We start from the raw sequence: 144,179 nt of genomic DNA on the forward strand, positions 1-144,179 counted from the left end.
AGATTCTGCCTTTGTGTCTGGTATTCAGTGTCACAGAAACTACAGGTGAAACTACAGCTCAAAAGCTCCAGGAGTTAGAAAAGTCACATTCCCTACCTGGATCACAGCAACTGCAGCACGAACTTTTCTAATGTCTCTCTCTCAGGGAGAATAGTTTGCCCTGACACAAATCATTCTGAATGCACAAGTCCCTGAATATTTGAAAGATACTTAGAGTTTCACATGCTAACTAAGAAATTATTTTTCTGAGGCTGAGTATAATGACATATGGAAGGCTGGTGGCAGAGTGTCCAGATTCTTTGAGGGGAATGACCTTGAAATTGATCAAAGTCCAATGAGTTATTAAAAATTGAGGAAAAATTGGTAGAGTGGGAGAAAATATGACTGGTACTCAAGGTACCTGAATTATAAATGCATCTTATTGACTCAATCCAATTCCCAAAAGAACACGAGACTGCTAAAAATCTACCTCTTCTTTAAAGAATTTTTAGACTATGGTTGTACTTTGAAATTTCTCCATATTTCAAGACCTATGGATGATGGACTCAGTCCTCAGTGGCACCCTTCTGCTCAGCCAGCCTCTGAAAAGCTGAAGTTGTGAGTGTGTCAAATCACTGCAGTTTCTTATTTATTTCCAGGCCCAGGGTGCCAGGGATTTAGCAGATTAGATTAGGGATTTAGATCTGCTACGTTTCCCCCATGTGGTGCAACTCAATCACTCTTAGGTTATGCCTCATGGGAGTTTTCCTACACTTCCTTTTTCTATATACTCAGTGCTGCAAGCCTGCTGGAGTGGCGGCCAAAAGGTATGAATCTCCTTTCTTGCATATGTGAGTCAACAACGTTGCCTCCGAAGTCATTGCATGTCTCCAGCATAAATAAAAATTGAGTGAAAATGATACTGGGCCTGGTGAATTGCACTGGCACTGAAGTACCCAAGTGGCAACTGAGTGGCCCAGTATATATTGATAGCACTACTGTGCATGGATATAAATAATAAATAATCCTCAGAGGCTGTAATGTGTCTGCACCATGGTCACAATCTCTTAAGCTTCATAAAGCCATATTGAGACTGGAAGGACTAGTGGCCTTTTTGTCCTTCACTCTGAGTAGGCATGTCATGCAGGATATGTTGATTTATTTTAAATTATATGAAACAACAGAGTAACCAGACACTGTATATAATATATGTATTATCTGAGAGATGAAAGGTTTGCCATAGCTTTCAGGGTTCTTTTCAGTCTTTGGTCAGCACCCTGCTAGTGCTCAGCCTCTCATTTTTGGGGGGGGGAGTAGGGTTTAAGTTGCAGAGTTCGGTATCGTTAGCATCTAACTGGCAATGTTTACCTGCTTTTGTCATGGAAGAATCCATGTCCAGCACTGGTCAAAACAGGCTTCAGCCTACAGGGAGACAAAATGTGTGCAAGATGGAGAGGCCTGCAGCTTCCCAGTCAGGGACATCATCCCTAAGTGCCTGTGGCCATGGGTGACCCCTGCTGGGGCAGTGACATCTTTGTGGGTCTGCAGCCACAGGTAAACTACGCTGGGGCAGGGACACACCTGAAGGATGTGGCTATGGGCAAAACTTGCCAGGGCAGAGATCCTGAGAAGCAGAATTGGAATAGGAAAACCGTAAAGACACAAGGAAGAGTAGAAGAAAGCCTGGAAGAACCAGGGATCAGCAGAAGGAAACCATTACACGCATGACAGCGACCTCCTGCCTAACCCTTTGTCTCACCAAAAGCATTGGGATAGGCTGAGTGCAGCCCACAGCAAAAATGAGGAAAGCCAAGACTTGGAAGAGGAAGGATATGAGTTTGGTTTAAGTTTAATGTAAAGTGGGAGGAAAGGTGTTTACTTAAGTATTTTTTTTAATTATTTAGTTTTTATTTTTCTCAATACCTAAATCAGTTATTATTCTTTTTTTTTTCTAAAAAATAATTCAGTTAAGTAAAACCTCCCTGAAATTAGACTGTTTTGTCTACTACAGTCACATAAGCAAAGTGAAATCTACGTATAGAAAACCAGTCATATCTGGCTATATTCAGACCTAGAGGAATCGCTGTTTCCTTAAACACCTTTGGTATATTGAAAAAAGAACTAATTACAGTTTTCAGCAGCACCACCTGAAAATGGATGGCATTTCATCATTTTGGGGATGCACAGGAAGGATGCCTCTGTAATGAGGACAGGAAGGTTGCATGGTGAGTGCCTTGCTAGAAGTTATGCACTATACTACATGTGAATATGTAATGGAAGAGGTGCTACGGACCATTAGTTACCTTCCCTCATGATAAATCTACCCTTGAAGCTAAATCCTAGTACTTTGCTTCTAGTCCTGAGGAAAGTCACAAACTTCAGGTGATTTTATGTTTTTTGGACCACATTTTTTTCTCCCAGCCCTTCTGCAAGGTAGGAAATTGCTACTTTTTCATGCTCTGATGTGTACCATTGCAAGAGGCCAGGATGCTTTAGTTCTAGACTACAAATGAGCTATTACTAGAATCCCAGCCTCTGTTTTTCTGTGTTTATTCAAGCATATATCACTGGTGTTTCTAGGCAAACAGTATGCATAGCGCTGTCTTTGAGCAGGCTCAGTTAGTGATAGAATTCCCCAGATGCTTCCAGTTCTGCCCTAGGGTTCTGTGCATTTCATTCAATCTCTTACTCACTTGTATATTCTTTACAACCATTGATTTCTGTACTTTTGCCTCCTTTAAATGACATTTTGTCTAAGTAACAACAAAAGGAAAAGCACCCTCAATCTTGGAGATTCTTTAGAAGTGCATCCAGGCTGCTTTCCTTCGAAAATCTCCTGTGAACTGTGTTTTCACATGAGATATCCAATAACCTCTGCTTTTAGCTTTGCTTGAAATGTTTTGCAAATGATTTGTCCTGCTTCAGTTCAGTATTGTGCTTCCTGCTTGTACTTGTTTTCTTCAGATCATTTGCAGCGAAGGTGAATCACACAACATAGGACAAGCCAACAAGACTGAAGTGACTGTGTCAGACCCTATGACTTTCCTAAGGCAGTCCACTGTTTAAGTGTACTTATATACATTCCTCCATGGTAAATCTGATGAAATCTCTATATGATCTGAATGCTGTGTGTCTGTATCATATGTTATTTTTTTTAACATACCTATATCATACATATTTCTCTGTATCATATGCACTATAGGATGATCTTCTGATTCTATGACTCCATCAAGGTTCCATTGATCATGGCAGTGGATTTGTCCTTTTTTTTTTTTTTTTTGTGAAAAGTTCTAATGTTCTTACATTTTTACCACAAGAAGGAAAAATAATACTCTTCTTCCAGGCACAGCTATGCTTTTATTTTATCTGGAGATTTAAAAGCAGACAATTCTTATTAAAGATACCCTTGCTTCAGCATATTTGGTTGAAATTCCTAATTCTATCAGCATGTTTAGGTAGTTTTTTAAATCAAATAGGAGTTCTATTAACAAATCTCATCAACTGTTCAGCGATGCAGATGCTGTTCAGCTGCTCTTCTTGATACCAGATAGTACAGATAACCAAGTGTATGGGAGACAATAGTCATTTGCAAAGCATGTTGATTTGCTTGTGATCCACTCCCTAAAATTAATTAATTACAGAACCTATGGCTGGTCAGCATCATCTTGCCCTAATTCACTGCTGGCACTTGAGATCTTCAAAACCTAATTACAATGATCAGCTATCAGCAGGGAAGATGTTTCCTCTGTGTTCAGATAAATTGAATTGTCTGTTAATCACTGTTAATTGTCTGTTATTCTTTAGCATCATGCTTCTAATACTTTGTATTATTTCAGGTATTTCTGGCCACATTTTCTGTATACATCCTCACTGTGGATCTGATGTCCTTTTTTTTTTTTTTTTTTTGTGTACAGTGTTGATCTCTGGATACATTTTCCTCATGCCCAGTGAAGTTTCACCTCTTTATATGTTGGATTAAGACTGGGTTGCAATCCTTCAGTACTTTAATAAGACAAGCGGCTCTGTGAATTATTTTTCAGGGAGTTATGGAAGAATGCATCTGTCCTTTGCAAGGAGGCAGGCTACCTGCACTGTAAAATAGATGTGTTTCCTGGATAGTTCTGTCTAGAATTTCATTTCTGGGTGCTTTCAAACCCAACTGACTGGAGTTAAAACAATTCATAGATGAAGCATATTTGTTTCTGGATTGGTCATTAATTTATTATGAAATTTGTTTGATAACTTCAGTTATCAGCTACCCACATTTTTTGATTCCACTGGACAGCTATAAGGACATTAAAAGTATTCTTCTGGGACATCTACTTTAATAAACTAATCTGGGACAAATTAATTTAAGCAAAATTACTGACACTTTTTAATAGAAAGCACATAGTCTAGCATAATCTGGAGCAAAACATTTCTGACCGAGACAGCTTTAGAAGCCAGAAAAAAGTCTCCAAAGCATCCTATTCAAGTGCTTGAAATTGAATAGTTAAAACATGTAATTTGCAGCCCAAGTTGTTCTTGTGTTAATTACCTCTGTAGACATAGCTGTAGATGTGCAGGAAGTTGCTCACTTCCAGTTGGTGGCTGGAAGCAAAGAAAGTGTCTTCCACAGTTCACACAGCAGACTATGTTACAGTCTATGATATATATATATTATATATATATTATATTTCTAATACATAGACTATTTAACTCTCTTCTTTAGATTTATACTAGGCTTGATGTGTTAATAGGAATTATAATGAGTAGAGAGATTCAGAAATGTGCAGGAACAAATGGCAGTTACAGTAGGATTTTCATATATCCAGAAGAAAGTACTGTAAAATTAACTCTCCATTAAACTCTTGGCTAAATCCTTGAACAGCTGGGCTATCATAATTACTTAATTCAAATAAATAAACATTTGTTACAAATATCTGTAGTATTATGAACACAAATAAAGTATTTCCTAGCCACACAGTTTGAAAAGCTTTTATGTACAGCCTTATGTCAAGCTGGAAACAGGGCCCTGCATTTTTAATAATGTCTAAGAAACAGAGGCAGTAAATTTTTAAAGTTGTTAGAAACTAACCAATGGATAAGAAAGAAAACAACTGTTTTTCAGGTCATTCTATAAAGTGAAAAGTCCTAAGAGTTGTTTAGTGGAAGCTGGTTCTAGAAATCAATACTATCTGTAAATTCTAAGGAATAGGTTGTGAATTTTATGGTCAACGCAGATATATATATATATATATAAATCTGCTTTTTCCTGCTCTGTGACATAGATAATTATAAAATATCATTCAGCAAGCTGCACACCTCTAATTGAATGAACCACCTATCAATTACCTGTACTCTGGATGGTATGTTGTGGATATTACTAAAACAGTAAGAAACAGTAAAATGGGAAATAATGATAGTTTGCTTGTGTGATGTGTAAAGAATGTTTGTTCATTATTTCTCATGGCTATATTAAGAAGGAACAAAAGGAGTCACCCAGGTGGCGGTAAGAACCGTGAGATATCCTGCCTGTTGATGTCTTGGACATAAGATTGAGCCGCAGTACTAGAAAGGGGCTACGTAACCCCGGAAGAACCTGATGATAAAAGGGGACTGCGAAAAAAGGGGGGGCGCACCGTTTGGAGGAGCATGGACTCCCCGGCCGCCCAACGCTGTTTTGCTTGCTGATCGCTTACTCAATAAACTAATTCTTTCTGGCTAAAAGAGTAATTTATAACAGCTTGGTCTGAGAGGATGTGCTGAGGAAGTATTTAGAAATTCATTGTAATTTTTCAAGGGAAGCTTAAGTGCCAAAGTAAAAAGTATACGGAATACATGGTGGAACATATTTAAGTATTAAAATAGCATTAATATTTATTAATGAAGTTCTGGAGAATGTTAGGAGAGAAAATAGCAAAGAGACACTTCTGTGGAGTTCATATTTTTATGGATTTCATTATGATAGTGTCCAAAGGCCTCACAATCATTATACATTTATTCCAACATATATTTAAGATAAGACTTAACACATCTTTAAAGGTGGTAATTGAGCACTAAAGAAATGAAGATCAGGAGTTTTAAACATGGTTAGATGGTAGTGTCTAAATACAAGCAATGAACTTGAACTCCCTGAACCCTTCAGCAAGACAATGGATAGAGTTATGGTTTCCCCTGTATCACCTTGGTGACCCAGGTAATTGGACAAACACTTTTTCTTTTAGGCATTATCTATGTCAAAGAGGAAGCAAATGGGAAGCAAAAGTAGCTGTATGTAATATTTCTACTTCTCCCAAACTTGGGTGTGGACTTAGAACCAATACAGTGCTACCTTAAATTAAGAGCAAACAAATGTGCCTCCTCGTCTTCCCCTAGTGCAGCAGGCTACCTAGCTTCCTGTATGCTATTAATTTCCTGAATTACAAAAGAAACCTTTACCTTACAGTGCAATTTGCATATTCATAAATTTTGAGTTGCCTGGAGAACGAGTTGACGATTTTGGACCTAAAGGCCTCTGAATCTGTGTTAACCATTTGAAAATCCTAATTAAGTGGGATGTTAATTGCAACGCTAACTGCCATTTTGAGTATTCAGGTAAGTGTTTCATTTACTATTGAAAACTCAAGCATTTTTATTTTCTTTACCCTGTGATGAAAACAGCTGAAATCTCCTCAAAGACTTTGATCCAAGCACTTTCAATAGCATATAACACTTTCCTTGAGGAAATTTAGGAAATCATTTTAAAATACACGATTTTTTTCTTGTCACTTTTGGTTTAGAACTGAATTTAAGAAGAAAAAAAAAATCAAGTAAATAAATGAATTGAAAACCAGGGAATGTATCAAGCATTTTAATAATAAATAAAACCAAAACCAAACCAAACCAAAAAAACCCAACCTGCTGATTTTCCTCATAAATAACCCCCACTATGGTTAGGGAATTAAACCAAACAAAAGAAAAAAAAAAGGGGGGGGGGCAAAATATAAAAATGTCTAGCAAGTTAGGGTCTAATTCAATCTAACAGCTGTATAAAACAGTTTTACATCAATTATTTAAACTAGATTGAATAAAGCTGATGTAATTTTCTAATGTAAGACTTCTTCATTGTAAGGGCTGATGCAAAAAGCTAAACATTTTTCTCAGAGCTTTATTTTCACAAAAATATAATGAATTATTAGTAAAGAACATTTTTTATGACTCATGCTATATCTAAAGGGAAGGCAATACAGAATCCTTCTTGTATTCTTTTATTTCTTCTTATATTCAACATATTGAGTGCTTAAATAAACTAAAAGACAGTGAAATGAAACAGTCCTCTATTCCCGGAATAGCATGTTTTCTCATTTTAGATATATTTTTTAAAATATTTCAATTTTTTCTTTGTTCTTATCTTCTGATCTTTGACCAGATCAAAGTGATCTTTTTCCCTCCCTGACTTCAATAGTTTATTTAACAAGGTATTATATATTCTTGGATATCAAAGCTGGTTACACCATTCTTTTTTAGTTCACATTATACCATAATATCACTTGATTGTTCCTATTATTCCCCCATTGTTTTGCCAGGCACTGTATGTATTATAGCTAAACATACTCTTACCTGAAGATTTTCTAATCTCATAATGACAGTGCAACCGCTATGCAGCTTGTCATGCTTCATATCCCCTTGGTTTATATGTTGGAGCATAAGAGTTATAAAAGCTATGTTCTCTTAGCTCTTCCCCTGGGAAGGATGTAAATGGCTAGGATACACTTGCAAGTGTCACTGAGCTAGCGAACAAGTGCAGTTTTCCTGGGCCAAAGAGTTCCCTGTTTGAGGTTGTCTGGAAATATGACTGCTTGTTGCTTTTTTTATTGACTTAAGAACTTAGGAAGACTCACAAAAATGGTGTTACACTGATGTTTATCAGACTGTATTTGGACATATTCTAATTAATGTTAGAAGGGATTGCAAAGAATGTGACAGGCTGTGCTGCAGAATTGGTGTTATTTGCTGGAAACCAAGTTACACCTGAGTGCAGAGGCTGCATTTTCTCTCATCTATCTGTTTGAATTTTGTGCCCTTTCTTCTTAGCATCCGCTTCTGGTTTCAGTCAAAACCAGGGTTCTGGATTATACTGACCTTAGGTGTGTTTCATTTTGCAATCATATTATTACAGATTATTTGTGGAGCAGTCTAGCCTAAACCAACAGAGAACACTGTCAAATAACTAACCAAGTTCTCCTTATTTGATTAAAAGGTGTTTTTTTTTTTCTTTTTATTTTTTTTTTTCCTTCAGCCTTGTGAATTGGAAGGATAATTATTCTGAAATTATCCATTAATCCCTCAAGGACAAGGTTCTATCACCTTCTTGTTTCATTGGAATATGTTTAATACTAACAGTAAAATCTGGAATCCCTAACAGTTGCTCTGCAAAGTCAGACTAAACCCATTTAATCTCCTTCATCATTGCTTGTATCCTCAAGTTTTCTCTGAGGAAGAAAGTTAGAAGAGGAGAATTAGAAAAGAAAATTAGTTTCAGGTTTAGTTCCAAGATAATCAGTTTCTGCTATGAAATGGGGCGGGGATTTTTAGTCCTCTAACAGTGTCATTAATATGTGTGAAAATATAAAACCTGAAAAACCTCCTCATGTGAGTATTCCTTCTATGATTGCCTTGTAAGGCAAGACCTTCTCAGTAGAAAGAAATTTTCTACATTTTTATGCTGCTTAGAACAATTTTCAAGCTTAGGTCCCAGACCACTCTGCAGCAAAACATTCAAACAGGTGAATATCTTCTAATGATTTGATTACAGTAGTGTTAATAAAAATATACTTATGCCCAGAATTTCTTGAATTCCTTTAATTGATTGGGTGCTGAATTTTCCCATTAAATTATACACTCTCCTTGTTATACAAAAAAAAAAAAAGACATTGATTTTCTTTTTCTGATACTTAGAATGTAAAAGGGCAGAAAGTCTCAAAAATGAAAGTTTAAAAAGTATCTTAAAACTTATTGCAAAAGTTTTTCAAATGGATAAAAGTTTTGCTTTATTACTATTGTGAATTGTTGATTTAACAATGCATTTCAGGGTATAATGGTGTTATGTTACAAAGCTCCATTTTTAAACATGAATAAATCAGTTATAAATGGAAGCTCATAAAGCTTGTGGCGTGTTTGTTATGTTCATTTGATTGCTTGTTTTGATGGAAACAATGCTGAGTCTTTGACAAAAATTTTACTGAAGAATTTTCTATTTTTTACATAGTGGTTTATTGATTTACTAATTTTGATCCAAAGACATGTAATTTGATTAAGCCCTTTTGTATGAATCTTTGTAATGCTGCTAATGAAAAGTACATACCATTGGTTACAGGATTTCTTTTTTAAAAACAAACATACAAACAAATCTTTTAAATCTTATAATTCAAAAGATGTCATTGAGGTAATTAAAGCATTTTTATATTGTTGTGTAGTTTGAGCACAATGCTATTGATACATTCCATGCTAATGGAAGAGAGAAGAATACAATCAATTTGCTTATGATCAGGACTGGAGTTTTCATAGTTGCTGTATTCATGCTCAATCATGAGCTCTGATAATTGTCATTAAAATGACTTCTAATCAATTACAGCCAGCTCAGACTGTAGATTAATCTTTCCATGGGTACCTATAGACATCAACATTTTCACCATATTTCTTGGAAAAAGAGTTCTGTTTCACCAAGACCAGAAATGATTCAGAGTGGAAAGTATGTGCAACCATACTTACATGATGTCCAAGCCCTGTAAAGCTTCAAGGTAAAGGCACTTGTACTCTTATCTAGCTTGGGAAAACAAAACAAAACATTTTAATCCCTAATATTTAGGGATCAGAATACCTGTTTTGGCAACCAAGTTTCAATTGTGAACCCACATCACCCAACTTGCAAAGGGCAGCTATACTCTAATTGGCAAAGAGGGAGTAAGGATACACAGGAGAAGCAGTTTCATTCTGCACAGTTTATAGGATTCACCAAGCCAAAGAGTATGAAAATAATTATGGAGCCCCATAGTTAGAGTAGGGTTTATTCCTTGACCTAGTTTTTTTTTGTTGTTGTTGTTTTTTTCTTTAACTAAGGTTTATATGCTTTATCATAAAAAGTCACTGGATGAAGAAATATTGATGAATAGTTGACCTCCTTCGTGGTCTGGAACTAGTCAGTTAGATTCTTTAGAAACAGATTCACTAGATTCAAACTCCTCAGGGAAAAAAAAAAAAAAAAAGAATTAAGTTTGGGTTTTCCACTTCTTAAGGGGCTGTTCTAAATAATGAGAGAGCATGAGGAGCAGTTTCAAATAAATGAATGAAATCTTTCTCAGATTTCCCAAGGGAAAGAGCTTAAGTACTGTGTTTTGGGAAAGGATTCATGACATTTGGTCCCAGATTAGTTTCAGATTTGAGGTACCTGCTTTTATGACAAAGTTCAGTGGTTCCTTACTCTGTAGACTGGCATGTCCTTTTCTGTGATGAACAAATATCTCCATGCTTTTCAGGGAGTCCCACTACCCCATAATTCATGGGCTGAGATTATACTACAGGGGTCTGCACTGAAAATTTAGTCTCTGAGATGTATTGGTCTCTTTTGGGTTCTAGCCATTAGCCTCTTTAAAAAAAAATCTTTCATCAGAGTGCCCTGGGCTGCTACAAATCAGAGGCTGCTATAAACACCACAGCATCAGATTTACAAGCAATTTGTAATATCCTTAGACATGCAAAGTTGCTGTTACATTTCAATAGGATTATTTCACAGTGATTTATTTATGTTTTATAGACTTATTAATGAATTTCTTTAAAGACTTTATTGCATCTTTGGGCACAGTCCTAAAAAATTGTACTAACTCAGAAGTTACCTTAGAAAGTACAAGTTTGCCCTAATTTGTCTGTGCCTGGTAGAATAAAAGTCAAAAATATCCCATACACCTCTATGCGGGTTTCCAGTCATGCCCCAACTACTTTTTGTCAGTGGAAGAACTGGAGAAGTTGCTCTTGTTCCACCTGACAAGCTACACTGTCAAGTACTGTCAAATTAATCAGAGTGTTTCCTTGGATGAGTGAAAAGATTTGTGTGTTTGAGGCTTAATGGCTACATCCACAATCTTAAATGCTCTCTCTCAAGACAAAGGGATGCAGAGGGGTTGTATCCACTCTGCTGAAAACTCTGTAAATTCAGCAGTACTGCAGCCATATATGCCTTAAACAACACAACCTTGAAGCTTCTTAGAGTTCCTTTTGTGCTCCCTGTGGCCCTAAAGTATATATACTTTGTCATTTCGGTTTTCATTAGTGTCTGAAATGATATGACATCTGAGCTGCAGGCCACCAGAACGTTGTTTTTTCTTGCATGGTTCTGAACATATGTGCTGTACGGATCAGATATGATTTCCAGACAGTTTCTTTAAAAGAGTTGGCAGCCAAAGCCTGGTTTATTAGCGATGGAAAACCATGTAGGGTGTAGGAAATCAGATGCCATCTTGTCCATATTTGGCTGTTACAAGTTGTCCTTGAAAGAAACTATCAAAGAGCTTCCATGGGGTTTTGCTGAGGGGAAGGATAGTTTACTCCACAAAAGATTTAAGGTGAAAATTAATGTTTTTGTGCTGTCAGTGACTGGTGAACTAGGACACAGGAGTTAACTGTGGAGTTAACTTACTTGATAATGTCAATGTGCAGAAAGTCTGTCATTCAGGTAGCTCCCACACAGCAAAAGTGAAGGCTCCTCCAATATAATTTCAAATGATGAATGAGTTTGAGAATTTTGCCATCTGCTTGCTGACACAGGGAAAAATGTGTAATTCACTGAATTCATTATTCCTTCAGGTTTGATAACAGCAACAGATTGTTTGGATGGTGTAAACATCAAGGAAGGAGAAATGTTATTCACAAGGAAATGGTTTTCTATAGTGGAACTAAATGAATAGAGTAGGAAAGCTAGATCTGAGGGGGTGTGAAGCATGCTGACAAGCAAGTGTTCTTGGAGAAGTCCATTGCAAAGTTCATTGAGATCAGTAAGAAATTAGAACATGAAAGCAAATATTGCAACATACAAGGGTGTTGGCAACTTTGTGCATTTCCTTTATCACTGAGTGGAAAGACAGCCTGTTTAAGAAGATATTAAAGTCACAGAAAAGACAGAAGGATCGTGTAAGACTGATATCAAAATGATCTCTGTATTTAAGCCATAGAAATCCCAAATGTAAGGAAATATACACCTCGTCTTGACAAAGTGGAAGAACAAGTAACCACAGAGTAACTTTGTAGGCCTTCACTAGATGACCGTATCTCCTTTGGGTAATAAAGCTTTATTAGTATGACCAAGGATAGAGCATTAAAGTGCTTTATCTACATATGGGAAAGCAATGGTATTATTCTGATCCTAAGTTGGTAGAGTGTATTGGTCGGATATGAAGCCAAAGATGCCATGCATTTTTAAGTGCTAATGACATAAATTTTGCCAAAGTAGATACAGAATTTTTATTATTTATTTATTTATTTATTTTTTAAGTATTAGAAGCAATTGTTTGGAACCTCTGTCAGTTAACATTTAAAAAATGCCAACAGATGGCTCTTCCTGCATCCGCGCAGCTGACAATTCCAAAGTAAGTAGTGCTGCGAGATTTCTTGGTGAAGCTAAGGGACACGAAAGGCAGCTGTCACTGAATACCTTAATTACAGCATTTACAAAGTTCTAATTAATGTAATGTTGTTTCTATAGCTATATTAATGTACCATCCATTAGTATGTCATTGGTTACACTTTGTGAATTAAATTTGGAATTTGGCACATATCTGAAGTTTGTGGAAGCAAATGTTTGATCTAAATAATCAGCATTAGATGGGAAGAATACATTTAGAACACAATTCGTAACTCGAAAATGTTAAGTGAAATTTTTAAAGTCACAGATAATGTCTCTTTATATCAGAAGGTATTGGCAGACATTTGGTTGATGTTTTTTGGTGCCCAAATACTTCTGAGCAGCATTTCATAGAAGTGCCAAGATCTTTTACTTTTTGACTCTGCTGTTTGAAATGTCAAAAATTGTTAAGAGATCAGGAATAATGCAAATCCATATTCTTCTAAAATATCAACATTCAGTGGCATTTCAGGTAATAAACTTGATCAGCGAAGAAGTGTTAAAAAATACTTAAAAAAAGACGAAGAAGAGAAATTCATATACATTGAAAGACTGCATCGATCAAATCTATATTCAATAAGTAATATAATATATCGGATGTATATCAAACATAAACTTGAAGGTAAAGTTTCAGAACTACATTTTTGGAACTTTCATTTCAAGATTATATAAGTTATTTATTCATTTATTTATTTATCTTTATTACAGAAATCTTTAATTCTGTTACCCAACTAAAGCTCAAAATAATGCTGTCCTTTCCCCTGACTTTTCTGAAGTCATGTAACAATATCAGAATAAACATAGGAGACTGCTGTTAATATAAACAGCTTTCCATTCAAAGAACAATCCCTTTTAGTTAGATCTGATCTAATAAAGCATAAGTTTTCCTTTTCCCCCTTTATTTCCCAAATGCCACCTGTGTTTGTTCTGATGAGATAGCTAAATATCACTGTGCTCTGTTTCCAGAGACTGTCACTAAAATAAGGAAAGCCATGGATGTATACTTCTGCTTGGTAAATCTGTATCCAATAAGATGTAACTACATTATTCCAACTTTCTTTTTATGACTGTAAGAACTTTATTCAGTACTGGCCATTTGGGATTGAAGAAGAGTAAGGAATCCACATGGATGCCCTCTCCGCCCAAAACCAAAAAGGTGAAAGTGGTTGCTGTAAATAGAAAAAGAATACAAGAAGTTGGTAGTTTAAGCATTAGCCTCAACTTGCTTCAATCTGTCGTGCATTCAGCTTTGTATATATCACCCTCTACGTCAGTGGCCAGCTCAAGTGTGTTGTGGCCTAACCCAGCAGGCAGCTCAGCACCACCCAGCTACCTGCTTTCTCTCCCCAGGTGAGATAAGGGAGAGAATTGGAAAGGTAAAAGTACAAGAAATTGTGGGTTCAGATAAAGACAAGTTACTAGGTAAAGAAAATCTTCATGTGCAAGCAAAGCAGAAGGAATTAATTTGCTGCTTCCCATCGGCAGGCAGGTGCTCAGCTACTCACAGGAAAGCAAGTCTCATCATGCCTAATGGTTCCTTGGGAAGACAAAAGCCATCACTCAGAATGTCGCCATCCTTCCTCATTTCCCCCCAGCTTTTATTGTTCAGCATGACACCACACGGTATGGGACATCCTTTTGTCTAGTCTGGGTCAGCTCCTGGCTGTGTCCCCTCCCAGCTCTTTGTGTACCCCCAGGTACCTCGCTGGTGGCAGCACCAGAAGCTGAAAGTCCTTGGCTCTGTGTGAGCACTACTCTGTGACAGGTAAACACTGGTGTGCTATCACCACTATTTTTTATCAAAAATCAAAAATACAGCATCACTTGAGCTTCTACGAAGAAAATTAAGTTTTTCCAAGCCAAAACCATGAGCAGCGCATGGAGCTCTCCTTGGGGTTGACCAAAAGTTTATGAGTTGTGATTAAAGAAAGGACAGGGCTCCCCACAGAGAAACTGTTGAAGTGTGGGCTAGATGAGAAGGCAGTGATGTGGATCAAAAGTTGCCAGAATGGCTTGGTCCACAAAGTAGTAGTCAGTGACACAAAGTCTAGGTGGAGACCAGTAATGAGCAGAGTACCCCAGGGTCCAGTCATACTTAACATCTTCATTAACAATCTAGGTGATGGGATAGAGTGCACCCTCAATATATCTGCAGATGACACAAAACTGGGAGAAGTGGCCAATCCACCAGAGGGTCATGCTGCCATCCAGAGGGACCCAGACAGGCTGGAAAAATGAGGCTGATAAGACCATCATGAGGTTCAACAAGGAGAAGTGCAGAGTCCTGTACCTGGGAGAAACAGCCCCAGGCACCAGGACAGGGTGGGGGCCACCCGGCTGGGAAGAAGCTCTCAGAAAAGGGCCTGGGGGTGTGCCCTTGCTGCTAAGAAGGCCAGTGGTCTTCTGGGCTGCATGAGGCAAAGCTTGGCCAGAGGGTTGAGGAAGGTGATCCTTCCCCTCTGCTCAGCACTGGTGAGGCTGCATCTGGAGTGCTGGGACCAGTTGTGGGTCCTCCAGTGCAAAAGAGACCTGGGTATACTGGAGAGAGTCCAGTGAAGTGCCACAAAGATGATCAAGGGAGTGGAGCATCTCTCCTATGATGAGAGTCAGAGACACCTGGGACTGTTCAGCCTACAGAGGAGCCTGAGGGGCATCTTATCCATGTATGTACTGGAAAGGTGGCTACAAAGAGGACAGAGCATGGTGCCCAGTGGTGTCCAGTGCCAGGACAAGTGGCAATGGGCACAAACTGGAGCACAGGAGATTCCCTCTGAACATCACAAAGCACTTTACTGTACGGATGATGGACCACTGGCACTGGTTGTCCAGAGAGTCTGTGGAGTCTCCTCCTTGGGGATCTTCAAAAGCCATCTGGACATGGTGCTGTATGTCCCTGCTTGACCAGAGGGTTTGGACAAGGTAACCTCCAGAGGTCTCTTCCAATCTCAACCATTCTGTGATTCTGTGAAAATATTTACAGATGAAGTAGTAGTTGAAGAGCAATTGCAGAAATAACTGCAGACCATGGTGGCTGATTCGAGGTTTGGAAGTATGAGAAAATTAGTACACTATAGGAGGAGATTACTTGCCCTTTTGGGAAGGGAGTTTCATGGAGAGCAGATTGTTTGAATTGATTATTTTCTTGTGTTGCTAGTAGATTACCCAGGGAAAAGCATTAAAAACTTTTATTCTCTAGTGCAGAAGGTAATAAAAAAACACAAACCAACGAAACCCTGTAGGTTTCCCACTGCAAGACAATTGAAATGTAATGGAAATTCAATTGATTTTCAGTGGGGAAAGCTGCAGGGCACCAATTATCTGTGCTCTAGAATTGTTGCTTGAAGTGAAGCTACATGTTGAGCAGCCAATCAAATGTATTTCAATCCCTGCATGCAATCTGCTCCTGACAACGGTATAAGGATCAATTTTTCAGCTTCTAATTAAATGGACATATCAAAAGGATATTTGATTGGCTTTTAAAAGGACATTTCAAAAGTTTCTGACAAATTAATGCCACCTACTCAGTAACAGTTGCACATAGCTTATATAAATCTCACTTTCAGTGGTGATCAGTTGTATCACCTCTGCATATATACATTCCAGCTCAAGATCAGTATGTCTGCATCAGATTTGTGCAAAGGGGAAGTGTTAATTAAAGTAGTTAGAAAGATTTGAAACTGGCTTTATCTTTTATTCCTTGACCTAAATCCAAATAAATCTTATAGCTGTTAGGAATATTTACTACCTGCACACAGCAGAAGTATTTTTTGGACTTTATGGAAGAGTTTTGTCATTCTATAGGCCAGCTGCTGGTGGACAGCAGGCTTATAATGACTGTCTCAAAATAAGTAACAATGGCAAATCAAGACCTACATATAGGTGTTATCTAAACTATCATTTTACAGCGTAGAAACTGTTTCACACTATGTTATCAACAGCAAGATAGAGCAATATGGTATACTTTTTTGTTTTGTTTTGTTTTTCAGTATTTTTGAACAACACTTTTACTGTCTTGGATGACAAACGAGAGAGTACAGTTATTAAATTTATCATCAAATTACATTTTTTTAACCAGGAGTTTAGCTTAGGAGAAGAGAAACTGCAGACAGACATGACAACCATTTTCAGATAAGATGAAAAATGGAAATTAGTAAATTGTACAAAATTGGTTAAAACATCTACAGTTCCTTCAAGCTTTGTACCGACATTTTCATGTTTAATAACCAAATTCCCTATGCTATTATCCAGGACAAGAATAAGCTTAGTATTCATCAAGGGATATTTAGACTGGGCCTTAGGAAAACACTTCAGGTAGACTAGCTAAGGAATGTTAACAGAAGCAGCAAAATCTGCATCACTGGAGGTTTTAAAGAATTTAGGCAAACAGATGTTATGAATAACATAATAGTTTTTTCTTGCCTTGGGCTTGGATGGACAACTGGATAATCCATTTTCCTCAGAACAGCTTTAAACTAGGTTTATAGACAACTGTGCTAAAATTTCATTAGCTGTATCTTTATTACTCTTTTTATAAAAGAGAATACTTGTGTGGTATGTAAGACTAATAGAGAAAGTGAGTGTCATGAAGTAGGAACATTAGTAACTTTCAGACCTTACTCTGCTGTTTCACACTGGGGCAAGCTTTGCCCCTCTGGAGAACAATGTTTTCAGGGTACTGATTGCTAAAAGGAATTGTGGAATACTGTACATTATTGTAGACATAGTTATGATGTGTATAGAATCAGCTCTGCCATATATTTCCCTTTTTTTTTTTTTTCCACTATACCACTGACAAAGTAATATACTCCTCAAGGTGAAAAAAGAAGTCAAAGGATCCTGGAGAGATAAACTGCATGTCACGGGGGAGGCATAAGTTAATCATTTTACCACTGAAGAAATTAACAAAAAGAGTAATCTGTAATCTAATTGCTTTGATATTAAATTCACTGAGATAGCACGAAAGAATCAGTTTTGTGTGTAGCTCTGTCAATTTACAGTTTTTCATGAGTTGAATAATCTATAGGTAATCTTTTTGAAGATGCCACCTAATTTTTGCCATTCCTACACTGGACTTTATAGGGCATATGAGACCATATTTTGCCCAGCAAAAAATAAAATAAATATTATTTAAAAAACAGAGTAAAAATAAAACTAAAAATAGTTGTGCAAGTTTCACTTTGTAGCTGGGAGGATAATGGTAACATTTACATAAATCTGAGTTTTGTCCTTTGTCTTCTATTAGGCCACTATCAATGATGGTGACATATCAATTTCTCTGCTTTAAGCTGACTTTACACTTTCACAAATGGCTGCACAGCATGTAATTGTACAGAAATAATTTTCCTGAACTGATACCATAGTTTTGCTTTTAACACTGTGAATTTGAATTTGTTAAATGATCACCCTTGTCCAGCTGAAGGTGGAAAGAATTTTTTTATTTTTTTTTCCAGTGGAGTCACTACCATCAGCCTGCTGTTTGACTTTGAGAGCTACTCTTTTCACTTGAGCAAACACCTCAGATGTTTCATTCAGGTCAATAGTCAGACTCTTACCTAATAAATTAGCAGAGCCCTAAGAGCAATCCAGATCCCAAACAGTCTGTGTCTACCAGAAGTCCTATGCCATATTTGCCAGCCTGTTTGAAGCACCTTAGATACTCTAAGGTTGTCTAAGGTGATCTAGATTATCTAAGGTGCCTAAGGAAATTAGCTGGTCAGCTCTCCAGGTTCCAGAACTGTACTGATAAGATCTCTATTGACTATATTGAGAATTTAGGAATATCTTATAATTTAGGCAGCTATGTTTGGATTTCTTGAAAGTAAGCTGAACTTTACCCTTGATCTCTCACTGTTGAACCTAATTGTATTGATGAATACAAGTTCTTCCTTTCTTCAAAGGGATGCTGCGAGGTTGATTTAGTTACTGTAGTGTGTTGAAATCCTGAAGACGTATTTAACAGTAGGCAGTCAATTCCAAATAATACATGAAAATTAGAGGAAAAGTTACTTTATAAAACTGTAAGTGTTCCACTAGGTTAAATTTAGAGGAATTTGACAGTAGAATTTAATTCTTCCCTCCCAGCTGTTGCAAATATACCTTTTGAACCTACTCCGTCTTAGTTTTTTTAATTGGGGGTTATTTTCTGTGCCGCGAACCAATGCAGTATAGTTTTTGTTAGTAAATGCAGTAAAGACTTGACTGCTTTAAACTACAGTGTTTACTCTTAATACTGGACTCCAGACCTGCCCCTGCACAGATCCCTTTGTAAGCAATAATTTTCCCTGTTGATCTCTGATTTGCTGTTTAAGTTTGAATTGATGTATTGAATTTTTCAGTAATGCTATTTTCATCTTGAGTTTATAACCTAATAATAAACTTCATGGGTGTGTCTATGGTTTCTCTCATGTTTGGGGAAGGTAGCATTTTGAATTTAAGTATTTGCTTTTGTTGAATCTTCTGTAAAGGATTTTCTTTGATATTATGCCTACTAAAACACTGACTACTCAGTAGTCCTACCAATGACACTTGTAGGATGGTGTCATTGCCAACTGTACCAGCCACTGAAGTCCTTCTTCCTACATGTACTCCTGTCTGCATCCATCTTGTGTCTTTCAGAATGTATTTCTAAAGCATTCAGAAGCAAGAAATATATTAAAACAGCATCTTTCACAAAAGGGTCTTAATACCTAATGTTAATTCCTGTGTACTGCTGTATGTGCTACATACAATATATGTAATATGGTTCCAAATAATTTTCAAACAAAATATGAACTTTATTTTGAGTTTATCTGTGTTTTACCTCATTTTGTCAGATGTTTCTTCCAGCTTGGTTCCTAGGGAAACATTAGCTGCAGCTCAGATAATTAAAAAAAAGGACCTTGAGGACTGCTGTGAACTTGCCAAGAACTGTGCTAAAGGGAAAGAGAGTTTATCATTACACTCTTTCAAGCATGAGACAGAAGTTTCTTCTAAAATAAAGCTAGTCAAAACTGTGATTCCATTTGACCCAGAAAAGCACACCCTAGCAATTTTAGTCTAGGTATATATCCTGGCAGAGATTTTGTGATATCCTTCATCATAGAGAACACAGCTAATGAATTGTTCATGGGTTCATCCTATAGCAAAAACTGTGCTGATCATCCTGTCCTTCCTCTTCAGAAAGGTAAATTTCTTCAGCCAGATGGCAGGGTTGGATTTCTCCCCCCTCCATCTCCCCACCCCCGCCTTGATTACTCTCCTGCCTGCAGAGAGAAGCATGTCTTTAACAGGAATTTGAACTATTGCAATGAAATTTGTCCTGCTGGATAAGCAGAATTTTACTGACCTGTCATTGTCAATGCATAATTTTGACACTATAAGAATTGGTCTTCAATCTATAGCTGGTGAAAGTATTTCTGAAATGTAAAATAAGAAAAAATCATTAAAGCTTTTAGAGAGGCAATTAATTCCTTGCAGAAATTGCTTTCAGCATTTAAGAAACTAACTAAACAATTTTAATGGTGTAAAGTGCTATAGCAGCTGTTCATCAAGGAAGAAACAAACACCACAGCAACTTCCAAGTGTACTATGATTGCTGTTGCTTCTTCAATCTCTTTACCAGAGGTTTACACAAAAGTTGCTGTAACAGCAAATAATTATCTGCCATATAATACAACTATTATCACATCTCCATTATATTTGTGTAAAAGCTAAAATATAAGATATTTTCACCATTATTCTAGGATAATATGAGAAAAATACAAATAATGATAATTTTGACCTTTATTACCAAGTTTGATACTTTCGATTTTTATTTATGTTTTGCATTCTGTTGGCTTCTTTGATTCTTACCAGCTGGGGAATCCAGCTGGAAATCCAGTAGGGCCTAATTAGCAGAAAGGGGTGAAAGGGTGAAAGCAGCGGTTGTCAAACATGTTTTTTACTTGAGTTGGATATGTAACCGTGACAATATCAGAGTTGCTGTAGTATTCCTAGACATACAGCTGAGTGTTAAGAATATATTTTTTGTCTTATGGCTACACATGAAATCTGTAAGGAAGGTGAAAAAAAAGGGAGATTAAAAACATACAGAAATAGTCATGAAATGCAGGGATTCTTCAGTCTGTAGAAATACACATCCAAGTAGAAGGTCACCTTTCTCTATAATCATACACCTTCCTGAAATACGTGTTCTCTGCTTAGTGCATCCCTTCTGATTTTTTATCAATGTTAAACTTTTCTTCATTTAAAGCTAATATTCAGATTATTTCTAGAGGCTTTTGTTAGGAATTCCTCACATGAATGAAACTGAGGCTGTACAGCACCTGACACTTGCTGCTGTCTTGCAGTTCTTTGTGATCCATGTGCGTACTTCCAAGCTGTACCTTGCACTACATCCTGAGTAGTCCTGCAGTATGGAAGGGATGCAGAAAAAGGATCGGGTAAGCTGTGTCATTCTTCCAGGAACAGTTTATTTCTCCTTGTACATCTGTCTCACTAGTGGCAAGTACACAGAATAGACCACTCAAATATTGCAGTTTCCATTTGCATGCATAGCCACAACCACTAAATAACCTACAACCAGGGGATGCCCTCCATGTCTTCATTCTTGTAAATAAGCTAACATCATGGATTGTTGAATCTGTAAGGAAGTAAAACATCGTGCTTTTCCATGTTAAGTATGCTTACTGGATGTCTGTGGGTAGTTTTAAATTATATTGACTCAAATGTTACATATGGCCTGTCAAAAATGAAAAAGTTCTTCAGTTCTTCTACGGGATCGTGCTAATAGTATCCCTGAAAATAGGACCTGAAGAGGTATACGAATGTCACTTGCAGTGATCATAAAGACTGTCTATTAAGTGCAGATTTATTTTATTTGGTTTAAAGCAACTCGTTTTAATGAATTTAGAATCTACTAGCTTATAATGCTGTGGAGGTACAATATTAAATGTGTAGAAGAAAAAAGTTGGAAATAAGTTTCAGTGATAATTTAATTTTCTGTTTTATCTGTGTGATGAGTAGAAGAGTAGATGATTGGTTTTACACATCGGAAGAATTAATATGCATGTTTTCTTTGTTTGAAGACAACAGAAGTTAGAAGATTCTTCCCTTCCTCTCTTCCCATCCCCCTTTCATCACTGACTGTCATGCTATGCTCCATGAAGGATACATAGCTGATTAACCACCTCAAATCAGACCATGTTTTCCTGATCTGGGTTATATATTTATGTTGTACTTTAATATCAGATGTTTGACTTTCAGAATAATATATGTGCACATCAATTGTGAAAATAGAATTGTTGTTAGGAAGTCACTATCCAAAAGTTTGTTTTAGAGTACTCTGAAGTTAATTCAGCACATTATTACAGGAAAATAAGATTATTTCTTTATCTATGGATGTACACAAAGACAGTAGAAGGTCTTCATCCTTCATTGTGTCACAGCACAAATCTGGAAGGGACAAGCAGAGGTGAGAAGTTAGTCTGGTCTTTGTTTTCAGTCCTTGACCTCTTCAGTGAAATGGAACTGACACCTTTCTGGAAGCCTGCTTGTGTTGTCAGGCCAAAGACAGGGAGGGCAAATGAAGTCAGAACAAAAAAAATAAGATTCTTTCCTCCCTTCTGACCCAGGCTGAACTTCAGTTGAAGTGTTTTTGAAGGTGAAATTAAGAAGATCCTTCATGTGTGTGACAGCACCTTAGATTGAAACCTTACTCAGTTTCTTAAATGAATCGGGTCCCTGTGGGCTGATGACTTCTGTGATATCTTTGTGTAGTGCGGAAGAAATCACCCCAACTAGAAATAACCTGAGCTGAAAGACCACAGAACTATTCTGAGACTTCTCATTGTCTGCGCTGACATCACTGGTACACAGTCCACTGTGTCCTGAGATATCAGCTGCAAAATGGGGGAAAAGTTATATAGATACTGAACCACTTATGCTTATATAAACCTTGCAAATAATACAAAACATTAATTTGGTAAGAGATAGATGACTTTCCAGCCCAGAAGTTATGTTGTGTGTCCTTGCAGCACCATCTACCTACAGTATAGGTCAGTGTTCTATTATTTAAATTGCCGATAAACTTATGTCCTTCCTCTGATTTTCTTTCTGTTAACAATTATTCATTCTGCACGGGATCTACAATAAATAGTTAGGGAGCCCAAGTACTCTGGAAGAAAAGCTTGACATCCAAGCAGAGGGCTCTGTTTTCAGTCTACAAAATCCATCTCTCATCCTGAAGCAGCTGCGTTTTCAGTGGAGCAAATAAAAATCTTACAAATATAAGAGAAATTGGAAGGATGAAAAGTGGGCTGCTTCCTTTTCTTTTTAAATGATTATTTTGGCATAGGGAATGCACCAATTTTAATCTAGCGTAAGTAAAAATCTAATGGCCTAGTCAAGGGCAGTTTTATTTGAAAAAAACATTAGTAGCATTCACAGGGAAGAAAGAATTTGTAAGTTGCATATAAATTGAGTAAGAATGAGACATAATTTCTCATTAAGATTTCTCATTAAAAATTTAAATAAAAATTTCAAATTTATAACCATTAGGATCAGGCATATAAGTATCTATGTCATAATCAGATATATAATCTGAAAGACAAAGGTTTGGCCTTTTTCTGTGGTACAGTCAGAGTGACAGTTGTTTGAGTCTTTTTTTTGTCCAGGAACCTTATCAAACAGCTTGCGGATTTATAGTTTCATTACCTTCCACAATAAACTCTTCCAAAAGTAATTCACATGCACTGTGATTACGAGATGAGTGGGAATGAACAGTCAAATAAAGAGACAGGCTGGCCAGACAGTGAGTGGCCTTTAATACCTCTAATTTGTAGAGTGTATTTTCATAGCTGTCAAATTCCTGCTTATGAGACACTAAATAGAATCGAAAAAGGAAAAAAAATAATAAAGTCCTCCATATCTTCAGGAGTCATATTTTGCATTAAGTAAGCATGAACATATTTGGTTGCATTTAGGCAGGTACTCAGTTTTTGTAGAAGTTAACTTTTTTTTTTTTTTTTTTTTTTACTTATTCTTTCCAGCCTATTTGTTTTGAAAATGTTTAGATTATTTTTCTTATAAATGTTTCAAACAAAAGAAGGTATCATATACATCTAAGATGTATGAAAACAATCAATGGTCTTGAGCAGGTTTGTACCACAGGACAAAATGTGCAGAATGTCAATTTATATTGTCATGCATGCTAGTGAGAAGGCAGCATGGGAGGAACTTCACCTTTAACTCTTGAAGTTTTATAATTATGAATTCTGCTGTAGTATTACTAATAATATAGCCTAAAATTTTCAATTTCAGTACGTTTTATTTAATTTTTCTACTTTTTCTGACTTTTTTTTTTTTTTTTTTTTTTTTTTGCGCTACATGATGTCTAACTCTTCCACATAGGGTGTCGCCTGGCACATGTCCTGGTAATGTTTTATTGGCTTATCTCTGACCTCTCCATTGTTCTTATCTGGTCTTAAACTTATATGCAGGCAATGTCCTGAATAATTTTTATGTTGATCACCTGTGTGTTACAGCTACGGGTACATGAGTGACCTATCACAGTAAAGGTGTGAATTTCATGAAGCCACTGCTCATGTTCAGAGTCATGGAGTTTTCTTGGTGCGTTGATTACCTAACACATGACTGCTGGCAGATGACTGGAGAGTAATCTCAGTAGACATGACAGAACATTCATCTGCAGTATAGTGTGCGATGCAGTGTAAATTAAAGTTAATTTGTTTTGCACATAAAAAAATAATTGATGGTTTGTTTGGGCTAGTAGAGTTAAAATAACAATACATATTCATTGGTTAATGTTTTGTCCTTTTTTTTTTTCTTTTTCTTTTTTTTTTTCTGATTCTGGTTGGCATTGGTAATGGAAAAAAAATGATCAGGGAAGTTAATGTATTATTCCTATCACATCCAGTTTGTTGTATGACACCTAGGGGTAATCTAGGTGCTTTGAAAATGGTAGGAAGAGAGATTCTTTGCCCAGAATAGCTTTCAAATTTTTAACAATTGATTTAGAGGGACAGAAGTCCATGTGCTTCACAGTATCTGAATTGCAAATTCAAAGTTAAAACTTCTGATGTATCTTGGAGAATTACTTTAAGGCAGTCTAGGGAAACAGCATTAAATGGAGTTCTTAGTTGAGCTGCACTACTGTTCTTGCTCTGTTTCTGGTCTATTGGTATACTTGATTAAGCATCTGTGGTTCATGTTAGCTACCTGAAATGTAAAGACGATACTGATTTTTTTTTCCTGGAGTAATCTGAGATTCGGGTGTGGAAAGAACTATATGAAAAGTGGTCTTACTAGATGTATAAGATTGCTCAAATTAAGCTTGTCAGTTAGATGTGAACACATTGATTTTTCAGTTCAGTGAATAAACTTAGCTCTAATGCAAGTGTATTTGTGGTGTGGCATTAACAGTTAAAAAAAATGAAAGGAAGGAAAGAATCATAGCCCCACTAATTGTGGAGTTTAATGGCTTAGTGGACTGCAGATGAGATGATGTTTATAGGCCTCGGAGGACAAGAAAGGGCATAGCCGTATGACTAGGGAGGAGAAAGGTTTTTTGCTGTGGTTTATCATATTTGCAAGTGTGCAGCTTCTCTATGATCTAGAAGAGGGAATACAGAATTTTCCAGTCAAACTTTCAGTTGAGTTGCACATTTCTGAAGCCTGGAAAGTAATCCTACCTTTAAACAAGTGGTCAGGTAATGGCAATTTTGAAGAAATGGAAACAACTAGAATATAAATTGAAGCTTGTTATTAGGATGGAATAGATACAGGAAGAACAATGTGGTGAAGGCTGAGGTCATATGCTAAATTTATAAGTGTGGGTCTACTGAGGAAAATGCCAATCTGATATTAGTCTTTCTGTTCCAGTTCAGGACTTCAAATTAACTAGATAATTGGACCAGATGAGGTGCACCCAACAGTGCTGAGGGAGCTGACCAATGTCATTGCAAGGCCACTGTCTTGTAGTGGTTAAAGCAGTCAGAGCAGATTTGTGACAACTGGAAAAAGGTAAATGTGATGCCGATCATCAAAAAGGACAAAAAGAAGGATCTGGGAAACTACAGGCCTCACCTTAGTCCTTGGGAAAGTTATTTATCGAATCTTAATGGAAGATCCAGGCATGTGAAAGACAGAAAAGTGACTGTGAATATTTAGCATGGCTTGACCAAAGGCCAGGCATGCCTTCTACAATGAGATAATCAACTGTGCAGATAACAGAAAATTAGTTGATGTCACAGACTTGATTTTAGTCTGTTTATCCATACTCTTATTGTATGCAGGTGGCCAAGTATAGTCCATGTACCAGATGTGTTGAACATAAACTGTGGCAACATAACTGGATTGCCAAACTCAAAGAGTAGAGGTCAGTGCTTTGAAATCCTACAGGTGACCAGTTCTGAGTGACATTCCCCTGAGGTCAATACCGAGTTGATGTGTTTTTGTGTCATTATTGACTTGGAAATTGAGATGGAGTACACTTAAAACAAATTCAAACTGGAGGAATAATCAGCTTGCTTAATGGCAGGGCTGTTTTTTAGAGGGGTAGCAATGTGATAGATAAATAGTTTTCTACAAACTGTGCAAAGTTCAGGAAAAAAAAGGAGAAAAAAAAAAGAAAGGTTCTATATTTTGTGTAGAATAAGAACGTGCAAAAGCACGAGCTGGGGCCTCACTAGATAGAAAGCAGCTTTGGAGAAAATGACCTGAGGGTCCTGGTGCTCAAAAAGTTGGATGTGAGTCAGCAATGTACCTTTGCAGCAACAAGGACTAACCACATACCAGGCTGCATTAGTAAGAGCACAGCCAGTAGGCTGAGGGCAGTGATTATTCCTTCTATTTGGCACTGGAAAGAACACATTTGGAGCATTGTGTCTGTTTTTGGGCTCAGCAGTACAAGAAAGGCACTGATGTACTGGAGGGAATTCGGAACAGCATCAACCAAGATGGTTAGGGGACAAGAACATATGGCACATGAGAGGAGACTAGGGGATTTAGATTCATTCAGTACAGAGAGGAGAAGGCGGAAGGGACGTTTAATTGCTGTCTTCATATTGAGTGGTTTTGGTGAAGACAAAATCAGACTTTTATACAGGCAGCAGATACAAGTTGCAGTATGGAAAATTCTGATTAGATTACAAGGAAAATATTCTCCACAGTGAGGGCAGTCAAACACTAGGTGAGGTTGCTCAGAGACTTTGTGGGATATATGTCCTTAGAAATGTTCAGAACGTTACTGGACAAGACCCTGAACAAACTGATCTAAGTATGAAATAGACCCTACTTTGATCCAGGATTTTGGAGTGGATGGCCTCCAAAGGTCCCTTCCAATCTATGGTTCTGTGATTCTGGGTGCAAGCACGTAGACACTTGTCACGTACTTGAAAACAAGGAATCCATAGTTTTCCTGTTTAACTGGGCTCCAGATACAGAGTCAGAAAATACAAGTGTAAAGAGTTAACAGCCTCTCTCCATGTCTCTCTGTTGAGATTTGAAGTCCTCTGTGCTTTAAAGCCATGGCAAACAGGATACATTTCAAAGAAAAGTGACATGAATACACAATGACCATAAAATTATTGCATGGCAAGGGAAGACAAACAACGTAAATAGGGGTAGGCCTTCTAGTATGGTGACCATCGAACTTGCTAGTGGACCCCTAGTCCATAGTTTGTCTCCATAGTCTGAGCTCTACATGGGCCTTCAGTGCACCAGCAAACACCCACAGTGCTGTCCACAAATGTACCACAAACTTGAAGCCCTCATTTCAGTGCTACTGCAGCTGGGACTCCTGGAGCTTCACTGACCTGCAGCTGGTGGTTTTCCTTTCTGGTCTGGCCTTTCCTCCTCAGTTCTGTGCAAGCCTTCTCAGTTTTGTGGAAGTGCTTAACTCCTGTGCTATCATTGAAGATAAGCCCAAACACATCCTTGGGTTTCTACTTGACCTGAACTCAGGCTCTGAATATTTTGATCACTGCCATCAGCAGTATAATGTTGTTCACCCAACTGAGCAAGAGTATATCAGATCCTAAATGTATAAAATCCTAGGAGACACAACCCTTGCTTCATCTGATTCTTTCTGACTTCTATTTTCCTTTCAGCTTGTAGCCATGTGAAGTTTCTCACATGTGATGATTTCTCTCATTTGCTTTTTTTGCCAGTGGGTGTCACGATCTACTTACCACATTTATTTATTTATTTATTTATCAAAGGTGAAGTGTTTTTTTTTTGTTTGTTTGTTTTTCTTCTGATGTCTTGTATATCTCCAAACCTTGGAATTAGAATGAAAGCTCTAATTCCATCACTGGGGTAATTATGAATATGCAAGCATTTACTAGAAGTTTATGTGTTTGATATTTTTGGAAGTCTTAACTGCCTGAAGAACAGAAATTATATTCTCTAAAGCAAACAAACAAACAAAACAAAAATAACTCTGGGAGCTGGAGCTGCAGCCATACAGCTAAGCCTGCCATATTTCCCAATTCCTGTGAGTCTAAAGACTGCAGGCCTAAAATGAAAACTGTTCTTAAATCATGCTGCAAGTTTCAGTGTTGCGCAGGTCTTGTGGAAGCCTGCTATGTTTTCTGAACCCCAAGGAGATGAGGAGCTGCAAGGCTAAAATGAAAATATGTTCTCAAATCACTGTGGGAACTCAGCATCGTAGAGGACCAACTAACGATTTCTTCAGAGTGGATTTCCTTCTCTCCTAGAATTTCAGAGCAGTAGGCTTACACTGAAGGAAATCAAATCTACTCCTACAAAAAGTGTTACTAATAAAACTCAGGAAATCACAGGCAGGGGAAGCTCAATAACATCTAGATTGTTGCAGGTTATTTGTCAATAAAGTATGAAAATGAGAACAGAATTAGGAGAGCAGATTTCCTCTTTCACTTTCCCCTGTATAAATTGAGAATAGCAAAATTGATGACCAGTGCAACTGAGAACAAATTTGGCCCAAGGAGAACTAATTAGAAACTCATGCCAAAACATTCTTTTTCAATCTGTCTGTGGATGCAAATTGCTCCTCTGCAGTGCAGAACTCAATTGCACATTCAGCACTGAGAACTTCACAGGAAACCCATTCAGTAGGGAAAATGTTCCTGCAATTTTAAGACCTTTGGTTTCAGACCTTCACTTTTTCTGTGGAATCACTGTTGACTTTCACTTTTCATGTGGAATGGGGGGCTAATATAGTACTAAGTGGAAGTACAATATAACCAGTGAATAGAAGTTTTTTTGAGTGTTTTAATTTACTATTAATATCTAAACTACTTTTTAATGTTTGTAGCCTTTATAAAAACTTTTATTTTACAGGCTTTGTATATAGTCTAGTACACAGGTAAATAAGTGTGCAGTAAATACCTACCTTATAATATCAAATCCTTCTATGCCTCTTTAATCATGTTAACCAGATGGGTTTAAATAGAGAGACAGAATAAAATATTCAGTCTGTACCTGCAGCAGTAATTTTTGGAGATTGTTATAAAGGAACTTCAGCCCAAACTGATAATACATTTCAATTTTTTGACAGGAATTTAACATTTTCAGTCCTGTGCTGTGGTACTTAGAGACTTTGCTGGCAAAAAGAGCACATAGGAGGTTATTCTGAATTAAAATATCCATTCAGCAGGGATGCACATAAAACACATTTGGCAAAATGAAAAAGTACTGCAGTGTCTATAAAAAGTGAGGGAAGAAAAATCATGATGCATCTAGACCATGACCTACAAACCATTACAATCAACAGAGGTCTTTCTATCGACTTAATCCATGTTAGATAAGTCTTGTGGTCCATTAAGTCTGTATCAGTGTAACAATGAGTTATGCTCACATCTAAATCTTCCTAGCTTTTAACATGACTTAGGCATATGCTTAAGACCAAGTAGAACTTTAAGCAGTTTCAACACAGGGATGCCGAAATGTCCTATCAAGGGAGAATCTCACAGATTAAAATGTACACAACTCCTACTTGATTAGTTCCCTGATTCTGTGGGCAGCTAAGCTGTGATACAAAACAAATCTTAATTTGGAAGGATATTTTAATGTGCACTAGTTTCTCGTGTCTATTTTTAATAGAGTGGAAGGTGTCTCAGAGAGATCTGATTCCCACTGATTCTCAGGCTCATGCAATTCCAGGCTCTTCCTGATTTCTCACTGCTTTCTGTTCAGTATTATTATTATTATTTTTTTTCTTCTCAAAGAAGAATTTCTTCTTGGTAAACTGGATCATTGATTGTGATGTCAATACTTTTCATCTTTGGTACTGAAATATGAATGTTTTCATCTAAGTCATGCATGTACATAAATCACATCAGATGCAATAGCTCTAGTTCACCAGTGGGATTTTTTTTTTTTTTTAACAAAACCAATTTTTTGACATTTACCTGTTAGCTTTTTTTTTTTTTTGATAGAGCTAGTCAATTTTTAATTTCACTGTCCATGGTTTACTAGGAAGACTGTCCAAAGCTCCTCTTTATGCTGTTACTAAACACAGAAATGACGTTGCATTGTTTAAGCTTTCCTTTCATTTTCTTGTCTTCAGTGTCTTCTGTTGCAGTGAAGGCTGCAAGTACTGTGTCTGTGATAAGCAGCAGGACTACCAAAACTCATCGATGTATGAGTGTTGAAGCCAGGACACATCAGAGCTTACACACTTCTGTGAGATTTGAATAGTATAAAGTGAGTCTGACCTGTTGTACAATGCAGAGACAAATATTTCAACCTGGATTTTCAGCATAAGCATAAGATTCCCCTGCAGCCCGTGAAGAGGCCCCTGTCAGAGCAGATCTCCACGCTGCAGCCCGTGGAGGAGCCCCCGGTGGAGCAGGTGGATGTGGCCTGGAGGAGGCTGCGGCCCATGGAGAGCCCCCGCAGGAGCAGGCCCCGGGCCGGAGCTGCAGCCCGTGGAGAGGAGCCCACGCAGGAGCAGGGGGTCTGGGGGGAGCTGCCGCCCGTGGGGGACCCGTGCTGGAGCAGTTTGCTCCTGGGGGATGGACCCCGTGGTACGGAGCCGTGTGGGAGCAGTTCTGGAAGAGCTGCAGCCTGTGGGCAGCCCCCCAGGCTCAGTTCGGGAAGGACGGCATCCCGTGGGAGGGACCCCACGGGGAGCAGGGGCAGAGAGTGACCATGAAGGAGCGGCAGAGACGAAGCATCAGGGACTGACTGCAGCCCCCATTCCCCATTCCCCTGTGCTGCTTGGGGGTAGGATGTAGATAGTCAATAAATTACGTTAATCTCCCTATGCTGAATCTGTTTTGTCCATGATGATAATTATTGAGTGATCTCTCTGTCCTTACCTCAGCCCTTGAGCCCTTTTCATCATATTTTCTCCCCTTTTTCTTTGAGGATGGGGAGTTAGAGAGCAATTGTGGTAGAGTTCTTCTGTTCATCTGGGTAAAACCACCATAATACCGAAAGTCCTAGGTCCTGCTGAGGGTTCAAATGCATAGCCACTATACTGTTCACTGTGTTGCAGATAGGCCAAAGAGGGAAAAATAAAGTGTTATGAATGCCACATAACTTGCAGCTATTCCAATTACATTATGAAATATCTAAGCAATATTTGCTAAAGAACAAATATCTGCTCCCTTTTAAAAATAAACAAGCAAACAAACAATGAAACAAAACAAAACAAACAAACAGACAAAAACACCACTAGCCTTTCTGATATCAGCCTTTCCGATATGTCAAGGAAGAAGAGAAGTGTATTTATTTTTGCTCTTACCAATTTATGTAAAGCTCAGATAGGGCTTAACTAGCTCCACTGTGTCCTGGCAATACCAGACATATAGAATGAAAGCAAGTCTGTTCATAGAACTGATTTAAATTATTTCACCATTTGTCTCTGAGTGATTTATTTTGAGGCATTTATAGTAAAAGAAAAGGAAACACGTTTTCAAAAATGAATGGTTGCAATTCAGAGACTGTGACGTTGGTGCAGTGTATGTGTCTAGTAATGTTCTGATTTTGCTCTCTCTGCACTCCATCAATACCATCTCATGATACTCAGGGCAGTTTTTGAGGAGTGAACAATAAATTATCAAATATTTTTACTTCTTATAAAATTGTATCTCATTTTGAGAACTTTCATAAAATATTTTATTTGCCAAAAGATTTCAAAAGCATCTGTGAGCTCCACCTTAAAAACAGCTCTGTATAGAAAATCTGTACCATTTAATCTGGACATTATAAAAATATGTTGATTTCAAATTTCAAATTACATACTGAATTTCAGATCTCTAAATCACAATGAAATCATCTAAAATATGTCCCCATATTTTATTTACCTAATACGAAGTCACAGTATCACAGTATCACAGATTTCTAGGTTGGAAGAGACCTCAAGATCATCGAGTCCAACCTCCGACCTAACACTAAGTACTCCACTAAACCATATCGCTAAGCTCTACATCTAAACGTCTTTTGAAGACCTCCAGGGATGGTGACTCCACCACCTCCCTGGGCAGCCCGTTCCAATGCTTAATAACCCTTTCGGTAAAGAAGTACTTCCTAACATCCAACCTAAAACTCCCCTGCCGCAACTTTCGCCCATTCCCCCTCGTCCTGTCACCAGGCACGTGGGAGAATAGACCAACCCCCACCTCGCTACAGCCTCCTTTAAGGTAACTGTAGAGTGCGATAAGGTCGCCCCTGAGCCTCCTCTTCTCCAGGCTGAACAAGCCCAGCTCCCTCAGCCGCTCCTCGTAAGACTTGTTCTCCAGACCCCTCACCAGCTTGGTCGCCCTTCTCTGGACTCGCTCGAGCACGTCCATGTCCTTCCTGTAGCGAGGGGCCCAAATCTGAACACAGTACTCGAGGTGCGGCCTCACCAGAGCCGAGTACAGGGGCACAATCACTTCCCTAGAAGTCATTTATCTGTATTTTAGTGTGGGGTCCAGCAGCACTGTTCCCTAACTAACTGTTCACAAAGTTCTTATTTTGTCTTTTCTGGTTTTGAGATACAGCCATTTAAAGAAATGTGTCAGTTTGGCAACTGAAAATTGTTTGTGAGCAATAAAATTTGAGATCAGGGAAGAACACACATGCAATATTGTATTCAGTGATATGAAGGTTACCTTTGTCTCTCTCTACCCTCTGAAAAATACCAAGACAAATTAACCGTCAGTAGCATATGGGACTGCTCCATAACTTTGTTGTATTAGTGCCTGGACTGAAGGATATAAAAGATAGAACCCTCACCTAGAATAAATATGCTTATCTTCACTGATTTCAGATTGTCTGAACTAATTTATAATAGGTGCAGTTCTCCCCCTGAGTTATAGCTGAAGTTAAAAGGTAAACACAGTCTTACTTGTACCTCAAGCAATGTAAAGTTTATCTACTTCTCATCAATTCCAAAGAGAATATATATATATAATTTTTTTTCCTTTTTTTTTTTTTTTTCCCCCACTCATATACATGTCACTTTCTCCTGAATTTAAATTCTAAACCTTATGGTAATGAACTTACAATACAGCTGTATTAGAAAATAAAAGGTAGACTATATGGAACCAGAATGAACCTAATGACTGATTTGTTTTATCAAAAGTAAAGGCATAGATGAATGCTTTCAAACGTTACCATAGCTCTTTTGGTAGTCTTTGAAATTTTATCAAAGAGGTAATAAGGTGGGACAGTGCACCACGGTACACTGAAGAATGGCTTCACAGTTAAGGCTCAAAGCCGTATGTGTAGAGATGTGGTCTGACCATTGCATATCATTAAGATAGCCTGAATGTCACCTGATTTAAATTTGCTTTTGGCTCGTGTATTAGAGAAGGAAGACCACTGAAGAAGAACGCTGGAAGAACACTTCTGATGTGGTATAATAGGATCAGCACCTAAACCAAGCAGTGGCTGCACACAGGACCACATCATCTAGTGGTAATTCAGTGCCTAAGGAGAGGAATACAGGCATGCTCAGACGTGTTCTGGTGTGTCACCACAGATGAGAGATTTTACCACAAATCAGAGAGACTGAGTCCCCAGAGAGTCCCCTGATTCATCTGGTCCCCCCCTTGATTCATCCGGTTTGCTCAGACCCTGTCTGAGCTGAAGAAGCACTGAGTTCAAAACAGTACACATCAGTCACGGTCATTTTCATTCAAAAATGCACAGTGAAAGTGGCGACCTTGATTTGCATAACATCTACTTGTTAGAGAGGACCTGTCAATATGGTCAGGTCCAGAAGCAGCAGGTTCCCCCTGTTCCAAGTTCAGCAGCTGTTTGTTAGTAAATCTGGTAGTCTGCTACCCAGATCATTACTGCTGGCAACTCTAGGTTACAGTTCCTACCAGAAAAGTGAGAGATGTGCTCAGGTGCCTCAGGAGACCAAATGGAATTAAAGCCACATTTCTTCAGGGGCATGTCCTGATCACTAGGCTAGCAGGCTGTGATGGAAGAGCAAGGTAAAAGGCAGCTTTTGATGCTTTCAGTGGAAGCTGGGTGGTTGTTGAACAAGGAATGCAGATGTTACAAGCCAAAGATCAAACAAGATTGAATAGAAAATGAGGAAAATCCTGCTTTTGCTTCACTCTGATTTATTTGTGTACCTTTGCCTGATTTAGGAGTAGAAATAAACCCCCTTACTCATTCCTTTCTAAGAAACATTCGCTGCTGAAAAATGTGCAGGAGATTTAAATGGCCCTTTGAAAAGACTTGATGGTCTAACTCAACAGGTCTACTTTTCAGGTACTACAATATTGAAACAGGTACAACAGAAGAAGCAATCCGCATCTCTTCACACCTCAACTCTCTATCTGGGAAACAGAGATTATTTTTTTTTTATTTTTTTTATTTTTTTTTTACTATCTACGTAAGGGACAAACTTCTGATGCAGAGGTTGTCCCTATGTGCTTGTTTAACCATACTTTAGGACTGATCTCACTGCAGGATCTTTTGATGTTCTTTAATAGAAAAGCTGATAAAATTTTATTTAAGATTTCATTTATATGAGAATTGCAAAGGATTCATAAATTATTGATAGCTATTGTAAGCAGTCCTGCTAACTGTGCACTATAAATAGTAACTAACCTTCCATTAGAAGATATATTAGCTTATGTGGATATTATGTGGAGCTGTGTATATTAGCAATCTATTGACAACACCACTGCCAACAAATCTAGTTGATAAGGTTAACTCAAGCCAGCTCCGAGGACCCTGTATCTAGGTCTTGCAGACTGACTCCCACAGGCTGTCTGGGACCATGCTCAAAATCATGTTTCTACAGTAGCTGGAGTACTTTGATTCTTGTTCCTTTGAAATATAGACTTGGAAAGAGATGATTTTCCAGGATGCTAACAATGAATGCCAGATTGTAAATTGAAAGAAAAAATCTTTTGGAAAAGTGGTCTTGGAATAAGATAGGAAGAAAATCTTATGAAAGAAGGCTAGTTACATTTCACATAAGGTTTTCTCGTTATGAAATTTGGCTACAGTTGGATAATTAATGAGAATTATTTAAGTGCTTTTCTGAGGATAAAGATATTGTATGTAAGTAGGTAGAAACTGGAATTCATGGGAAGAATATGACTTAGCAAATAAAATATTTTTGAAAATATGTTTAAAAATAAGATAGAAATTTCTGCTCTATCTGTCACGTAAACTGATTAGAAGCACAACACAACACAATAGAAAGACAGAAAAATTCCAGAATTGGAGAAATATTTATTCTAAAAGCAATACATTTACTGGTGGAACTCCTTATCCCCAAATTCCTTTTAGACCCAATTAAGACTTCTGAGGGGTTAGATTTTTATATGATCCACAGGACAGTTTGCATTTATGATAAATTAATAGTTATAAAAATGTTGCAGCAGAAATGAACTTTGGCTCCCAAGATGGTATCTCTCAGATACTCTTCCAAGACAAGATACTGACTTGCGGAAAATACAGGATCAACTGCATTGTAATTTCCTATTCTGCTATTCATATAACTCCATTTTCTTGTTTACTGATGAACCATGATCAAAGCCATGCAGAAATCATTTTAAATGTTTAATGTTACAGAAGATTGAGTACTAGCACCCATGAATGTTTTCTTGCTCTGAGGAAGCCCTTTACATGTTAGAAGACTACTGATATGTGTGTTCCACTTCTCTATATAATTCAGTTTCTCCCACTACTTTCTCACAGAGCATATTTTTACAGACTTTTTATTACATGGCATGTGCTCCTTGAACAGAGGTGGGTCCCAGTATGCTGCAGCTGCCTGATGGGTGAGAAAATATCTACTGTTAGATGGGGTCCCTTTCTTAATTATCTCCTATTTGGTATTATGCTCACAGTACTCACTAATGAGAAATCAGAAGTAGCTCCTGTACTATCACACCACTAACATCAGGATTGAAATTTCATCTTTCAGAGTTTTTTTGCTTGTAGTGAACTGACTTGAGCAGTGATATAGGTTTTCTTTAGGTATTAGCAGAGACAGCTGGATGCATTTTTCACACTCCTACTAGTAGCTCCTTTGCATCTGGAACATTTTAGTACACATTAATGTATCACAGTATCACAGATTTCTAGGTTGGAAGAGACCTCAAGATCATCGAGTCCAACCTCCGACCTAACACTAAGTACTCCACTAAACCATATCACTAAGCTCTACATCTAAACGTCTTTTGAAGACCTCCAGGGATGGTGACTCCACCACCTCCCTGGGCAGCCCGTTCCAATGCTTAATAACCCTTTAGGTACAGAAGTACTTCCTAACATCCAACCTAAAACTCCCCTGCCGCAACTTTCGCCCATTCCCCCTCGTCCTGTCACCAGGCACGTAGGAGAACAGACCAACCCCCACCTCTTTAAAGCCTCCTTTAAGGTACCTATAGAGAGCGATAAGGTCGCCCCTGAGCCTCCTCTTCTCCAGGCTGAACAAGCCCAGCTCCCTCAGCCGCTCCTCGTAAGACTTGTTCTCCAGACCCCTCACCAGCTTCGTCGCCCTTCTCTGGACTCGCTTGAGCACGTCCATGTCCTTCCTGTAGCGAGGGGCAGACCTGTACCAGGTCAGATTCTTTTTTCACAGGGCTGATGAAGTATCCTTTTATTGATTATTTCCTGGCATCAGCAGCTCCTTTTATCTCTGCATGGAAGCCCTATGTTCCCTTGATTTCTGCCTGTGAATAGTGTCAGTATGTAAAGAGAAGCTGATGCTGTGCCACTGTTTTTGTTCTTCTTTCAAGCTGAGCTATTTCACCTCACTGTGTTCTCTTCTTTTTCATTTACTTTAACCATAATATATCTCTGAGTTCCACAGAGGAACATGAGTTTATTCCAACTTTCTTTTTGCTGATCCCTGTTGTGTTTAGACATGATCCTCATGGGAACTAGTGTAAGAAGTGGACTAGGCAAAGTTCGCCTTTATGACAGAAATGCTCTAATTCCACTGAGAATGGTTCTCCATCAAATCAGAGAGGATTATTTTGTATAGCAGCCAGAGGAATCTGCTAGGACAAATTAAAACATCTCAAATATACCTCCCCCACATTTTTTTTTTGCTTCCACCATGTCCCCTACTTGACTCTTCTTTCCTTTTACAAGGCAGCTGGCAAAAAGAGCAAGTCTGAAATCACTGATAGCTCTATACCAGGGGAGTGCTTCTGTAATACTGCCCATCATGTTTACAGTGAGTGGCACAAAGTAACTGCCTGAAAATCTGTACCATGGATTAGGGCAGGATCATAAGCCCAGGTAGAAAATTCAAAAGAATTCAGCAGAAAAAAAGAGCTTTCCACAGTTTTTAGCAGATTTTTTTTTTTTTCATGAATTTTCCTATAGTCTCCACTGATAGTTGCAAACTGCAGTCAAAGGCATTTCTAAATGAAACAAAGTTAGTCCATTGACTAAGTGGTCGTGGCAATGCAAGTTACATCCAAGGTTTACCCAATGAGATCCGCTGAGTTGCAGTCTTGCATTTTTGAGCACATTCAAATTTAAAAAATAAATAAATTAATAAATAAAAAAAAAACACAAATCAATCAAACAAACAAACACACACACACACACACACACACACACACACAAAAAGAGTTATATTCCATAAGACATTGTAGGAATATGCATTATGTTGAAAAAATGCAATTTGTTTCATTGTTAATGTTTTACAGGTGTTACAAAGGCAATGGCTGAAGATCAGCACATAAGTTATATGGAGTGCTTTTCAAACAAAACTGTAACACATCCACAGCTGCTCAGGGGCCATCCCAGTGTACGCTGACTTTGCAATCCCTGTTCATCTATTTGTAGAACCCACTACTACAGATTCCTGTACAGTTTTTACTTTTGCTGAGCTACTTACGGGGTTTGAGTACTTGTAAAAGTACAGAGTATTACAACTTACTGCTTGCAATGATCATGCAAATAACATAGCATGTGGCTTTCTGCTCCTATGGGTAGAAGAAAATGAATGTGTGTGTTCTACACCTGTACAGTCACAATCAAAGCCAGGCAGTTACATGACGCTCCACACTTGGTTGCAAGTTGTTGCTTCGTGCTTTCTCAAGAAGAAAAAAACCCAATACCTTATTTTTCATACAATGTAATAATGCAATGGTTTATGACTTATAAATCCTCTTAGTGTCTTCATCTTGGTACAGCTATCACCCCATATATAGAAAGATCCTTTCTGTGGTAACAGGACTTTGTTTTTCTCAAGTTCAGACATAACTGGATTTAATTAAAGCCAAAAAAAGAAGATCAGGCAGCATTTCAGGACTTGAGAGATGGACATGGTAATGGCTTTTTGACATATATCTAGATTAAAAGAAATAAATGCATGGTTGGTTTTAAGGAATGTCTGTTATAAAAGCATATTTGACTTTTATTTGTAACTTAAGAAGCTGCTTTAAGATATTAGCGATCACATTTGTTTTCTACTGACTGAACATACATGAAATATTGTGGCACTTTATTTTTTTGGAAACTGCTTTACTGGCTGTAATTTTTGAGTGTAGTTATATTGTGAAAAGCCATTATCTAGCTAACATCTCTTCTTCACTCAGGGACACCAATATACATAGGGCTATTAAAGAAACTTTTAATAGCAACTTTTTTTTCCTTTTTTTTTTTTTTTTGTAATCCCTGAGTCAGCATTGCCAACACTTCTAAAAGGAGTTTATAAACTTATTTGCTTGCTGATTTGCTTTATCCCATTGGTCATTTCAGTGTTGGGTTGTACGCAGGAAAAAAAAAAATCTATTTCCCTGACACCTTTTATATCTTTTATCTCTTTTTTTTTTAAGAAAACATCTGTCCATTAGCATACTAATAGCATCTCTGCTGGTACTTAATGGGACTACTTTTATCTTTATGATCCCATCTGGTTTCAAGTCACTTTCACAGAAAGAATGAAAAAAAAAAAAAAAAGTTAAAAATCCCAAAGGCTCTCCTCTCTTCTTTGCTGTTGGAAAAGCCTGTACATGAATATATAGGTAGAAAAGCAATTATTTGACCCTCATGCAGCACAAAAGGGCAAGAGGCTCATAGAGAAAGACTACAGACAACTTGATGCTGAGGATAGGTCTACAGGATTAGACTATATGTCCACCTACCCACTTATCCTATCTCCAAAATGCATAGTCTGGATGCATAGCAAATAGTATTAGTCAACAGTAGTCACATTTCACCTCCCTTTAACCCTACACCAACCAAAACCCTTTGCTTACCATTTCATGCAGGTGTCTTGGGAGAGACAACTTCTTGACACAAGTGCAAGGGTGAAATTCAACTCTTCCCATCCGAATAAAAATAATAATAATAAAAGATCATGCTCACTGCATAGAAGAGAAAAATAAGGGTACACCAAGATTTCCCTTCCTTGCCCACTCCTTTCTTTAGGAGAACCGAAAAGACTCAAACCTGGCTAGGGTGAGCAATGGGATACAGCCTCGTTCTTTGGTATTCCTCAGGCCAGCCAAGGGAGCCATGGGTACATGGCTATTTATATGAACATAAATGTAATGAGAAGGTGTACCTTTCAACTTCCTATAGCACTGCCCTTGTCCTTCAAAGACTGGTCTCAAGTTTCTGCTTTATAGCCATTTTATTTAGAGAGTAAGACTTACCTTTCAGATGGATTCAATGATTTCCAGTAGCAGCTGTTAACAGAGATAGACATTCATCTCCACCTACATTTAGGTTCCTATCATAGCTAGTTAATTTACATGCCCTGAATTGTCCTCCAAAGGAATGTATCTCTCAGCATTGATTGTACAGGGAGCTAGAGATCTCAGCAGGATAACTTTGGCATTTAAATTGAGGTGGTTTGAATAGTTACTTAGGTGGCAAATGGATAGTTTTTTATCTCCTTAACTGACCATGCGGATTGCTGTAGAACAATACAGTGCAAAGAAAAGGCTGTGATGGTAAATCACCTTTAACAAAGAAAATGCTATGGGGCAGCTCAACAGTCACTGAGGTTTTAATGGTGGTTTTGGACTGCAATGTGCAAAAATATCCTAAAAGTTATTGCTCCTTATGCTCTTATGTCTCCTCACACTCATTTTCCAAAAAAGAACCATTCAGGATACTGCTATCTGGATCTGGGGTCACTACTGTCACCTTACTTCTTAGATACCCTTTGAGAAATAAATAGCAATAGCTCCAACTTGGCATTTCATGTATGCTGCATGCTTTATTTGGTGTATCTGTGTCAGTGTCGTCAGTGCCCATGGTTCATGCAACTGAAGCCAGGCACTCATATGTTAAGTAGAACATTAAGGAAGAGATAAAAAGAAGAGATGATTAATGGATACTACTTTACAGGGGGATGTATCTGCTGTTCCTGTCAGTTTTTTTTTTTTTTTTTGTTGTTGTTGTTGTTTTTTTTCCCCATATAAATCATGTGCTGGATATCTTGCAGCATCTGGAAAGATCCTTGTGATGTAAGACTGATACGCTAAAATTACACATGCTAGGAACCTAACCAATACACCAAGCAACCGGCCAGTGGATTTCAGTAAAACATTCATATATCACAGGAATGTGAGGCAGGCTGAGACAGTGGAGTTGTTTTCACAAAGAGGAGGCATATTGCTAAGGACAATATATTATAAGGCCTTCCTTCTTTTCATGACTTCAGTGGAAATTATGATTTTCAGCTATGACTCAGTTGTGATGTTTTCAAGAACCAAAGCTGAAAAAAAGTTAATTTAATATATGTGTAGCAGCTGCTGTAATCATTTGCAAAAGTAGATCAATGCAGCACATACCCATGTTCAACAATAGCAGAAAATTGAAGGCAAAATTCTCATACAAGAAGCACACTAGAGGAAAGAAGGATCTTCACTGAAATAAGCAATAAGCAATCCTGAGTGTATATATACAAAAATACATATTAATATATTAGAACCATCTATGAAAGAAAGGAGTATCCATGTCTTCTTTCAGTAGCTGTGTATTCAGAGAAATAGTGGTCACAGAATCACAGAATCACAGAATTGTATGGGTTGGAAGGGACCTCAGGAGATCATCGGGTCCAACCCCCCTTCCAAAGCAGGTTCCTTAGAGCAGGCTGCCCAGGTAGGTGTCCAGATGGGCCTTGAATATCTCCAGAGAAGGAGACTCCACAACCTCCCAGGGCAGCCTGTTCCAGTGCTCCATCACCCTCACCGTGAAGATGTTCTTTCTTATGTTGGTGCGGAACTTCTTGTGCTCCATTTTTTGACCATTGCCCCTTGTCTTATCCCCACAAACCACTGAAAAGAGGTTGGCCAAATTCCACTGTCTCCCACGCTTCAGATATTTGTAAACATTGATAAGATCCCCTCTCAGTCTTCTCTTCCCAAGGCTGAACAGACCCAGGTCTCTCAGCCTTTCCTCATAGGGAAGATGACCCAGGCCCCATATCATCTTTGTGGCCCTCCACTGGACTCTTTCCAGGAGATCCCTGTCTTTTTTGTACTGGGGAGCCCAGAACTGGACACAGTACTCCAGGTGAGGCCTGAGCAGGGCAGAGTAGAGGGGGAGGATCACCTCTCTTGACCGCTGGCCACACTCCTTTTAATGCACACCAGGATCCCATTGGCCTTCTTGGCCACCAGGGCACACTGCTGGCTCATGGCCAACCTGTTGTCCACCAGGACCCCCAGGTCCTTCTCCTCAGAGCTCCTCTCCAGCAGGTCACCCCCCAGCCTGTACTGATACGTGCGGTTTTTCCTTCCCAGGTGCAGGACGCTACATGTGCTCTTGTTAAACCTCATTTGGTTTCTTCCTGCCCATCTCTCCAGCCTGTCGAGGTCTCACTGAATGGCAGCACAGCCTTCTGGTGTGTCGGCCACTCCTCCCAGCTTTGTATCATCGGCGTACTTGCTGAGGGTGGACAATATTCCCTCATCAAGGTCGGCGCTGAAGATGTTGAACAAGACCAGACCCAGCACTGACCCCTGGGGAACATCGCCACTCACAGGTCTCCAGCCAGACTCTGCACCGCTGATCACCACTCTCTGAGCTTGGCCAGTCAGCCAGTTCTCAACCCACCCTACTGTCCACTCCTCTATCCCACACTTTCTCAGCTTTGCTAGCAGGATGTCATGGGAGACAGTATCAAAAGCCTTGCTAAAGTCAAGGTAGATGACATCCACTACTCTCCCTCCATCTATCCAGCTGGAGATGCCATCCTAGAAGGCTATGAGGTTGGTCGAACACGATTTCCCCTTGGTGAATCCATGCTGACTACTCCTCAAAACCTTCTTCTCTTCCAATTTCTTGGAGATGGCATCCAGAACAAGCTGCTCCAACACCTTTCCAGGGACAGAGGTGAGACTGACTGGCCTGTAGTTTCCCAGATCCTCCTTCTTGTCCCTCTTGAAGACCAGAGTGACATTGGCTATCCTCCAGTCTTCAGGCACCTCTCCTGTTCTCCAAGACCTTTCAAAGATGATAGAGAGCAGTTTGGCGATCACCTCCACTAACTCCCTCAGCACACATGAATGCATCCCATTGAGGCCCATGGATTTGTGTGCGTTGAGCCCACTCATCTGTCTAGATGTCTCATCTGTCATCTGTGCTGACCAGAATGGCTTACCTTGTGGTTGGATATGAGCTTGCTTTACCCTTGTTCCAGGCCCACTAACAGCTAATTGATCTCTTCAATCTATCTTGCGATGAGCACAGTCTAAAATAAAACAGGATTTGGCCCCATGTTGGCTTAAAAATTATTTTTATTTTCTCTTCTGTGTTGCTGTAGCCTTGTTAAGTCTTGTGTTTGGGCTAGTTACTTCTGCATCATGCTATCATGAAATGCTTTGTATTTCATCTGTCGTGGCAGTGTTGTTCACTTGCTACATTCTTTCACACATGAAGAAAAGTTCTTGTATTTGAATGTTTGTCTCTACCAGGCTGGCACTCTTAAGTCTTCAGAAGATTTGTGCTTGCAATATTTGTTTTGATGTATCAGCTTTGATCTACAAATTACCCCTCTTCTGTTGGCATTATGTCCACTGAGCCTTCTGAAATGTGAAATACGGTGCCTTTGTTTATTAAAAGGTAATGTTTTTAAATACTTTATATGCTTCTGTCCCAAGCAAATGGGGGTTGGCCATTACATTTTCATGTAATGTCACTGTTGGATAAAAATAAATGAAGTTTGCTTCATTTAATATCACAGCTGTGTTTGTAACAGAAACATCAGGTGAATCAAAATAAAACTCCAAAATTTCATTATTGATCGGTGTGAATGCTCAAGGTCTTCATAAACCTGAAACATCTTTCAATGTCATCATCAGGCTTTTACTAATTAATAACACATGAATAAATGTTTCAACAACTTGCTTCCAGGCAAAATCCTCAGAGATACACAGCCAATGCTTTTAAATTATTGAGAGAGAACAATGCTATACCATTTCATGTTGTACAATCAACCTGTCAGTCACATATGTTTCAGTAAGATCAGAAATTTTTGCCTGTATTCTGATAAAAGATCATTGAAAACATTCAAATCTATAGTGTATAAAAATGAGATTATAATGCACAACTCAAAGTCATCTCAAGATAATCTGATGGTGTTCATTGATATACTGGTGCAGGTGTACATACAGCTAGGAGCTTTCTTCTGGGTCCCAAATATCAAGGAACCAATGCATTGGCAGACATCACTAGATGGTGCTGGTATACATATCATTTTCATCCTGTTTTTTCCTTAGTGTGAAAATAACTGCTCACTCTTGGGAAGAAATGTTATTATTGTTGGGTTTGGTTATGCAAAGTTGTGCATGCAGATACACAACTGGAAGTTAAGGGGATTGTAGCCTTTCATCTCCCTGCCTTTTCTACTGCTCAGTTCAGTGGGGCGTGCAGCTCTGCTGTGTTTTCAGATGCCACTGTGAAGCTCAGTACCCCCTGATTGAACTGGCAGCCACTTCTGCCTTTGTTTTGCATTGAAGTACATTTTTCTGGCTGAAGGGAACAATACAAGAATGCTTTCTCTGCAACTTAAATTGACAAAGTGCTTTCCAGCAACATCAGATCCAATATCCTAACTAAATGTCTGCTTTGGAAGTTATATGGCACATTTCCCAACCTTGCCTTAGTCAAAGGTTGTAGTTGGCAGAAAATATATTCTACACCTCCACTTCTGAGAAAAAAATTCCATTGTACTTAGTAATTGTATCAGGACAGCTCCTCTCCAAACATGGTTATATTTCTGTGCCATGTATTCCAATATACAACAAGCATCTGGGGAAATACACTGTAGGCATTCAATATTGATTGGAGTCATATTACCAAATATTTGAATATGCCTCTTTGTGGAAAATGAAAATGGTTTTGCTGTCTTTCTGTCTTCAGTCCTTGTCTTCATGGGTTTTATTATCCAATTTTATTTCTTCATTATGTGTAAGAAAGGCAGTTTTTGTTCCCTCCTCCCCAAACAATTTTGCCTAAAATACTACATATGCTAATTTGGGTCTTTTAAGTCCTTCCTTGCATACTTTAACGGGCTGTAACAATTATAACATTGATGGTACTTTCACTACTACTTCCACAAATACACAGTGAGCAGAGGTGTTGTTTCAGGCTCTCCGAAAATTCAGGCAGACTTCATTGTTGGTGCGAGGATATTTCTGGTAGTGTTTTTTTTTTTTTTTTGCATGTGTAATTCCCTGAATATTTTCTATTTAAAAATGAAAGTTAAGACTGAAGAAAAGCAGAAAAACAAAACAAAACAAAACAAAAAAACCCACAAGCTCTTCTTTTTCAAATTAAAATAAGTATATATATAAACATGAAAAGCACTTTCTACAATGATCTCTGGCATAGAGAAAGTAGTAATATGGCAGGTTAACTCTCTTGTGCAGGGTCAGACTAATGGGTCATAAATTTGGCATAATGTTCCTGCATTTGTTAAAGTCAGTGGTTAAGATTCCCTCTGGTATTAGAGGGGACAAGATCTGACCTGCACAGTACCCCCATGACACTATCTACATAAAACTTCTTCATAAGTGTGGATCTGTGAGATTAGCTCTGTAGATGGCAGTAATCTATTAGCTGCTTGTAATAGTAATGTTAGTATCTCAGACTCTCAAATTGTCCACTCTCAAAAGCTGAAAAAAGCTTTTTTTTTCTGAAAAGAGCAGTTTTTCTCCGTTCTTCATAACTTACATTAATTAAGGTCATAGTGCTTGCTCAGTATCATCCTTTCTTTTTTTTTTTCCTTGTATTTTGGCTGTGGTTTTGAAAGCTATTGAAGTAGTTTTCCAAGTAAAATATAGCTGGTTACTCATCTGCTACTCTAAATATGTCCTCCTTCCTGAACTACTGGGAGTTCAGTGTATTTTTTATAATCACTTGTTCAAAGACCTCCTGCAGATCTGTTAGGTTTTCCCTACACTTCATCTCCCTTACTGTATCACAGTGGCAAATGATTTTATTTTTTCATTTGCCTTAGAAGAAGACCAAGCATAATTTTTTGTTTAATGTCACCAAGCTTTAAAAAAGTTGATATTTAACTGGTGGTAATTAAAAGCAGGTTTTTTAACATGTCTTCTGTCTCTCTATTTATAGAACAAAGACTACAATTTCTAATGTCATCTCAGTTCTCTGGCCACTGTCTTGATTTTAGCATAGGTCACATTTATGAAATGTCAATGTATTCAAAGAAATTCATTATTCTAGTCAGCCATTTTATTTAAATCTTCTCATGAAGATGTAGCAGATAAAACTGGATAAAACTCTCCGTGGTAACTTGAGAAGAATTTCAATGTCTCTTTTAATGCTCCAAAGAAGCATTGTATGTATATATATTGTAGGAAACTGTATATAATTGCAGGAAAGCAACATTATGTCTATGTAATTTACTGCTTAGTGTTGCTATGGAACAGATTTTCATCCCTCTTCTGAATATTGTACAAATACCTCTACAAGTTAACATGAATGACTTCAGGAGGGTCCTGTGTTTACAATATCATCAGAATTAAACCCTAAAGAGGACAACCTCAAACTTTAAACTCTGTAGAGCACATTTCACATGATAATTGGAAGGCACATTAAAACAGTGTTGGCATCATTGCAGATATTCTTTGCAGATAGAGGAAGGTGGAGGAATGGTGTCAAGCAAGGTTGTCCAGTTACTTGAAAGAGCCAGATGTGAATCCAGATCTTCTCCATTCCTGTTGGCTACCTTATATTCCAGGTCTTTGTCTCCCAATTCATTATTTATGCTCAAAACAATCTTGCTTGTCTGAGTTGGATGACAAATTTTCATATTAATGGTGACAAAAAGAGTTTATTCTTTCTAGAATGTTACAATAAAATGTGTTTTTAATTTTAAAAATGTTTGGGGGTTTGTAATTTTATGGTATTTTAAAAGAAATAAAGTTAAGATGTTATCAAAAATAATACCTAATTAACGAGTTGTTTATATTTTTTAAGAGGAAGGAATTTATTTTAATATTGAAAGCAGTACATAAGAATACATTGTTTGTTAAATGTTCATTATTTTTGTAATATTGTATTTTGACAGCATTTGAAGTTAAATAAAATAAGAAATATATGTCTGTTTAAAAGTCCACTAACTGGAAACAAGTTCAGCATTTTTGTTTTTCCAGGAAGTTTTTCCAACAAGTAATCAAATTTCCCTCAATAATTTGATGAATAAAAACAACAAATTGCATGAGAAATAAATTGCATATGGAACAATAAAAACATGAAAATGTATAAGAATGCTTGCTCTTGTACTAAAAGCTTTTATGAATACAAGATATCCTTCATTCTCTTTATAAAATATCTAGTAAAACAAGTCTGTCTCTGAGTTTCCTAAGTGCAAATTCAGTACAAATCAGTAAAAATGCAGCAGAAAAAAATAAAAATGAATCTAAGCTACTTTATTTGCTATAAGGCAAAAGATTTCTTTTACCAAAGTAGGACTGCAATTCTGTATCCTTAGCTGTCCATGAACCCTTGTGGAAATAAATGTTCAGTTCTTAAGAATTACATACTTTGTGTAGTTTACTTCATCTGTGTTTGTCCTGTTTTAAGAAGGAATAGAAGCTATTGCTGCATGCTTTTAAAATTTTATTAGGAAACCACTCTGTCTAGGTTATCATCAGCTTTCCAATCCAGAGGAGGTAGTGAGGAGATTTAAAAATTAAAATATTTTAACTTATGGAATAATAAGACAATCTTCACTAATGTCACTTAGAAAATAAATAAAATGATTCAAGCTCAATAGGTTATTATTTCTGAGAATGTTCACATACCTCTGACCAGAATGTTCTTCCTGGGTAGATCAAGCACATGAAACCTATACATACATAGATAATATGATCTACAGAAAAAAATCTGTATATACAGATTGCATTCTGTTTAGCCTCCAGGGAGATATATTTTTTAAAGGAAAAAAAAACGTATTTTAATCATCCAGTGTTCCACTTTTCAGTAGTTAACTATGATGGCAAGCTTCCTCCAAGCAGCCTATGAGAAAAGAAAATTGATGAAAATCTACTTCTGCAGATATATATATGTTATATAAGATGTTCTAAGTCTTAAAAAGAATCATAGGAAAATTATGCTTGCATTACATAACTTTTTTAATATACAGTCAGTGCCTTGCAAGCCTTTCAAAAGAGCACTTTTTCAGCATTCTTAACTACTCAAAAGAGGAAGTTGAGGTCTTAATACAACTTTTTAACTTTTTTTTTTTTCTCTCTGTCTTTCTTTTGGTAAAAATCAGATCTTATGAATATTAAACTTTCCTAAATGTTGATTAAAAAAAAATCAAGCAAGGAAACAAACAAACAAAAACACAAAACCACGATAAACAACATCAACAGTAAGAACAAATCAAGAATGTGAAGTTGCATGTAGCAGTCTGAAAGCTTGATTATTGCTGGTGAATGAAGTGCTCTTGCAATACTCATCTTCAGTTAAAAAAACTACAGTCTGTTATGAGAAGAACCAAGTTCCCAAATTTTCAAATATATCCTTATTTCTTTGCTAGGTTCATAGAAACTGCCAAACTGGATCCGACCCATACACAACTCACTCTAGAAACCTTTCTCCAACACTAGCCAATACTTCAAGTAGCTGTAGATACTCCAGAGGAAAGAGTAAGATGTTTTGAAGTAGGTAGATACAGAATAGTATTTCTAGTAAGAGAAATTATTCTGAAGTGGTGAAATTAAAAAAAAAAATAATAATCTGAGATTCCCTGTTCACTAGTGAGTCACAGGACTTCCAATAGGACCTCTGAATATTCAGGCCCCTGCCAACTAGGCTGGGGCATATCATACACAAAAGAAAATGCACAGAATGTGACATTTTATGACTTTCCAAATGTGGTCTGATGGAAACTGGGAAAAACTCTCAAGTAACTGGATATATTTCTTCCTATAATCATTGTATTTCTACTGAATGGAACCCCTCTGAGAAGAAAAGATCTGTTTAAAACAGCACATGTTTGAGATGTAAGGAAACAATTCTCAAACATGTCCTAAGTCACCCAGGGACCTTTGGACATTTTTCTCATGTTAGAGCATCCTCTGATGAGAGTGAACCTTTTGCCTTTTAGCTCCACTTCAGTCCTTCTCAGTCTTTAAGCCTGGGCACACATGGTCCTTCAGGGATACTCTAAAGAATTCTAGTAGCTGTCAAGCAGTTCTGAAAATGAGTGCCTCTCTTCAAATTCTTGGCAGACAGCCAGTGTGTTTTTGCAATTTAGGTTCATCACGCTAACATTACACAGATCACTTCTTAAAATAACTGGAATAAGATGCATGCAGTATTGAATCAAAGAATCCATGAAGTGCATCATTTGGTAAAAACAGTGCATAAATCACATTGTGAGCATTAGGGGTCAGAAATCACATTGTGAGCATTAGGGGACAGAACCACAGGTTTTTGTTTTGTTTTGGTTTGGTTTTTAGTCCTTCATGTCCTTCATCTGGCAGAATTTCCCTTGACTTCCAGGGGAATTTGCTTTGATAAAAGACATCAATACTTGAACATAGAGCTTTCTTCTAAGTAGGGAACTGGTTCACTGAATGAATCAGATGATTTCTTCCTTATAGGAGATGGCATCTTTAGTTCAGTGCATGCTTCCAAAGCACACACACAAATGAGGGCAGACCCTGGTTACCCGAATTTTTTGGAAGGTGTCAACATACTCTACAACTGAGGTTAAAATTAGAGGGAGTGATTGTATAAGGAAAAATACCACTGTCCACATTTTACTGTGATGCTCTATTTGTCCCCTATGGTGTAAACAGAATGCATCAGGTTATATCTTCCTACAACCTACATCTTGAGTTTAGGAAAGCTTATGTAATGTAGATGTAACTTCACAAAGGAGGGTATTAAGTGCCACTATAATTGAAAACCTAGACACAACGTTTTTCTGATAGCACTGAATTTCTGCCTTTAATAACCTAAGTTTGTAGCTGGTTTAATAAAGAACACACCTCATGCTTTCTGCCTCTTGGGTAATAAGGAAAACACTTACTGTATTAGATATTTAATTGAGACACCCACATAAGTCATGATAGGAAAAGGGAAACAAGTTTTTTTTTTTTCTTTTTTTTTCAGTCCTGGACATCTATTTAAAAGAGATATTAAAGGTGAAATGTATGTCATTTCATTCATAACAGGACCTTTCTGTCATGTGGCTTCATACCTAATTTGCATGTCTATTTATGCCACAACATATTCTGGTAACCTACCTGATTGCTTGAATTGTCTATTTCAGGAGATTAGACCTGTATAAATTTTGTATAAGGACAGGGCACTGTGTGATACCAAAGAGACACCTGAAAGCAGTGCTTCAGGTCTCAGGAGACTGCAGACTTGTGTTTCTGAATTTGTAAATGAGGCAGTTAGTTGTTCCAGCTTCATGGTGATAAACGGCTTGTAAATATTTAGATGGCTGCGTGCTGACTTCCTTTTTTTTTTTCTTTTTTTTTCTTATTATTAAATAGCATATTTAATAGAAATGAAGGTTACGTGACCATCTCTACAAGTGGTAAACCTTGACATTCAGATTGTCACTTTTCATCAGCTGAGAATCTGCTTTAATGCACTTTCCTGAAGAGAAGCCATTGATCTTCACAAACTTTGTATAATGCCAAATCAAAAGTGAAAAAGGTATCTTAGTCTCCCTAGTAAAAACAGTTTTCATGCATCTGTCTTTACAAAGGAAAGTAAGATTATGAGACCACATGTCCTTAAATGTTTCCATACTTTTAAAAGGAAATGAAGAAGATTCTCCGAGGTAAAATGAGGTCTAAGGTTAATGTGCCAAGTTGTAAACTCAAGCACAGGAACACTTGGTCAGAGGCAATATGATAAGCAGTAGTAAGAATTAGTGGTATGATCCACGGCAATGGAAGCAGTATCTCCCTCTTGTAAAGTACTGCCCTGATTTTAGTTTATTGCATGTAATGGTTAATAATGTGGGTGGATATTTTTGTTTGTGGTGTTAAAAGCAGATCACATTTTGCCTCTATGCTTTCCATTGTTGCATTTGAAATTGAAAATAAATTATATTTATCTTAAAATAAAAGCAGAATGCTATAAAACTTGTCAGTATTTTATCCTAGTTCTACATGATCCAGACTTGTGCAAATAAATATTTCCATCTTCAAATACATGCAAATGCAGGAGTCTTTTTATGGAGCTGAAAAATCCCATGTCATGTGCTTCCATCCCCCCAGGAATATAGGATATAGGAAATACTTCCCCCCCCACCCCCTATAAATTTCCATGTTTCCTGTGGAAACAAAATGTAGCTTGCAGCATAGTAAGAGCTTGAATGGGTAGAGGAATCCACCTGTCAGAGATGGCAGAGCAGGACCTGCCTGGGAAATCATCTGGGTTGTTACAGTCATTAAAAGTTCTTACTATTTTCAGTTGTAGGTCAGAAATTGTTAGGTTAATTAGAAACACTGCCATTAGTTTACAGATGGTCTTTAGCTCTAAAAAAGGTAGGAGAAGGGGAGCTAGGTTGGTAGGATGATACTGTTCAAGAAGTAACAGGGATAAGGAAACACAACATCCATTTGTACATCTCCTTGTGAAAGTTTTCCTAGAGTGAACAAAATTTCCTTCTGAGTCACCAGAGCCATAAGTAGCTGTGACTGCCGCTTTCCTGCTCAATTCTACTAGCTTTATTTATGTTTTCTTGGTGTCTGCTCTATCTGGGCCAGCCTGGAGCTATCTATGGCAGTAGTGCCTGATTTATTACTTTATCTGCATTATTCATAGCATCAGATAGTCACCGATTCTCAGTGATGCTTTTGCCTGCTACCACATCACAAATAGTTATAATATTCATATTAACACTACTCCTACCAGTCAGCTGGGAGACCATTTCTGCTGTCCACAGCTTCCATTTCCTCAGTTTTCAAAAAGTATTTCACAAAAGAGGATACGTTGCTATATTCAAACTAAGGCTTCAGCATTCATTTCTCTTTGCTTGCCTCTTCTTCTGTTTCTCCTTTAAATTCATTTTACAAAGTTAAGGACTTCTTTTCATCTCATCTCTTATTTTCTCCCATGTCCCTTAATCCTTGTTCTTCATACTGTTGACCTTTACTGTTCTTGCTTCTATTTTTTTTCCACGAATATTATCATTGTCTAATCACTCCTTTCTCAAATTATCCTCATTATCCCTATCATTCCCATACATGTCTCTGGTTCTCTCCTCCTATCCCTAGTTTATCTCTGATTGTTACATTTATTGTTTCATGTATTTCCAAATTTTTCTGATATAAATTAATCATATAACCAAATCAAGAATACAGAAGGCTGCACTTTCCACCACAAGCAATGTATGTAAACTTCTGTAAACATAAGTAAAGATCCATAGGTGTCAGCAATATCTCTGCAGTTCTCAACACTCCTAAGTAAAAGAGAATTTTCAGAGTACTAGTTCTGGCAAGCCTGGCCTTTATTTCATATCATGCTTCTCTTATAGGGGAGACAAAAGAAAGGGAAGGATTTGGTACCTAACCACCCCTTTGAGCTATGATTCATCATCACAAACACTTATCTTGAAGACTACCGGGTTCCAAACCATAAGATGCTTGAAGATTGGACTAACTCTGATTTCCTCCCAGAAATATAATGATTTCAGGCATTGATCCATAGCACAATAGGTCCCTGTAAGACTACTCAATGAAAAGCAGCATCCTTGTGCTGTAGATCCCCTAACAGGCACAGGTTCACCACAGTAGCCCCATATACTGTTCATACAGTTGGCTTGTTTTGAGCAAAGCAGAAAGCTCAGACTGTCTTTTTGCATATTCTCTTACTCTCCACATGTACCTTAGCATGTACTCTGCAGCACGATCCTAGACAAATCTGAGAAGATGCTATTGGTGCGATTAGAAACTTTGAAAGTATTTTATAAGGGTGTTTTTTGCAGTCATGCCCTACAGGTAGTGTTTCAGTATCTGACTGAAGAAATGGAGATTGTGGTTCTTCTGGGCTCTTTTAACAGAAGCTATTCCTGCAGGACCCCCAACCCTCACAGCCCCTGCTAAAGCTTTGCCATGTAAACCCAATACAGGAATTTACGCAGCATACTCATTAACAACCACATTTTGTAAAATGTGTCATTGATCTTCAGCAACCATGAAACTATGGTTTGGGAAGCCCTTCTCTCTGCCCTGTGCACAGTCCAGAGTTCAACAGCTGCCTGCTGACACCCCAGTAACTGCATTTCCTACAGCATTTCCTCTATTGCACACATGGTGAGTTGGGTCCCCCGCACAAAGAGAGGTAGGGAAGTACCACCTAGTAGCCTTGAGAAATCTGACAGCATGACAAAAGAAGTGATTTGCCTGCTGGAAGCATAATAGTGTGTAGAATATGCATCTACATATGTTGAATCTTTCTTGGTAATGACAATAGAAACATTTCAAGTTGGAAGTGTATGAAAGGCTGACACAGGGTGAACTCATGCAGCCAATCTTTGTCAGCATTTCTAGAGGGCAATGTAATAACAGTGGGGAAAAAAAACACGACATCTACAAATCACCAAATGGAGAACAGTCTTCAGGAAGCATTTGAACTGAAGGACAGTTAAAATTTATGACTTAGGCATTTAGGCTCAGGCTTTTCTGATCTTATGTGTCAGAACAAAGTCAGCTGTAAAGAGATACCGCAAAATCATTGGTAATGAGGGAGACGCAACTGTCAGACAACAAAGTTTGAAGTGGAGTTCAAGATGAGAAAAATAAATTTATGATCTAGGTGCTCGGGGTTTTCTAGTTTTGTTTTGTGGGGAAAAAAAGAAATGTCGTCTTCAGAAGTGATGTATTGAACTGTTTGTAAATGGAAGGAAAAAAAGAAAAGGGAAAACTTGCCAAAAAATAGTGAAGTTTAAAGCTTCCCAGACACATTTTATTGTCTTTTCATAAAAAGCACATATTTCTCTCTCTCTCTTTCTCCTTTTTTTTATAATGACCTCATGGGAATCTGAAACAGAGTATTCTTTATTGTAAAATATTGAGGAAAAATATTTAAAAACCTGCCTAAGATTTTATGGATGTCACATGCCAACATAACATACCTAACCTGATATTCATGCTTTGCCTTGCAGTATTCCAGAAAGTTTTTAACAAGTGAGTTGAAAAGAAGTAAATCTCATATAGTTTTATATATATTGACAATATTGCCATGTAGCCATGTCTAATGCCTGAAAAATGGAATATAAAATGAAAGTTTCATAGTGTGGCAAAGCCGAAGAAAAAGGCACATTTAAAGTGATGATATGCTGAAATCATTAAAGGCCAGATGAGAGGTGCTCTGATTTGTATTAACTTGGGATTCAGCCCTTAGATTTTGTGTGTTATTTAGGAAAAGTCTGCAAAAGTTTGGATAATAAATTGTGCACTTCTAGCTCTCCCTTGCAAAAATATATTGTCAGGTTACTAGATAAAAGGCACATCTCCACACACCTGAAGGAGCACAGAGGCACAAGGGTAACTGGGGGAGCTCTAGTAACACCCTCAGAAACACAGCCACTGCCAGGGCTGTACCAGGGAAGCCTCAGCCCCATGGGCTAGAGGTGACATTCAGCTCCATGGATCAATGGGAGAGTACCCTACAGACTGGGCAGGGGTGGCCTGTGGGGGTGGATTGCATTACGGGGTGCAGGGAAGAGCATTTCAGGATTGTACAGCTTGCTATGGGGTACATGGGGAATGAACCAAAAGTTGCAAAAGGGAAGGCTCAAGGTGGTGTGGGGAGGAACAATGGTCTGAAAACTGCGGGTTACAGGTGTAAAAATGGTTGATTGTCTGTAAGCAGAACTGGTCAGTACCTGTATCTGGACATGTCCTGTGCCGCTGTACATAGAATATCCTGTCTTGTCATTAAACCCCATTTCAAAATTTTTCTGGGTAAAGAATTACCTATTTCATGTTCACACATGGAGATGGAGGTCTAAATGCCAGAAACTGGAGAGGATACCCAAAAGAAGACTCTTTTCATCTGACATCAAATAAATTCCTTTTATAGTCACTATAGAAACAAAAATAGTCAATTTTGGACTGTGAGTGTATTGATTTATTTCAGACATGGGATATGAAGACTTGTAAGATAAAGGTGCTGGCTTCTCTTTCATAAAAGCAGCCAGAATGATTATCTCACTGTTAGACATTTACATTTAGTAAGCTGATCCTACCCTAGAAAACAGGTATTGCATATAGTGGTCAGGACAGATCACAGAAGAGATCACAGATCATAAATTACTGTGTTTGCAAGCAAGTGCTAAAGCATTGTTATAAAAATTATCCCTGTATAAGGGTTATTCTATAACTTTATATTGAAGTATTTTCGTTGTTATTATTGGTATTGATGACTACATTTCAGGTCTTGAAGGCTGTTTCTGCTAAGGATGGAATATGACAAAAGTATTTCTTTGATGTAATGTTGCTACTCAGAATGAATGTCAACTAAGACCTACTTCCAAATGTAGTAAAGAACAAATTGAGGGAGAAATTCTCTTTGCTGACACCTCAAATTCAGAAGTTAAATCTTGTTTTTCCTTCCAGGGGTTTAGAATCACAGGAAAGCTCATGTTGGAAGAGGTTTCAAGAGGTCTCTAGTCCAACCTCCTTTTCCAAGGAGGGTCAGAGGTCAGATCAGATCAGGTAGCTCAGTGTTTTGTGTATTCTGGTCTTGAAAATCTGCAGTGATGGAGGTTACACAACCTTTCTGGACTACCTGTTCTGCCTCACTATCCTCAGAGTGAAAAGATTTTCCTTACATCCAGCCTGAACCTCTCATTTCAACTTATGTCAATTTTCTCTCATCCTCCCATCCTCCCAGCATACATGACGGTGAAGAGCTTGAATCTGTCTTGTTATTTACCTTTCCATAGGCACTGGGGGGCTGCTATTAGGTGCTTCTTGGCTCAGTGAGCCTGGGTCTCTCTCCTCACAGTTCAGGTGCTGCAGTCCTCCACAGTTGTCTTGTTTACCACCGTGCTGTTTGTACCGGAGGCCTGAAGCTTCATGCAATACCTAGCTGTGGTCTAATAAGAGCTGAGAAAATGGTTTACTCAGACTCCTGGCCCTGTTTCTTCTGCTACAGCCAGGATGATGTTGATCTTCCTCACAGCCAGGGCACGTGGATGGCTTGGGTTTGGCCTCCTGTTCTCCAAGACTTCCAGGTCCTTTTCAGCAGTGCTGCTATGGTATATATAAGTTAGGCTGAGAATAATAAAATATAAACTTATTTCAAGCTATATTCTACTGAGCATATAAACATAACTTACCTTAGTTTTTAGAACTTCTAACTCCATGAATGCTCACTTTTCTTTCTTTGCAAATATAGGCTAGTAAGATCTGAGGGTTAACATGACCTTTTGCTCTGAGCTTGTATTACACAGTGAGTTGCTCAGGCTTAACTGAAGGCAGTAATATAAGCAATCTCTACCTCCAGGCTAAGGAGTTCCTTCCCTTTCTCTCCTTGGCTTCAAATATGTCCTCAAGATAGCGTCAGGCTTACAAAGATGAGTCAGCTAAAACATTTCTGTTGATGAAGTAGTTTGATGACAAGATTAGAGCTGAACAATTAGTGAAAATGTTTTCACTGAGTTAATGTCATTCTCCACTTTTGTACACTTTCTCTAATATTTCATTTTTAATCAATCAAAATAATTCAAAAACAATTTTTTTTTTTCTTGAGGTTTACTCCTGTTCATGTCAATGGATTTTAGAATAGTTTTTTTTTTTTTTTTTTTCCTGGATAAAGTTTTGGATAAATTCGATGTAAACCCACAGAGAAGCAATTGTACCTCAGAATAAAAGATGTGGAAAAAATTAGGCTAAAGTCCTGCCTCTGTGTTTCATTAGGGAATGAGAAGGGGGAAATCATATTTCTAAACTCTAAAGATCACGTCTGTTCACTCCAGAAGCTCAGTTAATTTGCTTTTTCCCAGATGCTTTCAGCTTTTAATCGCTTGCAGTGCTTGTTTCCATTATCAGAGATCCATCTTTGCAGAACTTTTGCATTTAGGATGCTTCTTTTCAGTAGTCTGGCTTTGTTGTGCAATTGTTTCAAAGCTGTTTCTTGTTAACTGCTGGAAGAATAGCAAATTTTGTGTTCCAGAGAAAAGAAAAATTAAAACGAAAACTTCAACATGCAGAAATCAAAGTCAGGGACAATGAATTCATTTAAAAGATATGGTTTGATGGGAGACACTATGGGCTAAATGAAAAGACCACTTAATACAGAGTAAGAGCATCTTTCTTGGTGACTACCTGGTCTCTATGAGAAAACCCAGGGCCTATCTGTCACTGACCTCATTCTTCTTTAATGACGTAATGAAAAAGATTCTTTATTTTTGGCAGATGCAAACAATTGAGACTTAGATATATCCCTAATTCATGCATTTCATCTGCTGTATCTATTTAATTAATATCCATATTTGCATGGAAAATGCCTTAAATATCCTGGATAATTAGTTAACTACATTAAGATAAATAGGAATTTTGTATTTGTCTTCCTGCTGTTCCCTTCCCACTTCCTGTGACATTACTGAAAATGTAAAACTTGTGATATGAATTTCTGATGTAGCAACACTGTTTTTTTTTTTTGAATTAGAATAGGGATGTCCATACAGTCTTTTCCTGGATTTGTCTGCTGAGAATTTCCTAACACATTTCTGTAAATTACAAGTCTACCAGCGAGAATGTGAGATATGAATTTATGCAAATGGCATTGCAAACCTGCCCTGCTACCAAACAAACACTGTGTGAGAATGAAAAAAGATGATGCTCTTTGTGTAAATCCCATGGGAAAATGTAGGCTTCTGTTTTTAGATGTTTATTCAGCTTGCAAGAACTGAAATCGGTAGAACTACTTTACAGTCAATGGAGAAAAAATGAGCACTCTAGAATATGTTTTCACTTACCCAAACAAAAATGTGTAAAATGGTTCAAGCGAATCATGTTTTTAAAGCATTTTAATTCTCTTCCTCTCCTGGAGGAGCAAAAAGTGACTGTCTCAAATGTAGAGATCTGAATCACCAGTTGCTAAAGTTACCGAGATAAATCTCCCTGAAGGAGCCTGATCTTGAGGAACATGTTGCTAGTTTGATAATGTAAATGTTTGTCTTGAGTTTGGAAACTGAGCTTAATTCCCTGCTTCCTGAGTGGGACCTTTCTGTACGATACAGAGCAAAACGTATTGGGTGAGAGCCTGTGAAGCATTTGGGCATGCTGACCAGAAACTCTTCAAAACGATTATACTTTTTATGTTAAGAAGTCATTAGACAGACATGGAATTTACTAAATAATAATTCAGAAATAGACTTTCTTCCAGAGTTTGGAAAAACTACTTCTGTATAAACCTTATTAGAAGCTGTACTTCTCTCTTCAGTAAGAGAAAACCTAGCTTTACTGAAATTTAATGTATATTTTCTTAAAGGCTTGATTTTGTTTATCTTGTTGTGTCCATTTTGGGAGTAGAAGCACCATTTCTATGTGTTGGTCTTATGCTAATGTAACTCCTTTGCAAAACTAATGAATCAATCTTTTAAAGTTTGCTTATGAACTGAGTATTCCTTAGTTATAAAAAAGACATTTTCTTAAACTAAGGAAAGTTTTGATCATTAAACATGGTCAGATCACATGCAATTTTTATCATATCATCTGCAAGACTATGCTTCCCCTGATAAAGGACACTCTAACCCTTTCTTAATGAAGGACATTCTTCACGTCAAAAGTTTGGAGAAGCCATTTAATAAACCTAATGATATTCCTAATAGAAGATGGGATGCCTTCAGAAAGATAGTTAGAAAGCATTTGATTTCCCTGACCGCTAATAATTTTTCAAAAATATCATAGTCTAGTTAGTGATGCCATACTGATTGATGTATCTTCTTTAGATAAGATTCATAAAAGCACTAGATCCTCAAGGATTTACAAGAAATTAAATTGTGCTACGGGTAAATTAAACACTTTACTCTCTGGAAAATAAAATCTCTCAGAAGGGATGGCTAAAATAACCCAATTATAGAAGGCAGGCAGAATTACTTTATTTTTGAAATTAAAAATAAGAAAAAAAATTATGATTTTAGAATAGGTTCCATAATGGATAAATATGGAAATAAGAAATTGAAGAGATACTGATGATCAGCTGAAGACTGCCTGTAATAGCTTTTGTGCTTCCTAGCGAAAGCAAAAGTCAAAGGAAGAAATTTTAAGCAAATACATAAATGATGCCCTTGTGCCCATTAGATCATTTTGTATTTACACAACAGCTTCTAAGTGTACCTATTGACACAGATCCATTGCCTTCATATACTGAAAATTCTTGCTTCAGTGCTGCTTTGACTTTCAAATTTGGTCTTACGTCCTATGGTGACTGAAGGCATGGCTGAATGGAAAATTGGAAATTGGACTTCAGCAAAGCTTTCAACATGGTTTCCCATAGGATTCTACTAGACAAAATGTCCAGCATACAGCTAAACAAAAACATCATACGATGGGTGAGCAATTGGCTGATGGGCAGGGCTCAAAGGGTTGTGGTAAATGGGGCCACATCTGGCTGGTGGATGGTCACTAGTGGGGTCCCTCAAGGCTCCATTTTAGGACCAGTCCTCTTCAATGTTTTTATAAATGATTTGGATGTAGGACTAGAAGGTGTTTTGAGTAAATTTGCCGACGACACCAAACTTGGAAGAGTTGTGGACTCGGATGAGGGTGGAAAGGCATTGCAGAGAGATCTGGACAGATTGGAGAGCTGGGCGATCACCAACCGCATGAAGTTTAACAAAAGCAAGTGCCGGGTCCTGCACCTGGGACGGGGCAACCCTGGCTATACGTACAGACTGGGCGATGAGATGCTGGAGAGCAGCCCCACAGAGAGGGATCTGGGGGTTGTGGTTGACAGCAAGTTGAATATGAGCCAGCAGCGTGCCCTGGCAGCCAGGAGGGCCAACTGTATCCTGGGATGCATCAAGCACGGCATTGCTAGTCGGTCGAGGGAAGTGATTGTCCCGCTCTACTCTGCGTTGGTGCGGCCTCACCTCGAGTACTGTGTGCAGTTCTGGGCACCACAGTACAAAAAGGACATTAAACTGTTGGAGAGTGTCCAGAGGAGGGCGACGAAGATGGTGAAGGGCCTAGAGGGGAAGACATGAGGAGCGACTGGGCCTGTTCAGCCTGGAGAAGAGGAGGCTGAGGGGGGACCTCATTGCAGTCTACAACTTCCTCACGAGGGGGAGTGGAGAGGCAGGTGACCTATTCTCCGTAAATACCACTGACAGGACCCGCGGGAAAGGTGTTAAGCTGAGGCAGGGGAAGTTTAGGCTGGACATCAGGAAGAGGTTCTTCACCGAGAGGGTGGTCAAGCACCGGAACAGGCTCCCCAGGGAAGTAGTCACTGCACCAAGCCTGTCTGAATTTAAGAAGCGATTGGACTGTGCACTTAGTCACATGGTCTAAACTTTTGGGCAGACCTGTGAGGTGCCAGGAGTTGGACTTGATGATCCTTATGGATCCTTTCAACTCAGGATATTCTATGATTCTATGATTCTATGATTTCACCTGCAGTGGACAGTCTTCCAGATTCCTGGTTGATCCATTCTTTAGAATTAGGGGAAGTAAAAAATCTCCATGAACTTTAATTGCATATGGATTTCTTCTCAATCACATGCATTGACTGTTTTCACTGGAAGTCCAGGTAAGGAAGTAAATTTCTTGGTTATACAACTGTCCTCCACGTTGTGAGTAAATATACATGTCCAATATACATTTAAAAAATCCAAAAATATCACAAGAGTTTTTCCTAAAAGATGTTGTTGTTGTTAAATAAATAAATAAATGAATAAAGAAATGTCTAGATACTGAGAAGGAACTATCTACCAGATGTCTACTTGGACTAATCTTGTTGAGTTGCAGCATGTAATTTGCATTCTGGCTGTGCCAAGTAGATTTAACAATCTGTGTTGCTGAATGGAAAAGCTGTAATAAATTTTCACCTCTTTTATGCAGAACAATGTTTATTTCCTGATAGACTGTGTTCAGTAAGACATACTAAGTCACATACCTGTAAGAGGGTGCAGCTCTGAATTTGTAGGGGATATGGCAGCTATTGTGAGAAGAAAATTGCTTCCAATAAAGCAATAAAATTTGCTTTTAATTTCAATTTGCTTTTAATAGAAGCTAGTTCATATAAGACATCTAACAATATTCATTCTCTATGGAGTAGTCAGAATAGAGCATCTTTCAACAGAGTTTTGAATTTCCTACTTTCCTGGTGCTAATAGAAGAATGTGATAAAATAATCAAAAGTATGAACTGACAAATTGTGAGTGCATGGACATGTTTCCTTTAATATTACATTCATTATTACAATTCATTATTGCAGTGAATGGTCCCAGATTCCAGTTCAGGGACACATGAGCTGTACCTGAACTCTGAGTATCTGAGATTCAATGTATGCTGAATTAGCTGTAGTTTGTGTCTAGGAAGAAGGCTTTAGTGACTGTAAATGATAGAATTTACTTTTTTTTTTTTTTTGGTGGATTACAAACTGTACAACTAATGACTGAAAGAATGAAAGTTTATATCTTAGTTTTTATTAAGCTTTTTATTTAAGACTCCTACATATTTTTTTTCCCTCCAACTTAGGGTTACATTTCATTTTAACAGTTTCTTGTGTTTTAAACATAGGTTTGAATGCTTGTATTTTTTTTTTTTTTTTCCCTTTACAAATTCAGAGATCTCATAAGAAAATTGATATTCTGGACTAGCAGAAAGCTCATGAAAGCTTGTTCCTTAATGAGTTCTTGCAGTTATTAGGCAACTCAAAAAAAAAAAATAATCAAGAACACACAAACACAAACTGCGTTTTTCAGTTTATATATGCAGGGGAAGTCTAGTTCCTTGTTCTAGTTCTAGTCCTAGTTCTTTGTCTAGTTCCATCTTTATTCTGCTCACTCTTTTTCCTGGTTTTGGATGAGGTAGAGTAAGTTGTCTTCATAGCAGCTCCTATGATGCTGTGTTTTGGATTTTTGATGGCAATAATGCTGATAGCACACCGATGTTTACCTGTCATAGAGTAGGGCTCACACAGAGCCAAGGACTTTCAGCTTCTGGTGTTGCCCTGCCAACGAGGTACCTGGGGGTGCACAAGGAGCTGGAAGGGGACACAGACAGAAGCTGACCCAGACCGGCCAAAGGGACATCCCACAGTGTGTGGCGTCATGCTCAGCAATAACAGCTGGGGGAAAGAAGGAAGAAGGAGGGACATTCAGAGTGGTGACATTTGTTTTCCCAAGGAACTATTACAGATGAACCCTGCTTTCCTGAGAGTGGCTGAGCACCTGCCTGCCGATGGGAAGCAGTGAATGAATTCCTGGTTTGCTTTGCTTGTATGTGAAGCTTCTGCTTTGCCTAGTAAGCTGGCTTTATCTCAAGCCACAAGTTCTCATACTTTTACCTTTCTGATTCCCTCCCCATCCCACTGTTTGACAGAGTGAGCAAGTGGCTGTGTGGGGCTTAGCGTCCTGCTGGTGTTAAACCACAACACTTTTAAGAAAGACAATTCTAGCTAGGTTTTCCATACTTTCTTGCGAACCACTTATTCCTAATTTTCCAGGTTCATAAGAACTCATGAACTTCATAAAATTTGGACTTTCTTCCATGACTGTAGAACTAGCATAATTCAGTTTACTTTGTGAATATATGTTGTTATTTACACAAGAACACTTCAGCATGTGCTCCAACTCAGAGGAACATTTTATCACTCCCTCTTTGCTCAATAATCTCATATTATCATGTAGAAAAAGATCTTCATGGGTGACATCAAACTCCTGAAGAAAGACTTGAAAAGCGTGTTGTGGAAAGAACAAGCTCGTGTAGATGAATATAGCCTGATGAGTAAGGACAGACAGCATAGGATACAGATCTGATAGCTTGGAGCAGAATGCTCCCTGGTGTATAATGCAGTGATAAAATATGGAACAGTCATTATGATATTTGTTATAAAATATGAGCCTTTTTTTTTTTTTTTCCAAGGCAATGCAGGAGTTCCCTTGGCTGCCTAAGTGATAGGTTTTCTCCAGCATCTCTAGACAATAAAGTACTGGTTAGTGCACAATAAATATCCTCTCCAGGCATTTGTTCCAGTGGAATTAACCCTTTCAGCTGTACGATAACCTTGTCACTGTTGAAGAACAACCCACTGTGCTTAGTAAGTCACTTCAGTAACCATCCTAAGTAAAAGGAAAGATGTCGGCTATGCCACGAGATGTGTGAATAATTGTTCCACTAATATATTGTTGGAGATTCCCTCTAGCTATGACTGTCAAATCTGAAAGAGGTACACTTTTCAAGTTTTATATGATCTTAGATAATACTTAAATGAGATTTTTGCTGTTTCAGTAATGTATTCACTGTTTTAAAAGTGACATATTTTTGCTGGTTAAAATAGAGCAAATACAGTTTAAAACTTATTCTTTAGCAACCTTTAAAAATGATAGAAATGTTCTTGGCCAGAAATGTATATAAAGTTTTCAATGTTTCCATCTTTTTCCTTTCCAATATGCCACTTACAGTTTTATTATAGCTGCCATGTTTATCAGTATATGTATGCTTCAGATTTTCATAGCTTGGTAATTTTAGCATTCCTGAACACACTAAGCATTTTCCTTTATCTTTGAGAGCATTTTTGCACACTCATGAATGAATTGGTGGGTTTTGTGTATCAGTTCCATGTGTCCTATTATCATCCCAATTCACCAGGAATTTGTGCAGTGATGTGTCTAAGAGAAGGCAGGTGCACTCGTGCACAGACAATAATTTCTTGTGCTCTTGCAAGCTACAAAACCTTCAGGCTTACCTTGTATTCAATACATTATCCATGATAATTGACATGTGATTTGTGCTGTACTGCTGTAGAGGGCACTCAGGAATAACCAGGTCCTGTACTGGAGAGGTGACTGCAAAATTTGTTTGCAGTCCTGAGTCAGTCATCTGCCACTTCTATACCTAGGAACAGCAAATAAAAATATTCCCTTTAGTAGTAGAAATTCCTTTAAAATAATCATTTGAAAATGATAAAAGCAGCATTCATAAACAAGGCCCAACCACTTGCAATGTATATTAATTACAATGGATGTGCCTTTCATATTATGTCCATCTAACATTTTTGTGGATGTTTAGTAACCTAAATTCAGTGTCACAGCACTGTATATCATCAGACCCTTGCTGTAGTTCATTATTGCTAATATTACAATAATGTGTAGTCAGAAGGTAGATCAGAGCCTGATTGTATCACATGCTTTGGAAACGCAATGACTGAGATAATGTCTTGACAGAGAGATGGTTCAGATGTTCAGTGTATGAATCCTCTGTTCGTCTCTGTCTTGTTTGTGGTTTTGTTTCTTGTCTCAGAACAAACATAAGAGAACTGGGTAAGGTTCAGTGAAGGACAATCTGGATGTTGGATGGAGTTGTGAATGGCTCCCACTTACGGAACAGCCCAGTAGATCAGGCCAGGAAAAGAACTGTCTCAGCGGGTCTTTTATACCATTGAAATATTGATTCTTCACACAAGAAGTGGTTATGCATAGGAACTCTGCACTGCGTGATATTTGGGATGCTAAAAGTTGATGTGGGTTCAACGACACACAAGGCATATTCCCAGAAGAAAAACCCATGAAGAATGTAAATACAGATATCAGCCATTGAGATAGAAAGCGTTGGAAACTGAAAAATATTTTGGGGAAACATTATTACAAGTTCCCTTTATTCGTATTACTCTGCTGCAAGCACCGGTAAGGATGAGATATTAAAGGAGATGGACTTTTGTTAAGACCTGTTATGTGGTCTCACCTGCCTACTGATGATACAAGGATCACAGAATCATTAAGGTTGGAAAAGACCTCCAAGATCATCTGGTCCAACCATCACCCTACTAATAATGTCACTAACCAGTACATAAATACAATTAGGTGAGATGATTTTTACTTTTAGTAACCCATTCAGCCCAACACTTAGCAAGGCCTAAACATAGATTTGTCATTAAGCCTGTGATGAGTCAGTTAAAAAGAAGAGATATATATTTACCAAAATGGCTTTATTGAACTAAAGGCCTGAAATAAAATTAGTAGAGAAAAATAGAAAAAATATGTTTACTGTTTCTACTTGGTAACTTGATATGTAGCAAACAAAACAAGTTTCCATGAACAAAGCCAGGTGATTTACTTCATATTACAGACTGTGAGCAACTTCACACTTTCTCTGAGGGGCAAGCCACGTAGGCTTGTTCCAGGCTAAAAGTGTGATTTCAGGGAGTTGCTGCTCACACAGCAGCTGATGTACTTATAAACCCACACCCTGCTTCACTTCATGATAACTTATGTATACAGTCCTAGCTGAGAGAGAGTTTCCCCATTCGTAGTGAGGAAAATAATGCATCCGTGTTATACTGAAAACTTCTGAGGAAACTTTATAAATTTGCTACCTGACCTGCAGTCTGACATATTACTTATTCAGTTCTCTGCTGGAATCTACTACATATATTTCCCAGCCTCAGATGGAGAGGAAGCAATCTGAATATATCTCCTGATCAGATGCACAGATTGGGGAAAACACCCTGAATAAATCATGAGAGTTTTCCAGACCACATTTTATGCTGTCCCAGTTATTGTGTTTTCAGTGTTTGATTGCTGTAATTACAATTCATTTAGTATTCCTAATAATCTAAAAAAAAAAAAAAAAAAAAAAAAGAGCCATAAAAGCCCTTGGACCAGTATAATCCTTTTCCCACTCTGAGATAAAACTGTTAAAGCAATAACTGAACCAGCTAATGTACAAGCCTCTTGTAATAGGACAATCAGTAAAACTAACTTACAAAGCAGATTTTCTTGTTTTAAAGTAAAACATGCTACATCTACCACTTGCCCCATAAAGGATCTTAGCTGACAAATCTTAATTAATTTGACTGTGGGCAAACTAATTGTCTGTTATTTTATCTTGGGGCTGTTTTGCTTTAAAAAATCAAATAATGATTTGGAAGAAATACAGCAACTCATTTTCTCTGAGAACACAGAGTTCCCACTGACAGTGGCTATTAAAAAGATTTAATGAAATCACCAGGACTTGTTTGAAGCTGGTCTAGGTGCATTTTTATACTCAATCTGCGCATCAATATTAATTTTTTAACACAGATGGAGGTTTTATTGGTACCCAAGGAAGCAGAAAAACAGATCACTGGAATTTCAAGTTACAGGCAGAGCACAAAGCTGGTGGAGGCAAGTGTGAAATTAGAGCTATGAAACACTAGAAATATTAAAATGTAGTAAATAAATACAAAAAATAAGGGGACTACTGGAAGACAATTGTCACTAGCTTAGTTTCCATCTAAGCAAAAATTTATTTCAGTGACACCCATTTCGTTTGCCACATTAAAGGTCAGCCAATCATATAATTAGAGACCTTCTTTTTCAAGGTTCTGAGTCAAGTTAAAACTGATTTCACATCAAAATCTTACATACTTTCTATGATTTCTTGACAATTTTTTTAAAATTATTATTATTATTTTTTACATTCAATCTGTCTACTTGGACAGATTGGTCTGATCCACCAAGCACTGGAACAGGCTGCCCAGGTAGAGTGGATTCTCCATCCTTCTAAAGAGATGTGTGGATGTGGTACTACGGGACGTTGTTTAGTGATGGGACTTAGTAGGTAAGTTTGATGATTGGAACTGATCACCTTGAAGGTCTTTTCCAACCTAAATGTTTTTATGATTCTATGATCTCCAGATTTTTAAATTATTATTATTATTTTATTTTATGTTAAGTTCTGTTAAATATCTCCAAAAATCTCAGGGTGAAAAAAGGGAAAAAGGTCCTTTGAAAATTGCTTGTTCTTGTTCTGTGTTACAGACAAAGGCTTTTTGAACCATAAAGGAAGTAGCCTGAGAAGTGCAAGTATTTTGTACAAATCAGTTAGTAGGTAACATGAGTCACCCAGTTAGTAAATTATACCTTATAGGCAGTAAACAAGTGTAAACCTTTGTTAAGTACCTCAACCCCCTTCCACAGAAGACAAATGCTTTTCACAGATACAACCCCTGCTGAAGTCTACTGAATCCCATCTGAAGACTTTGAATGAGTCTCATTTATTTATTGGATTCTGGTAAATGCTATACCTAGGCACCTCATAAATTTTATGTACCTATAGAATAGTTACAGCTTCATATAGTTCATTTATAGTATATAGTATATAGTTCATATAGTATATAGTATATAGTTCATTTATAGTATACATATACTATACAGTTAGCATACTGTAATAGGGTAATATGATGTCCGTTTTACAGATGGATAACTGAGAAGCAAAGTTGAATCTACGGGTTCTTAAAACCTCTAAGTACTCCCATACCATTTAGGCCTCTCAGTTTCTCTGAAATAAACATTGAAATTTAAGGATTTATAACGTGGATAAACTAAAAATTAAAAATATCTCTAGTATGCATAAGTAAAAATATAAGATATAGATATAAAAATCTATGTGTTTTCATGAGCAGGAACAAAGCATTTTCTTTGCATTAAGGTGTCTTACATTGCTAATTCAAAAATTTATAGGAATGCCATTGATGAGATGTAAAGAAGGATGAAGAGTAATTTCATCCCGGCTAGACATGCTGAATTGCTACCCTACTGTGGTCGTTTTACCCTGACAGACAGCTAAGTTCCACCGTGCCACTCTCTCTCCCCCCTCCTCAAAAGAACAAGTGGAGAAAATATGATGAAAAAAGGGGTTGAAAAAACAATAGAGAGATCACTCACCAATTACCACCATGGGCAAAATAGACTCAAGATAGGGAGTTTGATGTAATTTATTGCCTACTGGTAACAGACAAGAGCCGTGAGAACTAAAAACAAACTAAAAACACCTTCCCACCATCCACCCACCTCCTTCCACCTCCTCCCCCAAGTGATCCAGGGGAACAGGGAGTGGGGGCTGCGGTCAGTCCCTGATGCTTTGTCTCTCCCTGAGAGGGTCTTCACGGTCCCTCTCTGCCCCTGCTCCCCATGGGGTCCCTCCCACGGGATGCCGTCCTTCCCGAACTGAGCCTGGGGGGCTGCCCACAGGCAGCAGCTCTTCAAGAACTGCTCCCACACGGCTCCGTACCACGGGGTCCATCCCCCAGGAGCAAACTGCTCCAGCACGGGTCCCCCACGGGCGGCAGCTCCCCCCAGACCCCCTGCTCCTGCGTGGGCTCCTCTCCACGGGCTGCAGCTCCGGCCCGGGGCCTGCTCCTGCGGGGGCTCTCCATGGGCCGCAGCCTCCTCCAGGCCACATCCACCTGCTCCACCGGGGGAACTTCTGCTCTCACAAAGGTACAATCTGCATCACTTACTACTTGTAGTGCCTTTTCATGTAATTGTCATTGGCTCAGCTCTGGCCAGCAGCGGGTCCCTTTTGGAGCCATCTGGAGCTGGCTCTTATCTGGCGTGGGGCAGCTGCTGGGCTCTGCTCACAGAGGCCACCCCTGCAGCCCCTGCTGCCAAAACCTTGTCACATAAACCCAATACACTTGTACTCAATAATTATGTGGGGAAAAAAATGTCATTTAAATCTAAGTGAGAGGAAGTATGCCTGGGCAACAAAAGATTGACTGTGAATTGAATACAGGTGATTTCCTTTGAACTAATTTTCACTGCAGGTACCAATTGAGACTGGACAGTGAAGGCTATATTAGACTGAAGATCAGTTTTACAGGAATTATGAAGGGTAAAAATAAATGTATCAACACAGGAATAAGAAATGTATTGAAGCTGGTAAGAAAGACTCCACTGATGGTAAGCATCAAGAGTAACATATGGTAGTGTTTTCCATCTTCTGAAAAATCTAAAGAGAAAAAGGAGAAAGAATACCAAGTCCTCTCCAAAATCAGACTTAACGTTGCAGAAAAAAATATATATATATATGAAATATATATATAATTATATATATATATATGAAATAAATAAATCAGAAATTCTGCATATGTTTACATGAAATGTTCTGGACCTATAAGGTTTCTTGATCCAAAAGTGATTTATCCAGAGTGAGTTCCAAAAAGTTTTGTACTAAGGGTGTCCTCTCACAGTACACAGATCAAAACACCCAGGAGGTTTTTGAACTATTCATGAAGGACAGTGATGGTAAAATTTCTCACCTACATCACCTACTCAGCTAAAGATGTCAAACATAGTAAAGGCCGTGTATAAGCAAATATGTAAAGCTCACTCTCACAGTATAATGTTTACTAATGCAAGAAGCCTAGGATATCATCACTTGGAGTCAAAAAGTCTTATGTAGGAAAAAAATGCAAGGCAGCAGATATTATTGTAATTTACTTGGAAGGATATTATGATTGAGAAAGCTGCAGGTTACAATTGCTTCCAAAAGGTTAGATAAAAGAAGAAAAATGAGAAACAAGAAAAAGAGATGTAAATGCAATTGATGTGGCCAGGAGCATACAGCAGCTGGTTGCCTGTTGTAGTTTGGTAATCCTGTCCTATGTCTATTTAAAGTCCTAGAAAGCCAGGTTGATGGTCACTTTCTCCACGTTTTCTATTGTCCCACTCTTCCAATTTTGTGTATGTATTTTAAGATATTGTGGCCTTGTTTTTAATCATCTGTGGAGTAAGGCTGTTTTTGAGAATGTTTTGCTTTGAGTTTCATTGTGTCAGTGAGATCTGAGAATCAGCTGTAAAATGAAAAACTCTGATTTGAGGTATGACTCTTAATGTCTTCTCTCGTGAGGGTTCTCTAATTAATATTGTCTTTAAAAACAAATTACTTTTAAGGATTTAATTAACACAGAGTACTGACATTTTTAGGTTTAAGCTGAGCCTGTTTCATCAGTAAATACTTTCATCATTCTTTGTTCTTTTTGCACATTCTACTTGACAGTAGAAATGGCTTCCTTTTTTATTTTAACAAATGCAAAATACAGCAGGTGAAGTTTCAGTTGCCCCTCTAAATATATTTGTCTAAGAAAAGTATATAAAATGTTGGGATCAGATTTAAAAAAAAAAAACAAAACTTTAATTAATTTTTCAATTTTCTGTGCTAAGACAAAAGAATGTCCTCCTAGTTTTTCCTACATTTCCAAACTCACCCTTCTATTTGTTTCATCATTTTCTAGGAAAAAAAATATATATTTTTGGTTTAGCATTATTCATCCAAATTCAATGACTTTTAATGGTCATTTGGATTTCAAAGTGGATCAGATCAGCCTCTTTATGTCAAAAGAAGCTGAATATGCATATTTTAATGTTGCCCAGAAGACACTGTGAATCAGCTTTCATTACTCCATTGCTGTTAAAAAACAGACAAACAAAAACAAACAAAAAAACCACCAAATTAGTTTTACTAGATTTTTCTGTTTTCAGATTAGTGTGTTTTCTCAGAAAGCTTTTCAATTGGTCGTTAACAGCTGGTCAGATTTCTAACAAGTATTGATGCACTTCCATCTTGATGTCGCTCTCACTTTTAATACCTAGCCTGAGTCAAACTAGCCACTCATTTCATGCATAATAACACCCCATGATGCATTAACACCATCTTCCTCTTCCCCAGCAAGTTTTTCATTTTGAACTGTGACATATTCTGATTCCTTTGACCAGGCTTCTGTGATCCGTCCCCTTCCCAGGGCTGCTCTCCAACTGGACATTTGCCTTCTGCATTGCATTCCATTAGACAGAAACTGAACATCAGCTTCCCTCTTCTTGGTGAGGCTGTTTCTTCTTATTAAGTTGTCTCCAGTCTTTTGCTTCACCATATTTGTTCTGAACTACTGATTGGCACTGTTTAGAAACTTTCCTTAGGCAGTTTTACTGTTCTTACTACTACGATGCATTTCTCCAGGGTGAAATCTTTCTTTCAGCCGTCTCTCCAGTCATGTAAGTTCCAACATCCCACAGCCCATCCTGTCAATTAATGGAGAATCTCTAATGTTTCCAAACTTACATCTAGATTCTGGAGTTTCAATTTCCTTTGTTTGCTTTTAGTTCTGGAATAAATAAACCCAGTATAACTCTTTGAAATCTCGGAGTCAGACATGGAAGCCACTGGACACTCCTCAATACTGTTCTAGGAATTTTACTGTATTTTGCAGGAAGTACCATTCCATTCACTCTCTTTGGTTCCTGTCCATGATTACTGATCCATTTTGAAAGTAAATCTAGGTACCAGTCCTTGGATTCTCTCTATCTGAGCAGTTTTTTTTTGCTGCTGCTTTTGTCTCTTCTCACTTACTTCCTGTGACTCTCCCTAGACTGGATGTTTTACAAATTGTGTGGCTGGGTAATAGGGCACCAACATTATTAAGCACATACTGGTTATTTGTCAAAAAAAATATTTAATACATTCAGACTCTCCATGGTGAATACCAGCCATCTACACACTACCAAAAACTCTTTTCTTCTGCAATTTCTGGTCCTGCCCCAACTTGCACTTAGGTGATTGCCATGAGTGAAGCATTTCATATGGAGGGTTTGCCCTGCATTCCAATAGCCTTGCTGTTATTAGGAAATCATTCAATTCAGAATTTCATTTTGGTCAGTGTCATCTCATTACAGTTAATCGCATCCCACATTGCTACTAAATTATTCTGTCACTCTTAATTTCCAGCACATCTCAGTGTTGTTATTTAGGATATGCGTGCAACATAGTGGCAGTGCTGTGTAGTTTTCACAAGGTAGCTCAGGTACTGAGGAAGAATCCTAAAGTCTTAATACAATACCCTGACCCAAGTATCATCCTTGATACTTTTATGATGCTCCCATGCAGGCTGTTACAGAAATGGAGCAATAAACTTTCGGTCTGTAAGTCTAGCTGGTTTCACAGACCTGCAACTCTGTGACTTGTCTCCTTTCTGTTTATTTATACTACGTAATTACGCTGATATGGGCTGCAACATGGGGGATAAAGTGTATAAATATATATATATATAATATATGTAATATATATATATAAAATATGAGATTGATTTGAGGGCATGTAAGACATTGATTTTAACGTGAATTTGGGGTGAAGGGAAGCTGAGAAGCTAATATAGTAAGTTGTGCTGAACTAAAGGCAGCCGGGAGAAGAGGGGTTATAGGCTCTGTCATCCCATGGCTTTCTTCAAGCAAGTCGGCACCTGAGTTCTATTTCTGGCTCAACAACTCACCTTATGCATCATTTTGAACAGCACATTTCACCTCTCTGTGATAGCTGTTCTCCTATCCTTGGTCTGTCCTGTCCATTTAGACTGTTAACTATCCAGGATATTATAAATTTACACCATACTAATGAAATTCAATCCTCAGCCTGTCTATCAGTTGCAGATTTTTATTTTTATTTTTTTATTTTTTAAATGTAAAGCTTGCAGAAGTGAAGTATGCTGTCCTCTTGCTGTGTATCAATGCAATAACATTAAAAGTATGTCACAGGTACACATACCTTTAATTGTGGCAGTAATTAGAAATTATGTGGTCTGTCTGTACTTACAGTCAGGAATGCTCTGATAATGTAAGTTGTCTTCATTTAAGTGTTTTTGAACATACATATGATATTTTCTAAATATATGAGATCCGTGCACACTTCTGAAGTGGTTTTGTTTATATTTCAGCCCTGGTCACTGTGTCACATCTAAGCAGAAAGACACAGTATCTCACAGGACTGGGAGGTACCAGTCCTCAAAACTATATGCAAACAAGTAGCAAATGGTTAGTCTAGGTGGAGTTGAAGGATGCCTGTTCCACACCAGAAAATTCAAAACTTTAAGCTGACCAAAGCACCAAAACTCACAACCTAGAGGGTATCATAAGATAAGAGCAGGATTGAGAACAACACCACTGTATTCAATCCCTGCAATAACAAAACGGTTCTATTAAGGGACTCATGTCTCTATCAACTTTGCCCTCAAAAATCATTTTTCTGCCTTAGCTATTATGAAATTTGAGTCCTGAGAAAAACAAGAAACAGAAATGGTGTATGATTAAAGGAAGAGGAGTGTGGAGTCTTTCAAATTATTTTTGTAATAACAACAAATAGTACAATCCATCACAGGGAAGATCACTACTTAACGAAAGAAGAACATGATTATTGACCAAAACCTATCTCCCAACTTCAATGCTAGTGGAATAATTGCACCACATGTGCAATAGAGTGTTCCTAAAGCTAAAATAGGAGATAGGCTGAAGGAGTCTGAGTTAACAGTAAACCTGCACCTGCAAATGCTGCTTTCTTCATCAGATTGACATTGTCTGTATGACTCTCTGCCTTCTTGCTTGCCCACAATACCATAAAGTGATTCTGGTCACTGACCACACACAGACTTCTTGTGACTGCTAACAGTGACTCTAAGTGCTCATCCCTCTTTGATTTACTGGCAAATGGCATTGTACTGTGGCAGTAGGCTGCATGACTAGTCCTCTCAGCAGTCTTCCCCTTTGGTTGGTAAGTGCTACATCCAGCCACCTTCCTCAGCAGTCCTAAGGCCCTGAAATTTGCTTTTGCCTCTGTGTGTGAAAAAGCGTCAAACAGGATCTGGAAAAGGAGGTGCCTGAGAGAAGAGAGGCCAGAACCTTGGGAATCCTAAGGATGTCTCTGTCATTGACCCAGTATTGGACATTTTATGATTGAGCGTCCTGCCCCACAGACCTCTTGGCTCCTGTTACCGGGTCCTGTGTCTTCACAGTCAGCCTGTCACGATGCCTCTCCAGTGGTGCAGAGCTGACATGCCTATGGCTGACTCTGTCGTAACCATTAGATGCAAAAAAAATCAAGTATTTCTGTGGTAAGTTATTGACATCCGTTTCGTGGATATCAAATCCGTTAAAAATGACCATCATAGCAAAATATCCAAGAAGATATTCCATAATCCCTCAAGAGCCAACAATACTGTCCTTCAGAGAATGGTTCAGAGCACATAGATGAGGAGTCTAACCTTCCCCAGTGACTGCAGGAACCTAAAGTTGACAGTGATAACACCCCTTGTTGTGTCTGCTTTCTGCTTAGCGTTAAAGTTTTGAGTGAACTTTGCAGATTCAGGGGCATTTGTCTGAGCTGTAAGTGCCGTATAATGTAAGTATGTTTTTCTTTATTGTCATAGGGTTTCTTACTATGTCCTGCCCAAGGGATGCTCTGAGGTTGTGTCCTTTGAGACTGGTGACCTCTGTGAGGACAGATCCTATTCCAGAATTGCTTCATATGCTATTCTTTTGATGGGCTATCTAGTTTTCAATCTGGTGGCTTTGTTTCAATCTAGCCAGAAAATTCAGGTTATTACAAACATTGCAAGTCAGTCAGAGCGTGCAGCATGAAAAATACATGTGCATGCCCCAGCATAGTACAACAGTAAATGTATGATGTGCTCAGCAGTCTTACAGCAAAATATTTGTTGCCTAAAAGCAAATAATGCTGAGCACTCTACTTCTCCACCTAGATAAACCTTGCAATTTCTCTCATGCTAAATCTTTTGCTCTTACTCTGTCATTGACACTGGCTGGCCTAATCAGCTCAGGGCACACTTTAACTCTATCCCAGACAATTCAATCAGCCCCATGGCAGCTCTTTTCAAGCCCACATTTCTTGCATAACAAAGATGCTAAAAAATGCATTGCAGAGCTACCTTGTCAAGGAGGAAAAGCCTGGACTTGATTTCCATCAGAAAGAGTCTGCCCAAGTGAATAAACAAAGAAATAAAACACTCCAAAGTCATGAGATGTAACCTGTGAGGGAAGATTTCATGTGCTGCATAGTTTGTTTCATTCTGATATGGAAAACAGAAAACAATGGCAGAAACAGTGAAGGGGAAGGGAACTGGAAGGGAAGACATTTCTGCTAACAGCAATTTGCATGTCTCTGCCACCTTTTATCTAAGTATATTAATGCTTTCTGTCTACTTTAGAAGTGTCACCATGCCTTTACGAAGAAAATGATTTAATGTTATTTTTACTCATGAAAACTGAGGTGAATTTGGGAAGAAAACAACAAAAAAAGGAGGTTAAAAATGCTGAAGGTCACACAAGAAACTGGAAACAAAATGAGAAATGTAGCAGTGTCTTTATTATTATTATTATTATTATTATTGTTGTTATTATTATTATTATTTCATTTATTTTTCTACCCTGTTTTATTTGTTTGTTAAAATGTGCTAAATTGTACCTAAAGTCATGTGAAAGAATCGGAAAAATCCTTTTCTTCTCCCTTCTCACTGTTCTGTTGAGAGCTGTTGGACATATTCCAGTCTTCTGCGTTCCATAGGAATAAGTGCGAAATCTCACAGAAGGCCATATGTGACAGCAATATAGATACCTGATTAACATTATACATCTTGTATCATACAAATTTAGGTTAAGTCTCCTGGGTTAAGTCAAATGACCTTGCCTTTGCTGTGGACAAAAGTGTTTCTATAGGATGTATAGAGCATAGTCTAGCTCACAGAGAGGATGGGGTAGTTTCCTACAGACATCCAAGGCTGGTGGGGTTGAGGTAGGAGTGAACAGTGTTGTTGGTAACCTGCGTACTACAGCTTTGTGTAGAGCTGGTTTAGAAACAGAAATAGGAAGATAAGCTTGTTCACATTCATTTAGGAGAGAAGAGGCACATAGGTTAAGTGATATTAATCACTGAACAATTGATTTAGGTTTGGATCCTTACCAGTGCTATGCCTCCACTGTATTGGAGCTGGCTGATTTGATGTGTGGTCTAAACATAATGTGCTCTCAAGATCCAGTTTAAAAGGTCAAACTCTCTTGTGAGTAGCCAGTGTTGTAGACTTAAATTGCAGTCTCCTTGATGGCTCTGCGGGTATATCATATGTTCTGATGGAGACAGTTTTCATACTTGGTGAGATGATAGCATTTTCTTTGCTATGATTGGGTCTTTATGTTGATAAGTTTTATATTTTGTACAAACTCCATTTGACAAATACAAATCACAGGTACTGTAACCTAAAACTAGAAACCAGACTTGATACATAACCTGGAATTCTGTTATTTGAAGGGATTTCTCTTACCAACCCATTATGGGCTATTACCATTATTTATTTATTTATTTATTTATTTATTTATTTATTTATTTATTGAGATGGGATATTGTTGTCTTTTAGAAAATTTCACTAAAAAAAAACAAACACCGCAATTTTGGATCTAAACATTAGTATAAATACTGTTTGAAAATGGCCATAAGTATTCTTCTGAAGTCTCACAAGTATGAAGTCTTGGTGTTTTAGAAGCATATGAAGAAAAATTGGTTATTTCTATGGTCTTCTTCTAAATCTCTAAATCTGACAAATTAGATTACCTTTAACAAATGTGCAGCAGTAAGAATGTGTTTTTATTAGCCTTTTCCTGATAAGATCAACATTTCAGATCAATTGGACAAGAAAATAAGAATTAATAACATGCATGTTTTACATTAAAGGTAACTGGACCACAAAAGAGGTCTGAAAAAAAAGTCAAACCCATAATTACTTTCATGGTTTGGCTTCCTTAGCACAGAGGATAATTTCTTATTCAAATCAATCATGTTCTATGTCTCCAATCCCCTTCTGAGGAAGAAATCATCCTATAACATGTCCCCAAGGAGTTCTTGGCATTTCTTTTGCAGAAAAACTCAACTTTATGGAAAGATTTTCCCACTATTTTTATGCCCATTGACAGGTAATTATATTTTTTTCTTGTCTATAAGCCTAGTACAACTAAAGAGTAATATCCGGCCTAGAAGATTGTGCTCCTCCTTGGAAGTAAAGTGTTTCTTTTATTGTTGTTTTAGATGGCACCTCCTAGTGCTTGCATGGAATCTGAATAACCTTTATCAGATTGTTTCTCTGCTGCAGTTTTGTTCGGAGTGCTAACCAAACTTTATACTTTCAGCAAACATTCTTGCAGCCTGTGAGTACTCAAAATGAAATGAGGGACTGATGTTTTTTAAGTCATGCCAGCATGACTTAAAATGATCTGGCATAGGGAAACACTGGAATTACCAGTATTTATCATCTCCCTCTCCTGGAAAACATGCCAAGAAATATAGAGATGTTTCAGTGCTCCTTACAGTACAGGTTTGGATGACCAGGAGTTCAGTTGGCCCTTATATAAGGAAGGCTTAACCCTCCTTCTATTTTTGTCAGTGGTGAACTCCCGTTGACACCCTTGTAAAGACTCTTGCCTGAGCAGATTTGTTTGCAATGTGTTTTCTGAGCTTACCCTTTTGTTTTCAGCCTTACATCAGTTTTCACTGGTTTGGTACACACTTTGGCAGTGTAATGTCAATGTCCTCACGTTAGTAGAGGGTTTTGTGTTAGCATTTAGAAACTTGTCCTACAATTCGGAGAGAAACTTCAGTCTAGACCCATCAGTTGCCTTTTTCAAAGACTCTGTACAAAGAGTCCCATAGGTGACAGGAGACAGTTACTTTGAATCTCTACAGAAAATATGTCTGTGTCAGCACCTAAATATCCCATTCAAGTTTCTTAGGAGTTAAGATATTTCTTTTGAATAAAATATAGAAATTCATCTAGCAAGTTTTGAAGTACTTAGGAAGTATAAACCTGAATAGTCTTGGTATCTTTTCTTACTTGCTGAGTTTAAGTTGCAGTGTTCTTGTTCATTGATATTAACTGTAGCCAGAAATGGGGAATATGACAGATATTATTACTGTACAAAAATTCCGAGTAAAGTGCATATCGAGGATAATATGGCCATTTCAGTACAAACTGAGGTCGTCACAACCATTGTTATTACTCTGAATGCCAAAGCAACAAATAACAGCTGGCATCTTATATAGCAATGCCAATATCTTTGACACAAACTGAATGGAAATATGTACTGGCTTTCTAGCACCTTGCTGAATGACAATGGTAAAAAGGATGCCTTTCGTAGACAACTTGGGCATGCTATTTACTCTATGTTTCTAGGGTGGAATAAAGAAGTAAACATTTGTCCTGGAAAAGAAATATTTAGCAACTATTTCCTTGCCAGCCAATGAGAGCGTTTGCAAGGCAATAAGACTGTGAAGAAATGCTCATATTAGGTGTGAAATTCCCAAAGCAGGAAAGGAAAATGACTCAGATGAGGCAAACAGATCTGTCATTCAACACCCAAGGCTACTGACTGGGATGGAAGCAGAATTTAGTCCTCTGGCTTTGAAAATAAAGTACGGCTCTCTAATAGCTTCAGAATGTGAGGAGGTTACTAGAATGTGTTATAGTTAATACAGTAGTGTGCCACAGTCTTAGTCATTGATCAGGACCTCAATTCATTAAGTGTGGTTGAAGAAAAATATCAAGCAACTTCTCTTCACAAGTAGAAGAAAACACAGGGGTGCACAGAGATGGGGTAACATGCGCAGAAACAGCGCAATTGTTCATTAAGACATATAGGGTTAAATATTATCTGGAAGAATTTTGAAGGCAACAGGGTGAATTTATTGGAAAGATAAGAGAGTAACAGGACAAAAACACACAGAGCAAATGGCAGAGGCAGGTTTCATTAGTCAGTCAGTGCTGGAATCTGACTCTGCAATACACCTGCAGAACGAAAGCAAGAGTGAGTGAGCTAAAGATGAGAAACTTTGAATGGGATGAAAATAATTTTTGTTCTCTGTGATGGAAAGTGGAAACTGAGAGTTGTGTAAAGGGTCTGCTTCATCAAAGAAACAGGCTAAGAAAAATAATCTTTTTTTCAGCATTCTTAAAAGTCATGAGTAGAGCAATGCTATGTCAGGGCCAGAGAAAGGAGGTTGCAATGATCACACTGTGTCTTAATGGTAACTTGCTGAATGTGATTAATGTGTTTAGGATGGGAGAGTTCAAGGCCTAGAGATGTTGCAGGACACAGCTGCAGGTGGATAGATAGCTTGAAAACACTTGACTGCAACCCAGCCATGCAACTTGGTGTGTACATGCTGGATTGGGTATTACTGGTTGATGGGGTGGAAGAGAGGAGATGCTGTGTACTCTTTTGCACACCCAAACTCCATGCCATGAAGAAAAATCTGCAAAAATTTCACACAAATTATATAGAATAACCAAGACACCAAATGTAGAATAAAATGGCCTATTTTTAAAGACAGAGTGACCTATAAAAGATGAGTAATTCCATTGTAGTATATTATTTGCTGTTCACGACTGAGGCAATAGTTTTTTATCTTAATATATATATTTTTCAAATATTTATTCAAATGTGTATGAAGCCTGATTCAAATCAGTAATTTTTACTGACAATTCATTGCTTTTATTTTTAAAACCTTTGAGATCTGACTAAGGAATAGACACAATATGTTGTTGGTGTGTGACTGTATGCAACCTGAATATAAGTGCTGAACATTTTAAATGAAGAACTGAAGGAGAAACAAAGAGGATTATTTCTTGAGACTACTTAGACAGTACTGAAGATTGCTTAACATATATACAGAATATAAGATTTGTTCTTGAATTTCTTATTGGCCTGAATTTGGAACTAATCTCTGTCTTGTATTTACATATTCTACAGTATTACTCACATGAGTAATATGCAATGATTTCTATGAAAATACTCTTTAACATATTGATACATATCTATACAACTCCTTAAGGTCATATCATAAAATAATAAATTCTAGATGGGGTTCTGACAGCATTGTAGTAGAAAGTTCTTTTCTCTGAAGTGGGTACTCTTTATATCAGTGTGTTCATGTAGTGGGGTACTAGTGATGATAGAGGTTTGAGAATTTAGCCCACCACCCATGCTGGAGCTTTTGGCCAGCCCTGCTAAGAATCTAGTTTGTGTACTAGCAGACCAGGATTTACTTTTAATATTTAATAGTCTCAAACCTCTGCAGTTCATGTATGATACTTCTCATTAAGCTCTTCTGCAGAGTTGCTTTCTTTGACTACTTGAATATGATTTTTTTTCTTTTTTTTTTTAAATTGACAATTAAAAATGATTTTAATTGTAACTCAGGTTTGTTCTTTGTGATAAAATTCAAAAGGTTAAATCACGTCTTTGATGTCAGGGCTGAGCCATGTCTTTGATCTGTAAATAGGGGCAGTAAAACTGAAAGAGCCTCACCTGTGTTTGTGAGTAATTACTGTACATTAATCTGAATACAAGTCTGAAATTTACATTGCTGTATTAGCATATCAAAGGCTTTCAGAGAAGGATATTATATGACTAGGATCTGACTATTTGAGATGAGCCTGCAGGATGGCAGCAAATTCATATTGCAGATGTAAGCAAAAAGAAATCTTAACTACCATATCTCCCCCAAATGTAAAGAGAATGTATTGGGTTTGAAAGATGAATGCTGGAACCAGTCTGAATTTGGTTTTGATGGCACTAGAAGCTGTAAAATCTAACAGTTGAGATCTTGATATACAATCAGTATAAAAAACCATTTACAAGGCATTGGATCACATTCAGAATATATAGATTCAAACTAAAGACATATATTTGGATATATGAATATAAAGTTTCTTATTAGGCTATACTGTGTTTTGTCTGTTTGTCTGTTTCTAGCATAGGTCAAATGAATACAAGGAATGATGGACCTACATCCCAGTATCTGATGTTTTACTGGTAGCTAAGTGGTGAATATTTTGTTACCTATCTGTAATTTGGTCAAATTTCATTTTTAGAATGTCATGAAGGATGTATATTTCACTGTTACAGTGTGATCTAGCTATGTCTGACTGAAACTCTTGTACAAAGAGAGTTTGAATGGTTCAAACCTTCTCAGGCTGTGGAGAAAACTGCATCTGTTTCCATCTCCAGAGTAACAGGGCTAATCTTTAGCCTATAGGAAGAGGTGGTTATGGAACTGATTATGACCTGAGTCAGTCATTTGTGCAAAAAGAAATGGAATAATGGTTCTCACCTGAGCCACCAAGGTGGGAGTAGAATTCACTACCAAGCAAAACCTTCCTTTTAATATTGACTGCTGGTTGTTGGCACCTGGTTCAGTGCATAGAGGATTGTGAACCTAAGCACTGAACTCTACTTGACTCCTTTATATAAGGAGCTGAGGTCTACACTGGAGATTAAGAGTTCCATTTCCAGAGTTGAGTGTCTAAAATCTTGTATGGCAATGCTGATTTTCACAGTGCCTGAGAGAACTGACACTGTAAGCTACTCAAAATGAATTCTATGGAATCTTGAAAATAAATGTTTTTGGTGACTGGAAGAATATCTATCTGTGTTCAAAGTCAATGCCTTGAAGAGGAGAGAGGAAGCCTAAAGAAAACATAGTGATTTGAAATATTGGATAAAATCTCAGCTTGGAATGGGAGAGACTCTACTTCCTTTCTGCAACATGTTATGTCATCTCTTGAAGATAAATAGCTCCCACTACTGAACATTATGGAGAAACAGTACAGGACATACATCATCTTCGTGGAGATAATGACAATGTATTAGACTAAATCACAATTAAAAAAAAATAAAAATAATAAAAAATAGTAAAATAAAATGACCAAATCATTTTTTACAATGTTTCAAAACTCTGTAAAACTGGCAAACTTAAATAAAATAATAATAATTAAAAAAAAAAAAAAGCACGATTCCTGACTCGAAACATAGACCATTTTCTTTCTGTGAGTTATGGCTTCTTGTGCAGGTTATTTACAGTTCTTTATATGTCTATAGATTAGACACTCTAAGTTCTTTTTATCAGCTCTCCTGTGAGATTTTACTATGAAGACAAAGAAAAAAAAAGTGAAAACAACTTCTGGCAAGAATAATCATTTTTTCACTTAGACAAACTTTAACTGCTATATATATTTTACAGATGCCTGTTGAATATAATTATGTTCCTTTGCTAGATGAAGCTTTGAGTAGTAATATATGGAAAATGTACGTGAAAATCCTATCCAAACATAATAATCAGAACTTTCTTATCTACTGTTTATAATAAAGTGTCTTCCAGGAAAATGGACTGATTTTGCATTTTTTTGTCACAAAGGTTCAGCGTAGTAAAAAAAGTATATAAATGGTCTTGAACTGATTTTCAGTGAGTGTGTGTTAATTCTCTAATTTGCTACCCCAATTTTATGCTTGTTTCCTTGCTGTCAACTTATGGAGAAAGCTCTAAAGATGGAAAGAGGAATTAACTAGAAGAATTTAAAATTACAGAAGCTGACAATGCAAATGGACCAACAAATTATGTTGTAGCCAATAAAAAATTGAGAATGGTCAACTGGATTTTAAAGTAAATAGTTCCACTATTTTCTATCATAGAATCATAGAATGGATCAGATTGGAAGAGATCTTAAAGATCATCTAACTCCAGCCACCCTGCCATAGGCAGGGATGCCACCCACTGGATCAGGTTGGCCAAGGCCCAATCCAGCCTGGCCTTGAATACCTCCAGGGATGGGGCATCCACAACTTCTCTTGGCAACATGTTCCAGTGCCTCACTACGCTTACAGTGAAGAATTTCCTCCTAATATCTAGTCTAAATCTATCCTCTTTCAGTTTAAGACCATTCCCCCTTGTCCTATCATTATCTACCCGAGTAAAGAGTCCATTTACATATTTTTTGTAAGACCCCTTTAAGTATTGAAAGGCCACAATAAGGTCTCCCTGGAGCCTTCTCCTCTCCAGGCTGAACGTGCCCACCTCTCTCAGCCTTTCTTTGTAGCAGAGGTGCTCAAGCCCTCTGATCATCTTTGTAGCCCTCCTCTGGACTCTAACAGGTCCACATCTTTCTTGTGCTGGGAGCCCCAAACCTGGATGTAGTACGCCAGGTGGGGCCCCACAAGGGCAGAGTAGAAGGGGACAATCACCTCCCTCGACCTGCTGGTCACACCTCTTTTAATGCAGCCCAGGATGCAGTTGGCCTTCTGGGCTTCAAGCGCGCACTGCTGGCTCATGTTGAGACTTTCGTCTACCAGAACCCTTAAGTCCTTCTCTGCATGGCTGCTTTCAATGAGTTCTTCTCCCAGTCTGTCCTCCTGTCTGGGATTGCCCTGACCCAGGTGCAAAACCTTGCACTTGGACTTGTTGAACCTCATTAAGTTCACATTTGGACTTGTTGAACCTCATTAGGTTCATGTGGGCCTACTCCTCCAGCCTGTCCAGGTCCCTTTGGATGGCATCTCTTCCTTCTTTGGTATCAACCACACCACTCTGCTTGGTGTCATCTGCAAACTTGCTGAGGGTGTACTCAATCCCATCGTCTATGTCATTGATGAAGACATTGAAAAGCACTGGTCCCAAGACAGACCCCTGAGGGACACTGCTCATCACTGTTCTCCACCTGGACATAGAACAATTGACCACTACTCTCTGGGTGCGGCCATTAAATTAATTCCTTATCCACTGGATGGTTCATCCTTCAAATCCATATCTTTCCAATTTAGAGATTAGGAAGTCATGTGGGACCGTGTCAAAGGCCTTACAGAAGTCCAAGTAGCTGACATCGGTCGGTCCTCCCTTGTCAACTGATGCAGTTACTCCATCATAGAAGGCCAACAGATTGGTCAGGCATGATTTACCCATGCTGGCTGTCCCGGATCACCTCCTTGTCCTGCATGTGCCTTGACATTGCCTCCAGGAGGATTTGTTCCATGATCTTGGCAGGCACAGAGGTGAAGTTCACCAGTCTGTCTTTGGCCACTTCAAAGAGGTAAAAAGACCACTTCAAGGCCACTTCAGGGAGGTTAAAGGAAAACATCGGGCTGATACCCAGAGCAGATTGTCACCTAATAAGTAAGGAGAAGGAAGAGGCAAAGGAATTTAAGGCCTCTTTTGCCTTAGTACCTCAGTATTTAAGAATAATGACAGATCTTGGGCTGCCTGGACCTTGGAGGTGGAGGATCATGACTAGGGAAGCACTGATTTTCCATGTGTGGTCACTGAAGTTATAAGGGAACAGCTGCATCAGCTGAACATTCGTAAGTCCATGGGGCCAGACGGGATTCACCCAGGAGTAGTGAAGGAATTAACAGGCATTATAGCTGGACCCCTTGAAACAATTTACTAAAGGTCATAGGAGTCTGGGGAGGTCCCTTCTGACTGGAAGCTAGCCAACATTATACCCATCTACCAAAAGTGCATGAGAGTAAACTCAAGAAACTACAGATCTGCTGGTCTAACCTCAGTCTCTGGGAAAGTTATGGAGAATATCATCCTGGGGGATATTGATAAACGCTTAAAGAATAAAGCTATTATCAGATGTAATCAACATAGGAAAGTACTACCTTAGTAATTTGACCTACTTCTATGATAAATTCACCCCCATAGTGAATGAAGGGAAGGTGGCAGACATAATCTTTCTGGATTTTAGTAAGGCCTTTGATACTGTCCCTCATGGCATTTTTCTGGACAAACAGTCCAACTGTGAGATAAACAGGTCCACACTATGCTGAGTGTTGAACTGTCTTGACAGTAGAGCTCAAAGGATTGTAGTGAATGGGGCTACAACTGGCTGGCGGCCAGTCACAAGTGGTGTTTCCCAGAGCTCATTTCTAGGGCCAGTCTTATTCAACATTTTTATCGGTGATCTGGATACAAGAGTTGAACACATCCTCAGCAAGTTTGCTTATGATGCTAAACTGGGAGTTTCTGTTGACTCCCTGGAGAGACAAGAGGCCTTGCAGAGGGATCTAGATGTAATAGAGCACTGGACAATCTTCAACAGCATGAAGATCAACAAAGAAAAATGCTGGGTTTTACACCTTGGATGGAGCAATGCTGGACACAGGCACAGACTTGGAGATGAATGGCTGGAGTGCAGCTCAGCAGAAAGGGGTCTGGAGGTTTTGGTGACAGCAGGCTTGGCATGAGCCAGCAGTGTGCTCTGTCAGCCAAGAGGGTAAACTGCATTTTGGGGTGCATTAAACACAACATGGCCAGCCAGTCAAAAATGGTGATTCTCCCAGCATATTTAGCATTGGTGTGTCCTCACCTTGAATATTGTTTGTAGTTTGGGCTCCACAATATAAAACATGATATTAAGGCCCTTGAGAGCATCTACAGGAGGTCAACAAAGCTGTTAAAAAGTCTAGAAGGCATGTTTTACGAAAAGAGCCTGAGGGTACTTGGGTTATCTAGTCTGGAGAAGAGGAAGCTGAGAGGTGACCTCACTGCTTTCTTCAACTTCCTGAAGAGTGGAAGTGGAGAGGGAGGTGCTGGCCTCTTCTACCTGGTAATTGATGACAGGACATGTTGGAACAGCATAAAGCTCCACAAGGGGAGGTTCAGATTGGACATTAGGAAGAATTTCTTTACTGTGAGGGAGGTCGAACATTGAAATAGGCTTCCTAGTGAGGTGGTTGGTGTCCCATGCCTGTCAGTGTTCAAGAGGTGTTTGGACAACGCCTTCATTAGTATGCTTTAATTTTAGGCTAGCCCTGAAGAGGTCATGAACTAGTATTCCATTCCATTCCATTCCATTCCATTCCATTCCATTCCATTCCATTCCATTCCATTCCATTCCATTCCATTCCATTCCATTCCATTCCATTCCATTCTATTCTATTCTATTCTATTCTATTCTATTTCATTAGTTGAGCTGCTAGGATTTATTACACAAGACTTCAAACTATAATTCCTTCCCTGGAACTAGAACAACATGAATCTATGGAATAGCAGGATATTTACCTGTTTATTTTTGCTTTCTTTGCAGGAATACTTATGAAATCATATGTAAATCTAAACTGATAAAGCTATGGTGACATGCTACATTATCCCTTATTGGATGAATCACTGTAATTATCTTTATACTTAATGAAACTCAATTGCAGGTAAAGTACATGAACTTAAAACTCTCTATCTCAGCACTGGAAAAGGCTGTGACAGCGTATGCCATGAGTAACAGAAGCTCAGGTGTCAAGTGTAAACTTAATAAGCCACCATTTCTCTATCATTTTCTCCATATCCTGATGTCTTTCATTTAAAATATGCAAGAGAGATTTTTTCTTCTTTCCTTAGACAACACTTCCTATCTCACACCAGAAAAATAACCTAACCTCATTAAATACAGAGAAGCCAACATTTCAGCAATGGTTCATGGGACTATCTCATAAAATATTTCCGAAGTCTTATAATTAAGACGATTTTCCTGCATTTTATATCTCATACTCACTGCCAATATTAATATTTAAATGGATAATGTAACTGGAACACGTATGAAAGATGTGAAAGAGTACTTTGAATCTTTTAAGGCATTTCACACATATAGACTTCTTATGTTCTTCCACTTCTTACCGGAATGGATGAGTGACCTGAAGAGGGTGAGCAATTTCATCCTCCTTGGCGAGACCTATCTACGTGACTGCACAATCTGGGCCAGGATTTTGACTGAGTGAGCTCAGATACTCTGTTTCTTAGTTGCAAGAATACTATTAGCTCACACGCAACTTCTCTTTGATCATATGTAAAAGTATTCTGTTTTTGAGACTGTTCTTTCACACCTTGAAGTACATTTCAGAGCTGTGTTTCTGAAACTTCATATTAGCGTTCTTCATATAGTCACAAGGTTTTGAAAATGAAATAAAATCTTTTTCTTTATGTCTGCTTTTCACCTTTTTCATAAAAAACTTTCTTATCTTACTGCTACTGTGCTATAATCTACTTTTGTAGAATGGATCAACTCCCAGAATTTGTTCTTTTCAGTATTTCCTCTCTCATCACTACAGAGTATGTTCTTGTCTTTTTTTATTATTACTTTATCACAGCTATATTTGTTGTGTCTTTTGCCTTTACTTTTAAAGTCTCTCATCATTTACATCAGGCCCACCTATCACTTTTTTTTTGTGTCAAACCCTAATTTTCCATCTGCAGCCTTTCCTTCTTTTATAATCTAGTAGAATGTTTCTCCTGGTAGCACCTCTGCATGTGTTTCTGTTTAAAGAGCTATGGAAAAATCTTTCGGTATGAAATCAATAAAACCGTCTCCTCGACTTTCTTCCTTTCCACCTATTTATTTCTCTGCAGTCTCTATCAAATGCTACATTTCCAAAAACTACACTAAGATTTCCATTTTCTTCAAATGAACTTTTTTTTTTTTTTTCTTTACAATTCCTTTTCTTCTCAAAGAATGGGGTGAGGATCTAGATTTCCAGTTTGCCATATATATTTAGGTTGGGTTCAGTTCATTCTGGATATGATTATTTATTTATTTATACCAATTTATAGTGAATTAGAAATTTCTCTTTCCTGCAGTTCTTCAGATTTATTTATTTATTTAAATATATACATATATTTACCATCACAATTTTCACAGCTTGAGCAATTGACAAATGTATCATTGTTAAAGAGTTTCAAGGTCTTCAAGTGCTGGAACTGGTTCACCGGGATGGCAGAAAGATGTCTCTCCCCACACTACTTGGAACTCAATGAAAATCTGTCAAAAAAAAAAATTATATATATATATATATGTACATGTCAAATGAAATTATTTTTTTTGGTTTCAACAAATGGGCATTTATTTGTTTTGCTTTGTTTTGTATTGTTTAATTGAAAAATGTCTGGAAAGCTTTATTCTTTCATCTCAATGACACTTTCTAGTACTTTTTTTTTCTTTTTTCTGGTCTGTTTTATCATTACTTGACATGGGTTTGGTATTATTGATAGTTTGATATTCCCAAATGATGAGTTAGATAATGAGTATGTACTCTAAATACTGAGAAAATAAAGGAGATAAGGGCATAAATACATTGCTATCATTATAAGAGACCAATAAGGACATGAAACTGTGGTAAATATTAAAATGACAGCTCATATATGATTGAATAAATACTTTGAAAGATTTAGATACAGTTTCTATAAAAAATCTGGAAAAAAAAAGTAAAAAAAATAAAATTAGAAAGAACATTCTTCATGATTAAGATACTTGCAGTGTGAGAAAAGAAGCCTGAATAGAAATGCTCATGGATAACACATATAAGATATGGAATCTTGCTGGTGCCTGGTTTTAACACTTAGAAAATAAATTATCTATAAAATGCAGTGCTAGTGGAAGCATCTTCCTTGTCAAATTTTACTTTCATCAAAATGTTGTGTGTAGGAAAGCAGTGTGACTTTTTTTTTTAACTTGTTTAAATAAAGATTAAAATGTATTATTTCATTTATAGGAGCTCAGATTTGCATATCTACATATTACATTACATTAACTCTAATTTGGATATGAAAAATGAGGTGGTGCTGTTAGATTTATTGTCATTTATCATCCTGATTTATATGGAAAGCAAAAGAACATAAACCCCTTCAGTTGTTTTCATCACTTGTAATCTATAGATTTTTATTTCTACGAATGTAATTAATATTGAATGTCTATCAGACTTAGTGCTTGTGCAATTGTTATGTTAAAATTCTACTTACTTATCTTTAATTATACTGATTTTGTATTAACCTATGGCAGGAATTTCTGTAGAACCTTGGGGGTTAAGACCTGCAAATTTGATAAGCCCGTTGAGTGAACTTTTAAAAAGTTATAAAGATGTTTGTAATCTCAAAAAACAACCAACCAACCAACCAACCAAACAAACAAAAACAAAACCAAAAAGAAACTCACACATGCCTACAAATATTAACAACTTAACTGGTCTGTTAATAACAAAACCAAATCATTTCTTAAAAAATGACTACTGAACATCATCTGTGTCTTATAGCCATATATTTGAAATTCCATATATTTAAAAGGGATTTCTTTTACTTAGCTCACAAGCACAGCAAACTAATACATTTTCTGATCCATTCAAATACAGGTATTTTCACGGAATGAGATTTTGGGCAGTATTGTGCTTGATACTTACTTAGGGTTTTTATGCAGTCTCTGTTCATACAATTTTATTTTTAAAAGTTGTGGAGGAGCCAGAAAAGACTAGATTCCAAAGAGTCTGAGAGCACCTCTCCATGCCCAGAAAAGAACCTTCCAGAAGACATTTACTTTCTCCTACTTTTGAGAAAATTCAGTATCAGACATTACCTGAAAAATGTCCAAACCTGTAAACAAACAATCCAACTAGATCTCCTCCAATTAGATGTCTTGGAAGTCTAAAGAGTACCTTAAGTCAGCTAATTATCTATCTAATTATTAACTATGCCCTATTCTTAGGGCAACGAAAGTGTCTTTACCTGACTCTTTGAGAGGTCTTGAGCTAGTTGTTATCTCGGTAAACTCTTGTGCACATGACCAATATTCACACATGAAGCAGCTGAATTCACAACACTGACGAAGTTTTCAGTTGTAAAGAGAATTTAAACACTAGAAAGTGCCTTCAGTTTTTGCAGACTGCAGAAGAAATTGAATGATGATTCAGTTCTTAGCATTGTTTGGGCTGATTTCCTAGTAATAAGAATTCTTTTCTTTGCAGTTCTTTTAATAAGGCTATTGTACTGGCAGAATATTATTTCTAAACAGGAAAGGCAATATTTGCTAGAATTAACTAGAAAAGCAAGTTGATGCTGTTTTGTGAAGGAAAAGATATGCATATCAAAATACCTGCAGGCCCCCAAACCTGTATCTTTGGGCTTATCAGACTTTTTCATGTAGAAATACATCTGCAAAATCTTTAATTTCAGCCTATAATCTATTTATTTAGAGAAAGTAATGCTGAAGACTGGCTCCACTTTAAAAATTTTATCCTGTAAAAATGGCAATGAGAAAGTCTGTTGTCAATAATTTACATATCAAACACATTCAGTTTTCAAGTAAGATGCTTGTTAGTTTTCCAAATGGCAGCTCTGCAGACACAGTCAGATATCCTGAGAATTGTTTTTATCCCCAGCAACAGAAATCTGCAGGCAGGGTTTTAAAATCTTTTTAAGTGTAGAATTGTTATACGGGACTTCAGCTGTGGGTTTTCTACCTAGATAGGTCCACAGAGTAGTGCTTAGTCAATGAAAGTACTTCCAGCCTTGAATACCGAGTTTAGCAAGGGGTGAAGCATCCTTCAGAAGTGCCTCAGCCTTGCTGCTGACTTTTGGAAGAGCTTAGCTCCTTGCCTTACTCTTACCACTTAACCCTCGAGTATCTAAATTTAGGTGAAATTTCAGTCTTGGATAATTTATGTGCTTTTTATGTGAATATAGAGAGCATCTTCCAGATGAATCAGAAGGTACCATATTTGAACAGGCAGCTTTCAGAGTAGAACCTCCTGAAGTGAGAAAGGTTGATTCATTATCCAGGTTTATTCAAATTGGGGCCTCACTGCAGAGAAAGCCTCTTGCTGTTTTTTTCTCATTTAGTGTTTCACCTGTGAGAGTAAGACCAATTCTACTACCAAAAAAGCACCAAGCTTTTCTCTAGATTACCAAAATTGTGTGCCATAAAATATTGGACAATACTGGAAGAAAAAATAATGGTCAAAATACTTTTGGTTTGTGAGTGCTATAGAGCAGCTTCTATAGAACATTATTCTGTTCTTGAGCCATTGTAGGTTTAATTGTTGTGCATGGACACCTGGATAGTCTGATGATATAAGTTCAAGAAAAATACATGTAATCTAAAGCACATGACAAAGCGTGCTGACTTTTTCTTTTTTTGTCCACAAAAGGTATTAGTGACTTGCAGTTTTTATGGGGCTATAGTTTTTTTTTTTTTTTTTTTCCAAAATATTTTTTTTTTCTGATTGATGGCATGTTCCTCAGGTGGATATGTTTTGATTAATTAATTTAATTTCAATATTTAATTAAATATTTTTTCTATCTTTGCTGAAGAATGCTGACTTAACCAGTCAAAATTTTGATGAGACATGCTTTTGTCAGGTGTTAGGTCAGGACACACTAAACACATGCATGAATTACTATGCAATAACAGAATCTGTGTGAAGAAGTTTTTGAGTATTTATTGTCTCTGTTAAAACGTAGTTATAAATATGTATAATAATGTAAAGCTGTAGGAAAGTGGTTATCTCTACTTCTCTTTGCCTTGTTTGCTGGAGTAATGGCTTTTGGAGTTTGGGAGGAACAAGGTGCTGAATGTGTCAACTCTGGCCATGTGATCACGGTCCCAGGTGCCACTGGAGGTAAAGTCAAGCCACTGCTCCCCTGGGCAACAGTGGATGGGGTTTATGAGTTGGAGAGAATTTTCCAAATTGTTTGATCTCTACCCTATTTACAAGCTTCTGAAAAAATAAATAAATGTATAATAAATTCGTAAGTGCATAAAAACCTGCCCCAGATAAAATTGCTTAAATCTCTTCAAATATTTTCACATGCACCTCAGGAGATAATATTAGCAATCAAGGAATAATAAAATAGCCTTCTGACTACTCTTTCCAACCTTTGCGAAACTTTACCTAATTATCTTTTTTGTTTAGTGTAGGCTATAGAAATTCACCTTTTTCTCCAGCTCTTAAGTCTCCAGGATGTCAGCTAAAATGGCAGCTATTCTATTTATGCTTGGTCAAATTATGTACAATTGCTGGATTGCTAGAGCTGTGTGTCCTTATCAAGTTTAAAATATCAGTTTGGGCAGTGATGACTCTTCACAAGTCAAATGAAATAAGATCTCACCTGCAGAGGGAGAAACTGGTTTGCTAGAGGATGCTACTTCTTCAGAATAGGTTCTTTATCTGCACTAACAATAGCATTTTAGATGTGGAGCCTTGGTTCAGGATGAGAAAAAATAATGAGCTGAGTTCAAACTCTCCTGCATGAAATTCCATAAAAAGTCATATCATAAGGCTTGCTATAAATAATCTACCCCTGTTATCAATCAGCTTTCAGCAGGACAGGTACACTGCCAGTCTTTGCTCCACTGGTTCACCCAACAGCACATTGAGAATACCCTTCTTGTTTGTGGGATCCCTGCCTGCATTCCATCATCCCAGCACATCACATTGTCCTTGCAATGATGGGCTGACGATTTAATGATGTAGAATGCTAAGGAGAAAAGATGACTTTTACTTGATAAAATCCTGCAGAGACTTATTTTCATCTAGGAAACCAAGAAAACTGTAGAGTTGATTTCCTGAGGAATCAAAGAGAATAAAATTTTGTAACTAAAATCTTTATTAAATCTTTATTGTTTTCCTTATTCCAGATTTGCTGTTAAAAAGGACAGGGAGCTGCTGGTTGAGAATGATAATATCTATCTATTGCTGCCAAACAAAGTGGAAGCCAAAATTTCTGAAACAATGCTTACATGCCAGAGCTCCCTCACTGACTTAGTCTTTGCTTCCTTTCTCCTCCCGTCATGATCTCACGTTCCTCCAACTCCATATTTGTCCCATAAACTCCCTCTTTGCTTCCTTTGGCAAGTGAACTTCATAACTACAAAGAAGACCTTAGACATTTTTGGAGGCTCATTGGGATCAATTAGAAAGGCAGAGACTGATGGTTGGCACAGGTGACATTGGAGGATCTATCCTGCTTCCATTGTCACAGTGGATATTTTTCACAGGCTCTATGTTATGCCTGGGTTATTCTCTTTTTTGCTTATTTCTAAGAGAGTCCCTGGTATATGAGAGAATTTATAATCTGATGATACAAAGGTGGGGGTTGTGACAGTGAATGACAGACTCTTATATTGTTGGAATGCAGTTTGTTTGCATGACATCTTGCACCATTACTGGTGGGGCTTCTAGGTATCATAATTAATGAGAAATTGAAGATCTACAGTATTGTTGTGAAGAACAACCAGTGAGAGATTCCTTATCTCTAGATATGACTTCAGAATTTATTGTTTTGTTCCCTGCAATAGTTTCCAGTGAAAGAGAGAAGGAATCAAAAGATCTTCCCTGATTTAGAGACAGATCCTAAAAAAAAAACCCACCCCATTAATAAGGATTCTTGCAGCATTCAGTGTCTGCTGAAAGTGTTCAAAATGGACAGCTATCTTTAAGAATTTTCAGAACAGAACTGTAGGTATGAAATCTGTACAGATTTAGTTTAATCACTTTAAAAAATATTTCTCAGGTTTATGAACTTTTTAATAGTAGATCTAACATGGTCTTGGCAATAGCCTTGTGACCTCCACTGATATGTGCTTTCTCTTTCTGAGTACACCATAAAAGTGCAGACAGATGCTTACCACCAGCCCACCAGCTTACCACCAGCTCACAACCACCGCCATATTTAAGCCAAGTCACCTTTTGCAACCAATTACACAACATAGCAAACAACTCCAACACAAAAGATGACTGAGTCCCCTGCAGCATGCATTTGAGAAAAAGCTATATTAGTCTTAACCTAATGTCTCAAAATCAGTGTGAGTCCTGGTCAGCAGAGATGTATAGAATTAAAAAGCTTGTCTTTTCATAATATGTAATTTTCTTTCTAAAACTGAGGGCCCAGGGGAAACTTACAACTTTCCTTTCATTTCACTTTTCTTTCAGCCTTCTGCACAGACTGCCTGAGACCTTTCCAGAGCTGATATCTATGTTGTATCAGGCATCATGCATGTCCAGTTGTGCATACTGCCATGTTCAAGCATATACTACTCCAAGTAAGATGCCACTGGACATGACAGTGCAAATGTCCAGTACAAGTTGGAAAGTCAAGTTACACTGCTCTAATAGCAACCATCTGGTACTATGCTAATTTACAACTCCAGAGCATCTGACTTTCTTTTCTTTATTTCCCTATCCCCTTGCCACATGTTGGTCTGCAGATGTTGTTAAAGAATATAGAAAATATTTGGGTTCATGAAATTAGTGGAAAGCAGGTAAACAAGAGGGAGGAAAAAGCTTTTATTCTAGGTTATTTTCAAATCCATTATTCAAAGCCTAAAGCTAGCTTCAAATTTGTTGTTATTATCCAAGTGAATTTCCAGAGGTTTGCAATGATGGATTTGCATTTTAATATCCAGGTCAATTTATTGTGAAGATATTGTGCATCTTTCTTGCATGTGTGATTCTGTGATGAGATAACTGATTGTTCTTGTCGACTAAAAGGGAAGTAGGTGGAGGGAGTGGGCAGCAGTGCTGCAAACCCACGATTATACTTATAGACCAGCTGTTGACACAGAAACTTTCACAGCTAACTTCTGTCTTTGCCTATCTCTCTCCTATAAATTGCTGCAAGTAATGAAGCATAATTACATTCAATAGAAATATTAAATTTGAGAATTAAGTGAGGTTAAGGGAGATAAAAAATGAATGGGAAATAATTTTGTGCATAATACGATGGGTAGGATGTTCTGTCTCTTTCCACTCTTCTCATCATTTTTTTTCCTCTGCCCCCCACCCCTCCTCGCACTCCCTGTTGGTGATATGGTACTGAGTTACCTTTGTTTAATCAACAATCTGATGTGGTAACTCTCCCTAACACTGATTCTTCACATCTCAGACTGTCTGGAGCCTACTTCCATCAAGTGGTGTCTTTGTACTTAACACCTTAATGGTCCTGAGGCGAGAGAGAAATAGCAGTTCTTTGAAAGGAGAATAATTACACCCAGACACACAAATGCATTTGGTGCCAGATTTTGTTACCTCAAATAAGCAAAATTAAAACAAATGCCTTCTCTTCTACAGTTACAGCGCCTGTCTCTCTCTAGGAGGTTTAGGACAAATGGATTAGGAGACACTAATGACCTAATCCTCTGCCCTTTAAATCTAAGATAATTTTGCAATTGCCTTCAATGGGAAAAATCATGTACTATGGAAAAACCTCTTGAAAGAAGTTACTTTGTTAATTTGGTGTTGCTGATTTTTTACCAGTCAGCAGCTGCAGAACAAGGTATTTAGAAGATAATGGGTCATCAAATAATTATCTACAATATTTAGTGTTTGCTCTACTTATTGCCTGAAATTTTCCAAGGTTAATGGTAATTTCAGTGATTCAGCCTCTTCCCCTGGGCATGACTTACTTTTCAGAAAATGTTTAAATGTTAATGTAGTTGTGGTACACACCCAGAAACTGACCCTGACCATTAGTCATAAAACTTTGCTATTTCATATGAGATAAAACAATATTTTGTAAGTGGTGAGACCTGAGATCTTTTCACCCTAACTGTAGTTACACTTCTTTCAGAGCAGAAAAACTTTCTCAGACATGCCTTTGGGGGTGAAAAAATATACAACGTGTATATAATCCAATTCTCATAAAAGAAAATTTGCCTTAACTAAATGGTTCTGTTAAAAGAATATGTAATTACCTCCCATTTGGAGACATGGGGTTTAACTTTCCTTAGTAGATGGCAAGTTCCATCCCTTTCCTACAAGCAAAGAAGGGTCTGCAGCTCCTTCACTGGGAAACCAACTGCATCCACATTCAGCCTTGTGCTCTTTGGGGCAGGAGTCACTGTTTTTGCTACCCTACCATTTCAGTCAGGATCCTAATTCAGAATCTTTGATTAACTTCTGTACTAATTAACAAAACATGAGCAGAAAGGTAGTGTGACCCCTGACCTGCCATTGTCCATATTGTTTAATTATTGGCATTCTCTCTATGCTGTGCTATGGTATGGTTTTAGTTGATGCTAACAGTCTCTCATTGCTTCTTCAAGCACAATCCAGGGTCAACAGCTTTTCCCATAAGCAAGGAAAGAAGTTGCCTTGTTTTCAGATAACTGTGCATATCACATCAAGTGGCCTCAGGTCAAAGGACTGTCTACAGCTTGTTTTATTTACTAGTCCCTGTGTCTGTGGCATGCACCAAAGTGGGCATTTTCGTATCAAGAACTGTAAATGAAATAAGGAGATAAAAATAAAGAATTCAGCAGTGTCTTCAGCCTTCATGATCTGTAAGTAAATAAAGTTTCATGCTTGCTGGATCTATGTCAATGAACATGAGCTACAATACAGCAAAACCTCTCCTGAGTACCAGGGTCATTCTGTTTATTATCTATGATGCGGAATGCTGCCGTGGAAAGGATAAAGCAAGATATTTAACAAGAGGTGGGATCTTCACCCAATTTGAAGGAGACTTGCTGCAGGGTATGTTCTTTTTAAACCTCTAGCAGATTTAAGCAGCAATAAACAACTTTATGTGCAATTTATCCAAACATATTTTTATTTGCAATAAAAGAGAAAATGACCAACAAAAGAAAAATGGAACCATCACACATGAAAACAAGTATATAAAAACAATCTTAAAGGGATAATAAAATGATGGTGTTTATGAAATATTTTTACATACTGGCCATTTAAAAGGTATAAATACCTCCAAATAACCTGTGCATTGGTATGAGATGAAGCACATTTTTCCTAAGAAAAGCCTCATTACTTAGAATGACTAATTTGTGTCTCAGACACAGCTATTTTATGGGACCATATAAATCATACATAGAAATGGAGGTTATGCCCAGGCCATTTTTGCTAATTTATTTCCACAAAAATAGCAGAGTGGTATTGAGAAGAAAGATGTGTGATACTACTTAACCACTATGATAATATAGAGGAACAATGTACATACTATAAGCCTTAAACTTTTGGTGAAAAAAAAGCAATTTCAGCATTACATCAGAATCATTTTAATAACATAATCAAGACACTGGATGACCAGCAAGTAGTGAAATGTGTGAAGTCCTTCAGAAAACTTTTCCTTCTTTATTATACAGCACAATGATCCAGAGATAACACAACTTCTTTTCACAACTGGCTAATGGCCTCTCCAGGTAAATGATCATGTCATATTACTTACTTTTCCTTGATTTTATACAAAAACAACCTGTTTTAACAAGTACATTTTTTTTGGATTTGCAGCATCAGCAAAAGAATGTTTCTTACTGCTACAGCTTTATAGTTTTCTCATTAAAAGATATGTGAAGGCAGCAGGCAGGTTAGCGACAACTTCATTTTTTTTTTCACTCTTTTTTCCTGTTTTCCTTTTCAAAATAATGCTTTAAGTAAAGACTATCTTAATCCAAGGTTGTTGCTGCCACCTTAGAGAGATTTATCAACCATTTTTCTCCTTGCTGCCCAAATATAATACGCATGAATCAGCTGTGTGTCTGAAAAGTCTCCACTTCATTAATATGCATTTTCTTCAAAATTTTACCACAGTTTGTAAAGATGATCGAGGTATCGTGCAGGTGTCTTTTAATTGCAATTATTTAATTGGAGCTCCAGGAAGAGATGTCTTCTCCTTCTACTTCTCTTAAGTACTGACTTCTCAAAAGAAGCTTAATAAAGGTTATGTTATCAAGCTTTAAGCATTCATTATCAATAGATAATAGGCAAGTTAGAAAAAAAACACCTGTTTATATACAGCATGAAGATGGGCTGTAAAATTCTTGTTTCTGGGTATTAAGTTTATATGAGTTCAAAAACTCTCTGGAGGGACTCATAGAAGAAAAAATCTGTCAAAAAGTATTGAGTAGGGAAATATTACCTCTGGATCAGGACTTCCTTGAAACACAGCTTGTTGAGCCTAAGAGTGTATTCTGAAGAAGTACTTCCATCTTTTAATGTACATGAGGTCCTTATTCAGAAAAGCAATTATGCACGTACCTATACTCTCTCCAGAATCTTGTCTTTAAAATGCTTTCCTTAAGCAACAACAGCGGATTTTTAAAAGTAATATTAGGAATCTGCTTGTTACTTTTCTAGAAAAGGTACTACTTTTTATATCCTTTTCCTGATAATTTCAGGTTAAAAGAAAGAATGAATTTCCATATGGTCCAGGAGGTTGCTTTTTCTAGGAGATAATTAATTAAAAAAAAAAAAAAAAGTGCTTACTAATTCATCATGAAATATTTATAATGTGAAAATGGTAATATGGGATGTAGGGCAATTAATACCAGGTGAGAATGGAGCCCATTCTTTTGGGCGGACTAAACTGGGATTGCATTTTGACAAAACTTTGGATATAATTCTGCTGCTCTTCTGACCTGGGCTCTATTGAATCCATACTCAGACATGCAACCAAGGAGTGAAATGAAAGTGGGTTGAATAAATACTCAGAAAATGACTCATGACTTTGTCTTCCATGGATAAACAGAGATTTTGCTTGTCTTCAAAGAACCTTGAAGCAAGATTACACTGCATGTCATAGTGGCTGTGTTTGAATCTATATAATTATTAAAAAGATCAGTTTGGCCAGTATTTGGACAGATGGTGTTCACATACCCAATCCATGGTGTATTTGCAGGAGAGCTAAAGTTAAACTGCTTTTTTGCATTTGCAATCACATTCTGCACTTTACTGACAGCAGCTTTAATTGGAAAAGCTTCAGCTTTTATCCTAACTGATATTACTTTCCCTGTAAGATGGATACAATTTGCAATTAATTTTTCTCTGTGGACTATATTATAGTGTAAGTAATAATTAAACAAACCTTAACAGCTCCTGCCCAGATGCAAAGACAGAAATCACCAGTGAAAGACTCTGAACTGAGCAGTTTCATTTGTGGAGTTCTATACAAGATATTTGCAATTCCAGTTTGAATTCTTTAATAAGGAAAATATTTGTTATTTATTTTGGCACTGAAAGTGGAATAGCTGTGAATGTGATTTTTTTTGCAACAGTTCTGTGTAAGAAGAACTTTTCTGCACAGATTTTAGGAAAACGGATTCAAGAATGTGGCATAAATGGAAAAAAGAGATTTGAGTTTCTGCGTTCTAAATTCATCCTAAAATTAATTCTGTTGAAGACAATGGATGAATTTCATTCCTCCATTTCTATGCACCAGGGGTGAAAGAAGATTTCTCGTCTTACACTATGTTTGAATTTTAAACTTATATGTAAAGTGACCTTCAATTTATTTAAGGGCAGTAGTGAGATGGAGGAAATGGAATGAAACATTTGCCTATGGAAGTTGAATTACAACCATCCCACATTAAAAAATGGGCCCCTACACATTGAGGATATCTTTATCTCCTATAAGTCCAAGTTTAACCCACTGAAGTCATTTTTAATACATCCAGTCATGATGTGAGATTTAATTGAAATTAAGTGCATAAATATACCCTGGTAAAATGAAAATTTTGGATTGTTGCCCATGTTAGAATATTCTGTTCTCTGAATGTATGTTAGAGCTCTGGTGGAGAGCTAAAAAAGTGGTATATACTCAGGAAAGGATTTGTGCATATATCCAACTTTGAATCAGCAAATAGTGGTGTTGCTCCTGCTATCTGAGTTATGTTTTGCTCAGAAGTGTTGTTGGTAGGGTTCTTAATGAAAAACATTTTCACAAGAAGTCATTGAATGTGAAGACCTGTATTTTGGCTATCTGAAACTAGGCATGTAAAAAATAGAACCATGTAATACCAGTTCTTGTTTCACAAAATAATAATAACAATAAGAATAAAAATATAAATAAATATAAATAATAATAAATAAATAAATAAATAAATAAATAAATAAATATAATAATAATAATCAAATGTGCATTGCATATAACATATGGCGTATGCTACAAGCATTGCACAAAAATATTACATATGCTGTTGCACTTGTGAGGGCTTTTTTAACACTTCCTTCACAGTTGCTGCAGTCTAGACTCAAAATGATGCAAATTTATCTTCATGGAATTCTAAATCACCTTTTTTTTTTTTTTAAACACCCTTGTCATGCAATAAATAAAAGGGTAATCATGAAATATTTTGAATATTTCCACTTTACAAAGTTAAAGCTCTATCCCATGACAAAGAACTGCAGTGACACAGACACAAACAGTATTTAATTAGGGAAGAAACACATAGACTTGTTTTGGCTACACTGCCTCTTTAGACTTGTTAATGTAACATTACAATGAGACTTTGAATTTTAAGACTGTCTTGCGGATGAAATTGTTGTAGACTTTCTCATATTTTGATTCTCTTTTTAATCATGTAGGCCAAAGAAGAAGGAATGATATTGTTTTTAAATTGGGGCTATGTTGTAGGTAACTTCCAGTTTCAGTGAGGCACATCCCTTGGACATGGATGCTAGACCTGGAAGTATCATAGCTGTTCATCTTCCGTTCTCTGGTTTATTTTCATTTTGGCAGGGACAGCCAACCATTATGAACTCTCTGCTTTTATGGTGCATCCAGACAATTGTGTGTATTTATTGATTTTGATCACTCTTAACTATATTGCAATCCCCTTCTTACTATTATTGTGTTGACACTTGTAATTTCATACTCCATAAAACAGTTGACAATGAAGCATTTTTACACACTCTTATGAAAAATTCTTTCTGTTATACTTGTTAATATACACAGAAACACAAGTATTCTCAGGGTGGAAATACTTTTGACACAGGTCCTGTTTCTCAAATATTGAGTTTGAAAAAAATATTTTGAGATTATTTTAAGCAAACTAGGGCTACACATTACATATGAAGGAAAACATTTTCTTTTTCAATTTATGGTGGCTTTAACATCCTTTGAAAAAAATCTCAGTGAAAATTCAAGTTGTCATTGTGGTAGAAAGAGGATGAGGGACTGAAAAGTTAATTAAGAACACACAAGGGCTTCCTGATGGGTGGGACAGAGCTCGTGGGCAAAATCCTCAGATTCAAACATCACTTGATTTCTCAGTCTTAATCACCATGTACCCTGCTAGCATTGTTCTGGACAATTGCTGAGAAATAAAAAAAAATAGAAATAAAAAAAAATAGAAATAAAAATAAATAATAAAAAAGCCTTATCAGTGACCTTCATCTCCTCACTTTTTATTAATCTCACACTTAATTTTTCATAAAGTAGTTTGCAAAGGCACTTACGGGCTAAGACTATGATCAAAACAACACAAAGAGCTAGAAGAAAACAGGCAGACCATCACCTAAGTTTTTTTTTTTTTTTTCCCTTCTTTCCCATAATTTAGGGCTCAAACCTTTTTAACTCTCTGCTGCTGAAAACAACAACAAGAGCAAAACAAAAACAAAAACGGAAAAAAAAAACGCACCCCAAAACTTTTACAATAATGCAGCTCTGCAAATTTTGAGTAAACCAACTATTATGGTTTAAGCAAATACTTCCAAAGACAACAGCTTTTTATTTTTCAGTGGAACATCCAGAGCAATAACTGTCTGTTTTACTATCCATGAGCCTCAACAGCCAGCAGATTTATATTTTATTAACACCCCATTACCTTCAATTGTAAATTTTTTTTAATATATTTTTTTTAAATTATGTGCTCTGACTACTAAGTGAATTCAAATAACTGCCATAGAAAGAAATATAATTATGGAGCAGGATTTGCAGTAGTCAACAAATTGCACAGCTCATTCCCACTTCTTTCTAACTTGTCTTGCTTTCTCCTTTGATTAAAGTGGAGACAGCCCAATTCCATTTTCAATAACTATCGGAATAGCAAGGTATAAAGGGTTGCCAGAGTCAGCATATCATGTACTTCGGCTTACTCCTATGTTTAAGATGCTGTTGTCAACTCTAAAGTGGATGGTGAGGTCCAATAATGACATTAAAATCTGGGGTCAGAGTTCTGGTCCATCCTGTGACCTAAGTTTGGAAAACTGAAAACTGAAAAACTGAAGTTTGGAAAAAATATTTCCAGTCATCAGGGCATGTGCTTGGCTGACACGAATTACTGAGTATAATTAAAGTTGTGTGCACATAAACAAGCACAGCTGAGCAAAGATTAGATTATTAATATCTATGAAGTTAATGGCTGATCATTGCTTCTGAGCTTTATGTGATCTGTGGTTTTACTCACTTAGATTAGTATTTTCAAGAAGAGTCACAGATTTTGGGGTATACTCATAGTCTCTCCAAAATTCATTAAGCATTTTTCGTCTTGTTCATGTTGTTTCAGGCATGGTAGAAAGTGATTAGAGAAAAAAAATCTCATTTACTCAGTCTTTTTCTCAGGGCAAAATTGTTTACTGACCAAAGACTGTGCAAGCTGAATTAAATTCAGTTACTTTTTGGAACCATTGTTCAAAACTACAGATTACTTAAAAGCAGTACAGAAGTATGAGATGAGTGAATCTCACCCAGTCTAGTCAGAGCACTTGTCTATGTGGAGAAGGGAGATTGCATAGAGAGCAAATTTTGAACAAAGTATTTTTTAGTCAAACTCCATGACACTGAGTGAAATATATATATATATATATATAAGAAAAAGAAAACTAGATTTTTTTTTTTCCAACTCATTTGGACAATCAGGGAAAATCCAACAAAAAGAGAAAACAGAAATCTGGATTTGGAAACTGTAATTCAGCACTAAAACAACTTCAAGTCATTATAGTTTGCTCCTTTCTCTAGCACATTACAAGGGTGTAAATTCACATTAATGGTGAGTGACATTATCCACAGATGTAATTATTTTTTTTGTCTCATATTTGAAGCTAGTATTTTCTGTTTTGGTGTAATGCTTATGGGTTCTCATTGTCTTGCTTTCTTACTCAGTTACCCTTATATAAAATGGCAACCAGAGTGATACATGACAGATATGGCATGTAGATGTTCATCTCACAGATTATGTTGCAGTAGCAGAACTTCTAAATCTTTAAATTAGAGAAGATACTAGCAAGCTACTTTTAGCAAAAAACAAACAAACAAACAAAATCCTATGATTTTGAAGATATGGATTGTCTTAATGACAAAGAAACAAACAAACAAGAAACGCTTAGGAGCTCCTAGAGAGTTCTGGGAGTTGTGAAAGTAAGTAATTTCCATCTGGTTTGCTGTCTTCTCCTTAATGAAGTCCTTTGCAGTCATTTACCGTCTGGTCTTTGGAAGGTCACTGTAGCAAAAGGCATTGTTTTCACTGTGTTTTTCCAGCATAGAGTCTTTAAGACATATGAAGCCACCTCAGCAAGAAGTATAAATATGTTGCAAAAGCTTCTTGTTTAGGACTTAGCTCCTAAGCAGGCTGTTTACTTCATCTATTTGGTAGCTGAAATCCCCTGAAATTTGGTTTCCATGTCTGGCATCTGGTAATCAGAATGCAGGTTCATGTAGGTCCAGCCTGGAGGGGAATGAACCCTGCTTGGGTTTCTTTGAGCAAATACTGGGTCCTGCACCTGGGAAGGGGCAAGCCTGACTATACATACAGACTGGGGGATGAGACACTGGAGAGCAGCCCCGCAGAGAGGGATCTGGGGGTTTTGGTTGACAGCAAGCTGAATATGAGCCAGCAGTGTGCCTTGGCATTCAGGAGGGCCAACTGTATCCTGGGGTGCATCAAGCACGGTCAAGGGAAGTGATTGCCCCGCTCTACTCTGTGCTGGTGCAGCCTCACCTCGAGTACTGTGTGCAGTTCTGGGCATTACAGTACAAAAAGGACGTGAAGCTATTGGAGAGTGTCCAGAGAAGATCTACTAAGATGGTGGAGGGCCTAAAAGAGAAGATGTACAATGAGTGGCTGAGGTCACTTGGCCTATTCAGCCTGGAAAAGAGGAGGCTGAGGGGAGACCTCATCGTGGCCTGCAGCTTCCTCATGAGGGGGAGTGGAGGGGCAGGCACTGATCTTTCTCTCTGGTGACCAGCGATAAGACCTGAGGGAATGGTGTCAAGCTGCGACAGGGGAGATTCAGGCTGGATATCAGGAAGAGGTTCTTCACTGAGAGGGTTGTCGCACACTGCAGGCTCCCTAGGGAAGTAGTCACAGCACCAAGCCTGTCAGAGTTTAAGAAGCGTTTGGACTGTGCTCTTAGTCATATGGTCTGAATTTTTGGGTAGACCTGTGTGGAGCCAGGAGTTGGACTCGATGATCCTTGTAGGTGCCTTCCAGTTCAGGGTATTCTATGATTCTGTGATTCTACTTATCCACTGGAGATCTTCAAGAGCAAGAGTTTCTGCCAGCCCAACTAATTTATTACAAAGACATTTGCTTTATTCTTGGAGAAGAGAATATGGGGAAGCACATGAGTATGCACATTTTACACAAAGATTTAACTTTTCTTTACCAATAACCCTATATGTTTTCCATGAAATATAGGTACTTCATTTAAAGAAAAGTTCTGTTTATGTAATATTGCCATCTCCAGATATTTTGCCATTTACTCCAAGACTTCATAACAGACTTAATAGCTATACTGGTATGCTCTCAGTGTACTTAATAGCTATACTTGCACGCTCTCAGTCTGCATTTAAGAATAATACACAATGCACACTTGAGTGCTTCCACTGGATTTTTATGTATTATTTTTACATGGATTGCCAGCATAGCAAATTCAAGCCTGAAGCACATTTCTTTTTGTTTATTGCAAGAATATTCTGTAAGTAGAAAAAAATAATTCAAAATAAAATGTCATAGCTTTCTCATTACTGATAACCAAAACTTCCTTGAGTCAAAGACAATCTTGGATGTGTTTTCACCACTAACAATTGCTCTTTAGCACCAGAAGCAGTTGAATATATTGAATTTATAGTGCGACATTCACACTGTCTGTCTTCTCAACCTAGGCTCTTGTAATTTAAAGGAAAGTCATTTATTCTCCAGTGAGTCCTCTGTCAGAGCATTGTGAAAGCTTTCAAAGGCATCATTTAAACAGGGCATCCATCACACGCCGTCAGGCTCCTTAGCCTGGTGAGGATTTTCACACTGTTGTGCCTAGGATGTAAACAAAGATAATGCATTTGATTTTTGTCTATTGATCCTCTTTGCTGTGAGAGCATGGCTAGACAAAGAGGGCTTTCCAGATCTGAACAGCCTGCCAGAGCACTTATTTCTGCTTCTGTCAGGCAATGGTACCTCTTTCCTTCCAGACCTTTCTATCCGTTTGCTAATATTTTTTCTGTGGCTGGCTCTGCGGTGATTAATGATAGGTCAGGATTAGGCAGTAACCTGATATTGCTCAACTCAAATACAGGAGAAATGTTCTCTGGCTGATGTGATTGTCACGGAGTCACACCAGTCTCCCTGAAAGGTCATTTATACCGTTCTTCCAAGAGAGGATGGAGTGATCTGAAAACTGTTAGCTTCATGAATCCTATTATTTGACTTTGATACAGAATTCTAGCAACAAAGGTTGCTTATTATGATCACTTATAAGCTTCCACAGCTTTACCAGACAGTTCATATAAGCACAGTTTAGTGAGCAGTAAAGATATTTTTGTTTCCTACTGAAATAAGCTCAGTTGATTTTTCTGTCATTCCCTTGGCAATGGCATTAGAAATAGAAAACCTGAGCTGAATCATCAGCAACTTGTAATGGAAACATACTGCATATAGTTTCAAATGCATGCTAAGCATCAAACAATAAAGTCTGTTGAAAAATTGTAAGTTGGTATGACAGTTGTGCAATCAAACAGGAGCTGTGTATGTGTATGCTAGAGTACGAGCACTGTAGTGGTACAGGATATCATTTATTGTTTTGACCACATACACATTGAATTTGTCATGATTGGACTTAAATTATTGGTCCAATCCCTTATCTGATATAAATCAACACAGTTCCACTGTTTAGGTATAATTTTTAATGAATTTTGCAGCCCAATTAAGTATTCTTAGCAGCATTCTGAAGAGATGTACATGCCCATCGAGAAAAGAGATTTCAAAATTTTTGGAAGAAATGGGGTAAATATCTCAGGCAAATACATAAGGGCATGAGTTCCTTCCACTATCTTCATTATAATAATTAAGTGAGGGTGAAAACAAGGAAGCTTTGGACAAATGGAAAAATTCAAAGGTTCTCAGAATATCTCAGCTGTTACTCAGGACAGGACCACAGTTGACCACAGAGTAGTCTACCTGAGGGGGTGGTGGTGGTGGTGTATAAGTCTTTTGTTTCAGATATATAGAACATGCTGGCTTTAGAAACCTTTAGTAAGTGTAGGATGCTTACATAAGATATAGGAAATAACTGGGAAGACATCTTCTGTGTTACCTCACTAACTTACCTGGCTTTATGATATTGTATATAGTGAGAAAAGAAAATGAATTGCAGATTTTGCCATCTTTACTTCACATTAGTGAACTGATATTAATTTTGATAGGTATTTTTGAATGTGTTACTGATTCCAAATTGCACAGCTGAGCCTTAAATAAAGAGTGTATCTACATATTCTTATTCTGATAAACATGGTCTTGAATCTCCTATGATTAACTTTCATACAACATCAAAACATCACAAATACCACAGTTCTTGGCATGATTAAGAAATAGAGCTAAAAATGAAGTCCAGTAAACAAAGTTGCTCTTCCTTCTCATTCTTCTGTCTCAAATTTTCAGTCCTTCAGTAGATAGCTTCCCATGATTTTCTTAGATATTCAACAGTGTTGGAATGGGATTTTAATTTGAAAACGGACAGAGCAGAGGCTTTACATCTTTACACACCATATTACTGTGCTCCCAGTGGAGATTAAAGCATAACATCAGTCTAAGACACAGGTTGTTGTTGAGATCTGATAAAAAATGCTGATAATATATTAGGATATCAATATAGAAACAGTTTGTAGCTGTTAGCAGACTAGAAACACTGTACTGTATGCACATTTTTATAGGAAGAATGCACATACATAGGAATTCATTATCCTATCCTTGTTAATGCCCTGAATAGGAATAAGGAACAACAGATATGTTTTTTTGGCTACAGAAATCCTTTCGACCAAAGCAACAGCAAGGATTCTCTCAGCATAGGCACAAAGCTGCTGACACACAGCAAGAAAGAAAATAAAATGAAAGAGTGGCAGAATATTTCATGTTCGAGAGATATAGCCAAATACAAGATATGAAAAATGAAAAAAAAAATCAATGTTAAGTTGTCCTACTAAACTCCTTATGAACTGTAGCCAGGGTGTCTTTTCCTCTTCTTTTCTACAAGTTTTATTCTCCAATGGTATGGGCACTGTGATGCTCTGCTTTCACTTTCACTACTGACAGTTCAGGATACCATGTAAGAGACCCTGGTTGTGGGGATCCCTGGGTGTCTGTTTTAGGATAGAAAATATTTAGTCAGAAACTCAGTTTTCTAGTATATTGAAGGAAAATCTCAAATGTTACTTTTTTTTTTTTTTTTTTTTTTCTCCAACCCTTTGTTACTTCTGAACAGGAGCAGTCTGAATTAGTGACTAATGGTTGCTAATAAGTCTAAAGATAGGGCCAGGATTCTCCTACAAAGTTTTGGGCACCAGCTGTTGTGGTCTAACCCAGCATCTGCATCACCCAGCTGCTCGCTTGCTCTCCCCAGGTGGGATGGGGAGAGAATCGGAAAGGTCAAAGTGTGAGAACTTGTGGGTTGAGATAAAGACAGCTTACTAGGTAAGGAAAAGCTGAGTGTATGCAAGCAAAGCAGGAGGAATACGTTTGCTGCTTCCCATCCGCAGGCAGGTGCTCAGTCACCTCCAGCAATGCAGCGCTCATCGCTCCTAATGGTTCCTTGGGAAGACAAACACCAATACTCCAAACATCCCCCCCTTCTTCCTCCTTTACCCCAGCTGTTATTTCTGAGCATGATGCCACATCCCTGTGGCCAGTCTGGGTCAGCTCCTGGCTCTGTCCCCTCCCAGCTCCTTGTGCACCCCCAAGTACCTCGTTGGCAGAGCAGCACCAGAAGATGAAAGGCTCTATGTAAGCACTGCTTAACAACAGCTGAAAACATTTGTGCATTATCCCTACTATTTTTATCAAAAACCCAAAACACAACATTGTGTGAAACTCTACGAAGTAAATTAATGCTATCCCAGCCAAAACCATGACAAGAGTTTGAAGTGCTTACATCAGAAGTGTCACTCTACTAATCTCATATAGTTAACGCAGACAGATTGGTATCTTCAACATTAATATCTTAAATGGTCTTCTTTGCCCTCTGGAAAGACCTGTCTTTATTGGTTGCTTATAGGTGAAACCTATAGCAGTTAGGCTCCCTAGATAAATGCCAAAGTTAAATGGTCCAAATCTGAGCCAGCAAAAACTTTAATTTAAGAACTTTCAGTTATTGACTTTGCATAAACTCAGTCAAGGCACAACTGTCCCAGTGGTCTTGGGGCCCATGTGGCAGTTCTCAAAGTCAACTCTTTTCCCGTTCCAGCTGAGAGTAGTCAGTCAAAATCATTTAGATTTGTTTCTAAGTAGTAACCAAAGAGAGTTTACCATGGTGGAGGTGAATCATTCTTCAGTCTAGGTCTGCATTTTCACAGAATTAAACTGAAGATCCAAGGGGACTCAGGGTGAGTAAAAACAGTGAAATACTTAGAGCTTTGATTAAGATGCCATCAAAGCCACGGGCGGCTGAATTTGGACTTCAAAGAGCTTTGGATCAGGATCTTTTGGCTACACTGGAACCTTATAATTGCCTTAAGACAGAATTTGCTTTGCTTCACTGACTGATGGCAAGGCCAGAAAATGAATTCTGATCACATATGGCTGCTCAGGCAGGTGCAAACAGATAAGGGCTCCTTTGACCACACTCTAAGACATCTTCTGTGCAAGAGCAGTATGTTAGTATATTTCTGTGCCTGCATTAATAAACCCTACTTTCCCAGGCAACTTTCAGAAGTTTTAAGGCCTCTCCCTTTTTACAATATCATAAAATCATAGAATGATCTGCTTGGGTTGGAAGGGACCTTAAAGACCATTCAGTTCCAACCTTCTGCCATGAGCAGGGACACCTCCCACTAGACCAGGTTGCTCAAAGCCCCATTCAATCTGGCCTTGAACATTTCCAGGAACGGGGCATCCAGAATTCTCTGGACAAACTGTGCCAGTGCCTGCACCACTCTCTGCCTGAAGAATTTCCTCCTAACCTCTAATCTAAATCTCTCCTCTTTTAGTTTAAAACCATTCCCCCTTGTCTTATCACTATCTGCCCTAGCAAAGAGTTGCTCTCCATATTTTTTATAATCCCACTTTATGTACTGAAAAACCATAATAAAGTCTCCCCAGAACTTTCTCTTCTGCAGGATGAACATGCCCAGCTCTCTCAGTCATTCTTCATAGGAGAGGTGCTCCAGCCCTCTGATCATCTTCATGGCCCTCCTCTGGACTTGCTCTAACAGGTCCACATCCTTCTTGTGCTGGGGACCCCAGACCTGGATGTAGTACTCTGGGTGCCTCACGAGGGCAGAGTGGAGGGGGACAATCACCTCCCTCAGCCTGCTGTCCACTCCTCTGTTGATGTAGCCCGGGATGCATTTGGTCTTCTGGGCTGGAAGTGTGCACAGTTGGCTCATGTCAAGGTTTTTGTCCACCAGAACACACAAGACTTTCTCTGCATGGCTGCTCTCAATGAGCTTTTCTCCCAGTCTGTCCTCCTGTCTGGGAATGCCCCAACCCAGGTGCAGCACCTTGCACTTGGACTTGTTGAACCTCATGCACTTCACATGGGCCCATTTCTCCAGCCTGTCCAGGTCCCTTTCGATGGCATCCCTTCCTTCTGTTGTATCGACTGCACCAGTCAGCTTGGTGTTGTCTGAAAACTTGCTGAGGGTGCACTCAATCCCATTGTCTATGTCGCTGATAAAGATATTAAACAGCACCAGTCCCAGGACAGACCCCTGAGGGACAGCACTCATCACTGACCTCCACCTGGATGTAGAACCATTGATCACATATAAAAAACAAAACTGTGTGTGAAGCATATGGAACTGGCAGTGATTTGGGATCCTTATCCTGGAAAACTTGAACCAACATTTTGGCATGTGTATGCTTAACCAGGATGAGAGGAACTTGATTTATTTTAAATTTTATAGAAAGCACTCATATAAAATATTTTGTTTACAGTTCCACCCCATGAAGACTAAGGTGATGAGACATATGTTATCTCCAAACATTCATAAAAAAAGTTATTACTATCCAGCAATAAAATGCTCAAATGTGACTAGCATTGAAATCCAGCTATTTAACAGTCGTATATTGTTCTTACTGTTGTACTCCTCCTCTGCCATAGGCATCAGTAAATAAATCTCAGAAATTAGAGGTGGAAAAGATCTATTAGGTGGTCAGGGAAAGCTAAAGCTGATGTGGTGTGAAAGAGGCTGAAGAAATACATTCTGTTCCTATAAAATGGTTTGATAGGAAAGGAGATATAAGAATATCTCCTTCCATCTCCCATAGCAGTTAATCACAGATACAACAGAAGAAAACACCTGCACAATCTATATCATTGCTATCTCTAACTTGTAGGCAATATCACTGATTCAGCCATAATTATCAGTGAAGAGGTCTTTTGCTCTATATTGACACAGTATAGGGTACTTAGCATGCTGCAACCATACAGAGATAAGAAATAGGAGTGTTTCAGGATCTTTAATGACATATTCTTCATGTACATTAGCACTCATGTTTTTTAGAAATTGCTGGGACTGTTTTGGTAAATTCTTGGGTGAGCAAAACCAATTGCAACGTAGGCCAACAGAGGCAGAGGTAAGCAAGCATCTGAATAGCACTATCTTTCCACCAGCAGAAGAACTCAGCTGATGTGAGCATTCTAGAAAGTGGAGCAAAAGGACAAATGCACTGACCACGAGAGGTTATATGCTTCTCAATAGCTTGGCAATAATTTAGGAGCAGAGCTCAGCTATAGAATCTCTAGAAGGCAGCAGAGTAAAGATGGATAACCTCAGTGTGACTGAATCCTGAGGAAAAGCAGCATAGTTCTCTGGCCGTAGTAAGGTTAGAGAAAAGCTTAAAATTCAGCAATAGCGGTATCCTAGTGACACAGCTGGAACCTTTCTCTGGAATGGCCCCTGCAAAAAAAAAAAAAAAAAAGAAAAAAGAAAAGCGCGTCCACTGAATCATTCTGCATCCATTTCAAAGCATGGGGTATGTACATACTGTCTCTCTAATGTTCAGCAAGACAAAATTTCTCTTCAAGAAAGTGTATTCTTGTCTTGAAGAGATGAAATTCACAGTAGATGGAAAAGTAAACAAAGAGACAGAAAAATAAATGGAGGCGTCTACCCTGCAAGTCTACCCTGAGTAGGGTCTACACATACAAATGTGGATGTCTAAAATTAAGTTACTGGCCTAAAATATTTTGTAATCATTATAGAGATTTAGTGACTTTGGAGATATGGCTCAGCCCTTTCTAATGTAAATGTCAAAAATAAGTAAAATAGCCAATGTTCTACAATTTTCTCTCTTTCCACTTCCTCTAAAGAGAAACTATGTAAATAGAACCATGAAGACACAAATTACTGTAGAGATCTAAGTCTGCTACAGACTGATTGTTGCTCAAGGCTTTATCAGTCAAAGACAGGGATAAGATCAGAGTCCAGCTCTCTATCCACTGATCCAACCAGCATCATCTTCTTTCACGTTTCTGATAAAATCAATTATTCCAGATTATGTTAGGTAGAATGTAGAGAGGCAAAAATAGTTTTTCTAATTAATTTTAGACTGACGGTTATGTTAGGGAAAATCCAATGAAAATTTTTATTTATATTTTCATCAATTATAGGCACTTTTTTTTTCTTTTCTTTCAAATATGGAAAATTGATTTTCTTTCTAACTTTCCCCCCCACCCCCCGGATTTTGCTACAAAATGAATTGATGCCTGAATAATCATGCTTGTTTTCATGTAACTCTGATCAGTCTGGAAAAAGAAATCTAGAATAGAATTCATTTTTCTCCAAAGAGCAGCAGATAGCCTGTCCACCACTTCAATCCATTTCAATATCAATTTTATTTACACTAAATAAGGAGCTTATTTACTGCTTACAGAAATTAGCAAAGGTTTCCTGGGCATTTCATTGCAATTTAGATCTACCCTGTGGGTCCAATCCATCTTCTGTTAAACTAATTGGAAAGACTTCTTTTGAGTGAGAATTGGATCAGATACAGAAGAGTAAGAATTACCAGCTGTGCCATTCTGTGCAATATTCTTCTGCCATATCTTGTGGTGGTTCAATTAAATTCATATTACTCTTGTGAAACATACTTAATTATGTTTCATATTCAAGATGTTCGGCCTCCCTGAAAGATTCTGATACGTTTAATCCTTTGAATTTGGGAGCCAGCACTACAGTCCTTCAGCTCCCCAAACTGAGAAGTGTATGGACCTGAACAGATGAAGCAACATTTTGATGACAGTGGAGAACAGGATGAGGTAAATTCCAAAAAAAACATTTTATATGTTCATTTTTCTTTTATCCCAAATTTATCACAGAGTAACAAATTAATTGTCAGGAATCTAGCACAAGTTCCTGGAGGAACTTCAAGTTCCTGATTAGAAACCATAGCTCTACTAATACCAGTAGCTATCAATTATTTGCTGCCAATCCATCCCTGAAATAAACACAAGAGAGGGAGTTAAAATGTGTTCTTTAGTTTTAGTGACTCCTGCTACAACAAGTAGTTGTACTGGCGAGGTTTTGGTAGCAAGGGACTGCAGGGGTAGCTTCTGTGAGAAGAATCCATCAGCTGCACTATAGGGGCTAGTTTCATCCAGCTCCAAAGGGACCCACTGATGGCCAGAGCCAAGCCAATAAGTGATGTTGTTTGTGCTTCTGTGAGAGCAGAGTTAAGAAAGGGAAAAAAAAACTGCTGCATAATAGCATCTGGGAGAGCGAGGAGTGAGAAGCAGCCCTGCAGCCCCCAAGGTGAGTGCAGCAGGAGGGCAGGAGGTGCTCCAGGCACGCAGCACAAGTTCCCCTGCGGCCCGTGGAGAGGCCCCTGGTGGAGCAGGCTGTCCCCCTGCAGCCCACGGGTCCCACACGGAGCAGATCTCCACGCTGCAGCCCGTGGAGGAGCCCCCGGTGGAGCAGGTGGATGTGGCCTGGAGGAGGCTGCGGCCCATGGAGAGCCCCCGCAGGAGCAGGCCCCGGGCCGGAGCTGCAGCCCGTGGAGAGGAGCCCACGCAGGAGCAGGGGGTCTGGGGGGAGCTGCCGCCCGTGGGGGACCCGTGCTGGAGCAGTTTGCTCCTGGGGGATGGACCCCGTGGTACGGAGCCGTGTGGGAGCAGTTCTTGAAGAGCTGCAGTCTGTGGGCAGCCCCCGCAGGCTCAGTTCGGGAAGGACGGCATCCCGTGGGAGGGACCCCACGGGGAGCAGGGGCAGAGAGTGACCATGAAGGAGCAGTGGAGATGAAGTGTCAGGGATGGACTGCTGCCCCCATTCCCCATTCCCCTGTGCCACTCGGGGGGAGGAGGTAGCAGAGGGTGGATGGGGGAGAAGGTGTTTTTAGTTTTCGTTGTTGTTTTTGTTTGTTTGTTTCTCACTGCTTTAGTTTGTTAGTAATATTTAAAAAATGTTATTAATATCCCTATGCTTTTTTGCCCGTGATGGTAATGGTTGAGTTATCTCCCTGTCCTCATCTCAGCCCTTAAGCCCTTGTTACCTTATTTTCTGCCCCTTTCCTTTTGACGGGGGGGAGTGAGAGAGCGGTTGTGGTGGAGCTCGGCTGCCCAGCTATATAAAACCACCACAGGAGTAGAGTGTTTTTCCCCTCCTTTAAGCTGATACAGACTAAACTGAAAAGAGAGGGAAAACTGTCTAGTAGATCTGGTTTTGAAGACACTTGTGGGTGGCAAACACTTCTTTCCACTCTGAGGTAGACATCTGAGGGATAAGCTTCCCTAATATTTAGAGAAAATATATGACTTCTTTAACAACTCAGATACATAGTCTCAAAGGGAAGTACCACAGATATTACAAATCAAGCTCATATAACTATGCCATGTGTATTTTATATGCTGTCTGCTGTTTGTAGGGTCAGGCCTTGTCTCTACTAGTCTTTTTAGCCAAAATGTCTTCAGTCAGTCATTCAATGAGGGATCCAAGCTGCTCTCAGTGTTATAAAATCATAGAATCACTGAGTGGCTTTGGGTTGGAAGGGACCTTGAAGACCACCTTGTTCTTCCCTCACCCCTCACCATAGGTGAGGGGAATCAGGTTGCTTAAAGCCCCATCTATCCAGTCTTGAACACCTCCAGGGATGGGACATCCACAGCTTCGTTCCAGTGCCTCACTACCCTCATAATAATTTCTTCCTAATATCTAATTTAAATCTCCCCTTTTTCAGTTTAGAACCAATACCCCTTGTCCTATCACTACAGCCCCTGACAAAGAGCCCCTCCCCATCTTTTCTGTAGGACCCCCTTAAATATTGGAAAGCCACTATAACATCTCCTTGAAACCTCTTCTTCAGGCTGAAAAACCCCAACTCTCTCAGCCTGTCAGCCCAACTCTCTCAACCTCACAGGGGAGGTGCTCCAGCCCTCTGATCATCTGTCTGGAGAACCATGTTTATCTCTTCGGGTCAGAACCAGCTATGAAGGTCTTATAGCTCTGATTATTCTAGTCATCCTTTAAAAGCAAACAGCAAGCCGTGTTTGTTTGAGAAAAAGAGTCTGTGAATATCTCTGATGAGGGCTCACTGTGTTCCCTTTTGGTGTGTGGAGTCATAAGAGAGAGACTTCTCATTACTTCTCATTTGGTATCTGCTTATGGTTAAATCCTGAACTGCTAATGATGCAGGTTCCTCTCTTTTGAATCTAGAGCTCCCTGTCCTGAGAGATCTTCCTAATCATGGTTCTTTTTTGTTTGTTTGTTTGTCTTGAGAAATCCTTTGCATTTTTATTTTATTTTATTTTATTTTATTTTATTTTATTTTATTTTATTTTATTTTAATTTTATGCTAAAGAATTGCACCTAGCAATTCTGGGATGCAGAAGGACAGGAGGTAAAAGAGACTGATTCTAGTTCTGTGCTCTGGGTACTCCTGTATGAAGAAAATAAACCCTTGTTCTGGCTTTGCTTTCTTCACAGAATCACAGAATGGTTGAGGTCGGAAGGGTCCTCTGGAAATCATCTGGTCCAACCTTTCTGCTCAAGCACGGCCATGTAGAGCCAGTTGCCCAAGGCCATGTACAGATGGCTTTTGAGTACCTCTGAGGATGGCGGGTCACCTCTAATCTTCTGATTATATCTTATGACTAATAAAAATGTATAAAGATTCGTAATCAAGACACAGTTAGAGAGCATTGAAAGTCTGTATCTCTACACGTGCTACTTCCATAGGCCTTTTCACAGGATGTTGGAGGGTTCACTCCCAGAGACCATCTACTGTACCAAGGGTGGAGCAGCTGCACTTCCACACAGATGTCTAACTGATGCACTTAGGTATCACTAGAGAGAAGAACTTGGCCTTTAGACTGTTCCCTGAATGCCCTCAGAGATATCATTAGCCCTCCCAGGAGGGGGGCTGAGCTTCAAACGTGCTCAGAAACAATCTGAGGGTAAAATCTGGGTGGTGTGAATCACTAAGCACTAACACAGAGCACCAGATCCACTCTGCAAGCCAGTTTTCAAACTAATTTTTCTTTTTTCTTTTTTAGATCTTCTGCAGAAAAATGGGGGACTCTACCTCACTCAAGCAAGTTCTGCAAGTATAATTGAAAGTATCACAGCAGGAGGGGTACCCAGCTGCAGTTGTATGATGGGCCAGCTAAGATCAAGGAAATGTTGATGCTCCATCAGTACTAACAAGATGCAGCTGTTGGAGGGGGCATTGTCAGGTTTGTAATTCAGACACCAGCTGGAGCTGCATAACCCAGATTTACTGGCACTCTGAACATACCACGAAGACAGTCTTTTCTCCTCTCTTTTGTTGTCAAGGAAGGAGGGAAGCAGAGATAAGTATATTTATTGCAAGCCCTTTACTTATGATATTATTTTGATTTGTGGTGAAAGTATTTGGAGCCCTGGTGCTGATGGCTCTGTTTTGGAGATTGAGAACATTTGATTGTTATTCTGAGAACATCAGAACGTAACGGGTTAGACAAAAGTGAGCCATTCTGAAGATACTTGTTATTCAAATATATATTGAGAGTTAATCTGCACTCTCAAGAAATATGGAAAATTTAATTAAATATGGAAAGGGGAAACTGAGACAGAAAGGAATAACATGATCATTCTGTTAAGGGTAGAACCAGGAGTAGACCCCAGTGTTCCTACAATCAACCTAAAGATGTTATTTAATATAATGTGATGCCTTCATGTTGTGACAGAAATAATACTGTGAATAAAATGTGGGCAGGTGTGAATACAATTTGTCAATAGAGTGCATAGGGCATCCAATTTGTCAATTGGTTGTCCAAAATTAGCTCAATTTAGAAATGAAGTGTTGTCTCTACATGAAAAATCAAAACATTTCATTTAGGAAGTGTAAAAATGGCATTTTTCCAGCAGCTAACCATTTCCGCCCATAATCAGCAGATGTGAGTACATAGAGACAACAATTTGCATGCAAATATAAGCATATAACTGAACAGAGACATGATGTTCATTTATCTTGTATTACTTATTATGTGTGTATATGTCTATAGATATTCAATATATAAAAAACTACTTAAAGTATTTTGCATTGGTCTTAGTTTGGGATTCTAAGTGTTTGCCCTGTTGGATTTCTTCTCAGGCCAGGGAGAAAGTCCTGTTTTGATCCTGGGAGACTGTCAAGGTATTGTCTGGCTTTCTTGTTCCTCTCCTTTTCCCAAAATCTTCTGAAACTCGAAAAAAAGCATGTGAAAACAGAGTGAAAAAGCTTTAACACAAATTCTTAGTGAGTTTCTTTGAGGGTAAGCAGTTAATTAGATTAAGTGTTTCAATTCTGAGAAGAATATATATATATACTATTAAAAAAAAAAGTAACTGATTTTTTCATCTTCAAATAGTGAAGGGCCAGAAACTGAGCTTTACGTTATTATTACCACTGTCATCCTCACTAGCTTTCATGTTTTCTCTTAATGGAAAGACTTGTCTCTTTCTGTCAATCAGGATCTGTCAGTACAATGTTATTATGTCTGTGTTATTATTCAGAAACTTCTTTTCCAGCGTTAGCTGCTTTTTACCAACTGCAGTTACATAATGTAATTGTACTGCAGCACCAATGCAGTGCTTGAAAAGAGTTGGGGTGAAGAGCTTATTTTTCCTGATATCTAGCCTAGTTTGAACCGAGACTTCAAAAAATAGGACTGAGGCATTTCTTAGTTTCCATTTACTTTCAAAAAGCTGCAAGATTAAGTGTGAGGAGGCAGGAAAAAAAGCAAAAGAGACAAATTTGGAAGAAATGGAGAAAAATGGAAGCAAATAAAATGAAAATGGGGGGAGAGTAAAGAAGAGGATGAATCAATGCAACATAAAACATTGATCTCATTTGTCTTTTGAGTTTATTAGAGATTGGGAACTTACCAAAACATTTAAATTTATTTTTAGTTGACCCCAAATTATTTTTATTAAGTTAAATTCATGAAAATTCAAGTTTTTTTTTTTTTCATTCTCTTTGCATCATGTACAATAAATGAGTTCAGTTTGATTTTTTTCTCCTTAAAAATATTCCAGGTGCATCGTCTGTAATTGTTTGCACCTCATCACTAAAATTTGGTATTTGCAACAAGTCCTATTCAATCTTAAAATACATTTTTTTCAGGATACAATGATAGACTTCTAATTTTTATTCCTCCAATGCCTGATTCTAATCCCCATTCAGAGATTTATAAAATGTTCCCTTTTTAGATATCAGAGATCAAGGGGGGAAAATGGCTTTCAAAAGGCCACTGCTTCCTCAGCGGTGAAGTGTGTATCATGAAATGCCTGAAGCTTTGATGATATTCTCCAGTGAAGTGACTGCTAAATTTGAATTGAAGCATAGGATGAAATAATTTCTCACTACTATAGGTCATTAAAGAGTACTTATCCCATTGTGTATGTGCATTATGATACATTCTTAAAACTCCTTTCCATGAATTGGTTGAGAAAGAAGTTACTGAGACCCTGCTCAAAGGACAGTCCAGTATGTCAATTCTTTCTTCATTGCCTCGTCCTTCTCTTTTGAAGATATTAGCTAAATGTTACTGACTGTGTTTGAGTTTTTCAGATTCTCTGGCTTAGACTGCCAGTTCTGTCATTTAGCAACATTTTAGAATGAGCTATGAAAAGCAAACAAACAAACAAAAAAAAAGAAAAACAAGAAGCTCTATAGAAGCTCTATATGCAGGCATTGCTTCAGAACTTGTCTGGATGCTCTTTTGCTAATTATCTTAAAGCACTGAAAATTCATACCATAAATAAAAATGAATTTCACAACCAACTTTTAACAAACTCATGATAACATAAAGAAGAAGTAAAACCATTCCAACAACTTAGAAAGCAAAACCCATGAATATGGCTGTGATTTGAAAAGAAAAAAAAAAAGGCAATGGCAAAACTGTGTACCTGTACTTAGTATGATACCTATTAGTGTGTTCCTTCTTTCCAGAAGAATGTGGGTATTCTCTGGTTCCTCAGCAGATAATGTGAAATTGTAACATCAGGTGTTGCACTTCAGGGTTATCTCCATGCAAACTCTGTTTGCATTTGGTTTGTTTCTGTAGCTTCTTCTAAAAACTGTGGTTCCATCTATGTAAGCAGTAATAACAGCAGGAGCTGAAGGCAAGCCTGTGTTGGCCACAAGCTTTTGAAGACCTACTGTGGGTACAATGTGAAAATGTGGAAAACTACTTTAAAATGCTCAGAACTCTTTACTAGATTTGGAGTGTTACAGAATAACAGGAGATAACAGAATAACAAATGCCATTTCATCTTAGTGATTGAAATGGCTACCATCTAGCACTGGAAAATTATAGAAAAGTTGTGTTTAAAAATAAATCTGGTAAGATTATGCTCCTGCTCAGTTCCACTCTGATTTTATTTTAAAAGTTTTTTATGGTTTAGGCAAGCTGACACTTAGAAGTGATGTTAGGTTTAACATAACTTAAAACATGTTATACCTGAGAACACATTTTATTTTTAAAACAGTAAGAGCTAGAAGAGCAAACCGTGTATTCTGCCTTTGAACATCTCATTGAAATTTTGTGTTCAGTCTAACAGCATGAACCTCTTAATATATACTTTCTTTTCTTAAATAGAAAAAAAGAAGTCATGATAGTTTGTTTAACCGCTGTGATAGCGATTGGAGATGAGTCCGATCTCTGAGGCTGAGATTGCCACTTTCTCTACTTTGACAAAAAGTATTCTTCATAGACTTCAGCCAAGGCAATGATGGGAGTAGTCCACAGTAGGCTGCCATGTTAAACAGCAATCACATCACCTAGGTGCTGGGCAAGGCAGCATCTACTGTACATTGAGGAAGAAATGCCACAATGGCTGTTATGAGAAGATAGTGTGAGCCTTCGTGTCATTCCTGGGGGGGTGAACAGAAGGTATCTGCTCATATCCTCAGTGTCAGTGCTGTGACATTAGGAGGTATTCAGATAAAGAGGGATCGTTTAAATGCTTTTACTAGAGACACAGCAACAGCCACGATCTCAACACTATGTGCAAAGGTTTGCTTGAATGAAGGGAGACCTTCCTTTAAGAAGGCAACAAACTGAGGAGAATTTGATGCCAGCTACAAGAAATGCCCTGCATTTCTGCTGCAATTGTAGCAGTGGATGCAGTATCCTCAAGTGCTACAGAGGGCCAAATAGGCTTGGCTCACTCTCTGCTTTACTATAAAGGGGGAAGACTGATCCTGGCATGACCAATAATGCTCTTCTATCTCTTTCATATCTTGTGGATCATCTACTTATCCATTCCTTATTAAGACTAAGGGTCTTACAGTCTTAGTCGTGAGGAATATATTAAAGTATTTTTCATATTTACATATACACATATGTATTTAACAATTACATTATTTGCTGTACATCTGGAAATTTCATGACAGTCTGTTTTCCTTATTCATGCCATGTATACAGCTATGATAGAAAGGATGGTAAGGTTTCTAATGTAGGTTTAGGATTTAAAGGATAAAGAACATGCTGTACCACAGGCTTCCTGTGTATTGTTGGGAGAGTAACTTTTCAGAACTTATCTCTCCATAAACTGAAGGGAATGCTGTTCCTTAGGAGTATTTCAAAGACAAATAAAACAAACAAACAAGAAGATATACCACAACTATAGTAATATGGCTATTACTGTATTTTCATGTAATTGCAGTGTATGAAGTCAATGATAGATTTTCTGCTCAAGCAAATGGATGTCAAATCAACTGAAGTCAAAAATAAGGATGTTCTACTCTCATCATGTCTGTGAGAAATGAATCTTCTATATACAACTGATGCATGGTCAAATATTAGATGATGGAATTATCCGGAAGACAGACAAAAAGCATAGAAGGATTGAGATTATGGAACTATTACAAGACAAAGATGTGCTTTGAAAAAAATCAAAAAAAGGCTCTGATTCATTCAAAGACAGGTGACAACATCTAGATACAATGATAAGGGTAAAAGAGAAAGTTATATTAAACATAAAAATGGGCAAAATTAGTTGAATTTCTGTTATACTGGGAGATGTTTCAAATCCTTTGGATTGTTATGGCATTTTTATTGGAAGTCATATAACTTTCTCAGTAATGGTGGAATGAATGAACTATGTGAATGTTGCATTGATTCTTGGATACTTGAATACTCTGGGCTTGCTTGTGACTGGAGAAATCAAATCCTGTCATTGAAATCAGAGGGAATGAGAACTCTTTGTAAAATTCTTACATGAATCTTGTTTCGTTGTTTGACAAGTGTACCAGCATCCTTACTCTTCATCTGAAATGAGAACAAGAGGAGACAGAAGTATGACAAAATCCCCGAAATCCTCCAACTATCTGGATTAAATGGTCTAAGTATCATAAACAATAAAACTAGATTATAGTTTGCTGCTAGTGAAATTCAACAATAAATTATAGGCTTAGTGGAACTAGGAAGAAAACATGAGGTGTATGATTATACGTCATTCTCAGATTAAGAAATTCCTGGGATCTAGGTTGAGGTCTTTGCAGCACTAAGATTGTTTCTAGATTGAGTTCTTGGGTCATTCATCCTTGCAAATACATAATAAGCATCTGTAATTCCTGGTAGATCTACAAAAAGTACACACTTCACTGTTAGGACCTCTGTGTATTTCCAAAGAAGCTGCCTCAATATTTTCTATTTGTGACTGATACCTTGAGGGTCAAATCTCTGCTCAAATATGCTCTGTAGGTTTATGGTTCTAGGACATAAATGTATTGTTAAAAATAACAACAACATTGATAATCTTTCTCAAATAAAGCTAACATTTTTTTCCATTCAATGTTAAAACTCAAAGAACCATAAGAGAACCAGATCAAAACAATGGCAATAAGAAGGCTGAAAGAAGAGAATCTCACTATGTTTACAGGGCTAAGACCTCTGAAAAGATAAAAGCACACTGACTGCAAAACATGGAGGTGGAAAAAGAGGTAGCAAGAACTTGAAGATAATCCAGAGGATTCATTCACAGTTTATGATTGGGGTTTAAGCAGAGGCGTAAGTTAGTTAAGATAGTAGGATTACCTAGAAAATATATTTATTGCTAGGAAATAAGAACAATAAATATCACTCAGAGCAGTTTCAGTTTCTCATTCACAGGTTCTTGCTCTTACAGGATGCCAGATTTAACATTATAAGCAGTCTAGCTGAAAAACAAACAAACAAAATGACATAACTGATAACGTAGGTTTGGAAAAAAAAAAAAGCTCTAATGCTTCGAGATAAATTGATGCAAAACTGCTACTTCTCCTTGACTCGTTAACTTTTCTGTACCAGGCCTCATATTAAATAATGGTTTTAAATGTCGCAATAAATGAATGTACACTTATCATCTCTGGAAAAGGTGTTTGAAGCAGAGAAGAAACAAAATGAAGAGTTGGTTGAGGCTTATTTACCATAGTGAGTCAAAAACTGTGTCCTTCAGAAGGATCTCCTTGTTCTTTACTAAATGTTGATTCATTTTGATTGCATAAAATGAAAGCAAATGTTCAAAGAAAATAAATTTCTATTTTTTGTTGTTGTTTTATCATAACACGGGAATTGTTGAATTATCATGAAAGCATAATATTGCAAAGCTTTATCTCCTCATTTTTAGAAAATAGTAATCTTTTAGAAGTTATTTTTTGGTCCTTAAGTTAATATTTTCATTTCTACTAGAATTATAACAGGGCAGAGCTGTTGTCAAAAGAGTATAATGTATTAAAATTGTATTCAGGATTTGATATTCTACTGTTCCTACTTTCAAACTCAAACAACAGCTATACCCAGCACCCTACTGGTAAATATATTTCCTTTGATCATTGAAACATTACTGATTTGATTGATAAATATTACATCAACAGATACTTTTGCTTTTGTTTGCTCAGTATGAGGTTTTCAAAAAGAGACAGTTTCTTTAAGGCCAAACAAATTTATTTTGTACTCCATGTTTTGCTTTTCATTTTGGGCTATGTATTTATCACTAAAATGTGTTTTATATCCACAGTAACAGGAACAGATGGAATTGGAGCCCATTACATTTTTCCAAATGGGAACACATCTGGAGCATAAATGATTTTGGCTTACCAAAATGGAAGGAATGGTAACTTAGTACCATGACTGTGTATTATGGTAATACAACCTTTAATAACATTTGTTGCACTTTTATTCAAGTAGAGGAGATATAGGTGGCATGAAGTCAAGATTTTCCCTATAGTTAATAACTTACGTTATTAGCAGAATATTAATCAGCATCAAAATATTATAGATTCAACATTCTAAAAAATACTTCTCTGTGGAAGGGAAAAATAGGACTGAATGGTAAAAAGTGTGGTTTCTGTGGGGCAATAGGACTCTCTCAGGGTCTTGTTTCTACAGGACTGTTCTCTCTCACTCTCTCTCTTGTATAGTACCAGTGCAATAGTTGAGTTTCCAGCCTTGACGCTTGAAGGGTAGGAACACCTGTTTCAATCATCATCTGGGTCACAGGGTGCTGCAGGTATTTCCATCCCTCCTTGCCTGTTGTGTGTGTTTGCATACTTTTTAATCCTCCTTCACTGCTCCCCTTCCCCAATCAGCTTGCTGAGGTCTGTCATTGTCACTTCCCCCTGAGCTTTGTCAGGCAGATTATTGTTATTATTAAACAACAATCAAATTATTTTCTAGAAAAACAAAAACACTGTCTTTCAGAAAAATCAGGACTCCCCAGATAAACTACAAAGACCAAATCATGTACTAAGCTTCAAAAAATGGATATATATAAAAATGAGGCACTTTGTTAAAAAGAAGATAAAAAATGAAGGTAAGAGAATTAAAATTTAGCAGGTGTTATACAGACAGCTGAGGCTGTATAACAGCCTCATGGAAAGCTCATCGTTTTTCCCAAGTGCATCACAATAGATGCACACCACCTACTAAAAAGTAGGAACTGCTAAGCAGAAAAGAGATTTTATTTATTTATTAAATTAAGATGGTATCAGTTGATAACCTAAAAGTTGCATCCAAATGAAGAAAATAGAATGGATCGTAAGCTCTGGAAAACTGCACAGGTGTCAAGAAGCATTCATCAGTTTCAGTGGAGGAAGATCAGCAGTGAATTCATGCAGGAGTCTGTGCTTGGACCTGCCTTTTAACGTATTCATAAATGACCTGATAAAGGGGAGGCTGTGTTATGACAAAGTTTGCTGATGATACAGTTACTTAAGGTAAAACTGGTGAAGACCAGTTATGAAAGGACCAGAAGGTCCTTACAAGACTCAGTGGCTGAATATGGTAGATGAAATTAAATGTAGAGAAATATAACACAATGTATGTGTGGTGTGAACAAAAAATCATAGCTTCACATACAAAATGATAGATCCTGAACTCTCTCCAGCCACTGGGGATTGAGACCTTGGTACTGGGATAAGCAAAACATCAGTTCATCATCAGTAAAATTTAAAAGAAAATCTTAGGACTTGGAGAGAAAGGAAAACAGAACAAAACAGAAGCTAGTTATATGAAACCTTGGTCTGCCACAAGTTGAACACTGAGGGGCTTTTATAGTTTCTTTATAAATTGCAAAAAAAAAAAAAGTCATATATTAGAACCGGAAAATGTTCAGAGAAGAGAAACAAAGATGATCAAAGCTTTCATGCTGTTCACACAAGCAATGCCTGCTCTCTTCAACATGAAAAGGAGATGATTCAGGTTGATCCAGAGTTCTACAAAATGATGAATGGCACAAGGAGGTTATATAAGGAACAGCTCCTTGCTCTGTCCTCCAGCACAATAATTAGGGCTCATGAAATGAGGCCATAAAGATATAGATTATTCACAAAATTCACAAAATTCAAGGAAGGGAATTCCCTAAAGTAATCCCCAGGTGATGTTGCAGTGGGATGTATGTTCACTTATGCAACTTTCTGGAGCATCAGAGACCCCAAATAATTCATTGAGTTCAAGACTCATCAACCAAGTTACTCCCAGTGTACCTGGTCCAGTGGCAATATGAGTTTTGGAGTTTTCGATTAGCAGTCCTTATCTTTTCCTGGGTCCAAAAACGTTTACATTTTTCTCCGCTGTTTTTTAATGAAAATAAATTATTGCTAGTCAATCTGCATAACTCTCCTGATAGTGTATATCAAGTTTGATTTAAAGTCTTATTTAAGATTAAAAATAAAACAAATTTTCATTTTCCTTCCATTTTTTTTTTTTGAGGAAAGGTCTGCCCATGCAGATTTTCCATTGTTGTACAGAGATGGATCATCACATCTTTGCTCCATTAAAGAATAGCTCTGCATCTGAGACTGAAACTGTAATGGCCTTTTGCTGTCATATCACACTGCAGTTTCAAAACTTACTGGCTAAATTGCTGTTTCCAATAAGTCACTTTTAACCCTACAGCTCTGGACTTTTTTTCTTTCTATCGAATGTGTGTTCTCCATTATTATTGTCCTTCTCTTCTGCATTTAACTTACATTTCCTCATGACATTTCATTTAGAGGTTTCCTGCTTATATGTGTAAACTTTCTAGGTCATTTGCCCTCACTGCTGTTGGTGACAACTTCACATTGAATACAATTTACATGTATCATACTTTTCTGATGTATATGAAAAGTCAGAATGATTTTCTTCTTTTTGTGCTATCTAAGAAATATTAAGAGTGTCATCTTGAATCTTCCAAGCTGTGATCAGTACTTGAAGTGATTTTTACTGGCCACCAAAGCCCAACAGAGTCTGAACATTACAGGTAGTTGGGTGCTTGAAGGTGCAGGTAGAGGCCTTGAAGGCTTTGCCAAAGTACCTAGGTATGAAGTTCTAAATACTGAACTAATTTGACATTACTGTCAGGTTGAGGCTGAAATTCTTCACCCTTCTCCTTTCTCAAAAGCTAGCATGCTTCTCCAGACCCATCTTCTGGGATGCAAGAGGTACCGATTTCTCAGATCTCTTCATACAGTGGTGGAAACAAAATTGAAGTTTTCCACTGCCCAGGCCAGTCTTCGAATCATGAGATGTCAGTCAAAATGTACAGTTGATGTCTCATCTACTGCATTTTGTTAACCTAGACCCCCATTAAAAAAATAAAAAAAATCAATTCTTGTTGTTGTTTAATTTAAATTTAAGTTTAACAATAAGAAGCAAAAGAAAGAGAGAAACAAAGAGTGAATGAATTTAGGCTCACCAGTTCTTGCAAAGATTGCCTCAAGAAGAAAGCTCCAAGTAGCTTGAAGGAATTAGGGGATTTAATACAAATGGATCAGGGAAAATTCTCTTGTTTCACCTTGCCATCTCCTGCCTTGCTTTTAAACCCTTTATTTTCTAATTCTTTGAAAACTTCCATCTTTCTCTTATGCAAGTTCTTCATGTGATTTGAGGGGGAAAAAATAAACTTTTATCTATTAGCAATTATTTCAGGGAATCAGAGGCAAATTTTGCTAACAATTATTGGAACTGAAAGCAAGACCTTGAAGTCAAACAGGCAAAGGACAGATTTTCAAGACAGCTGGGATCCTCTGGGTTTGCTGTACTCCTGAGTCCTGCTGTGGGAGAGGTAAGTAGAGCTGTAGGCAAAGTAAATAAAGTGAAATCCAGTGCTTTCAAATTTTGTACCAACTTGATTTTTGCTTTGCAGTGACATTTCAGATGTGCCAGCATTGTGATCCTTCTATGTTTAGAGACAGGGAAATAAGACCTTTATTTACCTCCAGAGAGAAATCGTCTTGATCAGCCTAGCCCACTAATTAAGGCTGCTCTTGGACTCCTGTTGAACTGGATGGGACTGATCGATTAAACGATTTTATTTATTTATTTATTGAAATGGAGGTCTAGATTAACAAAAATGCAATAAATGAAGCATTAACAGTACATTCCATGATTCAAAGACTGGCCCGTGGAAAACTTTGAATCTGTTTCAATCTCTGTAGGAAAAGATTGTTATCTCCTATATCCCAGCAAATAGTTCTGGAGTAGTAGGCTAGCTTTTGGGAAAGGAGAAAGGTGGAAAATTTTATCCTCTCATTGTTGCAGTTCTTCGCACAAGTTATCACCAAGCAGAGATGAGAATACAGGCATTTCTTTCACTAGGTGTAAGCTTTGATGTCTGAGCTGGTGAATTACCTTGCCATTTAACTCAGGTAACTTTGCATATTCCATGTCAAATGTAAATGCTCCAAAAGGAGGGATTAAGGAAAACAATTGCTGAAAGGTTTAGAATGATGAGATGATTCAGCCAGGTGTGAGGTTGTGTGTACAAAAACTCAGTCAGACAAGGAAACTACTTGAGAAATTAGGATTCTCATACCATAGATGTCTCTTTTTCCCTCTTCTCCCCCCTCCTCCAAGTGCCAAAACCACAAAAGAAAACTTTTTTTTTTGATTTATAGATTTCATAGATATCAAAACAGTGTATCTCATTTCTCCTAGCATTTGTGATACTAAGGCAGATGCATCTTTATCAAAGTATCCCCTTTTCATTAAGGTTAATTCGGTGATAAAACTAAATATCAGTGGAACAACAACAAAGTTTTATACAGCCAATCACAAGAAATCTCTTTCAACTTTAGATGCTCAGGTTGTGTCCTCTTGCTTAAGACCACAATTTCTAGTTTTAGCATAAAAGTAAGATCCATCCCACACGGGAGTTAAATATTGAGTGAAAAAAAAAAGTGCAAGACAGCAAAGCAGCTACAAAGAGAAAGAAAATGTAAAGAATACAAAAAAATATAGAAACTCATTTTTTTTCAGATCATTGAGAGGCAGAATTATGCAAAAGATGAATTTTGCTTCTTAACGCTGAGGTCCCTCTCTTAGCACAAAAGGGAAACAGCTTAAGATTGAACACACCAGACTCCACAGCAGTGACTCATGACTGAGTTTCTGGGTGACTAACGTAAGGTGACATGCCATAAGCTGCCTATGAATGCAGATTTTGAATACTGGTGGCTCAAAATACTGGGAATATATAAAATGAAAAGACGACTGTTCAGAGAAATCATACAGGAAGGCATTTGAGGACAAGCAGATACAAAGTTCTGTAGGGCTCTGGCTCTGCCCTGCACAGGCTAGAAGCTGATGAACATCACTCAGGGGGAAGGTTTGCGGTGTACTAAATCTGCTGCACTTCAGAGGCGTGTTTCTTCTAACCCCCTTCTATTCATTCTCCCCTGTGCACATGTTTCAGCCATTTCTCTGGCACTACATTTAGCAATCCTGCAAAGAATTTCTTCAACTCTGATATGATGAAAAAATAACTAACCAAAAATAGGTTTTGTGTTTGAACATCAAACTCAACTGACTCACCTTGCAGCTGAACAGCTATTAAATCCCACACAACCTGCAGGTGGGGGCAGAAGAACAAAGTGAGATACTGCTTTCTGATGAAGACTAAAGTTATGCTGAATTATGTGGATCACAAGCAACCCTACCAGATTACACTCTGTTCTGACTGGGGTTGCAAGTGCTTGCAGTTTGGGTCTGAGAACATGCCAAGACAATGTTAGTTATACCTCTCAAACACTTCAAGTACTCCACAAAACACTCCTGGTACTCCATTTAAATTTTTGTGCAAGCAAGGTTTTGCGTTGTCCCAAGTTTTCATGCTGCACTAACCCTCACAGTTGCTCTGTGTAAAAGGCTGATGATTATGTGTAACTCTCGCTCAGCCACAAGGAAAGACTCCGTGTTTTTTATCAACCAGGAGAAAACAGGATATAACTCTGGAAATATTAAAATTAAATTCTAAATGATAATGCAGAATTCAGTTAAATATGTAAGACATGCCTAGGATCTTATATATAGCTTAGTTATTCCTGTTAAATAGAACCCTGTTCTGTCCACATAGGGCTTGTGTTATGGTGTAATGGGTAATGGCATACCCTGAATGGTAATATTTCATTTACTTGAAAGAGAGAAAAGGAAGAGGAATTAGCAAGGACCTTATTTTAACTGCAGTCTCTGGTCCCATGGTAAGGGAAAGGATCCAGAAACAAGGGGAAATGGAGGGTGGCATTTGCTGGACAATCTCAGGACAATCTGGGACATTTTTAAAGGTCCTCTCTTCAGTGGAGATTATAGGCAACAAGGAGACAGGACCCTGAAATTTTGAGTAAGACTTCTGTAGATCAGGTAGACTGACAAAGATTAATGAACTGAGAATAGAAAAGGGGTTTATGCAACAACTCATTCTTGGGAAGTTCATACACTCTAACTCCAACTGCTGGTTTTAACCAAAATGCTCCAGCAATCACTGTATTTTGAATCTTTATGCATTCTCTTTAGGGATATGAACCAGAGTCCGTATCATTGGAATTTATAAATGCAATGCTAATACGCAGTTCAGTGAGGGGATCTGTGTGGATCTCTCTTTAACATCATAAGTAACATAAATAGCATTCAAAATTTAGCACACGTATTACTGTCACCCTACTAAGTTTTATACTGAAGTACTTTCGTATTCCATTATACATCTCCTTTTACTTTTCCTAACATTTGCATGGACCTTGATTTCTGGAGAGAACAGCTTTTGGTAAAGATTGAAGTACAATAAAAGTATCTATTTTTGTGAAGAGTAATTTGCCCATTTTGTCCCATCATACTTCATTTAATCCTATTAACGCAACAGATTAATTCTTGTTCTGCTTGTCAGTGACTATCTGAAACGCTTGTAAGGTTTAAAAATAGAAACATCACAAACACATTGTCTCCTTGTTCTGTGTCAGCATGAACAATACCAAAGCAGCTACTCTAAAAATTATGTGTACACAACAATGAAAATTTGAGAGCTTCTACTTCCTTTTTCTTTCCCTTCATTTTAAAGAACGTGAAATAGAGATTGTGAGAAATAAGTGTGTGAGGGTAAGATGAGGACATTGCAGGACCTTTTTTGCTATTATTTGTTTAGAGGCAGAATTTTTAACTTGAAAGGTTGATGAATCAGGTTAATTCTTGTTAAACTTTTTTGTTATAGGACATTATCTCACCCGAGTCTTAGCAGTGTAAGCTTGTTTAACTCTGTGTTTCTGTGTAACAGTCTACTTCTTCCCTATAATTAATCCCTTGGGCTTTCTACTTTGTACGACCCAAAGTTGTAGCAATGATGTCAATTTTATATATCTGCATGGAAGTCAGTGGACCTACGCAGTGGTATAAGAATTATCTTAAGTCTATGCTTTCCACAGGAGATGCAACACCAGACGTAGTACTTCTCGAATGTTATTACAAACTATTGATGTAGAATATTATCCCAATTGTAGGAAAGAATTGTGTAGAAACAAATGTGGGGTAGAAAGCAATTTCCGCCTCCTAACGTAATAAGAGCTGGGAAAAAAAACTAAGCTTGGCCATGTGGGTGAAGATCATGATGCTTTAATAAGCAGATCACAGGAAATGGGAGAAAGATGGAACTGGAAAGTTGGACCGTCTGTGGCCTTTTATCAGAAGGGGATCTACTATGTTAATGCATGTAGATAATACAGAATGAATGAATTACTGGTAGGTAATAACTGAATCCATCTCTGATGGGATGGTATACACATCTGAGGATTTGTATTGCTGTATGCTGGTGTGAATTTCTGATCTGTCTACTGTGGGTGGTGAGGATGAGAGAATTAATTTCTAATATATGATATCAAATATCTTTTAAATATCTTTATATGGAGATTGTACCATACTAAACTGAGAAACAAGATAAGTTTTTTTTTTTTTAAATAAGTGATGATGACACCATTTAAACCAAAAAGATACAAGCTTCTTAAATTGAAAAGGTGCATGTTTCTGCAGTCTAATCTGACATATGCATAAATTAGACGATGTAGTAGAATTAATACGTAGCCATTTGTTCGGTTCAACTTTCTTATTATGGCTTGCAGCAGATGTTATTGTATCAGCAAAACCTTGATAATATACTTTGATAAATATACATTCTTTTGATTTCAAAACCATGCAGAACAACAAAATAATTGATCTGACAAAAGTAGAGAAACAACAGAAAGTCTGCAATACTTACATGATCTCTTTTGGGAAGATGAGAGTAGTCAAGACAGCAAGAATTTGTGTTGATTTCAGGGCTTTCCTATCCCAAATTCCCATATTGCTAACCTGTCACATTTGTTCTCATAAAATGTGTCTGTGATACCCTGTATATAACAACACTGAAGCATTTCCTCTGTTATACTTTGTCATATATCTATCTCCATCTTAGATGCTCTGCCATCTTGACTGGAACACTAATTTAAGTTAATGAGCACTGTAGCTACTGTGATTATCCCATATGTTGTGATAACTTTGTATCCACAATATTTTTCAGTTTCAGTATTTTTCCTCCAGCTTCTCTATAAATGTCCGTTATTCAGTTTACAGTTGGAACATATGACAAAGGGTTATTCAGTTACCTGTCCTTTGATGTGATGTCTAAATATTGCTCATTTGCACGAAAGTATTCTAAGCCGAGGATTTCAGTGTCAGTTACAATAAAGCCTTCTTTAATACAGGTGTTTAGTCCTGCTGCTGTTGCTAATTATGATACTGCAATTTGTATTCTGGTAATTATCAGTCCACCTAAAGGAAAAGTTTTGGAGAAAAAAATTGGCAAAGTAATCATAGACTTATATTACCACATATACCATTTTATAAAATGCAGACCTTTATTATTCCACTTTTATTATCATTAACAAACACTTCCAATTTAAACTTCTCTTCAGTACTGTTTTTGTGAAAGCAAAAATTATTTCAATATTCTGTAACTTGGTAACTGCAGATAAACTGGCCAATAGAACAATTTTCTAACTAGAAATTGTTGTTTCATCAACACTCACAGATTGATTTCAGTAAAATTTCATTTTAAAAAAATTAGTTATACCAGAAAAAAATTTAAAAGTTTTAATTCCTTGAGTTCCAAAATATATTATTTTCTTGTGGTATGTTTTTGTACTGCTCATGATAGGGAACCACTGGATACTAAAATCAATGACAAATGGTCAGTTAGAACACCAATTTATCAGCTAGAATACCAATTTCAAAACTAATTATCATTTAGAATAGCAATTATTAACACAGTGGATATGAGATGTCATACCCAGTTATGCAAATCATGCAGTGACATAGTGATAAAAACATTTAAATGTTTTTATCTTTCATAAATTACAAGCTAAGATACAGTTTACAATAAGAGAATCCAACCAAATTATTCCTCATTTCTTGATATTTTTTTCCACAAGCAATTTTTATTTCAGGTTTTGTTTGTTATCATTCAAAATGTTAATAAAAAAAAAAAAAAAAGAAAGTTCAGAAATTCCTTTGAATGGGAAATTTTGAATTTTGACTCATTCTGCTAGTTTTGGTACAATTTTCCAGTTGCATCAGCTGGTTAACTAGAAAAATAATTTGACTAATTTTTTATAAGATGAACTATTTCCTATTGGTAGTGGCCATAATCAAAGGGAAGAAACAAAGAAAGATATAGGAATTCCACAGGAAGCAGAAATGAGATTAATTTTATTACAAGACCTAAGATCTGGAAGGATTACTTGAGAAATATTTATTTCTTGTGTATATGTTTTGTTGTTTCTTTTTTAGTGCTTGAGTATTCTTCCAAAATCTATTGAAAAATCCATCTTCCTCTGGGACTTACTAAAGCCTTGGCATCTGCAATGTGTTGTAGATGCAACTTCTGTAGTCAAAGACTGTGTTGAGTAGATATCTTCTTGCAATGCTATTATCAGATATCTCCCTATTTTTCTACAGATCAGAACAGAAGCTTCTGTAAATCATTCATAATTGTTTATGATTTTGTTATCTTTCTTCTTGCTTCCTTTCAAGAAAGCTGAAATACAAGCAAAATCCATAAATATGTATTGCAAATTTGTATGTATATATATATGTTTTGGTACAATTTTAATTTCCAGATCACATATTGTCTTCTCCTTTATGATCTCAGTTTTATTTCATGAAAAAATGGGAAAGATTCAGGATTCCTGGGCATAACTCCAAGTTTTTCTGGTAACATGCACCAAGAGGACTGTAGACCTTCTGTTCATCTCATACTGTCTTCTCCTATGCAAAATCTTCTCAGTTAACATTTACCTTCTAAATGTTCTCCTGCCCTGTTTCTTCCTCTTCAGATTCCATCTTTTTCCTGTGAGATTACCACCAAATCTCTCAGTTTATTGCCCACCTTCTCATAAGAAGGCTAATGACTTTTTGCTTAATATAGTGGCAAAACAATACACCTAACTCCTAAGATTCTACAGGTTTTAGGGCTAATCCATATTCATGAGCCATCAAAAAGCCAACCAAACCCCACCAGTCTGAAATATATACCCTATAAAAATCTGTATCAATCAGGAGTGATTTCATACTCCACTTACAGTGTGCCTAAACCAGACATGAATGACAAGTTACACCTCCATAGTGATCAGATTTTTTTTTTTTTTTAATTTTAAGCCAGACTGGGAGAATAACATATGTTAGGTTACCTCTAATTATTTTCCATTTCCAATTCATTTCTCTGAGCTTGAAATTCTGATCCAAACTTATCTTGATCCCAGTTTGAATCATGAGAAATTTCTCTTTACAATAAAATGAAAATAAAACAAACAAAAAAAAAAACACAGACACCAAAGGGCATATTTTATTCCTGCATTACAGAAGGAGAAATAAAAAGAAAAAAGATTTTTGCGATTTATTTTTACTTTTCCTTTCAATGGTGGGAGGACATTGAAAGGGTGAGAAGAGTTCCCTTTATTTTGTACATAACATTAAGTGAGCTCTTTTCTCATGAAGATCTTTATGATATACAAGAACAGAATATGAACAGAATATGTGTTGATCATCTGGATAAGACAGAGTGACCACATTGAAGAGTCTACAATAATAGTGAGCAGACAACTGGACAAAATTGAGAAAGGAGAGAGACTGGGGTTGTCTGGATCCGGTATTGGGAATCTAGCTCCAGCAAATACTGCACTTTTTTTTTCTTCTTTTTTTCTTTCAGTTTTTTTTTTCTCCTGCTATTGTAAAATCAATGTACTTGCAGGGATTCCTGTGTTTTGTTTTTCCCTTTGTTTTGTTTTGTTTTGTTTGTTTATTGCATTTAAGTTTATTGATTAACATTCCCCTCTAACTTCTGTATTTGCAAAACTGATGGGATTTTTAAGCATGAGAATTGAAATAAAAATGGTTGATCGCCATTTCAAAACATTCATTGTAGGCTGTCAGAGGAATACATAATGCAGAGCCTTGTTTTTTTTTTACATAGTATTGAAATATACATATTTTATTTTTTAACATTCCACAAGTGAATGGGGCAGAGAGAACTATATGTTCTATTTTTTCTTGTCGCAAAACACTGCAGTTCAGCCTTGCAATGACAAGAAGGAACTTGACAGCCAGGTGGATGTCACAAAGTCAGGTCTTTCTCCCTTCCCAGCTGGCAGTGGTGTGTAGCCAGATCACCCAAAGATCGTGGTGAGGACTTGCCTCAGCAGGTGTGAGCTGGCCCTTTATCACACAAGTCCTTATTGGGGTCTGAAGATCAGAGCAGCAGGACATTAAAAAACTTATGTTTTCCCTTCTCATCTCTTCACTTTCAATTCCCAGCCTCCTCTTTTACCCTTCAAAGCATACTGCCCTGCAGAACCTAGGGGGGCATATTCAGATCAGGGACTGTTTCCACCTGAGGTGAGCTCCAGTCAATCCATTACATTTATAGTTTTTAAAACTGTAATTGTATTTTGTGAATGCTGTAACTTTAGAATACTCTAAAAAGTAAATGAAGTTACTTGTCAACATCTGTGCAGGGTCAGCATACATATTGGGAATGAATTCACTGAAATTGGTGCTTTGTATTTTTTAACATAAATACAATTGCAAGTTGCTATGACAAAGTAAGTATTGCTAGAACACAGTGTGATATGAACATTATCCTATACAGGTAGTGGTTGTGAACTCAGCATCCCCTATGACTAGGAGTAATTTCAAGTCCTGAACATCAATTAAATCCTACTAATATGCTGCCTGAAGCTTGAGTGGCTTTCCAGAAATCTGACAATTTCAGTTTGCCGGAGGTGTTAGAGAAACCAGGGAGCCAGAGAAGGCCTTGCATGATTTCTAGTAGCTAGTATGCTATTGTGTTTAGGATTTAGGACGAGAATAATGTTGATAACACACTAATGTTTTAGTTTCAACAGGACTTTTTGGTTTCTCATATTGCCCTGCCCATGAGGAAGCCAGGGGTGCACCAGAAGCTGGAAGGGGACACAACGAGGACAGCTGTCCCAAAGTGACCAAAGGGATATCCCATCCTATATGATGTCAAGTCAAAAAAAAATAAATAAAAAAAATGGTGGAAGTTGGTAGCAAGTTGGCAGTTACTCCATTGCTCAGGGGCAGTTTGGACATTGGTTGACTGGTGGTGAGCAATTTTATTGTGCATAACTCGTTTTGTTATTTTTTTTTCCTCTGTCTCTTTTTTTTTTTTTTTCCCCTCATGGGTTGGAATAAAGATAGTTATCTCATGTACTTCTACCTTTTTCATTTCTCTCCCCCATCCCACTGCAGGGAAAGGGGAATGAGGGAATGACTTTGTGGTTCTTAGCTGCCTGATGGGTTAAACATATGAAGAAAGAAACACACGAATAAAGAAATGGTTAAAAGGGCAAAGAAGATGGGAGCAGGCTGTTGGAAGACGCTGTGTGGGGACCCTGCTGTTCAAAGGTCATTAGTGACTGACTTGGAAAACGGTGAAGGGTGAGGTAAGAAAGGTTGCAGGCAATTACACTTTATTCAGGGCCAACTGTTAAGTGCTGCGGGAGTGGTAGATACATTTCAATTTAGGTAGATGTAAATCAAAGCAGCCAACAAAAATTGTCCAAACTTTACACCCATGGTAGTGGGCTAGAAGATCTTGGAGGTATAACAGACAAGTATTGCTGTGCAAATATCAGCTGTTAACAGTCAAACCAAACTCTTGGAAAGGGTCAGGGAACAAGGCAAATGAGGAAATCCATGATGCATTTGTGTATGAACCACCATGTGAAGTTATTCCTTCCACTTTCCCTTTTGTCATTTTCAAAAAGGATAAATGAAAAATATCTTGCCAAGGATTTGGTAAAGCTGAAAAAGGCTTTAAGAAAGAGTTTCCTTCTCAGATTATCAAAGAAGTGAAACAGTTTTGGGGATGATCGAGTATACTTGGGCTCTTCAGCCTGGGAAACAGCTGACTGAGAGAATATGGCAGAGTTATACAGAATCATGAAGAGTTATGAGGGAAATGATTTCTCATTGTCTTTTCCACTGTAAGAACTTGGGACATCAAATTAAGCTAACAAGTGGCAAGTTAGAAATGGATGCAAGCAGATAGTTCCTTTCAGAGCTTGGAATCAAGCTGTGGGAATCCTCGCAGCATGTTGGTGAAGCTGAGAGATTGAGAGGGTTGGAAAACAACTGTGTAAAATTGTGAAAGAAAATCCACAGAGATAAAGGCAAAGAGAGGGACAAATACAGAGAAAATATCTGTGGTCAGGACCCTTTGGAGCAAATATGTCCTATGATTATCCTCAGACTTGTGAGAATTTTTCTTTAAGAACATTTGATTTTTTCTTTCAGCTTTGGCAGTACGAGCCCCCTGTTTGTAACATGGCTACATAAGTGCATAAAGGTCTGCATCCTTTGGTAATCACTAACCATTCGCTCCAAGCTCCTCTTGGAACCATGGATCAGCCTGAATGAGATATTAGGTGAGGTGGAGCTTCTCCACACACTTTGGTTCATTATTAAACCTTTTCATTAAGCTACATAGAATGGGTGGAAATGTAGCAGGTATAATTCTCTTCTATTAGTCCACTCATTTTTCTCATGTATAGCTGAGTAAGTTCTCCTTGCTTGTTCCTTGTTAGTGAGTCTCTGAATGGTACTACCTTACGAAATATGCACTGTTAACAGAAACCTTTAGACATATCTCTCTGATAAACTACTACAGCAACAAATTACTGTTTAGACAAGAGCCTGTGTTCTTGGGGGGAATAAAATCCTAATAAATGTGTAGCATGAAAGTGCCAATGAAATTATTGAATTAAATACCTCGGAGAGAAAAGACTTTATCAAATAAATGTCTGAGCCAATTCTCGTATACCGGACTATAGTTACAATGAAACTCACAGAAACACACACTAAAGGGAAAATGTGCACAATATTGTATTATGTATATCAAAGACAGCAGAAGCAATATGAAACTGGTCCTAAATTTAACTGAGTGAAATGAGGTGAAGATAAATGGCCAAAGGTCCAGTTATGAGGTCTTGACTAGGGGATTCTATTCCATTATGTAAAATAGTTTCAACACTGCAAATTCAAGTGTCTTGAATAGGATATTGAGACTGAGTAATCTATTAGAAGTGTGGATCCAAATGACCTCTGAGAGAGGACCCAAGCATGTACCTATCAGCACTGAAGACAAGTCAGGCATGGCATGACCAGCCCTGCAGTTGCTGTGACGCATCTACCCTTGTAGAATTGTCATGTCACCAACAAAGGGCAGAACTATCAGCTGTGGAGCACTTCCTAGCTGTGTTGACTTTGACCCAACCTACTGCAAAGGGAAATGAAATCTGTTGGCAGAATGGGAAGAGTCCTTTGGATGTGTTGACACCTGCGGCTAGATGTCCTAGATCAATCACTGCACTGGACCAGGCTTTGCTCAGATGGGATTGTGAGCCACGTAGAAAAGTGCTCACTTCTACTCTGTTCCCTGTTGTTAGCCAATTAACCATCTGTATAATAGGGTGTAAAGCTACAGCAGCAGTAATGACCTGGGCTGAATCATTAGACGTTTTGGCTGTTTGTTCAGCCATAGGTTGGATTTTTCATTTTTTATTTTTCTGAACTTCCGAGTGCTGACTATTGCAGACAGACTGGTACAAACTATGTTATGATTAAGAAACATGACCGGTATCTTCCAGCTTGTGCAAATGAATGATCAGTAATGTATTTAATTAAATATTAAAGAACTGTCTCATTTTGTAACTACAGATAAAAAATTTTAATGAGGGAAATACACAATGGTCTTTATTATGTCATATATTTAATAGAATTCCATCAATTTCATAGATTTTCCCCCAGTGCTTTATTGTTATTTGAAATTAATAATTTGAATATTATGAATGAGATATTTGATGTCATAGGGGATAGAGGTGTCTTCCTTGCTGCACTGTAAAAAAAATCTTTATGTAATATAGGTAGATAATGGGACAGCAGGCTGGTTAATGAGTTGTAGTAGAGGGTTTAGAAAACTTTTTTAGTCTTTGCAGATACACTTACATTGGAAAGTCTACAGCTGAGTTAGTTGTCTGGGTGCCCAATATGTTTCATGGGGGATCCCTAAAACACTTTTAATCTCATCCTAAAATCGATATCCAAGTGGGCCATTCCATTTGTTCATGTTTCTTTGAAAGCAAAGAGAGGTGAGACCAACTGACTCACATCTGGATGCCTGCACTTCATTAATCTCATACTTAGGTGATATGGACACCAATGAAAGTTTCATTTTCTTACTTGTCAATCAGAATATACCTATTAAGTAAAGAGTAAAGGATATTTTGTAGTGGCTGCCTTCAGTTCTGTGTCAGAATAATGGTTTTTTGATTTGGAGGTCAATAAACCATAATTCCTAAATTAAACACATACTGTTTGGGGTCTTCTATGGTCCAGCAGAGATCCTAATTGTTGTGAAGGAGACAACTACATTAAACTATTTCTGCTTATACTGATGACTGAGGAAACCAAGGAGGTCTTAAGCATGACTGTATAGATGATGATCTTACAAGAGTGTCAATAATCTGAGAATCACAGCTCCAAAACATCAGAGAAATTTTTATTAAAATCCAAAATCTACTTTTCCCTTCAAAGCTCTCAATTTCCTTTGCACTCCATATGATATGTGTCCATATCCATATGAATCATGTTTAATTTTAATAGAATATTTAGTGTGCTAATAGTTTCTTGGGCTGTAAATTGTTTTAAAAACTGCATTAATCCTGAAGCAACTATGCATTTATCTTGCCTTCTCAGTTGCAGCTTCTGTGTACTAGAATTTAACCTTCTTTCTAGATAAAGGATGTTTAAGGAGCTCCCAGAATAATAAGGCTTTATTACTGTTAAGATTCTAGTATGATCAAGTACATACTCTGGCAAAGAATGTTTACTCATTCTCCATGTAATCTGTCAACACATAGCCCCAAACTTTCCTTTTTTAAATGATTTTTTTTTCCTTTATTCAGAAGATCTAGTGCTAGTTTAGATGTAAAATAAGCATGATGAATAAAAGGTGACATTAAAGCAGTATATATAACCGTGAAACAGCACTTCCATTTTAAATTCTGTGGCTGAGATGACACTGACTTAGAGCAGTCACTGCTTATATAAACAAGCTGGTCTCTGTGGACGCCTTTCTGCCCCCCCCCCCCCAAAAAAAAAAAAAAAACCCACACACAAAAACAAAAACAAAAACAAAAACAAAAACAAAAAACAAAACACTTGCAAACAATTTGGATCCCTGGATGCTTCATTCGATATTTGGCCAGATGTCATTCCTAGCATTGCAATATACATATATACACACACAAAAAGGATACATACATATATATATATATATAAAGGCAACAGGAACAAATACAAAGAATGCTGATTTTTTTATGACACCACTCTCACAAGCCAACATCCTGAGTTTCACGCAGAGGAGCTGCTGTGCAGAAGGAGGAGATCAGAGCTGTAAATGGGTTAGACAAAAGCCATGGTAAGGCAGACAGATTTTAGTGCCTTGAAATATTTCATTCTTATATCTGAAACAGAAGATGATTTTCTTGTCATTTTCTCCAGGAAGAAGAAAAAATTATTAAGGAAAGCTTTTTAAAGTGAAGACATATATGGGCCATGTCATATATAGCAGGACCATCAGACACCATTGTGCTCCTAGAAGTACAGCACTGCTGATGTTTTATTTTTTTGGAAAATGCAGCCCGTGAGCAGACCACTTGTCCCTGCAGCCCAGGCAAACGTGCTGAGCAATGCAAGCATGCAGGAAGTAATTTGTTCCCTCTGTCCTCCTTCTGGAGAATTTAGTTTCTGCCATTGTGTCAGCCAAGGTCAGCTCAAAAAGACCTACAGCTCTGCTGATCTACATACTAGCAGCTGTAGAACTGAGTTAGAAACAAGTGATTTTTTTCTTGATGGATACACATCCTAGAAAGAGACCAGCAACACCTGACTGTCTAATTTACCTAACAGTAAATATATATATGGAGGTCCTGAATCTAATCTTCTGCACGTTGTTTTGTGAAGTTCAGAGGAGCTAGCAGAAATGCTGAATGTCTTAGACAATACTTAAAGGGATAATTATAATCAGAGCCATATCTTATGCTAGTAATTTGCCTTTTAGATTCTGTACAGAGACACACTGTGACCTGCCTAAACACTCACAAAATATATTTTCAGATGCTTTGTTCCAGGCAGGATCAGTCCCACCGAAGCATAGTTTATTGCTACAGACCCTTGCATGTAGTGCTCTCATCTCCCACACTAGTTCGTTTGTCTTTGCAAGTCTCCTTGAAGTGCTTGCTGAAATGTTAAAAATACTGTATTCAGCCAGGCTGGGGAGCATGGAGGCCTCCTGCTGCTGCAAGTGATCTACAGGGCTAAAGATAGTGTTTAGCTAACCCCATGGTGATATAGTAACTAGAGTCCTTCAGAACAAATTGACCCGAGGTGAAGCATCCTGCAGAGTGTGTGGAGAGAACAAAAGCTCAGAACCAACATGCAGAGACAAAGTGGCCTGGGGGAGGATTAATTTCACGTGATGATACAGTGTGGTCCATAATTTTGGTCCAAATTCTGAAATCTAAAAGTACCAGAACCTGCCAGCCTTACTGATGATGTTCTGTATTAACTCAGGCGAGGAACTATAACAAGCCCAATAGATTCATTTCCTTGATTTCATTGAAATAATTCCCAAATTGTAAGGAATGAGTTTATAGATAAGGACTTTGGGACATCATAAAAAGACATGATGCCAATACCAGTTCTACGGAAACTGTATGATATAAATAAGGGCTGCAGACTCTGTCCCAAAACTTATATTCAGAACTCACAAGACAGGGATGGCTTAATACCAGAGGAAAGTAATCTATGAATTTTGATGTTATTCATCAAGTAATTTGTCCATTCAGGCAGAATGTAACAACAGCAGTTATCTGTTGTGTGTTTTATTTAGCAAATGGAATTAATATTCATCAAAAAATAGATACAACTTGTCATTCTACATAAGGAAATCTCCCACTGTACTTAGCTCACTCTTATGGTAGAAATGAATTCTGAATGAAAACTTCGTGTGTAAATCTAAATTCGTGCCACATCGGCAGGAATGCATTAGATGTTTATAAGATGCCATGACGTGCATTTAGTACTGATAATTTTAGCAGCAATGTTTCCTTTGAGATTCCTGGCTGGAACAGGGTATGTAAAAAGTAGTTCAGGTGTGTACATAAATACAGGAATTAAAAATCTTTAATGCCTGGTCAAGGTGATTCTGAGGAGAAGGAAAGATGAAAAGATCTCAACCTGGGTAGCCCAACCAGTTTTTCATGCCTTTATCACAATACTTGTTACGTTCAAAAATTTTCTAGCCCTGAAGATACAGATCCAAAACACCTGGGCCTATGTTCTCAGTAAAAGGGGTCTAGTTTCTAAGAAAAAACAGTATTACCAGCACTAAAAAATAGATTTTAGGAAGGCTAAGTAGAAAATGCAAAAAAAAAAATAAAAAATACAGGAAGCATGTCTGTTTTTCACTGCTTTATTCACTTTGTTCTGTTCCTTATGTTGCCCTCAACGGCATTCATTGTTACTGCTTCTGAGGGAGTGTAGAAAGATGACTAATTTTAGTTTGATGACATCAGGCTACAAGGGAAAGTACTGAATTATTCATCTTAAATATTTTTAAATAAGGCTAGATAAACTTTCTGAAAAATGTGTTTTAGATGTAAGTTGTTGGGGTCTTTACAGGACATGGTGTGTGAGGTATACAAGTTCTACCAGATAATCAAGTTTAATGACCATTCTGATCCTTAAATTAGGAAAAATATAGAAAATTTTTAGAAAATGATGAAAGGAAGAAAGCATACAGTTCTAGCCTATTTTATGCAGCTTTCATGTTTATCCCATAGGAGTCTAATTATATAAAGCCTTTAAAAGTTTATGAACTGCTGTTTTTGGCTTATTTTATATAACAGAACAAGGACAAGAGTTCCCAGTTCTATATGTTTGGACCACCTACACAAACATCAGGTACAGAGAAGGGGTAGAATATATCCATCCAAAAAAAAATGGACTTTTATGGAAAAAGTTATGGATGATTCTTTTTTTTTTTTTTTTAACCAAATGTAAAAAAAGATGATCTCAGAAGGGTTCAATGGAGTTACAGTGTATTTGAAGGTTTCTGCTGCTGCCATTCAAAACCTCATGTCCAGAGCTGTAGCTTCAAAGCACAAGTTTGTCTAAGAAGTATGCACTAGAAAAAAAAAAAAAAGAATTTGAAAAAAAAAAAAAACCAACAAACAAACCACATTTCAGATGACATACGAAGAAGTATACTGAGTTGCTTGAAATTTCCTTTGGAATAATCAGTATCTGGAAACTGGTAACTCAGGGCTTCACACTGAAGGCAATCTTTATTTTTTTTTGGTATTGGACAATTTAAACACAATTAAGCTATGTGTGGAGAAGCCTCTATTTCCTTTCCCTGCCATATAATTCCTATTTCCTCCATCATATGAAGACACAGTGCTTTGATTGGACTGTTCAATCCAATGAAAACCTTCTGGGTGTTTCAGAAGTACCTATTGCTTCATAAATATTTATGTATTCATGGGTGTTTCAGTTGTCACATTGGATGTTTTATGATTTTGTTTACCTCCGTATTTTGATGTATTTATTGCTTCACTGGTTCCAGTGCATCTAACAGAGTCCAAAAAATATCTGATAAAATGGGTTACTTTTCAGTGTAGTATGGTCTCTAAATGATGCTACATGCATCCGTTATTTATCACTTAGACAGTTACTTCTGCCTATTTAGTTAATGATGGAGCATTTAATTTTCAAAACTTTCACTGTATTGTCTGTACAATACAGTGAAGTGCTTAGAGGAAAAGCAAGATACCATGTATCTACATTACCTTTTTGTTTTCACTCACCTTAGGGCAATCTAAACAAATTCTCATTTCTTTATAGATCATTAAAATAAAACAACTTACATTATTTATTAGGAGGAAATGGGCTTGGTGATTAGAGTACAGGACAAGAAATCACTGTTACTGCTTTTTATTTCCATTTGGACATCAGTTAAGTGATGCTCTGAGTGATATAGTGAATTCTGAACCTCAGACTCCCATCTATAAAGATATATTATAATTTCCAATGGTTTAATTAATTACTATTTATAAATGCCATGTGAGTTTCTTGGATGAAAAGTTTATATAAACTCTCCAAGGCAGTGACTGTCTTGTTCCATGCTGAAAACAATGTTGGATCTTTTAATAAGAATAATGAGTACAACAGACAGTGAATGCAAAGCAGTATTTATTAGCTTTCATCTCATATGACTAAACAAACTTTATTCCCACTTGTGTGACAATGCATATGTATTTTCAAGACATTCTTTAATGCAGCAGGGTGACTCTCTTGAGTAATTATTACTTTTACCAGCAAAGATTTGCAGAAGAGAAAACAAATATCCCAGTTGCCTTGACTTATGAGTCAGGGTCAATTCTTTGTTCTGCTGCAGAACTGAGACAAATCACTTTGACTCAGCTACTCTATCTGTGTACCTAACTGCCACTGAGTTTACAGGGATTTAGAACTTGAAATGTCTTTGAGGATCTGGGTCTTCATCTCTCTCTGCTCCCTGTGCTGTCATCAGAGGGGTGGTAGCAGCACCCTCTGTAAGTAGTGGAAGCAAACTATCGCAAAGGCTAATTTTGCTAGTCTGAGGAAAGACAAGTTTCTGTTGCTAACTTTCCACAGGGGAGTGATATGGCTAATATCCCATCCAGCTGCATTTGATCTCATCCCCAGTGCTGTGGTACTCATTTATAGCCAAGTTGACTGGGAGTGATGCTTGGAATGAGTCCAGGGAAAGGCATGAACTCACACCTCTGGATCCATACCAAGACACCTTCACTGCTCTATCATCATTCTCCTCAGAGGGATGTAATGAGGATACATTAATTAATGTTTATGAACTGCTTCAGTGCTGCCATATTTAGACTGTTAAAGTTGCATCTGTAGGAGCAAAACCGCAGTCAGTATTTCCACCTGCAATACAAAGTAGAAATGGGAAGATGAAACAAAAGGCCACGGAGTGGGTCTCTCCTGAGAGGTATTTTTCCACAGTGCAAAAACATCATGGGAGATGACAGCCCTTCAAAGGCAATCTCTGCTCTAGAGAAATCCAGGGGAATACAAACTTTGAAATGCCTGATGGAAGGTCTGCAAAGCATTTACCTCACTTTAACCAAAGTGTTTAATGATGCTTTTTCATGAAAAAGAAATAAGCTTAGCGTTGAAAAGAGATTTATCAAATATTCCAAAATATTTCAAGGTTACAGTGTTTGGTTGTGGGAGTTCTTTAAATGATTGGATGCTTTCTGGAGCATGTATTTGTGAAGCTTCATCTATCATACAGTGGATTTTCTCTGGAGAAAAATACGTTGCCTCTTATTTTGCTCATAAGGTAATACAGAAATTCAGAATGTGATGAATGGATATCAGAGTGTGCCCAGATTATGGCCTTGTAATCACCCTGAAATGAGAGCGGGGGGGATCAAGAGACAGCTCTTGGACATTTTGGCTTTGTGGGACAGCTTCTGAGCAAATGCAGCTGTGAGCTCCAGGGCAGGTCCCACAGTGGCCTGCATCATAAAGATTAAATTTCTTTATAGATAACCACTCATTACCTCCTTCTTCTGTTTGCTTCAGGGGCACTGTTACTTTTCCCCGGGCCATTATTTCAGGCATGTCCCCTGAATTTTGCAGTGTCTATCACATGGAGTCAAAAGCAGTGATTGCAGCAATACTACTCCAACTACTCTCCTTGCATCTTGAAAAATCCCCAAAGAGAAATTGTTTTCAGGCAGGTTTCAGTGAAAAAAAAAAAAAAAAAGGTCATTGACTTAGAGATCCTTCTCTTCCCCATTTTAGATTCCCTAAGTGGGGAGTCTATTGCAAACTGCAGTGCCTGGCCTACTCTTTCCTTTATCCTTCCCACTTAATAGATCCAGCTGTCTGTAATGTGAAATTCTATCCTTGTGTGTAAAGGAAACTCAAAGTACTGCACGGTTGTACTGGGTCTGGTTGGATGGAGTTAATTTTCCCTGCAGCAGCCTATACAGTGTTGTGCTCTGCATTTGAAGCTGGAACAGCATTGGTATCACACCAGTGTCTATTGCTGCACAATACTGGCACCGCATCAGGACTCCCTGCAACCCCCTCCAGAGCCATCAGACTGGGGGTGGGCAAGAGGTGGGGAGGCAACAATGCCAGGGCAGCTGACCTAAACCAACCAAAGGGTTATTCAATACCATGTGATGTCACACTCAGCAAGAAAAGGTGGGAAAGGGGAAGGAGAGGGGGGCTCTCATTATGAAGACATCCGTCTTCCCA

General features: G+C 37.7%; 3 long non-coding RNA genes across 6 annotated transcripts; all 3 read left to right on the forward strand.

The window, feature by feature from the left end:
* Positions 1–5,356: 5,356 nt before the first annotated feature.
* Positions 5,357–31,431, forward strand: LOC308188576. Of its 2 annotated transcripts, none has more exons than XR_013945602.1 (3): positions 5,357–6,555; positions 20,941–21,033; positions 29,151–31,431. It is a non-coding gene; the product is annotated as an uncharacterized lncRNA (long non-coding RNA). The 2 variants fall into 2 exon arrangements; XR_013945603.1 differs by having other exon boundaries at positions 30,162–31,431.
* A 35,710-nt stretch (positions 31,432–67,141) lies between these two features.
* LOC308188196 lies at positions 67,142–80,615 on the forward strand. Its single transcript, XR_013945224.1, has 3 exons — positions 67,142–67,916; positions 68,243–68,378; positions 80,055–80,615. It is a non-coding gene; the product is annotated as an uncharacterized lncRNA (long non-coding RNA).
* Positions 80,616–112,758: 32,143 nt separating this feature from the next.
* LOC308188193 lies at positions 112,759–121,089 on the forward strand. Of its 3 annotated transcripts, XR_013945219.1 has the most exons (4): positions 112,759–113,470; positions 114,531–114,710; positions 115,610–115,651; positions 119,167–121,089. It is a non-coding gene; the product is annotated as an uncharacterized lncRNA (long non-coding RNA). The 3 variants fall into 3 exon arrangements; XR_013945220.1 differs by lacking the exons at positions 112,759–113,470; positions 114,531–114,710 and adding an exon at positions 114,837–114,979; XR_013945221.1 differs by lacking the exons at positions 112,759–113,470; positions 114,531–114,710 and adding an exon at positions 114,994–115,412.
* Positions 121,090–144,179: the final 23,090 nt, after the last annotated feature.

The sequence above is a fragment of the Anser brachyrhynchus genome (genome assembly GCF_964034855.1).
Source record: "Anser brachyrhynchus genome assembly, chromosome: 1".
Taxonomy (NCBI): domain Eukaryota; kingdom Metazoa; phylum Chordata; class Aves; order Anseriformes; family Anatidae; genus Anser; species Anser brachyrhynchus.